Source organism: Lygodium microphyllum, chromosome 17 (genome assembly GCF_053477565.2).
Source record: "Lygodium microphyllum isolate KBCC chromosome 17, Lygodium_microphyllum_v1.1.10, whole genome shotgun sequence".
Taxonomy (NCBI): Eukaryota; Viridiplantae; Streptophyta; class Polypodiopsida; order Schizaeales; family Lygodiaceae; genus Lygodium; species Lygodium microphyllum.
In genome coordinates this window covers 91,684,092-91,828,270 of record NC_141151.1, presented here as the reverse complement: position 1 = coordinate 91,828,270, position 144,179 = coordinate 91,684,092, and positions in this window count along the sequence as shown.

Sequence of the window (144,179 nt, the reverse complement as noted above, 5' to 3'; positions counted from 1 at the left end):
TTTAGAGCCCGTTGGAAGCCAAAAAGTGGCCCAAGATGCATAAAATACCAATTTTTCATGCAAAATGAAACGATTGCATATCAATGAGCTGGAGTTTTCCTAGATGGAGTTCGATTCCAAGAACCCAATGCAAGTCTTGGTTCATGATCGAAGTCCATTTGACCCCTCATCTAATCCCCGCAAGCTTTGGTATTTGAAAGTAACTATGTGATCCACAAGTTGGAAAGTGCATGACGAAGGCCAACTTTATAGATTTCCATGTCATGAAGTCAATCATCTAGTCAAATCTCGAAGTCGAGCTCATTTGCCCTAACAAAATTTAAAAAACCACTTAGGCCAAGTGTGAACATGAAAGGTGGAACCCATTTTTTTGAAGCTTAAAGCCTTAAGCTTGTTTAATCTTGGATAAATGAAAAGACATCGAAAATGAAACGTGTGGGGGGGGGCACCATTTTTTTCACTGCCTCCCAAATTGAGATTTTTAAATCATTTTTCACTCAAATGAATCAAGCAGCTGGGACAAGAGACCGGAAAGATACTCAAATTCTTCACCATCCATCCTGACAAATTGATCAGAAAATGATGCACTGAATCAAAAGGTTTGATTTTAGTCTCTCTCTCTCCTCTTGTATATTTCTATGGGTTAATGTATGAGAGAAGGGGGTGGGCTGAGATGAAAGATTTTGATTGTCTGATGATGTGGGAGTGCAAAGAAGCGTAGATTGGGGTTGGACGGATTGTCAATAGCTGTTGGGGAGCATCAACGAGCCTCCGATTTTGAAATAGGTATGTCATAGGAAGACACGATTTCACACGTAAGATGTAAATTTCATTGTTTTATGATAAATTTTGTTTGGAAATGGTTGAAAATGATTCCATTTTGTTGCCAATGCTCTAACTTATGAACATGCTGAAATGATCAAGAAAAAACGAGTCGTATAAAAATTTTATGCTAAACATGCAAAAGCTGCAACTTTGCGGTTTATGAAAAATTATACGTTTGTTGAGTTTTGTCATGCATATGTTGTTCCTATGGGTTGATTTTTTGACCATCCCTTTTCCTAGCATAATATTTTATCATGTGAGCCTTTTGAGCCTTTTGGGCTACATATTTTACATTACTTCATATTTTATTTTTTACAAGATGGTACAAAAGCAAAGTGTCAATTTGCAAATGATGTTTCCATGTTGAGCACATTTTGGTGCCTTTATTTGCAATAGCCCCTAGGCTTTTTAATCATGGCCGGTGCCTTGTATCGGCGAGAAGTAGATGATATCTATTGCCGATGCATATATTACTTGATGAGGTACCATTCATTCTTGCGGAATGATGTGATTCAGCATGTTGGGACATTTTGTGGGATGACTTACCATCGAGAAAGCTCTCCGTGTTGGCTATTGGTGTCCATCGATTTTCTAGGATTCTTTCAATTATGTTAAGTGCTATGATGTGTGCCAAAGAAACGATGCCAGGGAGAATTGTAAGTGACTTCTAAATCCTATTTTGGTTATGTTATCCTTGAAAAATGGGGGATCAATTTTTTGGGACCAATATACCCTTTATCAACTACACGAAAGGGTTATGTTATTGTAGCAACACACTACTTTACAAAGTGGTCTAAAGCTTGAACAGCGATGAAGGATAATGCTAAGGAGATGGCATGTTTCATTATGAAGGAAATTGTTTGCCATTTTGGTACACCTAAGGAGATAATGTCTGATTGAGGGACACACTTTTTGAATAAAGTTATCGTAGCCTTGATAGAAGATTTGAAGATTAAACACAATAAAACTACCCCATATAATCCTCAAGCAAATGGTCAAGTTGAAAGTACAAATAAATAGCTTATCGAAGATAGTATTAAAAAATAAGTGTGATTGGGATAAGAAACTATATGTGGCAGTGTGGGCTTACGATAAAACATTCAAGAGAGCTATATACATGCCACACCCCATTCAAGCTAGTATATGGGGAGGAGTGTCTTTTGCCATTGGAAATAGAGCTGCCCACCATTGTGTTTTGCTCTCAATCATTCGTTTTGGGAGAGGAAAAAGAATTACAAGAAAGATTTACTTCTCTTGCACATCTCGATGAAATTATATTGCAAGATTTATTACATCAAGAGGTAGGGAAGAAGAGAATGAAAGCACTTCATGACCTTTGGACTAAAAAGTATAAATTTGTGAAGGGTCAGTTTGTGTTGTACTATGATGCTCATCTGTGAGAGCTATTTCCTGGTAAATTAGGACCCAAATGGGAATTGTACATTTATGAAAGAATGGCTCTACAAATCTTTTAGTAGATTTGCAAGGGGTAGAGTTGGTGCGCAGATCAGTCGCAGATAGCTCACGTAGTGAATCCCTGAAGGTCCCCAAGAACAAAGAACTCTACCTTTTTGCACAAAAAACAATGTAAAAGCATGCACGACAAGAGGCAAGAGACAAATTGGGTTCAATCTCCCCCATGCCTTGTGTGAGCACTTCACAAAGCATGTATTTAATGTATATTTCCAATCTTCATGCTCAATAATAGCCCAATTACAAAAATATAACAAGCTTTTAGCTTTTGAGTTTGCTTTCTACAAAAATAGGAAAATAAAGCTAATGGACGGTGCCCATAGAGTCTGGCATGCCCGATCTCAATGTCCAAATAGAAATAACATATCCGGGCGCATAAGCGCATACAAAATAATAATCAATAATCGATGTCTCTATAGACATAACAAAATATAGGCGTGGCGCCTATCAAAATATAGTCCAAATGTCGAATACCTGCTAGACTCCAATGCTTTCCTCCGCCACTGCTGCTATCTCTACACATCAACTGAAGCATTCACAATCGTTAGTAAAATAATACAATTAAACCAACAAAAGTGAATACCTAGCAGTCTTCAGCTTCATAAATAAATCAAATGGTTAGAAATAAATCCTAACCTTAATTTATTACGAGTGCGCACTCTAAACTCATAAACGTTTATTAATTTAATATGCATTTTGCGGAATCACCCGCTATGGAATCACCCATGTACACACTAAATTAATGAAACGCCCAAAAAGGACAGGCGTCCCCATCAACTTCTCGCACAAACAATCCTCTTTGTGTATGAGCCCCGGTCATCTAAGTTTACGGAATCCACCGTAAAACCTCACGGAATCCACCGTGGCACGGAATCCACTGTGGAATATGCCTCCTGGCATCATTGGTGCGCAGATCGGTCGCAGATAGCTCACGTAGTGAATCCCTGAAGGTCCCCAAGAACAAAGAACTCTACCTTTTTGCACAAAAAACAATGTAAAAGCATGCAGGACAAGAGGCAAGAGACAAATTGGGTTCAATCTCCCCCATGCCTTGTGTGAGCGCTTCACAAAGCATGTATTTAATGTATATTTCCAATCTTCATGCTCAATAATAGCCCAATTACAAAAATATAACAAGCTTTTAGCTTTTGAGTTTGCTTTCTACAAAAATAGGAAAATAAAGCTAATGGACGGTGCCCATAGAGTCTGGCACGCCCAATCTCAATGTCCAAATAGAAATAACATATCCGGGCGCATAAGCGCATACAAAATAATAATCAATAATCAATGTCTCTATAGACATAACAAAATATAGGCGTGGCGCCTATCAAAATATAGTCCAAATGTCGAATACCCGCTAGACTCCAATGCTTTCCTCCGCCACTGCTGCTATCTCTACACATCAACTGAAGCATTCACAATCGTTAGTAAAATAATACAATTAAACCGACAAAAGTGAATACCTAGCAGTCTTCAGCTACATAAATAAATCAAATGGTTAGAAATAAATCTTAACCTTAATTTATTACGAGTGCGCACTCTAAACTCATAAACGTTTATTAATTTAATATGCATTTTGCGGAATCACCCGCTATGGAATCACCAATGTACACACTAAATTAATGAAACGCCCGAAAAGGACAGGCGTCCCCATCAACTTCTCGCACAAACAATCCTCTTTGTGTATGAGCCCCGGTCATCTAAGTTTACGGAATCCACCGTAAAACCTCACGGAATCCACCGTGGCACGGAATCCACCGTGGAATATGCCTCCTGGCATCATACCCCCGGGGTGGGATAGCAATTGACCTCAATTGCTATTAGCTCAATGTGGAGGTAACAGAGTGGGGAAAGCATTTAAGTCTCTAGCGTGCATCCATTGTGCTTCCTCTACAGGATGGTTGTTGAATTTTACTAGATATCTAGAATACCTTCGGCCAGTTCTAGTGGTCATGTAGTCAGTGTCTATGATGGCTTCTGGTTCAAGTATTTCAGTTTCTTCCTCTAATAAAGGTGGGTTTTCATAGACAGGGTGGATAGGTAATTGGCCTCTAAATGGTCTCAATAAACTAATATGAAATGTATTATGAATTTTCCAATGAGATGGCAATTCTAACTTGAATGCATTATCATTAATCTTATGAATGATTCTAAATGGTCCATAGAATCTAGGAGCTAATTTGACAATTGGATGTCTATCTACACTTTGCAGTCTACGCTTTTCTATCTTAAGCCAAACATAATCATCAACTTTGAAATTCATGGCTTGTCTTTTCTTGTTGGCTTGTTTGGTATATGATTGTTGGGCTTTAGCAATCATATCCTTAACCTCATCAAAAATACTATTATGCATAACAGCAATATCATCAGCACTCTGAATTCTATTAGACAAAGATGCAACAGGTGTAGATAATCTATATCCATAAATAACTTCAAAAGGTGCTTTCTTTGTAGATGTGTGCGGTGTATTGTTATATGCAAACTGTAATAAATGCAAATGAATATCCCATGTCTGAGGTTTAGAGATAGTGTATGCACGTAAAAGATCTAAAATAGTGCTATTTGTGGCTTCTGTTTGTCCATTTGTTTCTGGATGAAATGCAGATGAGAAATCAATCTTTGTGCCTAGATTTGCAAACAGTGTAATCCAAAAATTATTACAAAATCTAGAATCATGATCTGAAATAATCACTTTTGGCAATCCATGGTTAGTAAAAACAGTTTTCAAAAATAACTGTGCTGCTTGTGATGCTGTTAAAGTTTTCTTACATGCAATGAAATATGCTTGCTTACTAAATCTATCTACAATTGTCCAAATCATGTCATGGTTAGATTTAGTATTTGGTAAACCAGTAATGAAATCCATAGAAATATGTTCCCAAGGTTTAGATGGAATAGATAAAGGCATTAATAATCCATACTGTTTACCATGATGTCTCTTTATTCTTTGACAAATCAAACATTCAGAAACGAAATTAGATACATCTGCATCCATATGCGACCAATAAAAATCTTCAGTTAACATGCGTAATGTAGAAATGATACCTCTATGACCTTGATATGGGGGACAATGAATTTCATTCAAAACAAAAGATCGGAATGGAATAGTAACACACAGTCTCTTTTCAAAGAACATAAATCCATCATTATATGACAATGAATCAACAGGAATGAAATTATTTTGAACTAATTTTTGCCAATCAGAATGAAAAGTAATATCCTGGTGATATGTGTCTTTCATAGCAATCAAAGAATCAAAAGATATGATAGAAATATTATGAATTGCAGGTCTTCTACTCAATGCATCAGCAACTACATTTTCTTTTCCAGGTTGGTATTGAATGATAGGATGAAAACGTTGAATGAAGGAAGCCCATTTGATATGACGGTCAGAAATTTGGGGTTGGCTAAGTAGATGTCTAATGCTTTGCTGGTCAGTCTTTATCATGAATTCTGAACCCATTAAATAATGCTTCCATTGTTTTAATGCTTGTACAACTGCTAATAGTTCCTTGTCATAAGTGGAATATTTGAGCTCAGAGGATTTCAGCTTAGAACTAGAATATGCTATTGGATGGTTGTCTTGCATTAATACGGCTCCTATTCCTGATCCGCTAGCATCGGTCACAACTAGAAAGAATGGTCTATTAAAGTCAGACAATTGTAGAACAGGGGCATTAGTTAATGCACGTTTCAGTAAATCAAAGGATTTCTGTTGAGTTTCAGTCTATTGATAAACAATTCCTTTCTTAAGAAGTTTGGTTAATGATAAAGCAAGTAATGAAAAATTACGTACAAACTTCCTATAGAAACTAGCAAGACCAAGGAATGAGCATAATTCATGTACATTTTTAGGAACAGGCCAATGCAATATTGCATCAATTTTCTTAGGATCAACTTTTATTCCTTCTTTTGATACAATATGACCTAGATATTCTATTTCTGTCTTAAAGAATTCACTCTTTTCAGGATTTGCAAACAATTGATTTTCTTTCAGTAATTGAAAAACTAATGATAAATGCTCATAATGCTCTTTTTCACTTTGACTGAACACCAAAATATCATCAAAGAAAACAATCACACAATATTGATATTTCAGAAAGATACGGTTCATCATTCTACTGAAAGTAGCAGATGCATTAGTTAATCCGAATGGCATGACTAAGAATTCGTAATGGCCAAACTGTGTCCTGAATGCAGTCTTAAATATGTCGGATTTATCTAGCCTCACCTGATGATATCCAGACTTAAGGTCAATTTTACTAAATATAGAAGATCCTTGCAGTTTGTCCATAAGGTCATCAACTCTAGGTATAGGATACCTATTCTTTACAGTGATCTTATTTAATGCTCAGTAGTCAATACACATACGATAGGTATTATTCTTTTTCTTGACTAAGAGTACAGGTGCACCGAATGGAGAACTGCTAGGTCGAATTAAGTCTCTATTTAGTAATTCTTCAATTTGACTCTGGATTTCTTTTTGCTCTATTTGATTGTGCCTATATGGTGCTTTGCAAGGTGGTTGTGTGCTAGGAATTAAATCAATCTTATGGTCTTCTGGACGTGATGGTGGTAAACCTGGTGGTAGGTTTTCTGCAAAACAGTCCTTAAAATATGCAAGAAATTCCTTATGCCTAGGGTGCATATGATTTTCCTTTGCGTGCAATTCATTCACCCAAATGAGATATGATTTAGTATTCTTGCGTAGTGCACGTTTTGCTTGAGTATGCGAAAGCAGTGGAAAAATATGAGATGCATGCATACCATATAATGTAATAGATTTTCCTTGAAAATTAATATTCATTATGTGCGTAGAATAATCTATATTTGGATTATGCTGGTGTCTCCATGGCATTCCTAGAATAATGTCGCTTGACTGTAGTGGGACAACTAAGAAATTTCTTCTTTCAATATATGGACCAATTTGAATTTCTAAATCTTGTACTTCTTGTGTGCCATTGTACCTAGTGCCTAAAAATGCAGCTTTTATGCGATAATGCGTAGGTACAGTATGCAATTTCAATTCCTTTACCAATTTTGCTGAAATAAAGTCATGGGTACTACCGTCATCATGCAATATAGTTTTTTCTTTTCCATGCACCATACATTTCATAGTCAACAATGAATGTGAAGTAGGCATACCTGGTAAAGTGTCGGAAGTAGTAGTAATATCATCCTCTTCTTCAGTGAAATCCGGCATATCCTCATGCTCGTCTTCGTCCATGGCTCCAAGGTAGTTGATATGTGGTGGTGGCTTCTTTGAATGACAATTTGCTGCGAGATGCCCTGGCTGGTGACACTTGTAGCATACTATTGGCTTGGCTTTGGTCAGATTATTTGCAATGGCTGGGAGTCTGGGTACATTTGGATTTGTTTGTGGAATAGGCTTTGGATTTGGATTGACAGTGGATGGTAATACAGGTGGTTTAGGCCAATTCTTGCGGAAAGATGGTGATGAGAAACGACCTGGATTAAACCTTCTAAAATTGGAATTGAATTGTTTAGATCCATAATTACCGTTGGCTTGGAATTGCTGTGGTCGTCTATCTCTTCCGCGTAACTTATCTTCAGTGTCGTGAGCTAAGGAGATGGCGTCTTCAAGTGTAGCAGGCTTGAACATGTTCACTTCAGCGTAGTAATGTCCAAGAAGTCCAGACATATACTTCCGCTTATGTGTCGTCTCTGGTACGTCTTCAAGCATGCGTAGCTGTAGGAGTGCATTCCAAAAACGCACTGTATACTGTGGAATAGGCTCACCATCTCGCTGTTGAAGTAAATCCCATTGCTTGATAGCCTTCTCATGAAATTGCGGTGGAAGGAAATTTTGCATGAACTTCTTCTTGAAATCTTCCCAAGTAGCAGGACATTCTATGCTCTTGCGGACTACAGTCCACCAAAGTGATGCTCTGTCTATCAAATGATTAGTAACACACTTGATTTTATCTTTTTTGGGATAAGTTTCCTCATGGAAATAGTCATCAAACTGGCTAATGAAAGATAAAACAGTCTTTCCTTCTCTTATGCCATTGAAAGTGCGAAACTTGAAACTTCGTTTACTTATCTTGGATTCCTTGCGAATGGTTTGTGCTTCAAGAGTGGCATCGATGGTACGTCGAATCAAATCTTCAGCTTGAGGTTCTTCTTTATCGGTGGACGCTCTTTGTAATTTTGTCAATTGCGCTTGCAAGGCTTGCCTAGCCCTTCGCTCTTCTTCCAATTGTAGCATGATTAGATCCAGCTTTTGTTCCATGGTAGGCTCAGGTAAGTCGTCTTCAGCCATAGGTTCATCCATATGTGGGGTAGTCATCCTGTAAAACTCAACAAACCTTTCTCACTCAAAATCAGGTTAGCGGGATGAGCGTAGCTCAAATTTGGGGTTACAAGGCTATGTATTTTTGGGTATTTCTTCTTCAATTTTCAGAAATTCTGCAATATTTCTGTATCCGTTTGCTGAAAATACTTCAACGAACTTGTAGTTAGGTAGAACAGCTTGCTGCGAACAACTTTCCAGTTCAGAGTTTTTGCATACGAAAAAGTCTTCTAGGAGTTTTAAGCACTAGTCAGTTCTGATTTAGTCTGACTTGCAGAGTTGCAGACTTAGCAGACTTGCAGAGTTGTTGACTTGCTGAACTTAGGTCGACTTGCAGAACTTGCAGAACTTGATTACCGTCGACTTGCAGAACTTAACTTCAGAAGTGCGGGACCTGGAGTTTGCCAACTTGTCTGCCCTGTGTAACTTGCAGAAAACCTTAAGCTTTAGTGATTAAGCTTAAGCTTTAATAGCTTAATGGAGGACTTAGCAGGCGGCGTCGATTTCGTGAGGGGGAGGTCCGTTTTTTTAATCGCGCGAAAAATTCGGGGCCACACTCTGACACGCCGAGGTGATTTGGAGAAGCCTTAAGCTTCCTTTAAGCTTATAAAGCTTTGTAATTAAGCTTTTAATTGAGAAGATTAAGAATTTTCTCACTGTTTTTCAACGACTTGTTGATGGAGATGAATGCGTGGTCCTCCGCCTGCAGAGCCTCGTCCTTCGCGATCTGACAGTGGAAACAGGGGTTCTTGATCGCCAGAAGTCTGCCTGTATCGACGGTTCGCGACGAGATTGACTGTAGAGCCCGTTTGTTCCTGGAGCTCCGCCTTCGCCCGAGATTGGTAGCGATTGGAAGCTCTTGATCTCTGCTCCGCTCTGATACCACTGGTGCGCAGATCGGTCGCAGATAGCTCACGTAGTGAATCCCTGAAGGTCCCCAAGAACAAAGAACTCTACCTTTTTGCACAAAAAACAATGTAAAAGCATGCACGACAAGAGGCAAGAGACAAATTGGGTTCAATCTCCCCCATGCCTTGTGTGAGCGCTTCACAAAGCATGTATTTAATGTATATTTCCAATCTTCATGCTCAATAATAGCCCAATTACAAAAATATAACAAGCTTTTAGCTTTTGAGTTTGCTTTCTACAAAAATAGGAAAATAAAGCTAATGGACGGTGCCCATAGAGTCTGGCACGCCCAATCTCAATGTCCAAATAGAAATAACATATCTGGGCGCATAAGCGCATACAAAATAATAATCAATAATCAATGTCTCTATAGACATAACAAAATATAGGCGTGGCGCCTATCAAAATATAGTCCAAATGTCGAATACCCGCTAGACTCCAATGCTTTCCTCCGCCACTGCTGCTATCTCTACACATCAACTGAAGCATTCACAATCGTTAGTAAAATAATACAATTAAACCAACAAAAGTGAATACCTAGCAGTCTTCAGCTACATAAATAAATCAAATGGTTAGAAATAAATCCTAACCTTAATTTATTACGAGTGCACACTCTAAACTCATAAACGTTTATTAATTTAATATGCATTTTGCGGAATCACCCGCTATGGAATCACCCATGTACACACTCAATTAATGAAACTTCCGAAAAGGACAGGCGTCCCCATCAACTTCTCGCACAAACAATCCTCTTTGTGTATGAGCCCCGGTCATCTAAGTTTACGGAATCCACCGCAAAACCTCACGGAATCCACCGTGGCACGGAATCCACCGTGGAATATGCCTCCTGGCATCAAGAGTTAAGACTAAATTCAACTTTAATAAGCTAAAGCCTAAGGGATGACCTTGGTCTTGGTACATGTGCAGGTCATGTGTAGGTCCTTCATGATTAAACTTTAACTTGCATTAGGTGTATTAAGATGATCACATGGGAATAATCATTCCTTATCTTGAGCATCCATATCTAGAGCAATGTTACCACCAAGATCAAGTGATCTGGTGGAGTAAAGGTTATCAAGTTATCAAGTAGCAAGATGGATCTTTCATGTGGGAGATTAAGGTTTACTGCCACCATTGTCAAAGAATTATGACTAGTGTTCCTATCGAGTTCAGCAAGAGGAAGGAGAGATTGTACCTCTTATTCATCCTCTCTCTCTTCTCGACTTTGATTAATCATAAGTACGAGTGAGCTAGTCAATATGGTGTAGTCTATTACTAAAGAAAGGGACTATACTTTGTATTTTGATGAAGCTTCTAGAGGCCCACTAAACATACGAGTGTTAGTGTAGTCATTAAAGATTCCCGATGTAGGGTTGTTATGAAAATGGGAGTATATTTAGGACACTCTTTTACTAATAATATGCCAGAATACAAGGCCATGATTATGGGGCTAAATATAGCCCAATGTGGTGGTATCTACCAATTACTAGTGAAAGGTGACTCAATGTTAGTGATTGACCAGTTGAATGGGACGTATAGTGTGCACGATCCCATCTTATGGACATGAATGTTAGCTAGTTCACTAGTTCTAGCCATCCTTTCCTTCCAAGAACACCCTTGGCAACAAGATCCACACCGAAGATCTATATGATGAGAAAAGCATGCCTAGAAAAATCCTCTCCACCACTACCTCAAACTACCATCGAGGAATCATAAAGAGCCTGAATGAAGTCCTCCTCATTTACTTGTATCTTTTCTTTCACAAAAAATAAGAAGAGGGAAAAAGAAAAAGAAAAAGAAAAAGAAAAAGAAAAAGAAAAAGAAAAAGAAAAAGACTGAGAGCCACATGCAATCACATCACCTAGGGGGACTTAGCACTAGCCCGTCCCCACTTCACAAATTTTAGGAACCTCAAGGGCAAGACATCCCAATAACATTGGTAGACGTGTCATCCTGAGTTTTGCATGGGGCCTCCCCTAGCACTAACTAGGTTCTCAAGTGTGAGACAACACTCCAAGCCTACTTGGGTTTCAAATAATCTCCTAGTTGCATTTGCATGAGCATAAAACTCATAGGATTGTGAGATAGATGTCCCCTTAGGTAGTGCATATACCCTTCTACAATGAGAACCAAACTTGAAGAGTAGCTCGTTGAAACCAGCAACATCAATGGCCCACATCATCTTGATCCTTCCCTCTTTTATCTCGATAGTGAGTCTATAGATCCAATCAAACCATAGAGTGTCTTTGAATTGGCACACCTCTAAGAGAGGGGTAATGTGAATCCCATCTACAAATGTGCAACCAAGGAACATGCAAAAGAATGTGAAATTTTATCAAGGTGCAAGAAAAGAGGAATAGACAAAAAACTTATAATTTTTAAAATTAGAAAATTACTTGGAATTGTTTTTGTACAAGAGTGATAAGCTTGCTCCCGTGAAAATTGTAACAAACAAGTAAAAGAATGTAAATGGTGTATGATAGTAAGAAAAGGCCAGTCTAGCAAATGCAAAAGGAGGGTGCCCAAAAATTGAGGCCATGTATAAGACCTAGAAAGTGAATGGATAAGCTCATTCTTGTGGTGTGCAAGCTTCTGAGCTTTCTTCTTGCTTCTTGTTTGCTTCTTACTTGTGAGAGAGAGGGAGAGAGTGAGAGATAGAGAGAGAGTGTGTGTATGTGAGGTAGAGTGAGGGACCAATTGGGAAAGCTCTTAACTCCTCCTCCTCCTCCTCCTCCTCCTCCTCCTCCTCTTTTCCTTCTTCTCCTTCTTTTTCTTCATAGAGCTTGCATGAGAATTGAGTCAAAGGGGGTGAAGCCTGCTCGTGACACATTGCAAGGATCGTGCAACCATTGACGAGCCTTTCATGGATAGACTAAATGAGAAGGTAAATTGGTGAGTTTGTGGCACTCTTTTGGAGAGTTGCAATGGTTAGGTGAGAGATAGCCATAGCCACATTGCTCAAAACACTTGAAACAATAAGAAGTTTGTAAGACAAGCAATCTAGCTTGTGAGAGTGACGACAAATATCTAGAGCTGCATTGTCACATGTGTCTTGATTAAGGCACAATCATCAATCCTTGATAATTCTCTATCTAGAATACTTGAATGCCAAGCAAAACTTTTTTCTTGCAATAGAGTACCTACAACTAGAAAGAAAAGCTAGCTAAGCAACCCCGAAATGAGAATGTACAAATACTAGAATTCTTGTTATATGGAAATTTTACAATGTATATGCTTTTAATACGTCTCAAACTCTCACATTCCTTTAACATATATCCGAAAATTGTAATTGGTACAAATCAATTTAGGTGTATATTCTTTGAGCCAATCCTTAGCTTCATAGCATTCAATATCTCTGGTGATATTTTGTGCTGTAGACTCGTAGCGCGCAGATATGCAAAATATCACTAATGCAAAAGTTCTATTATACGTTATTGAGATTTGGTACATGCATATACTCAAGGGTTCCATATCCTTAACTCACATTGGAAGTATGCACTTGGAAACATTTGCTACTTAGGTGCATACCCCTCAAAAAGAAATTGACCAATTTGGATGTGGTAACACTTGAAATAACATGTAAGACTCTCAACATTTTTCCAATCACAATAGATCAAAATATTTATGTATGTAAACACAAGACAATTACTCATGCATGTAACATCAATTTTGTCATTCTCAATGTGCTATAAAGACTTACTATTTGCATTATTTTATTGAACGCTTACTGTGGATCCAACATGTATTTGTTTGTGCAAGAATACAAGTTGCACTAACACCTTTGTTATAAGGTGAGAATCTAAACTGACCTTCCTTCTTGGATAGGGTGGTAATTCGTGATCAAATATTTAATTATAACAATCAGTATATAATCACAAATTGAAACACACATTTTACCTTAAAATTCTTGGACAATAGACACTTTGTTGACCCCAAAATTGGCACCCTTTTCCCTATTTCTTTAACTTTCTTGACTAATGGATTGGGTACAAGCTAAGATTCCACAATTTCCTTGGATGATCCAAAATCCCCTTGATGTAGATGCAATTTGTACAAAAAATGGGCAATTTCCCCTTGAATTATCCTTAGGACATGCTCTTATTGGATTCCAAACTAGCCAAATACTGCCCCAAATTCACAATGGTTTGCATCTGACTTCCTAATTATTCCACAAATTTTAGGTGCTTAATTAAATGTATGATGCCTTCTACTAATTGCATGAGTCCCAAGTGGCTACTAAACCCTAATTTCTACAAAAACTTAGGGTTTATAGTAGCTGAATTCCCTATGGTGTCCACCAAATCTGATTGAGATATGCTACAAATGGCTAGGATAAGATGAGATCTTCAAATAATTGGTAGAAGGAGGTTAGAGAATGCTAGAGAGAGAGAAAATTCGAAGATTTATTGTAAATAACCCCTCTAATATGATTGTTGCCTCTTTCAAATAGTAAGAAAAGCAGTCGCTTGTAGTCTGGGAGAACTAGATTTGTTGTCACCAACTAGTTGATGTTGCTACCATCACCTAACGAGCCTTCTCCTGTTGTGATCTACCTCTTGATGGGTCTAGATGGCTCTCACCTACTGTAGTCTACTTTTTTCTCCTTAGAAAATGGACAAATAGCCTTCTCTCTCTCCTCCTCAAGCTAAATTGTGATCTAAATGACTGAGACCAAGCCTAAAATGGCTTTCTCAATTTGCATGGGTATTTTGCCAAGTGGCAGCCTTCTAAACCCAATTTTTAACATTATGTAGCCATTATATTAATGTTTAAAATTAAATAATTCTAAAAGTTAATTTCACTTCTTTTTTACCTTGTCCAACATTAAATGCTCCCATCTATAATTAAATTGGATAGGCCTTTTGTAATATGGAGTGGTCTAAATTAGTATTAATTAATTAATTTATGATAGTCCCTAATGTCACCACTTACACTTTTGAGCCAAACAATTATCCTAGGGTCAAAAGTGACAATAGCTAACCACCAAAGTCTAGCTCAGATAACTTCTCATAACTTTTTCCTTTGACACCCACCACTGCATCCTCAGGGTCCTTGGTATGTTACTGAGAAATAATTGCCATGTGCATCACATGTGCTAAATAACCTTGCACGTTTGATTAGTAACTCAATTAGTTGTTATCAATAAGATTAAAGCGTTTGAAAATTTCATCTCCCCATGAAAGACCTCCCCCTTGGAATTTTGCACTACATTGTGCCAAAGTAAATGCATAGTGCATCGAAATTTCCATAAGGCATCACAATCACAATAAATTTGGCCATTGGTATCCAACCATGTTACATGCCCCAAAGTTGCTAAAAATTTATGGTTAGTGTAAAAATTTGTTACAATTAAAAATATTCTAGAATTGTTGCTAGAAACCCATTGGATGCATCAATAACTCATGTTTCTCAAGTACTTTGACTATAGAATAATAGTAAATCCACTAACATACAGGTGTCCATGGAAAAATTTGTAAACCATTGAAAATTGTTCATAAAATGATCATAAATTGATCACTTTTAGATTTCAGAATTGATCACCAATTACTACAAATGTGACTCCAAACTAATCACAAACTAGGTGCAGAAATTGATTAGTAAATGCAAAACTAATCTCAAAACTAATCATAAACTTTCCTTAAAATTAATAAAAGACTGAGCTAAAATTGATTAGAATTTTATCTTAAAACAAAGGCAAATCCTCATGCCAAAATGATCTTAAACTAATGCAAAAGTATAGTTTTACTACCCGAGTTAAACTCATACTCATGTGCATACATCTCATAGTGACTAGGACACTGAGTGGTGACCCCATGGTAGACATATTGCCAGCACAGTACCTTGGGTGCATGTTCAATACACCTGAGATCCACTATATATGGGAGTTGTCCAAAACTAGTAGAGTGGAAGTGCCACCTACCCCTTGAGGCATCAGGCAATACTTTGGACCCATACTCTACTGAACTTGGCTAAGCCCAAAACCAAAGTCAACTCTAACTGAAAGACATCTAGGTAAAGCTATAGAAATTCAGGATTGTCTACCAAGTCATCCTCTTCCATCCACTTTGCATTTATTGGTGAATAGTTCTAAAACTTCACCAAGTATCTAATTGAAACTTTACATCTAACCTTTCTTTCCTTATGTGCCAAGATTTGCTTGGATATGAAGATCTCATCTAGCTCCTCAATCTCAAGTTGAATTTCAGTAGCTACATCCTTGCATATCACCACAAAAAGACCTCAACAGACTAACATGAAAGGCATTTTATATCTACCAATTGTGGAGGTAATTTTAGCTACTATGCCACATCCCTTATCAACCTCTCTCTTCTTTCATATTTTCCATCCTTGCCTTTTCAAAACACCACAATACATAATCACCCTCTACAAACTACAAAGCACATTTATAGTGATCAACTACATTGTTGATTTCAATTGCGGCAAAGTGGCATCAAGAGTAAGCATCCTGCCATTCCTATGACCACGAGCAATCAATTTGCAGCCATTATCAAACTCCTCAATGAAGCATCCATGCTTGTTAAATCGCACCTGCAAATTCCGCTTAGTCATCTAACCCATAGACAATAGATTTTTAGTAATTGATGGGACATGCAATACATCATGTAAGTTCTTCTTCCTGCCATTATGGATTACCAAAGGTACTTTGCGTTTATGTTCTATGCTATGTTGCATGTCATCCCCTGTGCATACATAGACATTCTTCTTAGAGGAACCATATTTGTAAACTAGTCAGCATGAGGTGTCATATGATTCGATGCCAGTAAATCAATGTACCAAACTACATCCTCATGAGACTTCTCAACAACCCTGTCTTTCACATATGTCATGGCAAACAATCTATCCCAAGATGCATCTTCTACCTGACTAGATGATGCATAGTGTCCATGCTATTTGCCTCCTTAATTGCCTTGCTTCTTCCAGTAGCCCTTGGAAATATGACTGCACTTTCCACAATAGTGACAATCCTTATCCTTATAAGGATTGTCAGATGGGTGTTGTTGTAGGAGCCTCTGCCTCTAGGGCTAGATCTCCCCCTACCTCTAAAGTTTCCATCTCCTCATGCATTTGAACCCTACTAGTTATTATTGCCATACGAGACATTTTCTTGTACTCCTCTACCAGAACCATAACCTCTACCACGGCTGCCACGACCCCATTGATGAAAATAAATGGCATCATCCTTGCTCTTAGAACTCCTAGAGCATATAGCCAAGCCAAGTTTAATTTTCTCATGAATAAGCAATGCAACCAGCTCATTGAAATCTTGCATTTCAGCCCGCATAGAGATGGAAGTATCAAATGACTTATATTCAAATACCAAACCATTTAATGTCACTACAACAACCATGTCTTCATCCGCAACTTGTGTGTCAAATGGATGCTAGCTGATCCACAATGATCTTAATCTCTGTGACATAATTCTATATAGATCTTCCTTTTCTATCCATGTTGTTAAATTTTTGCTTTAATTGTATCTTCCTGGCACTTATAGTTGTGCCATAATATCTTACCAGAATGTTCCATGCATCTTCTGGTGACTTACAGTTCATGATCTGCATCACCATAGCATCTGAGATAAATAGAGATAGCAAATGTGAAACCTGTGTGAGCTCTTTTTGTCCAAGCTCGGTGTGCTCTCTAATCAGTTGTAGGCCTCTCTAGGAGCTCGGGTTCACCTTCTGCTCTAGTCACCAACTCCCAATATCCTTTACCTATCAAGAAGTTCTCCATGTGGAACTTCCATATGGAATAATTATTTCTATCAAGCTTTCCCTACACTATCTGGGTTATATTGTCGGTTATGTCTACATTTGCCATGTTTCTTTGCCATGTTGCAAACAATGCCTGACTACTTGTAAGCAAACAAGTCTAATTGACAAACTGCAATCTTTGACTATTTATGACCATTTTTGGCAACAAATTCACTACTGGAACCCAGAGTATTTCAGCCCATCAACATTTAAAAACTATCCACAAAAATGTGGCATAACGAGTAGGTACATTAGTCAATACATAGACCATGTAGTTGCTTTAACTCTATCTTATGCAACCTTACTATCATAGCACATACATGTAGTTTGAAATCTATAAACTGTCAATCACCAGTAGCTGACTCAAAGCTAAATTTGACATGTATACATGACATACATTCTCCAAAACTTCATAGACATTTGCTAGTACATGTAGCAGTCCAAGTATGACCATACAGGTGCAAATCAATGCATAACCAACAAGTAAAAGTGTTAAAACTCCTGTTCATAGGTTGCAAGAAACAAATAATCAACAAAAAAAGGTTTATCTAGATCCAAAATGTCTTTAAATCACTTCATACATTTGCTTTAGTATACCAAGGTCAAATCATGACCATACATACAACAATAGACACTCTGTCTTCAAGAAGCAATGTCATGGACTCCATTCCTTGGTTGTGACCAACCAAAACACTTTAAATGCATTTTTTTCCAGTTTCAACATTAAACAATCAATAGCCTCCAATACTCTTCTTAATCCACCAAACATATGCACCAGGTTATACAAAATGATTGAAGCCTTCTAATGTCATGTATTGCTTCACTAAAGACAATGCTTGTTGTCCATAGTAAATGACAATTTTCAGCCTATGAAAACTTTTCAGATCTGATTATTTTAGCAAAAAATTTGAGCTACAAGGCACAAAATCAAATCCATATGTCCTCCTTGCATTTATCTATGCTCCAATGATGCTTTTGGATATGTTAGAGACCTCCAAGCTCATGTCAAAGGTACATACATGGTGTATGTTGCCTATATACAGTAGAAAATCTTCAATTCCAGAACCTATAACCAGTTGTTCAAGCTCATATATCATTTGTAGACCAAGAATTTTCATGTCAGGACCTTCCAAAAAGGATATGGGCCAGCATTTAACCACTTACTAGATAGTTTATGTGGTGTCTTTGCAACCAACAAGGTCCATCCTGCAAGTAGGTGCAGTTCATGCATCATGACAAGCTGTGTTTGTAGCAAATCAGTAGCTCATTCACAACTTCTGCATGCTCAATGGAGCCTTGGTGCACTCCTAGACAAGCCACAGACAATGCTTGAGCAATGGAAAACTCAATGTCTCAATGCATACCTTTCAAGAAACAATGGCATGCTGCTTGTCTTCAGAGAATCCTATATCTTCACTTTCTTTAGGTCTTCTTCATTGCCTCCTACTCCAAAGAGCCCACCTAGCATGGCTCTGATACCATATTGAAAGAGAGAGATAGAGAGAAGGGTTGGAGCAACTCAGCGAGGAGCAGTATGCTCACACCTTTGTTCAATATTTCTCACTCATCTATTTGGATTTAATACATCACGCTAAGGTCTATAAGACCATTCACACCAAGTATCGAATAAGTCTAAGGTCACCGACTTATTTGATGTCCACATGTGGTACAGCTAGACAAGCCAAGTGTCGCGGCTCCACACAAAATAAAGATAATAGAGCTGAGCTTGAAGTCTGAACACGTTCAAGCTAGTATATGGGGGAAGAGTGTGTCTTATCATTGGAAATAGAGCTATGCACTATGTGATTTTCTCTCAATCATTTGTTCAGAGAGACAAAAGCATTGCAGGAAAGATTTATTTCTCTTTTGCATCATCTTGATGAAATTCGATTACAACCTTTATTAAATCAAGAGGTAGGGAAGAAGAGAATGAAAGCACTGCACGACCTTCATGCTAAGAAATATAAATTTGTAAAGGGTCAGTTGGTGTTGTACTATGATGCTCATAGTGAAATATTTCCTTGTAAACTAGAACCCAAATGGGATAGGTTGTATAAAATTGTTTGAATAACACTATATTAGGGAATTGGAATAGTTTGGGAATTCCCAATATAGTTAATATTTGGCCACATAATCAAATTTTATTCCCTTACTTGAAAAGTGGAGTCTACCCTAATTACTATATAGGATGTCTTTGGCAAGTCCCACTTTGAAGCATGGGTTAAGATTTACCTACACGACCAAATCTTTACCCCTTATTTGAAAGTGGGACTTGGGAGATTCCCAAATTCTCTAATAGGGTGTTGTATAGGAAAGAATGACTCTACAACCCTTTAGCTAGACTTGTAGGGAGTAGAGTTTAAAATAAAAGTTAACATTAATAAGCTGAAGCCTTACTAGGTGTAAGGGCTAATGTCGGCGGACTTGGGGTTTGCTGTGCAGGTCCTTCATGATCAACTTTAACTCGCACTAGGTACCAAGAAGATCAGATGGGAAGAATCATTCCTTATCTTGAGTATCCATATTTAGAGCAACATTACCACCAAGGTCGAGTAATCTGGTGGAGTAAAGGTTATTAGGTTACTGAGTGGAAAGACAGATCTTTCATGTGGGATATCAAGGTCAACTGCTACCATTGTCAAAGAATTCTGACGAGTAATTCCTATCGATTTCAATGAGGAAGGAGGGATTGTACCTGTCATACATCCTCTCTTGGCTCGACTTTGATTGTCATAAGTATGAGTGAGTTAATTACTATGGTGTGGCCTATCACTAAAGACTAGGTTTATACTTTGAATTTTCATGATGGAGCTTCTAGAGGGCCCGCTAAACATGCAAGCATTTGTATGGTCATTAGAGATCCCTAACATAGGGTTGTTATGAAAATGGGAGTATATTTAGGACATTCCTACTAATAATAATTATGGGGCTAAATTTAGTGCGATGTGGTGGTATCCACTCATTATTGGTAAAGGGTGCCTTGTAGTTAATGATCAATTAGTTGAATGGACTATAGTGTGTAGGGATCCCATCCTATAGATCTACCATTGTGCAGTGTTGGATATGTTGCATATTTTTGAGACAGTGAGTTGTTACCTAGTTCCTCGACAATGGAATCACTTTGCGAATTCCTTCGCCAATTATACTTTTGTTGAAGATTTATTTTCAATTGTGGTCCGGGAGATCCCTTACAATTACCTTCTAACATTAGCGTACGACTATTTTGGGGCCTTCTTTGCTGAAGCGTCTTATTTTGGCCGGTGATGGCTAGTTTGGGTTATGAGTTAGGTAGAAATTGCACACCTTCCTATTCTATCATGGACATAGGATTGATTTTCTTCATATTCTTTAGACACCCCTTGCTATTTATATAGGGTTTTAGCAAATAACCTAATGCATGTAATGTAGGGCTTGAGGAGTCCTTATCCTTGGTCGGTCTTATGCTTTAGTAGAGTTATGTTAGGACTAAGGGTTTGCCTCAACAGTTTGCTAGTGAATGGTTGTTTTGTGCAATATCTCATTAGGCCAAGAGGACTAGTCATTCTGTAGTGAAATGTCACATCTCGTTGTCATATGTCTATTTAGTACCAGTGTAGTTAATGGATTGTATTTTAGTGTTGTGTTAGAAAGATCTAGCAAAATCTACATGGAGCCTCTTTCTACGTGGAATCTTCTTGTGGCCAAGTCCAGGTGATGTTATTTCTTTATGAGTACTTTTCTTTGCTGCTATATGTGTTTATAGACTTGGGGAGAACCGTTCTTTTGTTGGGGATTGACAATCAATGCATGAAATCCTAGGGTTAGGTTAGGTATATCTGTGGGAGGTTTGATAGTTGTCTACCTCTTGTAAAGACATTGTCACACATTGAAAGACTTGTTTTTAGAAGGAAGTCCTAGTAACCCTTTTTCTGCTAGCCTGCTAGGTAGATGTTCTAGGAGTCCCTAGTGTGAGCACTTAGAGAAGCTTACCGTAGTAAAAAGAAAAGAAAATTCTAAATATATTTGAAATATATAAATATAGATGTGTGTAAAAAGGGGTTCTAACCCCTAAAATAGAATAGAAAAGAAAGAAACCTCCGAAGAGCAGTTTATTATCACCTTCTTGCAAGGGCCTGGTAGGTACCTAGGGACAAGTCAAATGCCTTGTCTTCCTTGGGGTAGCACCTAGCCAAAATAAAGAGATAAAGAAGGTTGGAGTGAAAATAAAAGTGAGCGAAAAATAAAAATATTGAAGTGTTGCCTTGTGGGAGCTTGGTAGGTTCTTAGGTGCTGAGTCAAGACCTGAGGCTGATGCCCTATTATCCTTGGGTCCCTCTATACTTAGCTCCCTCATTTTTACATGCCCAAATATGGAGATCTTGAAAGGAAAAAATGTGTTAAATGAAAATATGTGTTGACTAGACTATAAGAGTCCTCGCCTAGTAGGAATTCTTGGTCCAGTTGTCCTAGTTAGGTAGGTAATTCAGGCCACCACCTAGGATGACTTCTTTGATAGTTCTTTTTAGCTAGTGTGTGTTGGAGCAATTGGTTAGCAACTCGCTCTCAACTTTTTTTAGATTATGTTGGGCCTATCCCTTGAGGATATTCATGCCTTGAATTTTTAAAGAGGGTAGGGTAAGAGTTGTTCTTGTGATTTGTTGTGTATTTTGTTTTGCAGCACGATCATGATTTTTATGGTTGTTGTTTGTGGATATCAATTCATCGGATTCGATGGGCTAACTTACCCTATCATGTTGGGTGGCAATACTTACTAACATAAACACTAACATCATAAAAAGTGCTGAGTGATTGTCTTGTTGAAATAAGATATATTGTGTCGTCAAGTATTGATGATAGAGGCTAAAGGCAAGGACTACATTATTGTATTGCAAGAAATATGGGTATACTACAACCCCTTTTACTTGGTAATTCACCACTTAAAAGTAATCTATTGCACACCACTACATTATATGTAATCTATAGTAGTAAATAACCATTGTTGCATGGTGCTATGTTGTGGTGCTCCCAACTTTTAAGTGGTTCTAAGGATTTTTTAGTATTGTTCCACCACTAGAAATAGTGAATAATTTCTTAGAGGTGAGGTATACTTAGAAATGTGCATCAATTCATTTTTTTAATATTGCAACATTGCAATACTTTTTAGTGGTACTCCACTCCTAAAAGATTGTCAACATGTACTATGGAGATGACTATAATGTGCTGGTGCATTATGGTGCTCACAACCTTTTAATGGTGCTCACTAATTCAATTCAAATTTAACCACGTTCTAGCATTTCTTCACCACAGAAAAGTGGCGAACAACAACTTACAGGTGAGGCACCACTTAACACTCATGATCACTTCATTTTTAAATGTGTTAGCACAACACCACTTTTTGGTGGTGGTCCACCACTCAAAAGTGGTAAACCAAAACTCTAAAGTGGTGTAAAACCACAAGAATAGGGTTGTGTATTATAGTGCTTCCAACTTTTTCATGGTGTTGGGGGAATGCTTGAGTGCAACATCACCACTTTTTAGCATTGCTCTACCCACGGGGGGTCACTCATGAATATATGTATATATAACATGAGCTCAAAATAAGGGGTTTTTAAAACACCATTTTAATACATTTTTTACATACAAAAGGGTGTCATATAAAGGGGTTACTTACAGATTGAATAGAAAAGGGTTGTGTTTTATTCAAGAAAAATTCATAGATTAGGATATTTATAAATAGGGCATGAACGCACGTTATATGGAGAATATATATATAGTGAACCCCCCAAGGCTCTACCACTTAAAAGTTGAGGAAAGCCACTCAAAGGTGAGGAATTGCTTAATAGGGTGGTCACTTCATTTTTTTCAGCTCTGCAACACCATGCTACTTTTCAGTGGTGCTACACCACTCAAATGTGGTGAAAATTCACTCTAAAGTGGTGTAAAACTAATGTAACATGGTGGTGTGTTATGGTGCTCCCAACTTTTCAATAGTGCTGAAATGAATTTTGTGTAGAACACTTTTTTTCTAGCTTTATTCCACCAATTAAAAGTTGTAAACAATCACTCTATGTGAGGTACCACTTAAAAGTTCTGCATCACCTCATATGAATGTGTTCAATACTACACCACTTTCTAGTAGTGCTCCAACACTTAAAAGTGGTAAAGAGCCATGCTAAAGTGGTGTAAAACCATCTAATTGGCGATATGTTATGGTCCTCCACTATTAAAAGTGGTTTACAACCCCTCTCAAATTGATCCACCACTTAATTTTAAGAGGTACCTCGACCACTTTAAAGTGATAAGGAACCACTCCAAAATGGTATACAACTACTATTACATGGTGGTTTTTTATGGTGCTCCCAACTTTTCAGTGGTGTTTAGGACTTCTAAGTGGAAGGCTACCACTTTTTTTCATCGCTTCAACACTTAAAAGTGGTAAACAATGACTCTCGACCACTTAAGGTTGAGTGGTAATCCACTACTAAACACTAGTGAACAATCCCTTTCATGTGATGTGCTATTAAAAAATTTGTGTCTCATGTGAGAGGGGAGTCTTCACCCCTTTTTATGGTGGAGTATCACTTGAGATCAATTGGTGTGGATCATGTTCAAAATTAAGGGAGAAATTTCTCTTTTCTCTCTTCCCATTGTGTATTTGCACTCACATGGCTTATCTCAAAATTTAAAATGCACCTACATATATTCAAATATTTTCAAATATAACTACATGAATATATGATAATTTTAAATGTAATAAAAAATTGAAATATTTCAACTGTAAGATAGTGCAAACTGTTGCATTCTATTAGCTTTAAAATCCAAAAACTACAAGTGTTTGATATTATAACTTATGGAGTTGGGTTATTTAAGGAGTCTCCACAATTTTTAAAATGTTTTGAGCCACATAGTTTCCATTGGTAATAGTACTCTTAGCTTGGCTTCAGATCTTTCTAGTATCTAATGTAAAAGTTAGCATATTTTAATGAATTATACTCAAGGGCTAATCATCCTCCATCTGCAATAGTAGGGGATTGTGCTATCACAAATGATAGTAATATTGCTAACCCCATCTACGAAGGTGCAACCAAGGAACGTGCAAAAGAGGGAAAAAAAAAAATCAAAAAGTTACAGAGGTGCAAGAAAAGTAAAAGACAAAACAACTTTCAATTTTTGAAATAACAAAGTTACATGGAATTATTTTTGTACAAGAGTACCAAGCTTGCTCCCATACAAATTATAACAATCAATCTCAATCAAGCTAGTTAGTAGAAAAATAAATGAATATAAATGGTGTATGCTAAGTGATGAGGGAAGGCCAGTCTGGGAAAATGCAAAAGGAGGGCACCCAAAAATTGAGGCCATGTATAAAGACTAGAGAAAGTCTAGGCCCTAGCTCCTTCACCCCAGAGTGTTGAGTCATGCTTGGATGCTTGTTGATAGCACCAAACCCCCTCACGTGCAAACCACGATGCTTTATGACTTTGGATTGTCTTGTACACAGTCCCCCTCTATGAATATGAGCTTTGCCCTCAAGATGGGCCATTTTGCAAACTTTGTTGCTATGCCGTGTTGAGTTGTGTGTATCGGGTGCATTTCAATTTGGGGAGCCATGCTGTAATGCGATGCATCATGGGCTAATGGGATGCCTCATATAGGGGTCTTAGACACACCCAACAAGGGATTCCAAGAGCTAGACCGTCACACTTCATTCTAAGTAAATGCAAAAAAAGGGCTCCTAGAAATTGAGGCCATGTATAAAAACTAGAAAGTGAAAGGATAAGCTCATTCTTTTGGTGTGTAATCATGTGACCTCTCTTCTTTCTTCTTGCTTGTGTTAGAGAGGGAGAAATTGATAGAGAGAGAGAGGGGGGAGTATGCGTTAGAGTGAGGGATCTTCTTCTTCTTATTCTTATTCTTATTCTTCTTCTTCTTCTTCCTGGAGTTGGTGTTGTGATCAAGACAAAGGAGGTGGAGCTCACTTGCAGCACATTGCAAGGATCATGGAGCCATCAATGATCCTTTCATATACTACAACAAGAAGTTAAATTAGTGAGTTCACTACAATAGTTTGGAGACTTGCAATGTTTAGGTGAGAGATATCCATAGCCATGTTGCTCAAAACACTTGAAACAATAAGCGGTTCGTAAGCCCGCGGTCTAGCTCATGAGAACAATGACATTTTAGTTCCAATTGTCAGAACCTAGGCACATACTCTCTATCTCGGGGAAGTTACTACATATATATCCTCTACATCACGTGCCTTCGAGGCCTATTTATAAATATCCTTATCTGTGAATTTTTATTGACTAAAACATAACCCTTTTCTATTCAATCTTTAAATAACCACTTTATATTACACCCTTTTGTATGTAAAAAATATATAAAAATGGTATTTTAAGAATACCTTATTTTGAACCCACGTGATGCACACATATTTTCATGAGCAACTTACCTGAGCTCTCTATACTATGAGATAGAATAGGAGCTCATACTCTAAAACACCATGCAAATTTAGATGGATCAAGAGGCAATCAATTTGTTTATGTGACTTCGTAATTTAGTTCTGGTTGTGCATATCATATTTTTCATGTAGAAAGATAAAAGCAATAGAATAAGATTCCAAACCTTAGAAAAATCCTTAAAAATATAAAGCTTTTAAGTCCCTGGTAGTTGATAGAGAATAGGAAGCAGGCGGTTTCTACAAGGATGGGACTTGAAAGAGTGTACCTTTCATGCTCATCTCTAGTGATACTCCACTTGAGATCAACTGGTGAGCCAATGGCCTACTCAAAGGCCTAAAGACCACCTAAAAATTACTTAAGCCAAGCTCTTTGATCAAATAGGACTAGCCTAAAACTAAAGTCCTATCCACATAAGACTCGCCCTTTGGCACCATCTTGATCTAAAGGTAGAACAGACCCCCACCTTCACACATAAGGACCACCTAAGTCAAGATATGCAAATATGAATGGCAATAACCTAACCATCCAACCACCTACCTCATGATCCACTTGTGAGTGTGCACAACCTTTTGGCCACTAGCTACAATGCAAGTGAATGTAATTGTACTTAAAATGTAGCAACCTTGAATGATAATCGATAGAAGAGTGGGAGATCTCTCAAGTAGTTATATCCCATGACACATAGCCCTTTTACAATCAAACCTTGACAAAGGGGTAAAAGAAACATGAACAAGTCCCTAGGACATTCCCACCTAAACATCACTGGCTATGTGCACCCAAATCCCTTAAGAGTGTCATATTTTAGCTCTCTCACTAAAGCCATTCTCCCTTCTCTAGATCTATTAAGTGGTAAATCTAATAGGCATATCAGAATCATCTAGATACACGTGGATGAAGTCACTACTGGATCCACTTCACTAGTGTGTGTTGCACACGCATTCAATTTCAAGGAAATTGAGATTGGAATGGAGATCCTAATTCATTGAGTTGTAAATTAAAATTCATCCTAGGACATAGCAAATGAATTTTGGATTTGAGATGCCCATTTGATTGGAAGAAAGTATAAAAAAGAACCAACTATGGGACTTTGCATTAAGAAGCCCAGATCCACTAATCCCTAGGGTTTTGACTAATGAGCTTGCATCATATGAGCCAAACCCATATCCAAGAAGTCACAACTTGGGGATACTGAAGAAAGAGCTACAATGATCCTAACAAGCACATCAGGTTGCCTTATCACTATGCACACTTTAGGATCCTCCACCACGTAGATACATGATTCCACATGACTACTACTAGAAAATACAACAATACACCATAACTTGGGAGCCAAGCAAGGTTAATCATTATTCAACAATTGGAATCAATGACAAACTTGTCAAGCTACATTGCATTGGACTAATACCTTATAGGACCTTGATGATATAGGACCTTGATGAGCAATGACCAATGTGCAAATCTTTGATACTATTGAAGGAATGCCATTTCTTCCTATAGGAGAATAGCATGCAGCTTGCGTAAAAAGAAAAGGAATATCCTTGGAAAAATGGAATCAACAGAGGAAAGCTTGCATGGATCCAATATCCCCACTTGTTTGTATGCAAAGATATAGGTCCCCACACTCGTAGTAGCTTCCCATTTAACACTGGGCTAGGCACTATCACATTGGGTTTAACTTGCCAAGGCCATTCACTAGGTGCATTCACTACACACAAGCCCAATTCTCTCCATTATCATTCACACCACTAAAGGGGTTTTGCCATAGCACTTGCCAATACTAGACCATCAGTGACTCACACACAAGCACACACTTTAGAACACACCATCACTCTAGTTTTACACCATCCCATTGACCACATACTCTCACCCAACTCTACATTGTGCTTACTTGGTCTCTTTTTTAAGAACTAAGAGGCAGATTTAAAGGTGCATTTTTCAATATTTTGGACAATTTTAGATGATCTGTGAGACATTTATTGGCAAAAATGAAGATTTTAGGCTCCAAAATGGTTCATGGTACAAAGTGATCAAGGCACAAGGGATAAAGCATTTTGAAGTTTGAGGCATACCAAAGTGCCAAGTTGGGTCTACAAATAATGAAGAAGCATCCAGCCATCACCTGGGCATTAATTCTGCACAATTGGGGTAGAATTGAAGGCTGCAAGACCTTAATTTATGTGGGAAGCCAAAGTGGGCAGTCAAGGAAGCCAAAAAAACCTCAAAACAATGTGAACATGCCCAATTTGAAGGGCACTTATGGTGGGCCTCAAAGGGGTACTTTTTCTTGATATTTTAAGTTGTTTGGAAGAGAGAAAGAATGGGAAAAAGTGGGCAGAAAATGAAAAATGCCATCGTGTTGGGTATTTGATGATTGTTGCATAGAGATCCTCATCATTTTTTGTGTGTGATGGATAAAACAAAGACCCTCACCATCCTCTACACAATGATGTAAATTTTGTGGCTTGATATGAAGAGTAAAGAATATTATTTTTCAATATTTCTCTCTCCTGTCTCAAAAGAATATTTCTCTCTCCTTTTCCTCTTGCATAATGGCTATTCTTATGAGAGAATGGGGATGGATGAAAGAGAAGGAGAGGTGAGAGTTATCTGAAAGACATAGTTCGTGGCATGTTGGTGGAGCATTGTGGAGTACCATCAAGTATGTTAGCAGCTATCTCAAGCGTCACTAGCCTTGGAATCCATGCTGTACCTCATTCTTGTCATAGCGTGTAAGCAGTTTTCAAGTAAGTTCATTAATGTTCATAATAAATGGAATGGAATTGAAAAAATATTTTAGAGGGTGGAAAAGGGATATGAATGCTTAATTTTTTAGCACTTCACTTTTTTTTTGCTATCTTTATGATTTTTTGTTTTAAAAATCATAGAAAAATAGGAAAAATAATAAAAATACAATTAATAGTGGAATACTGAGAATGAACACAAAAACCATAGAATATAATCATATTTCATATATCAGTTAAAAAATCATAAAAACAAGCATTAGACATTTCAATAGCACGACAGTGGTCCAGGTGTCGTTTGCAATGTACTAAAGGAATACAAATGTAAAAAATCAGAGAATAATTGTTGAAAAGAATGATATTTTGCTATACTTCATGAGTAGGATGGTTGTGTGTTATTTATGTTCCCAAAGATAGCATGAGCCAAGAGGAATCACTCCCTTTGGGGCATATTTAGTAATGCTACAACGAGTAGAAAATTCATGGAAATATGTAAAGGAAATATTGTTGCACATTCACACTTTGGTCATCTCATTAAATACGTTCATGCACATTCATTCACATTTTGTATACAAGCATAATCTTGCATATACTGTCGCACAAAAATTGTATTTTATTGATCAAGTGTACAAGACACATCCAAGCCATTGAGATACATGGGTCATAAGGGATACTAGTGAGAAAAGAGCATAGTATATCTCGTTGTTCTTTATGTATTAAGAGACACATCATGGGGCCAATCCTTGGGGTGTAGGAGAGTAGTAAGGGCTACAACAGTCCACTGGGGGATGTCCTTTGTGTGTGTGTGTGTATCGAGATAAAGTAGTCACCTATGTGCAAGAGGCTCCCTTTGCTTAAGGTCGGGATGGTTAGTATGTTGGACTATAGTTTGAATATTATATCGACGTAGCATCTAGCCACTCTTGGCCGTAAGGTAGTGAGGGTTATTTGGAGAGTGTAGCTAGAACCCATTGGCTAGAGCCTTAGAGCTATTGTCGGGCCCATGTTTTGTCCCAATAAGTGGTGCATTTTTTGGGAGCCGCTTATAAGTGAAGGTTTTCGGAACCTTGATTGAAAAGGAATCTAAAATTTTATAACATTGGGGATGTGCTAAAATATTCACAAAATATGGTTTGTCCAAGGATTAAAACACTTAGCTTGTCCTATACAAAACCTACTAATGGACCTAATTAATCATGTAGAGCATGAATCCTCTATGAGAGATAATTTGTGTGATGTGGAAAGTAACCATTTAGTGATTATTCAGTCCTCTAGTATGATGCCATGGGCCGAGGTTCCCCTTGGTGCAGTCTCTATCCAGGAGACATTGTGCACAACCATCCATCAACGTAGAGGATATGCAACATGTATATTGGAATCTGTGGCAGTGACTAACGATCATGCTAAAGCTGTAACGCCATGAAAACGTACTAATACACAATGGAATTTAGTTGTGGGCTGAAACATCCCATGTGGTGGGGTCACCATACTTAAATATTAGGCCTCACAAGGATGTTGGAAGCCTTTGTTGTTTAAGGGGAAATCGTTGCTCAAAAGGCACGACCCCCAAGATCTAAGTAATATTGATATATTTGCTTTAGGTGAGGGGAAAAATATCTTACATAAATCTATTATGGAATTGCCTATGGACAGCCAAGGGATAGAAGATCCACTGAGAAAGGATCAGAATGATGTGTTGCAAGTTATAGGACTCCCTAGACCACTCTGTGAGTTGGCAGAAAGAGATATCAATGGAATATAGACCTTTCTATACTGGTAAAGGTGGAAATAGAAGAGATTAGAGATATTGAGATGTGGGGATTAGGTCCATGAATATGAAGATCTAGATGATGACCTAATGCTGATCCCAAAGAAGAGGAATAAATGGCTTTCTCCTTATAGGGATCTCCTAGTGTCTTATGGGCTGCTAGATGAGGATCCACTATTGCATTTGAAAGAATACAGTCTAACTTGCCTTGCGAGTGGTTTTGATGATATACATTGGATGCTTGTGTTTTCAAGAACCTTGAAGGGAGAGGCCAAGAAATGTTATTGGAGCCTCCGAGGTCAATTAGAACATTTGAGGAACTATGTGACAAATTCCTAGATGAGTATGAGAAGAAGATTCCCATGACTTTGGTCTTGGGATAGCTTGCACAAATTTGGCAAGAGTCATATATCTCAGTCAAAGAATATACTAGAACCTTTGATAATATTGGTAGGCTTTGGCCAAGAAGAGCCACTATGTTACCAAACAATGTGTTATGCGAGCTCTTTATGAGTAGCTTAGTGATTAGTATGCAAATCCAAGTGAGGATGTGAGACCCTAAGTCATTAATTGAGGCTAACATGCAAACAATCGAGTATGAGCAACATATCCAGAGATGTTGAAAAAACTTTTGGAGTTTTCCCCGCACATTGCAAGTGCATCCAAGTATCCAAGGTCTCCTTAAAGGAGATAATTCACTTGCTTACACCAAGACAACCTATGTGGGGAACCTTAGTAGTCAAAATCTCTATTTAGGCAATGTGAATTTTATGTGCAGTGATAGTATGCCCCTTGGTGGAAAGGTTCCAAGCTAGAAGGGCTTACAACACTTTCATGAGGGGTGTTTGTGAAGGCAAAATCAATAGAATAATTGGGACTACAAGTGTGGATGAGCATCCTATGGCTGGTTCTCATTTTGCTTCTAGAAGGGTTCTTGAGAGACCTTTGCCATCGAAAACTGCGAGGAAGACGAGAGACACCAGAATTGGAACTCCAAAAGTGTGTCAACTGAGCACACATGATAGGAATATATAGAGAGGACCTAGGGCACTATATATATAGACAGTAGATAGACTATATATAGCTAACACCCCCGCTCAAATAAAGGTCCCTTACTATGGATGAAAAAACCCTTGGGGGCTCAAGGGAAAAACCCACAGCTCTATATAGGCCTATCGTTATATTAATATTCAAAATATAAAATTACGAAATTGATCTTACAAGAGCCTATTCAGAGGCATCAAAAGAGCTTTATCATTCCTAAATATACAACATGTAAAATAAGGATAAGTGACAGGAAGACGAGAGACACCAGAAGTGGAACCCCAGAAGTGTGTCAACTGAGCACACATGATAGGAATATATAGAGAGGACCTAGGGCACTATATATAGACAGTAGACAGACTATATATAGCTAACAGCTTGGAAATCAAGAAGAGTTCCCAAAAGTCCACTTCGTTTGTATGGGACCTGAAGTAATGGTTGTAAGAGACTTGTGTGACTAGTAAGTGACCTGTATGGTCCACTTTTTTGTCAAGTATTGCGTGGTGGGGGAACTTGCTCAAGATGATGCGCCGAACACACAGAATGCACAAGGAGAAGCTCACTCAAGAGACAAGAAGAGAGATGGAGGCCAAAAAGTTTTCTTGTTGATTTCTTCTTCTTCTTCCACACTCTTTACAATGTACACAAAGTATAGATAAGATACAACATAAAGGAAAGTGGCCTACTAAGTCAAACAATGGATAACCGACTACACTAGTCGACTGGCACTATAACTATGCCAGCTGTAAATAGGTGTAACAACCTGAATATAATAAGTAATGAGTCAGTGGCCATGTAAGAGTCATAATGACCACCGACATGCTAAGTGTAGACGTGTAGACCCATCTAACTAGGCGGTCCATCATCAATGTCCGTAGGTGTTGAGCTTGTCATCTCAACACTCCCCCTCAAGCTCAACTGCATCTCTGCAACTCCAAGTAAGCTTCGAAACTTTTGAAGCTTCTCTGTATCCAATGCCTTTGTGAAGATGTTAGCTATCTGATCCAGTGTGCTCACATACAGCAAGTCAATCTCACCTGCTAGTACCTTCTCTCTCACAAAGTGGTAGTGTACCTCAATATGTTTTGTTCTGGCATGGAACACAGGATTCCTAGCCAACTATATACTGCTCATGTTGTCACAATAAATGACAACTGGACCTTCCACTTGCACATCCAAATTAACCAATAACTTTTGCAGCCATACTACCTCACATGCTGCAACAATAGCACCTCTATACTCAACCTCTGTACTCGACAAAGCAACTGTAGATTGCTTTTTGCTGCTCCAAGCAGCTGCTGCACTACCAAGAGAGAACATGTATCTACTGGTAGATCTTCTATCAGACATACTACCAGCCCAATCTACATCTGTGTATCCAAACACCTATACATCTTTACCTACCTCATAGAAAAGTCCATAATGTAATGTGGACTTCACATATCTCAATATGCATTTGACTGCATCCAAATGTGGCTTTCTAGGTACTTGCATAAACTGACTCACAAGACCAACAACGTAGCTCAAGTTTCGCCTTGTAATGGTCATGTAGATCAAACTCCCCACTATCCTCCTGAGCATAGTAGGGTCTTCTATCTCATCCCCAACATCAACACTCAACTTTACATTCTACTCCAATGGGACTGAAAGTGGTTTGCATGCTGTCATACCATACTTGGACAACATATCCAAGCCATACTGTCTTTGGGACAGCCATATACCATCATCACATCTGATCACCTCAATGCCAAGGAAGTACCTTAGCTCACCTAAATCCTTCATCTCAAACTTCTTCTTCAAAAAATCCTTGACCTCAGCAATCCCACTATCACTATCACTTGTAATAATCAAGTCATCCACATAGATGACTATGATGACCAAACCTGCATCTCCCTTTCTCACATAAAGTGAGTGATCAACATCAAAAACATAAAATCCAATATTGACAAGATTCTCTTTGATCTTGTCAGACCATGCTCTAGGTGCTTGCTTGAGCCCATAGAGTGCCTTCTTCAACCTGCACACATAAGTGGGATGCTCTAAATCTTCATAACCTGCTAGCTGATCCATATACACTTCTTCCTGCAAATCACCATGAAAGAAAGCATTCTTCACATCCATTTGCTGCAACCTCCAACCTTTGGCTGCTGCCAAAGCAATCACACATCTGACAGTTGCCATCCTAGAAACTGGACTGAAGGTTTCATCATAATCTATGCCATATGTCTAGGCATAGCCTTTCACAACCAGCCTAGCTTTGTACCTACTAATAGAACCATCTGCATTGTGCTTAATCTTATAAACCCACTTACATCCAATAGCTTTCTTGACTTTTGGCAATGGTACTAGATCCTGAGTCTTATTGGCCTCTAATGTATCCATCTCCTCATCCATTGCTGCATCCCAATGAGCATGACCAACAGCCTCCTCAAAACATGTGGGCTCAATATCCTCAACTAGTTTCACCATACAAGCATAATGGTGAGCTACATAAACTTCAAAACCAAATCTTTTAACAGGGTATCTGACCGTGCTAGTTCTCTGTACCACCGGATCACTCAATGGAGCCTTTACATTATTATGAGCTCTTTGTACACCTGGTGTCCTGACAGAAGAAATACCAAGCTCATCATCCAAGCTCTCTGAGCCACTGGAGTCTCCATCAAGAACTGCATCAATACCTTCTGACACTTTATTATTTCCTTTGTCTTTACCTTTAGTGCTACTAGATGCACCTGAAGATGTAGAGCTACTCCTTAGTCTCCCAGACCAAGGACTACCAGATGATGTCTCTAGTCCACTAAGAGTTTGTGATTCTTGCTTTTCAGCCTACACATGAGTGTCATGATCATCATCATCATCTAATGCATCACCACTAGATGCATACCAACTACTCATTTCATCAAAGATGACATCCCTGCTCACTCTGAACTTACATGTGACAGGGTTATAACAACGATACCCTTTGTGCTCTAAAGAGTATCCAATAAAGACACACTTCTCAGCCTTTGGATCCAGTTTCTTCCGCAACTCATCTGACACATGAACATACGCAATGCATCCAAACACTTTCAAGTGTGAGACATCAGGCTTCTTACCTGTAAAACATTCTTCGGGGGTCATACCATGAACTGCAGCTGTGGGAGTTCTATTCATAATATAAACAGCAATATGAACAGCCTCAGACAAAAAATGCTTAGGCATATTCTTTTCAGCCATCAAGGCGTGTGCAACTTCTGCAATATGCATGTTTTTCCTTTCTGCAACCCCATTTTTCTATGGGGTATATCTGCATGTGAACTGTCTCTTTATCCCATGAGACCTTAGAAAATCACTGAACTCGTTCGAGAGGTACTCTCCCCCTCCATCTAACCTCAAGCACTTTTCAAGCCTGTTTCTCTTTCAATTGCAGCCTTGAAAGTTCTAAAGTGCTCAAACGCTTCACTCTTTTCCTTCATAAAATATACCCACAGTTTTCTAGAACAATCATCAATGAATGTGATAAAGTATGAACTGCCTCCAAGAGATACATTTTGTGTAGGCCCCCATATGTCTATATGCACAACATCAAGGATAATTCTGCTTCCATCTCTGTCATGTGAAAAGGGTTGTCTTGCATGCTTACCAAACTGACATGCTTCGCATACCTTATGAAATTCTACAACTCTAAATGTAGGCAAACCTGTAACCAACCTTTTGGACTGCATTAATTTCAGCCTTTGTACATTTGCATGTCCAATGCGTTTGTGCCAAATTTCAATATCTGCAACAACACTTTTCCTTTAGTATACATAGCAACATTCATAGTAGGAATTCTAGCATCCAGAGTAAACATACGTCCAACTCTACTTCCCTTTGCTATCAACCTGCACTTGTCATTGAAGTCTTCTACAAAGCAGCCCTTTGCATTAAATCTGACTTGCAGCCGTTGCTCTACCATTTGATTGACTAACACCAAGTTCTTTTTAATAGATGGCACATGTAATACATCTGAAAGATTCTTTGTCTTACCATCATGCAAGGACAAGGGAACTTTTCCAATGTGTGAAATTGGGTGGCATGAATCATCACCGGTCTGCACATAACCTGCATTTTGCAAATCCTGCATCTCTCCAAACCATTTTGCATGGCTGATCATATGATTGGATGCACCTGAATCAACATACCAAACATCATCATGTGTTTCCTTTCCTGTAATAGCATTCAGCATATGCTGCATAACAAACAGACATTCATTTTTGTCTTCATTCTATCGTGAAGACGATGCATAGTTTCCTTGCTACAACTTACCATTGCGAATATCATCTTTATTAGCATAACATTGGGCTGAAATATGACCTGTACCAGAGTTGTTAGAACCTCTGTTTTGCCATCCACCTCTTTCTCTAAAGCTCCCCCTGCCTCTAAAGTTACCACGACCTCCTGAAACTTGTATATGGCCAAATTGCTGATTCAATCTGTTTTGCTGGTTGTCACTACCACGTCTTGTATCACGACCTCTTGAAGAGAACCTGCCATGTTCCCTTCTTGAACTGGAGTAGAAAGCTTGGATCTGTTCACCACTTCTTTCAAATGTCTCACTCTGCAGGTTGATCTCTTCAGTGAGATCATAAGGGAGACCAAGTCATCGAGATCTGGAAATGGCTTTCTGACATATACGGAAGTTACTAAAGACTTCCAAGCCTTTTCATTGTTAAGTCCACCCAAGGTAGACGACACCAAATCATCATCATCGGGCATTGCATCAATCGCTGCCAATGCATCTGCAATGCTCCTTACCTTTAGTGCATACTCATTGATAGACATCTTCCCTTTCTTCAATGTATTCAACTCTTGCTTGAGTTGAAGCTTTCGTGCCTTTGTATTTACGGAAAACATACTTTCAAGTATGGTCCAAGCTGCATATGAATTCTCTACATTTCTAATATATCCCAGCATATTATTGTCAATTACTGTAGACAGTCAATACATGAACTTCTTGTCTTTTGCATTCCATTCCTTCCGTGCCTTTGTCTCTTCTGCAGTTGGAGGATCACTCACCTCCGACTCCTTTTCTTCACTTGACACAAATTCGTAGAGGCCTTTTTCAATAAGGAAGTTCGTGACACGGAACTTCCATGAGGGGTAGTTGTTCTTGTCGAGCTTCTCAATGATGGGGCTTCCACTTTTCTCTACCATTATCACAAAACTAATACCAAATAGCAAGCAAATCTTTTGCAACCCTCGACATGTAGTGCACAACAATACACCACACAGTCTTTTTCACTGTCTGCTCAACAATACATGCAATCTGCAACCTGTTTATAGATAAACATTATGTTTGCTTCCTGCAAACACCTCAAGTATTACAGATTTGCAATCTCTAACCTACGCACCCACTTTCCGTCAAAACAACCGAAATCACAGTGTACCCTGAAACTGCTGTCCGCAACCTTGCGGCTCTAAAACAAGGGCTGAAACGGCCTCAGATGCCCAAAATAATTGCGACAAACCCCTAAAGGGCCTATCTGCAGAATACACAACACTCTTCGCGTACACCAAATCTCACCGCAATCTGAGATTTTTGCTCTGCCCTGCTTTCGGTGCCTCCACAAGCACTGTCCAAGAGAAAGAGTGGAAGAATGGGAGAGCTTCTTACTCGTGGCTTGCTTGCTCGAACCTTGCTTCTTCTCCTTCACTTTAGCCTTCAAAATCAGCCTCTCTCAGTGGCGTGGCTCTGATACCATGTCAAGAATCGCGTGGTGGGGGGACTTGCTCAAGATGCTGCGCCAAGCACACACAGAATGCACATGAAGAAGCTCACTCAAGAGACAAGAAGAGAGATAGAGGCCAAAACGTTTACTTGCTGATTTCTTCTTCTTCTTCCACACTCTTTACAATGTACACAAAGTATAGATAAGATATAACATAAAGGAAAGTGGCCTACTAAGTCAAACAATGCATAACCGACTACACTAGTCGATTGGCGCTATAACTATGCTAGTTGTAAATAGGTGTAACAACCTGAATATAGTAAGTAATGAGTCAGTGGCCATGTAAGAGTCATAATGACCACCAACGTGCTAAGTGTAGACATGTGGACCCATCTAACCAGGCGGTTCATCATCAATGTCCGTATGTGTTGAGCTTGTCATCTCAACATTTTTGTGTGGATGGAGGAGAGGAATGTAGCCCACATTTTTCAGCGCATTTTTCCGGCCTGCACACCTGTGGAAAATGGAGGGAGAGCTGAAGTCCATGGTGAATGCTCCAAAGCATGCAAATATAGAGCAAACTAAAGCTAAAGAGGAGATACAAACAAAGAAGGTGAGAGTCCTTTTTTCCCATCCATTTGGTATCACGAAAATGAGTGGTATGACAGTCCATAAAAGGGAAAAATAGAGATAAAGTATTCAGCATGCTCCTATGTACGTCTTCTTCCATTCTCTTACCGTATTCATGGAATATTGAAGCCCCTCTTGTACCCAAGTACTTGAGTGACTTTGGGGCAAGTAAAGGGGAGATCTTGGAGGTGTATGGGACTGATTTGGGCTACTAAAACCTGTCATAAATAGGGCAGCCCACTGTTCTTATCTTCTTGAAGGGAAATCAAGTGATCTATGTGGTTGCAAGTGTTGGTATTGACCTCTAAACATCAGGGCTTCATTTGAGAGTGATTAGAGAGGCTTATTTTTGAGTTTATGTGCATTTTTGGAGCTTGCTTATGGGCTGGAATGAAACGTGTCCCCCTATCCACTTGTAGGACACGTCTTAGTTGGTATCACAGCGAACCAACGGAATCTAATATTTACAAGGAAACTTAATGAGGGGAAATAGAGCAGTGTTGCCGCTATGAACATTTCCTTACTTACTTATGGATATTGGTCTGTAGAGTCGAGAAGCATGGAACAAATTCTTGGTGTTCTAGGTTATGTTTATGACTGCGATGCATGCTTCAAATTACCGATGGATGCTAGACATGATGAATATTCTAGAGTGTATCTACAATCCTTCACCCTTATACATGGAACAGAGATAGACAGGTGAATCAAGAATATATTACATAGCGGCCCACCGACTTGCATACCTTCGGACCTATAGGACGCACTTATTCGAGCTACACCCGTAATACAGGAGGTGCAGACCAAGCCAAGGAATAACAAGACTTGGTCTTATAAGGATCAGAACAAGGGAGTGTATAACTCTCAGGCTAAGAGAGCACAGGGCCAAAACCAGGGACAAAGGAAGAAAGCTAGGGCGAACGCTGTCAACAACTTCACTCCTACACAAGGCAATGGCCGCAATCTCTATTCCTTCCATTGCAATGAGCCTGGCCACTTTAAAAGGTAGTGTCCTAAGCTTAGCAAAGGACAATATCAAGGGCCATTCCAAGGACACGCCCATGGACAAGGAGCCACCGCCAAGGCCAGAGGGAGAACCGCCAGTGTTTCCAATAAGGAGTTCAGTGACAAAGAAGATCCAACCATAGAAGTAAACACTAAGAGGGCAACGATTCATGCCGCTCTTCACAAGAAAGGTCGGAATCGCCAATTCTCGGTGATTCAAACTCCTTCGAATTATCAAGGTAAAAGCTTCAAAACCTTGATTGATTGTGGCAGTACACATTCCTTCATTTCACCACTCTGTGTAAGAAGATTAGGAATAACCACAAAAGATGCACCTACTTTGCTTGTGGAATTAGCAAATGGTCGAGAGGTCTCTTGTACTAGGAAAACTGCTAAGGTGAAATTCCTACTGGGAGGAAAGTCGACTTCGGTCAGATTCAGGATAATGAACCTAGGTGTCCACGAATGTTTGCTTGGTATGGATTGGCTACTACCTAATGAAGCCCACATTCATTGTGGAAAGGGCCAAGTTTCCTTTCGAAATTCTGAAGGGAAACTAGTCACAACTCAAGGAGAGGCTGGTAAGCCAAACATTCAGCTGGAAAAAGCAACATGGATAATAAAAGGAGTTAGGAAGGGGCTACTTGTCTATTTGATTAAGCTGAATAAGCTAGATTAGAATCAGGAATCTAGGGAAGAACCTTCATGGTTAAAGGAATACGCAGATGTATTTCCTGAAGAGCTGACAAAACTTCCTCCTCAAAGGGAAGTCAATCACGAAATCAAGCTAGCGCCAGGAGCTGCACTAATCACAAATAGACCATATAGGATGTCCATCCCGGAAGCGATTGAGTTGAAGGAGCAACTCAAGCAACTGCTAGACCAAGGCTACATCCATCCTAGCAGTTTGCCATGGGGAGCTCCAGTGCTGGTCCAAAAGAAGAAAGATGGAACACCTTGGCTATGCATTGATCACTACAGAGGGTTGAATGAATCGACCATTAAAAACAAATACCCCATTCCAAGAATAGATGAACTTCTTGACCGTCTTCAAGGTGCGAAGATCTTCTCTAAGATAGATCTCAGGTCTGGACATTATCAGATAAGGATCAAGGAAGAAGATATCCCAAAGACGGCATTCAGCACAAGGTATGGACACTCTGAATTTGTGGTCATGTCATTCAGGCTGACAAATGCTCTTACTACCTTCAACAGGCTAATGCAGGATATCTTTAGGCCCTATCTTGATGACTTCGTACTCGTCTTCTTTGACGATACCCTAGTCTACTCTAAGCAGGAAGAAGATCATAAACCCTGACTTTGCATTGTTCTTGAAACAATGAGGGCACACAAGCTTTATGCCAAGAAGAAGTGTGCATTTTTCAAGCGACAGATTGAATATCTGGGATTCATTGTATCAGTGGAAGGAATTTCAGTAGAGCTGGCTAAGGTTAGAAATGTTCTGGAGTGGCCAACACCACCTTCTGTCAAAGAGATACGTAGTTTTCTTGGATTGATAGGATGGTACATGGTCTTTATCAAAAACTATGCTTTGATTGTAGCACCTCTGTGATCTACTAAAGAAGCAAGTGTCGATTGTATGGTCTGCTGAACAGACCAGCTTTGACAAACTAAAGCAAAGCTTGGTATCAACACCCATCCTGAAACTTCCTGATCTTAGTAAAAAGTTTGAAGTAATAACCAATGCTAGCGCACTTGCCTTAGGATGTGTGCTCATGCAAGAAGGTCATCCCGTAGCATACTCTTCAAGGAAACTAAAGAGCCATGAAAGGAATTATGCTACCCACGATCTGGAGCTACTGGCTGTCATCCATGCTCTCAAACTTTGGAGATAGTACTTGCTGGGTAACAAATTTACCTTAGTGACGGACCACAAGAGTCTTAAATGGATTTTTACCCAGAATGAGCTCAATATGAGGTAACGCCGATGGATTGAAGTGCTGGAAGAATATGATTTTGAAATCAAATATCAGCCTGGAAAAGAGAATGTTGTTGCCAACGTACTGAGTTGCAAAGCATTTCTAAATTCTCTGATTTTGCAAGATCCATCAACAGCAAGATCTCTAGCCACAAAGGTATCCATGCTAAACAACCCAATTCTTGAGCTAGCTAGAGAAGAGGCATGCCATGACCCAACCTATCAGAAATAATTCCGCATGGATAGGATGCATGAAGCATGTTTAATTCTCGTAGCAAAGCTTTAAATGCATTTACTCATTTGAGTTACAAAGTTTTAGTGCATGTCGCGTATTTGTAAATTGCTTGCACTTCCGTGGTCAAGGGTAGTTGAAATCCTGAACGTATGATGCATATCTTAAAAGATGATATCGTGCTAAGACGACATCCTTGTTGCATCTCATAAAGAATAGGGCTTATGTCGCATAATGCACTTATGAAATAAATTCTTGGTTGTGGCTCATATAGAAGATAATTGTAGACGCCCATTAAATAATGTCCAAATAGTTGCAATGCATGGAAAGGAATTATGATCTTTGCAAATTGCATACAATGATAGTTACATTCTAGGTTGGATTAAGTGTTGAAGGAAGGATTAAATCAATGATGGACTCATGGCATTCGCTCATGCATGGAGTTCTTTATCAAAGTTTGAATGCATCTTCATTAAAAATATTAAAGCTTTGATTTCATGGCATCAACGTAGGGTTATAAGAGTTAGGTTGAATGTAAATTAATTTTGCATAAGGCAAGGAAAAGAAAGATCACTATAAGTTGCATAAAAGCATAAGGTCTATGGTTTGAAATTGCATACTCTCTTGGAATGATACATTTGTTACATCTTGCGGATGCAGGAATGATCAGTCAACATGCGAAACTTGGAATAGCGATCCCTGTGGATTGCTGGAATAGCCTTTGGACTGGATATTGATGTATTCCAAAGATTGATAAATAAAGATCAAATGTTGAAAAATGAACTTTCTTGACATCATTTTTCTGTGTCAGTGCTTAAGTTACGTGAAGGAACGAGTGATTAATTGGTTAATTAAGGAAGCTGTTTACTTATCAAACTAAATATGGTAGGTAATTAGGAAACTAAAGCAACCCGAGGAAAGTGCGGTGGACATGACCCTGGGTCCATCCTACAGAAGGGTGGTCCCAGTTGGCCGCGAACTTTTCTCAAAGGATTTGACAAGATAATAATGACCTAGAAACTATAAGAGTTAGAGTCCTGATTTATGTTGTTTTAGGGGAACGGAATGGGACTATGCCTTACTGGTAGAGAGGTTGAGCTTCGCATGCCTCTCGTTTCCCATTCTCCTTGAACCAAGTGCAATATAAATCTGCCTCGTTCCGATGTTACTACATAAAGTAGTTCAATGCTAGTTACCTTCTAGGAACTTGAACATTAGGAAAACCCTGATTCAGGTCGATCCTAAGTGGGAACGGCCGGAATGCTTCCGCTTCATGGCAGACTCGGGAAGACCTAGATCGAAAACCCCGTGACATTCCTTGGGAGTGTCGGGCGGCGCTTTCTAGACTCTCTTTCTGATGGGCTGCTAAGAAGTGTCCTACAAGTGTACAGGGGGACACGTTACATGGAATTTACTATTATAAAATAGGGCTGAAGTGAATTAAAAGCTTTGTCAGTGCATTTCAAGAGTTTTTGGTTTTATGTCTTGGAAGTAGTGGAATCTACCACTCAAATACTTGTACCTTGGAGTTGTTGTTCATTGGCATTCATGAAATTGTATCCATTTGGGCTTGCATTTGAGATATGTATTTGGATTAAATATGAGATAAAATCTCTACATGTAATGGTCTATTAACCTCACAAGCATTTGAAGTAATCGAGTCAAAGTCTTTGTTGCCATTCATGTATGCTAAGTATATGAAAAAGCTTGAGGTCTTCTTCTCCAACTGAATTATCTCTATAACCCAAGACTTATCAAACTCCATTCTTTTCTCTCTCTCCTTACCTTGAATCTCTCACTCCTCTTCTGCTCTAAACCCCGGTGGTAGACCTTCGATCCCCAACACGATGATAGTGGTGAACCCGATGTGAAGGTCGGCTATAGAAGAGAAAGTACAATGGGAGAATCATCAAGTTCGGGAGGAGATGCCTTGCAGCAGTTGGTTTGTCTGATGCAAGAGAACCAACAACAAAAATTGTAATTTCAGTAGCAGATGCAACTGCAGCAACAATAGAGGCAAGATGAAGAGCGGAATGATACTACTGCCATTAAAGCTTTGGAAGCAGTTAGGCAGGAGCTCAAGCAATTTAATGGGAAAAATGTGTCCTCTTTTATGCGCCTCTATATTGACAAGATGGTCTTCTTTGGGGTCCCTCATCATGCTTGGAGCCGATAATTTGCCCATTTGGCCGTGCATGGCCTCAAGGACCGGATTCATGGTCTTTTTCAAAAAGATGCGGGATGGTCTGCATTCAAGAAGGCTCTTCAAGAAGAATTCTTTCTTGAAGATTCTAGCCTCATGACAAAGAAAATTTTCACTGAATGGGTTGAAAGGCCCAATAAGGGACTAACTGCCACTGCTCTTCACCGCAAATTTGAAAGCAAATTTTCCCAGCTAGATCCTGATGATCAGCAGAGTATGGAGAGCCAAAAGATTAAATTATTTCTAAAGGCTACGGATCCTTTTCTTCAAGAGAAGCTGATTGATTGGCTTGAAGATCCTAACTCTGAGACGGGATTGAAGACTGCTTGGGGTGATGTCACTGAAGTAGTTAATATGATTGCTCGGAGAGAGCGGATGCACCTAAGGTGGGGTTCTACCTCTGCACCATCTGGTTGTCGGCCTAGTAGGGTTAAGGGCTGGGTTGGGTCAAGGGGACATTCCAAACCCTACATCTTGACCAAATGTATTTTTGAAGAAGGAATACCGTGCGATGGGAGAAATGACCTCGTAAGTTAGGTGCGACGCTTATGTCGTGCAACAAGTTGCAACGTCGCATGATTTTGTGACTAAATCACAAAATATTATTGCCACTCCTTAGAACAAGGTTGGCAGATTCTAAGTACAAGTCTAATTGCAAGAGGATGAGTAGACATCCTGCTATATCACCCTTCTATGAGGCTGATTTTCCAGGTTAGGGTAATTATGAATTGCCTAGCAAGCAATTGACCAATCAAGCTAGGGCGACGAGGTTGCCCAGGATTTATTGTCTTTAATTTAAGGAAACGTAAGGTGGAAACAATTTGGGGTTAAATGGGTATAAACCCTAACCCAAGGATAATAGGGTAAACAAGCAACTTAGTTTACGAAACCCTTAGGATCTTGCCAAGTCGCAATTGATCCCGGATCGAATGCTAGATGCATTCAGAGAGAAGGATTCACATCTTAGAAAATGGCCGAACAAACGACCACTGGATTGATTGTGTTTGTACAATTAGGAGCACTATTTGTACTTCTTTGCTCAAGGAACTAAAGCTGGAAAAATAATTAATGCTTCAAGTTGAAGGCCTGGAGGGAGAGGCAGCATCAGTTACCCCCGACTGTCTGCCTGATCCTATCCAAGGGGGTTGTTAGCCATGCCCGGTACGTGGACCGAACCCGCCGCGAGAGGTCTCTCTGTGGGTGCTACTTGGAGCAAGAGGACGCTTGGGTACCAGGGGGGGCTCTGGTCGTAAATCCCTTGCCTCCAGGTCCTGCAGAAGAGGCCGATGTGACTCGAGATTGGATCTCGAGGCCCGCATACTAGTCTACGGGCGGAAACTTGGAATAGCGATCCCTGAGGATTGCTGGAATAGCCTTCAGGCGGATTATAGAATTGCCTTCGGACGGATTATGGATTAGCCTTTGGGCTGGATTATATGATGTATTCCAAAGAGTGATAAATAAAGATCAAATGTTGAAAAGGAACTTGTTTGACATTGTTTTTCTATGTTTGTGCCTAAGTTATGTGAAGAAACCAGTGAATAATTGGCTAATTAAGGAAGTTGTCCTTGCTTGTCAAACTAAATGTGGTAGGTAATTAGGTAACTAAAGCAACCTGAGGAAAGTGCGGTGGATGTGACCATGGGTCCGTCCTACGGAAGGGTGGTCCCGGTTGGCCAGGAACTTTTCTTAAAGGAATTGACAGCTAGGTAAATGATGACCTAGAATCTAGAGAGCTAGGGTCTTGATTTGTATTGTTTTAGGGGAACGGAATGGGACTATGCCTTACAGGCAGAGAGGTCGAGCTTCGCATCCCTCTCATTTCCCATTCTCCTTAAACCAAGTGCAGTATAAATCCGCTTCGACCCTGATGTTTCTGCGTAAAGTAGTTCATCTGGGGCTCGACGCTAGTTACTTTCTAGGAACTTGACCATTAGAAAAACCCTAATTCAAGCTGGTCCTAAGTGGGAACGTCTAGAATGCTTCTGCTTAGTGGCAAACTTAGGAAGACCTAGATCACAAATCCCATGACATTCCATGGGAATGCTGATGAGCGATGCTTTCTGAACTCTCTTCCGGGGCTGCTAAGATGTGTCTTACAAGTGGACGGTTGGACACGTTACAGAGTACTTCATGGGCACACATGTAGTAGTTGAAACAAATTGTCTTCCACTCTTGGGCATGATTGCCAACTGTTCTACTCCCGACATAGCTATGCTAAGATGGATAGTCTATATTAAATCCTTAAATCTTGATTTGAAACATATTGCAGGAAGACATAATCCAATTGTTGACATGCTTTTGTGTGCCAGAAATAAAGATGAAGAAGAGATGATGGATGAGGAAGTAACAGAGTCTATATTTGCTGAAAATGATGTTGTAATTGCAAGTTCGAATCTGAAAACAGCAATTACAAATGTTCTTAATGATGGTATAGTTGTCATAAATGCAGGTACATCATTAATTACGGCAAGTACAATAGGTACTGTTCTTGTAACAGAATTTATAGCAGCAAAGAATGAAGGAACAACCATGGAAGGATGGTAAGCAGCTGAAACACAACATGCTCAATGTTTTGTTTTAGTTTGTTCTCAATTGAAGGAAGAATATTATGCAGATGATTGGCTAAAAATTGACCAATTCTTGAGTACTATGACGAAGAAGGAAGATTGGACTAATGAAGAGTTCAAGAGAATCAGGAGAAAGGCTTATGGCTTCTTTCTCAAAGAAGACTACCTTTGGAGGCATGTGAAGAAGAAAGGAGGAGCGCATGTTCGTGTCCTAGAAGACAAGCAAACTCAAAGACAGGTCATGCAAGAAAGGAAGAGCGCCTGTTCGTGTCCTAGGAGACAACCAGAGGATGTGCAGGTTAGGAGGGGGTGAATGTCAAAGGGTTTTCTCTTCATGGCATAAATCATGGAGTTCTTATGTTTGCAGAAGAACTTCATTAGGATTTTCATGAGAAACTTTCATACATAATTCAGTCATTATTCCCCAACATTTGTCTTAGATGCCATTTGATCTCATAAGTTCCTTTATAACTTGACACGCAATTTTTAGTTTGTATCATGTACATTGACAAAAATTAAGTCTATGGGGACCTTCAACTTGATCAACAGGTGGTAATTGACAGTTTGCAGGTTATGTCACATTGGTTCATGAGGTGTATTTGCTTGGAAATCAAGAAGAGTGCCTGAAAGTCCACTTGGTTTGTATGGGACCTGAAGTAATGGTTGTAAGAGACTTGTGTGACTAGTAAGTGACCTGTATGGTCCAATTTTTGTGTGGATGAAGGAGAGGAATGCAGCTCACATTTTTCGGTGCATTTTTCGGGCATGCATACCTGTGGAAGATGGAGGGAGAGCTGAAGTCCATGGTAAATGCTCCAAAGCATGCAAACACAGAGCAAATTGAAGCTAAAGAGGAGATACAAACAAAGAAGGCGAGAGTCCTTTTTGCCCATCCATTTGGTATCATGAAAATGAGTGGTATGACAGTCCATAAAAGGGAAAAATAGAGATAAAGTATTCAGCATGCTCTTATGTACGTCTTCTTCCATTATCTTACCATATTCATGGACCATTGAAGCCCCTCTTATGCCCAAGTAACTTGAGTGAATTTGGGGCAAGTAAAGGGGAGATCTTGGATGTGTATGGGAGTGATTTGGGCTGCTAAAACCTGTCATAAACAGGATAGCCCACTATTATTGTCTTCTTGAAGGGAAATCAAGTGATCTATTGTAATATTTCCACTCAAAATATTAAGTCGAACTTAAACCCCGCACAATAAGGCACCCCAAATAAATCTCCCACATCGTAAAAAGTTGGCAGTTAAATCCTTACCCCACATGCGCGATAATAAATCCCATTCGCGTTGTGCAAATAAGGCCGAGGCTAAAATACCCGCAAGCTGCACGAGAACACCCCTTACGGAAAGGCATATGGATAATGGGTAATTTTGGTGCAATTTTCTAAAATTAATTACCCCTCTTCTCAGCCGATGCATGGCAGGGGGAGAGGGAGTGTGAGAGGAGTAGTGTTATGTGGAGAGCATGGGGGAGAGAGGGGGCATGCAAGCCATCCATGTCAAGAATCGCGTGGTGGGGGGACTTGCTCAAGATGCTACGTCGAACACACATAGAATGCACAAGGAGAAGCTCACTCAAGAGATAAGAAGAGAGATGGAGACCAAAACGTTTTCTTGCTAGTTTATTCTTCTTCTTTCACACTCTTTTCAATGTACACAAAGTATAGATAAGATACAACATAAAGGAAAGTGGCCTACTAAGTCAAACAATGCATAATCGACTACACTAGTTGACTGGCGGTATAACTATGCCACCTGTAAATAGGTGTAACAACTTGAATTTAATAAGTAATGAGTCAGTGGCCATGTGAGAGTCATAATGACCACCGACGTGCTAAGTGTAGATGTGTGGAACCATCTAACCAGGTGGTCCATCACCAATGTCCGCATGTGTTGAGCTTGTCATCTCAACACTCCCCCTCAAGCTCAACTGCATCTCTGCAACTCCAAGTAAGCTTCGAAACTTTTGAAGCTTCTCTGTACCCAATGCCTTCGTGAAGATGTCAGGTATCTGATCCTGTGTGCTAACATACACCAAGTCAATATCACGTGCTAGTACCTTCTCTCTCACAAAGTGGTAGTGTACCTCAATATGTTTTATCCTAGCATGGAACACAGGGTTCCTAGCTGCCAACTGTATAATGCTCCTGTTGTCACAATAAATGACAATTGGACCTTCCACCTGCACATCCAAATTAGCCATTAACTTTTGTAGCCATACTACCTCACATGCTGCAACAACAACATCTCTATACTCAGCTTTTGTACTCGACAAGGCAACTGTAGATTGCTTTTTGCTGCTCCAAGCAACTGCTGCACTACCAAGAGAGAACATGTATCCGCTGGTAGATCTTCTATCAGACATACTACCAGCCCAATCTACATCTGTGTATCGAAACACCTGTACATCTGTACCTGCCTCATAGAAAAGTCCATAATATAATGTGAACTTCACATATCTCAATATGCGTTTGACTGCATCCATATGTGGCTTTCTAGGTACTTGCATAAACTGACTCACAAGACCAACAGCGTAGCTCAAGTCTGGCCTTGTAATGGTCATGTAGATCAAACTCCCCACTATCCTCCTGAACATAGTAGGGTCTTCTATCTCATCCCCAACATTAGCACTCAACTTTACATTCTGCTCCAACGGGACTAAAAGTGGTTTGCATGTTGTCATACCATACTTGGACAACATATCCAAGCCATACTGTCTTTGGGACAGCCATATACCATCATCACATCTGATCACCTCAATGCCAAGGAAGTACCTTAGCTCACCTAAATCCTTCATCTCAAACTTCTTCTTCAAAAAATCCTTGACTTCAGCAATCCCACTATCACTATCACCTGTAATAATCAAGTCATCCACATAGATGACTATGATGACCAAACGTGCATCTCCCTTTCTCACATAAAGTGAGTGATTAGCATCAGAAACATAAAGGCCAATATTGACAAGATACTCTCTGATCTTGTCAGACCATGCTCTAGGTGCTTGCTTGAGCCCATATAGCGCCTTCTTCAACCTGCACACATACGTGGGATGCTCTAAATCTTCATAACCTGTTGGTTGATCCATATACACTTCTTCCTGCAAATCACCATGCAAGAAGGCATTCTTCACATCCATTTGCTGCAACCTCCAACCTTTGCTTGCTGCCAAAGCAATCACACATCTAATAATTGCCATCCTAGAAACTGGACTGAAGGTTTCTTCATAATCTATGCCATATGTCTGGGCATAGCCTTTTGCAACAACCAGCATAGCTTTGTACCTACTAATAGAACCATATGCATTGTGCTTAATCTTATAAGCCCACTTACATCCAATAGCTTTCTTGCCGTTCGACAATGATACTAGATCCCAAGTCTTGTTGGCCTCTAATACAGCCATCTCCTCATTCATTGCTGCATCCCAATGAGCATGACCAACAGCCTCCTCAAAACATATGGCCTTAATATCCTCAACTAGTTTCACCATATAAGCATAATGGTAAGCTGCATAACCTTCAAAACAAAATCTTTTAATAGGGTATTTGACCCTGCTAGATTTGCGTACCACTGGATCACTCAATGGAGCCTTTACATTACTATGAGCTCTCTGTACACCTGGTGTCCTGACAGAAGGAATACCAAGCTCATCATCCAAGCTCTCTGAGCCACTAGAGTCTCCATCAAGAACTGCATCAATGCCATCTGACACTTTATTCTTTCCTTTGTCTTGACATGTAGTGCTACTAGATGCACCTGAAGATGTAGATGTACTCCTTAGTCTCCGAGACCAAGGACTACCAGATGATGTCTCTGGTCCACTGACAGTCTGTGATTCTTGCTTTTCAGCTTGCATATGAGTGTCATGATCATCATCATCATCCAATGCATCACCACTAGATGCATACCAAGTGCTCATTTCATCAAAGATGACATCCCTGCTCACTTTGAACTTACATGTGATAGGGTTATAACAACGATACCCTTTCTTCTCTAAAGAGTATCCAATAAAAACACATTTTTCTACCTTTGGATCAAGCTTCTTCTGTAGCTCATCTGGCACATGAACGTATGCAACACAACCAAATACTTTCAAGTGCGATACATCAAGCTTCTTGCCAGTAAAACATTCTTCAAGAGTCATCCCATGAACTGCAGCTGTGGGAGTTCTGTTCATAATATAGACAGCAGTATGAACAGCCTCAGACCAAAAATGCTTAGGCTGTCAAGATTGTGGGAGAGAAGGAAGGAGTCTCACTTGTAGCTTTCTTGCTTGCACAATGGGGGAATACACACAAGGGTGGAGGCTGAAAACAATTTTCCTCTTCTTAGTTGTGTAAGCCAAAAAGAAATCTAGTACATAGAAATAGAAGAACCCTATATATGGGTCTATACTAACTGAGCCACGAACTAGAGTAGATAAGGATAGCTGTCATCTAGCTATTATTCATGGGCGGTGTACCAACCGCATCTGCAACTCACAAGTCGGTGACATAAATGCACAACAGTCACCCTGGCATATCACGAGAGGAGCTCGATATCTCAACACTCCCCCTCGAGCTCAATCCCAATTCCTGCACACCAAGCACGTCTCTGAACTTACGCAGCTTCTCTATGCCCAATGCCTTCGTAAATATGTCAGCTACCTGATCCTCTGTCCTGACATAAACTAGATCAATAAGACCTAGTAAAACCCTCTCCCGCACATAGTGATAATGCACCTCAATGTGCTTTGTTCTAGCATGATAGACTGGGTTATTTGCCGAGTGTATACTGCTCATGTTGTCACAATAAATGACAACTGGCCCATCTGTAGGCTGATACATATCATAAAGTAGCTTATGCAACCAAGCTACCTCACATGCAGCCATTGCTGCACCCCTGTACTCAGCCTTTGTGCTCGACAAGGCAACTGTAGGTTGTTTCTTGCTGCTCCAAGTGACTGCAGCACTCCCAAAAGATAACACATATCCACTGGTAGATCGTCTATCAGAAATACTACCAGCCCAATCAGCATCAGTGTATCCATGCAACTGTATCTAAACCCCAGTCTCATAAAATAGTCCATACTGCAATGTGGACTTCACATACCTGAGTATGCGTCTAGCCACATCCAAATGCAGTTTCCTTGGAGCCTGCATAAACTGACTTACCAATCCAACAACATAGCTCAAATCTGGCCTGGTAATAGTCATATAAATCAAACTTCCTACTATGTGTCTATACATAGTAGGGTCTTCGAGAAGCTCACCTACATCTGCGCTTAGCTTCACATTCTGCTCCAAAGGAACTGAAATAGGCTTACAGCCTGTCATCCCATATTTGGACAGCATGTCCAATCCATACTGCCTCTGTAAGAGTCGTATCCCACTTGGTGATCTAATCACCTCAATGCCCAAGAAATAATGCAGCTCTCCCAAATCCTTCATCTCAAACTTCTGCTTCAATAGCATTTTCACATGAAGGATATCTTCATCACTATCATCTGTGATAATCAAATCATCAACATAAATGACAAGCAGCATAATACCTTTCTCTGTTTTTCTCACATAAAGTGAGAAATCTGCCTTGGAAATCTGAAAGCCAATAGTAACAAGATACTGTCCTATCTTGTCAGACCATGATCTAGGTGCTTTCTTCAAGCCATACAATGCTTTCTTCAACCTGCAAACAAACTCAGGATGAACAACATGCACATAACCTGGTGGCTGCTCCATATATACCTCTTCTTGCAAATCACCATGCAAGAAGGCATTCTTTACATCCATCTGATGTAAAGACCATTCCTTTGATGCAGCGATAGCAATGACTGCTCTTACGGTTACCATCCTTGCAACCGGACTGAATGTTTCTTCATAATCAATGCCATATGTTTGTGCATACCCCTTGACTACTAATCTTGCCTTGTATCTGTTCACAGAACCATCTGCATTGTGCTTCACCTTATAAACCCACTTACAGCCAATTGCATTCTTACCTTTAGGCAAAGATACCGATTCCCATGTAGCATTTGCTTCCAAGGCATCCATTTCTTCATCCATGGCTTTCTCCCATTTTTCTTTTCCCATGGCTTGCTCAAAAGAAGTGGGTTCTGGTTCTTGTATCACTTTAACCATATATGCATAGTGAATGACTGTAAATCCATCATATTTCAGCCTATCCACAGGATACCTAGCTTTGGTAGATCTGCGCAAAGTAGGTTCACTCCCAGGTGATCTCAAAACATCCCTGGTCTTCCTTACTCCAGGTGTAACAATAGAAGGAATACCCAACTCATCATCAATGCTCTGTTCTGAGCCACTGAATTCACCATCCACATAAGAGTGACTTGCATTCACATCAAATATGGGCTGATCTACCTTCTCTTTTCCTTTTCGTGATACCTGCATACCACTATCTGCATTGCTTTGAGAAGATTCTCCTGATCTCAATCTGCCTGTCCATGGCGAAGAATGTGAACCAGTGCTAGAGGATGCTCCAGGTCCACTAATATCTTGTGACTGCTGCTGTGAATTCTGTGCAGCATTACCATATTGTGCATCTACATTATCAATCACATTTACTGGTTTATGCTAGCTACTCATCTCATCAAAAACAACATCTCTGCTCACTATAAACTTACGAGTAGAAGGGTTATAGCATCTATGTCAAGATTGTGGGAGAGAAGGAAGGAGTCTCACTTGTATCTTTCTTGCTTGCACAATGGGGGAATACACACAAGGGTGGAGGCTGAAAACAGTTTTCCTCTTCTTAGCTATGTAAGCCAAAAGAACTCTCATACAAAGAAATAGAAGAACCCTATATATGGGTCTCAAACCAAACTCAACTAACTAAGGTGGCATACTAACTAAGCCATGAACTAGATTAGATAAGGATAGCTATCATGTAGCTATTATTCATGGGCGGTGTACCAACCGCGTCTGCAACTGACAAGTCGATGACATAAATACACAACGGTCACCCTGGCGTATCACGAGTGGAGCTCGATATCTCAACACTCCCCCTCGAGCTCACTCCCAATTCCTGCACACCAAGCATCTTCCTTACTCCAGGTGTAACAATAGAAGGAATACCCAACTCATCATCAAGGCTCTGTTCTGAGCCACTGGATTCACCATCCACATAAGAGTGACCTGCATTCACATCAAACATGGGCTGATCAACCTTCTCTTTTCCTTTTCATGATACCTGCATACCACTATCTGCATTACTTTGAGAAGATTCTCCTAATCTCAATCTGCCTGTCCATGGCGAAGAATGTGAACCACTGCTAGAGGACGCTCCAGGTCCACTAATATTTTGTGACTGCTACTGTGAATTCTGTGCAGCATTACCATTTTGTGCATCTACATCATCAATCACATTTACTGGTTTATACCAGCTACTCATCTCATCAAAAACAACATCTCTGCTCACTGTAAACTTATGAGTAGAAGTGTTATAGCATCTATACCCTTTTTGCTGCAGAGAGTAACCAATAAAGATGCACTTCTCAGCTTTTGGATCCAACTTGGATCTCAACTCATCTGGCACATGTACATAGGCAATGCAACCAAAAATTTTCAAATGAGAAATATCTGTTTTCCTACCAGTATACCTCTCCTCTGGAGTCATTCCATGTATTGCTGCAGTGGGAGTCCTGTTCATTATGTAGACTGCTGTAGCAACTGCTTCAGCCCAATAAAAATCTGGCAGGTCTTTTTCATTGAGCATGGCACAAGACACCTCTCCAATATGTCTGTTTTTTCTTTCTGCAATTCCATTTTGCTGTGGGGTATGACTGCATGAATATTGCTGCTTTATGCCATGCTCCTGCAGGAACCTTGCAAACTCATTTGAGAGGTACTCTCCCCCTCCATCTGACCTTAGGCATTTTATTTGCAGATCTGTTTCTTTTTCAACCATAGCTTTAAGAGTTTTGAAATGCCCAAAAACTTCATTTTTCTTTTTCATAAAATACACCCAAACTTTTCTGCTATAGTCATCAATAAAAGTGACAAAATAATGACAGCCTCCAAGAGATGCAGCTTTAATAGTCCACACATCAGAGTGGATTAATTCCAATGGCTTCTTACTCTCTTGAACATGTCTAGGAAATGGTTTCCTTGCCTGTTTTCCAAACTGACAGGCTTCACATACCTTATGCATTTCTGCAACCTTGAATTTAGGCAATCCTGCAACAATATTTTGGGCCTGCATTGATTTAAGTCGCTGTACATTAACATGACCAATGCGTTTATGCCAGATATCAATATCTGCAACTACACCGGTCCCATGTGCAAACATTGCTGCACTCAATTTAGACATGTCTGCATCCAATGTAAACATTCTACCCTTCTTCTTTCCTTTTGCTATCAAGCGACCTTTATTTTTCATATCCTCAACAAAGCATCCATGAGGATTAAATCTGACCTGCAAGCCCTGCTCAACCATTTGACCAACAGAAACCAGATTCTTGGTGATATTCGGGACATGAAATACATCGGACATGTATTTCTTTTTCCCATCCTGCATAGACAAAGGAATTTTTCCAATCTGCACAATCGGATGTGCAGTATCATCACCAGTCTCCACAAATCCTGGTTTTTCCATTTTCCTTGCATCCTCCATCCATTCTGCATGACCTGTCATGTGGTTTGATGCACCTGAGTCAACATACCATACATCATTGCTTTCTTCTGCACTTGTCACAGAATTGTTCATGTGCTGCACCATAAACAAATGCTCATTTCTATCATCACCCTGTCTACTAGAAGATGCATAATTCCCTTGTTGTAGTTTTCCATTCATGATGTCATTCTACTTTTTATAGCAGTCTTTAGCCATATGATCCATTTTACCACAATAGTAGCATTCAACATTACTGTTTGCATTTTGGCTTCTTTGCCATCCACCACGACCTCTTTGGCTCCCCCTGCCTCTAGAGTTACCACGTTCTCCTCCATAGGATTGGTTTTCTTGAGTTTGCTGCATATTCTGATTTCTACCACGGCCTCCAAATCGGCCTCCTCTACCTCTGCCTCTACCTCTTCCAGCATTTGAGTAGAAGACAGTTTCTTTTGAAGTTCCTCCTGAAGAAGATGCACCACCATTTCTCTGCTCCTCAGAAATTAGAAGAGCAATCAACTCCTCAAAATCAGGAAATCTTTCACGGACGGAAATGGATGTCCGAAACTGCGCATAATCCTTTCCTAGACCATTCAAGGTCACAGAAACTAAATCATCATCTTCCACTGGCGACCCAATGGAAGCAAGTGCATCTGCAATCTTCTTCACCTTCATGTGGTAGTCATTGATGCTCATATTTTCTCTTTGCACATTGTGCAACTCTTGCTTGAGTTGCATTTTCCTAGCTTGCGTATTTGTGCTATACATCTTTGACAGAGTATCCCATGCCTCCTTTGGCATACTTGCATCCTGAATATGCACAATCATAGAGTCTAAAATGCTGATAGACAGCCAGTACATAACTTTCCTGGCTCTCTCATGCCATGCTTTGAATGCCTGCATTTGCTGTTGATTGGGAACATCAGGAAGAACTGGTTCTTCTTCATTTCCTGCAACAAATTCCCAATATCCTTTTCCCATAAGGAAATTCGTCATTCTAAACTTCCATGCTTGGAAGTTGTTCTTGTCAAGCTTTTCAGTGACAATCTGTGAGAGAGAATCAGACACCATTACAGAACACTGCAAAAAATTCTGTCACTGCAAAAACTCAGCTTCACCCTCACAAGGGCAAATCTGCAAAACTGGCGAACGTGGTATTTGACCACACAGTCACTTCCTAGTGACGATTTTGCATAAACAGGAACCAAGGATGATTCTGTAACTCCCAATGTCTCTGTGCACAAGCATACGATGCAATTTCTACAGAAACTTTTCACCGACCTGTAGAACAGTGGCTGCACAGCATAAAACTGGGTCTTTTCCTGAGTGCGTGCAGAAAACTTCCGCCTCCAAAACAGGCCCCGAAATGGCCTCAAATCAAAAAAATAAGGTCGCCAAGGGCTAAAGCCCTGTCCCGCAGCATATACTGCCCTCTTGCTTCACCGCGAAGGGCGTCTCAACCTGAGACAATGCACTCCTGCACTTTTCGGTTGTGCTACCTGCAGAGATCTGCTCCCAAAACAGAAAATGAAAGCAACACTGCTCCTCTTACCAGAACACCGCGAGCTTGGCTTGCTTTCTTGAGCTCCTTACCACGAACAAGGCTCTAATACCATGTCAAGATTGTGGGAGAGAAGGAAGGAGTCTCACTTGTATCTTTCTTGCTTGCACAATGGGGGAATACACACAAGGGTGGAGGCTGAAAACAGTTTTCCTCTTCTTAGTTGTGTAAGCCAAAAGAACTCTCATACAAAGAAATAGAAGAACCCTATATATGGGTCTCAAACCAAACTCAACTAACTAAGGTGGCATACTAACTAAGCCACGAACTAGAGTAGATAAGGATAGCTATCATGTAGCTATTATTCATGGGCGGTGTACCAACCGCGTCTGCACAACTGACAAGTCGATGATATAAATACACAACGGTCACCCTGGCGTATCACGAGTGGAGCTCGATATCTCAACAATCTATACCCTTTTTGCTGCAGAGAATAACCAATAAAGATGCACTTTTCAGCTTTTGGATCCAACTTGGATCTCAACTCATCTGGCACATGAACATAGTCAATGAAACAAAAATTTTCAAATGAGAAATATCTGGTTTTCTACCAGTATACCTCTCCTCTGGAGTCATTAGGGGAGTTTTGAGGTCTCGAAAATGCCTTTTAGGATGTGGAGAGAGAGTGCTCTAGACCAATAAGAGCAAAGCCTCCGTAACGGAACTTCTAATTTAAAAAAATTAAAAAATCATTTTACAAAAATATATAAATATGATAATATTACGAATTTGTATTTTTATTATGTATTTTTAGTCTCTTATATTCGTGATTATGACATATTTTGCATTAATGGCATAGAGTCTCGGCTACTTTTATTTAATGATGTTTCTAGATTAATGATAATGACTGATGTAATCGAAATTCAAATTGGTGAAAAGCATGGCGCTCAGTTTTTTCCCTCCTTTCTTTTATTCCTCTATTGTTTTTCCCTCCGTTATGATAGCCTAGTCCTCTATGTGTGTGTGTGTGTGTGTGTGTGTGTGTGTGTGTGTGTGTGTGTGTGTGTGTGTGTGTGTGTGTGTGTGTGTGTGTGTGCATGTATCTCTCTCTTCTACCATGGATACAAAAATTCGATCTTCAACAAGGCGTCCAAGCTCCCAAATCACATCCATATCAGTGTTTAACTCATTCCAAACTGATGGAAGATGGATTCCTACTATCATTAGCAAAGGTACTTGGATCACCATGCAACAAGCAAAACGTGGAAAAAGGCAAAGACATGAGAGCTCGTTTATCTCTGCTTGGAAGGGCAGAATCCGAGATTTAAAGCTTGGAGCAAATAAGAATAGTATCAAAGAGGTACTAGTGCAACATGTGTTCATGCATAGAGAGCTGTGTTTGAAACCTGGATCTTCAAAGCTTCCAATGCATAGACCAAATTGTAAGAATTTGATTCTTAAAGTTTTTCCTTTCTTAAACATGGTTTAGGTTTTTCCATTATAATATTTGTTTGTCTTGTAGATGTCTATCCCTCTAATCTTGAGGAATGGCAACCAGTGGAATCTATTATTGATGTTATTGATGTTATACATGGTTCAATTGGAGAAGAAATGTATAGAGGTAGAAAGAAGACAGAGCTTGCAGAGAATGGAATATTCTTTTATGACCATTCTTATGTTATTCCTATGCAGTATTGCCAATGGGGATCAATAAAACTCCTTCCTTTGCCAGATTTTTCAAGCTTTGAGTGGCCTTTGCCAAGTCCAGCTACTAGTGAGGGCTATAGATGTAAGATATTTTCTGAGATCCAGAAAGCACTAAAATCTAATATCTCAAGTAGGCTAAGCAAAGTTACTTTATTTATGCCTATTAATATATTTATTGATTTCTTCTCTAATATGGAGATAAGAATAACAAAAACCATGCTTTCAGTGAAGAGACTAACATATGATCATATCATACAATTTGTTGATGAAGGATGGGATACAAGGACAGAAGGAAAAATTATATGTAAGATAGATCAAGACTCTATAGCTTGTAAATATATGATTGCTACTCAAAATTTTATCCTTAGCTTTTACTATAGTCGATGGAATTTTGTTGGTAGTAGTCTAGTTGCTTTAGACCAGAATCTTAATGACTTCAGCAAGGATCCTATTGTGGATCTTGATATTTGGTTCAACGAGGATATTATTGCAATCTTAAAGATCAGAAAATCATGTACGCTACATCAAGTGAGGATGGATTTACAAAATGAAGACATTGAACTACCATGCTCCTTTGTATTCCAACTTGATAAGAAACGAGTAAGTTTTCACATCATATTATATCTACTTAGATGTATATCAAGATCTCACTTTCTAACTAACAAACATTTGTAATTTATTTTTTGCAGATATCGAAAAGGAGAGAAAATAAAATACACTGCAATGACATTAAAGAAAAGATATCTTTACTATCAATATAAAATACATGTACAAATTTTGTAGCAGATGTCTATCTGCCATCTCTATGAGATATACAAGGGCTGAAGGGCAAATTTCTATATATGAAGGCCTACAAGGCGATATGGCAAAGCTATTTCTTTTTTGGAAAACTATCCTTTCTAGGAGTCCTTTTGCCTTTCTTTGATGTCTTGGGTATAGAAGGTGTTGAAGCTGTGGATTTGCCTTCCGTGGTTATAGGCACCGCATCTCCTTCATGGTGCAAATCCCCACCAATCTCTGTTGTTGGTTGTATACAATTGACCATCATATACTTCAAGAGCTTTGCTCTGATGTACCAAATATGCTCAGATGTATAGCAATCCTTCGAAAACTGTCACACATTTATAGAAAAAAGAGTTTTAGTTCATTATTGTTCTTACAATAGACTATATTTTTATCATCAATGGACTATTTGCAATTAATATCTATCTTAAAGTTTAGCATCTTTCATATTACCTTTACATGTTTATCATCATTAAGATAAACAAAGTTAACCATTCTTCTAGCATTTGCAATCACCCTCCAGCCACAAGAATGGCTATCATCCTGATGGGGACACTGCAACCACCAACACAAAGTAAAACTATAAAGAGGACGAATGGTAGTTCATAGAATAAACTCATGTTTCAATTATTTTAATGAATAACTTATCGCAACTTGTCTATATTGCATTGTTGCAAGCAAATCAGATGGCATAGGGGGTCTTTTCTCTAGCTCTTCAATTAATCTTTTGGCACCTCTGTATATAAAATATGTTGAAATTTAGAGTACTTACAAAAAAAAGAATTGAAATATCAAGGAGCCCTTGGATAATATAACTTACAATTTCGCATTTCCATGGCTTCCTTTCATAGAGTTGATTAAAAAGCATTGCTTATCCACAAGGTCTATTGCAATCAAGCTCCAATGAGAACTAAAAGCAATCATATCTCAACAAATTAGTAGGATAAAATCTCAAAAACTCTAATAGAATATTGAATCACTTACTTTTCATTATATGGAATTATAAGCAGCTCCAAAGTATGAAAGTCAATCAAATTGAGCCAGTGCTCAATAAAACTTGCATCAAGCTCATTCCTCATAAAGAATGAGATATATGGATCAAAAACCTCAATTTTTTGTTGTATATCCAAAGGAAACTCATGCATTATACACCTAGAAAAGACATAGAAATAGTGAGTATAAACAAGAAAAATCTTATTGCTAAAAAAATATCAAAAAGTATAAGTAATTATGGATGGACATACCTTAGGCCAGCAAGAATAAGACTGTCATTTACTTCTCTTCTTTTATCCTTAAGAATCTGAACACATCCAGCATCAAAGGAGAGAACCTCAGTTCTTTTGCCTAAGTCACCAGGTAAGAAACAAAACACACTGAATCCTTTTGGATTAGTTGCTTCAAGAAGGGTGGCTAGCTCATTTTCAAAGGACTCTAGTTGCTCTATTTCCCTTTCTTCAACCCTTTGCTTCCTATACTCTCTCCATTTATCTGCTTGTTCCTCTTTAGCCTTCTCCTCTTTTTCATGTTGCCTTGTATCCTTCTCATGGGTGACATCCTCAACCCTGACACCAGAATCATCTTTCTTTCTTCTAGCTGGGGGCACATTAAGGATATTAAATGTCTTCATATCAGTGAGGGGAATTGGCTCAAGGACCTTTGAAAATATATATCTTAGCCTCCTAAGAATTACCATGTCCTTGTCCATGAGTGTGAGCCTATGAGCATGAGCAGCACAAATGTAGGCATCTTGGAAAAACTCAATTAGAAAATCCTCTGTGGCTTCTTGTATACAATTAAGAGCTGTTCTTGTCCATCTGAAACTATCGAAACTATATCTGTCACAAATTTCCTTGACAAGCCTCTGAAAAGACAACTTTGGAATTGCATTGTCAAGAGCATTTACTGCCTTCCTAATCTCCCTTAGACACCTGACATTTTGAGAAAACCTTCTCCTTGGCTTTGACTTTCTAGAGAGCTTCTGAGGCTTTGAAGACTGATGAATCTTTGATGCTAAATCCCTCGGATCAATCTTCTCTTTTCTTGCTGTTGACTTAGTCCTAGCCATCTGCCAAAAAAACATATGTTACTTCTTCTCCAGCATGTAAAGCAAAACGCGAGTCCCAGACAAGAGTTATCTATGCTGCATGGCGTTTTCTCGTATCAGCTAAATTTTTCTCGAGCTGTCTAGTGAAACGCGAGTGTCAAGCAAGGCGCCTCCTTGCAGCTGCTTCTTTTCGCGTTTCACCGAACTTGTTGTCCATTGTGTCCAGTGAAACGCGAATTTAAGCCAGGAAACCTGCTTGAAGTACCTTATTTTCGCGTTTCACTGGACAGCTCATGAATAGCATAAAAATTGACAATGTGAAAAGCGAGTGTCAAGCAAGGCGCCTCCTTGCAGCTGCTTCTTTTCGCGTTTCACCGGACTTGTTGTCCATTGTGTCCAGTGAAATGCGAATTTAAGCCAGGAAACCTGCTTGAAGCACCTTATTTTCGCGTTTCACCGGACAGCTCATGAATAGCATAAAAATTGACAAAACCAAGAAAAAAGAGCTTTGATCCAAGGAAATCTTTTAAGATTACTTAAAATATCCATAGGGAGGAAAGAAACAGGCACCGAGAGCATGGAATGCTCAGATAAGTAATTATTAACAGCAGCATGGATTTCAGATAGCTCATGCAGATCACAGTAAGATTTCCTTAAATATCCACAATATTAAGGAATGCTTTCACTGTGGAAAAATTTCTTTTGTAGTGGTCATGAGCTAATAATAACATAAAGGATTAAGGAAAAATATTAAAACAATGCATTGAATGGAGCTTGTTATTGAAAAGCAAGATGCAGAAACCATACCTTCTTTTTAGCTTGTTCTTCACAATCTCAGCCTAAAGATGACAATATGCTTGAAGGTTTGCTTTGTTGGAGAAGCAGTGAAATGCTTGGAGATTGGAAGGAAATGCTTGGAGACTGGAAGGAACGCCAAAAACAAAGATGGAGTAGCGATGAAATGCGATGAAAGCTGAAGGCGGTGAATTTGCATGGACTCAACGTTCTTCGCAAAGTGTTAATAACACACGTGTGACGTACTCTCGCTTATCGGAATTTTTTATTTACTTGAAAAAGGGTTATTTAACACACGTGTAACGTATTTTTGGAAAAAGGAATGCGCACGTCTTCTGAGGAGTTTATTACACTGTGTTAAGTCAGACACGTGTACACGTATTTTTCCATTATTACACAAACTTTTTTGTTGGAACTATCACCACATGCTTAACGGTCGATATAAAAGCATTTCAAACCCATTTCTCCGACATTGTCTTCTTCTCTGCCAAAATTTCGTCTCGACTTCCCTTCAAGGTCCTTGCATCCTGTGTGAAGAGCAGTTCAACAATCTTTGATAGGTAACAATTTTTTTTATTACAAGCATTTTAACAAAATAAATTTGATTAATATAGAAAGAATGTTTTATAACACTTAAACAATTAAAGATGTTATGTGCTTTCTATCTTTCAAAAGCAGCATAGCTTTTCCAAAAATGATTATATCATCAATTTGTGTGTTTCCATAGAATTTATTTATTGTTCATGTTTCTTTTCTTCATTTGCAATTTTTGACAAGTAAAACGCGAGAAAATGTCTCTGTTGATGATATTTTGCTTAGTATCGCGTTTCACCGGCCACATTTTAGAATAATTTTTGTCTTCAAGCTAGTGTCCGATGAAACGCCATTCCTTCACAGGCATTTGCCTTTCACACTTGAATTTTCGCGTTTCACCGGTCAACTAAAAAAATTCTCCTGTTTTGATTTTTTTGTCTTGGAAAATCAATGTTGGGGCCTCTTTCCATGATATCATCTTGTTTTATTGGATATTGGTTCTTTTCTGCTTTTTTTTTCAAGGATAAATATTTTTCTGGTCAAAATGACAAAGAGGAAGCTATCTCTGGAAGGAATGGATGAGGAGGAGATAATTGAGACATCTGATGATAGGCTCTTTGATTTTTTACACATCACTGGAAATTCTTCCAAGTTTTGCTATATCAGGGAAATTTTCAATGTTCCTTTTGATTTGAAGGAGTTATTGGAGGATCTTGATGATAAACTTAAGGAGTACAGATGTTTTTATGATAGACATGTGCAAGGTTTGGAAGTCAATGGATTTGTTCATTATAGTGATGTCATGGGAGCCACCAATACATCCAGGTCAACTTTGCTCGGCAGGTTCAACCTCATTGATGAGGAATTCAGAAAGAAAGAAACATGTTGCCCTTTCCACAGGTACCAACACCAATGCCTTCTAATCCACAAGGACGTTGGATTTATTGTGTATCTTCAGTACATAGAAAATTCTTCTCCAGATATAGACCAACAGAGAAAGCTAGAGGATATTGCAAGTATGGATAAGGAGGTCGAAGAGAAGGAGGAGATGTTCCAAGAAGATGTTGAGAATCAACTTGTCCAAGGTTTTGATGTAGGTTTATTCAAGAGTGACAATATCACAATGGTGGAAGAAAAGGAGATTGAGCCAAGTGCACAGGTTAATGAAGAAGGTCCTCTTGCCTGTGTTCCAACATTTCCCACTTATCTTATCAACAAGAAGAGATATGTGTTGCTAAATGATATTCAACATCTTTTTGATCTTAGAGAAGATTATTGCTTAGCAATCCTTGCAGGTTGGGGCAAAAATGACATGAATTTTATAGGTTATGAACAAGAACCACTAGCAAGTCTTGATGTTGAGGGAGAGAATTTCCAAGATAGCTCTATAGCCTTACATACATGTATTAATCAGATCATAGAATACGAAAAGGGGGGGCTACCTACAGAAGAAGAGTTCTTGCAGGTCCAGAAGAAACTTCATATTGATGATGTAGGGTATGAAGAGAGATTGAAGTCTCCATCAGATGAGAAGCCCAAGAGTTCAATAAATCTTTATGATGATAGTCTTCTTGAAGAAGATGAACACCCTAAGGTATGAAATATAATTCAAAGTTACCCATTGAGTTTATGTTAGACTTTATTATGCATTATAGATAAATATCTTATATCTTGTACTGTTGTGGTTTGTTCTATAGATTGAGATTGAAGATCTGGACAAATTTCTTGGAAGGGCCAAGGGCTCTAGGCCAATGAAGCTTGGAAAAAATCAAAGCCTTGGCCATTATATTGGAAACTTAAACAATCAAACAATTGTAATATATCATAGTAGATTGTCAAGCTCTCCAAGTCTACCAATGATGGCTTTGAGAGCTATCTCAAAGGTTATTGGATCTCAAGTTTTCAGCAGAGGTTTGGACAAGATCATTTTGGTGGAGAAGGAAGAAGCCATAAGAGTTTTTGGCTTTATGCCTAGATACAGTGGATCTAGAGCTGGATATTTTGGAGTTCTTGGCTCCTATTTGCTCTCTTATGTAGGAGATAGTAAGAATTTGAAGCTTCTTCCAGGCTATCGGAAACAAGAGTTTTTGAAATACAGAGGTCTTATTGAGTGGGATGAAACAAAAGATTCCTCTAGAGGCCCTGTCGAGCTACTTGAAACCAAGGACTCCACTGAAGGCCCTGTTGAGGTGCCTGAAACTAAGGACTCTTCTGCAACACAATCAGACTAGAAGATGCCAAAGATTAAGGGTTTCTTGAAACCCATCTTTTCCCAACTCTTTGTTTGGTTTGTAATCATTCTGTAAATCTTTGCTTTGCGCAAGAATTGAAATATCTATCTTTTCTTCTTTGGGTAACAATTTGTATAGTCCTTGCTAAAGATGATGTATTGCTTGATATGGTTGTATCTTTAAGCTTGAATTTATGCCAAATTTGTCGATAGAACCATTGAAAGACCTCTAATAAACTGTTGGCTTTGTGTCTTCCACCTCCATGTCTTGTATGTCTGAAATATTTTGTTCTTGCTTGATAATGTGATTTTTCCATACCTTGGGTTGACCAGATAGATAGAGATCCATATTGTTTAATAAAGTATGGAGCATGGTTGTATAGAATATGCTGCATAGTCAACAAATAAGAAAAGTTATTAAAAAACATTATATGAGTTCGACAATGAAGAAACAAACATATACAAACTTCTTACCATATAGTGAGTAAAGTGTTGATCACCCCAAGCTTCTGTCATCGCCTTTTTGAAAAGGTTCAATTGGTTTTTAAAGTCTTTGAGATCATCGTCATTCCATTCAGTCTTATCACAATAAAAAAACACTTTGTCTAGTGTTTCCCAAACTTTAGCTTTTCTATTTCGAGCTTGTCCATTATCAGTGTGATCCTTAACTGCATTATGTAGGGATTTCCACTGATTAAATTTAATAGTTGAGCCACCATTTCTCGAGTTTATCTTGCCAAGTCTCCCATGAAAGCCTAGAAACCTTCTAGCCTTCACTCCACCAATAGATGGTTTTTTTGGGACACAATTACCATCCTTAGACTTTTGAAGATCTGGTTCAATAACAACATTGCCACCATGCAAACCAATTGCAGAGAGAACTTTTTCAACCTTTGTTATAGCATCTGTTCTAGTTGATAATGGCTTCAACTTCCATGCAAATCCTATATAGAGATGAACAAGCTTTTCGATTATCCTGCAAAGTGCATGAAGTGTACAAATATGGGCATTCGCTAAAGGAATGTCCAAGACTGGTTTAAACTGTGGATCCTTATTGTTCCTAGAGGGAGCTCTATTCCAATTGCTTGAGTTTAACTCTACAGCTGGTGACATGCAGTATAAGCAAGGAGATCTTGAGTTAGCTCCCTTTGATACATTATACATACATTTGAGTGTCTTTAGGTCACCAGCTATGTGCCACTCAATCCTGTAGTTCCCTAATCCTTCAACAAATAGCTCTTCTCCTGCTTGTTGCCTTTGAATAACATTAGGTATTGATGTTTGATGAAAAACCCAATATAGTATATCAAAATTCTCAGTATCTACCTCAAATGCTCCTAGCCACCAGATGTTATATTCAGATTGAACACTAAATGATGTTGAGTGATTGCAATGACTTGACGAAAGTGCTCTATTCATCAAGGTGATAGAGATTCTCTCCAATTTTTTACATTTCAGAATCTCACTTTCATCAAGTTTAATCACAAATCTAGCCACTCCCTGTGCCTCAGCTACTGACAAGTCATAAAATTTTATCATTAAGCATTGTAGGGTGGGCAAGTCAAGGAAAATATTGTTAAATTCATTGAATGTAACCTCCTTTTTCTTGCCCTTGAAGCTAGCCTTGATATGAAAAGGCTCACCTAGAATCTCCATCACTTTGTTATTAACTCTCTGTCTGATAGTCCTAACCACAAATGGTTTCGGAAGTATGCAATTGTGTACCTGTCCTTGCTTCATATTTGATTGTAAAAGTTGGAAAAGTTGCATATAAGCATCTCGACTGATACCAATACTATCCAGTGTCTTTTGTACTAACTCAGAATCCAAAGAATGATCCTTCACAAATGACTCCAAGCATTGTTTCTTTGCCTTTTTAAATTTCTTCTTCTCCAAAATATCCTTTGAAACCACTGAAGGAAGAAGATGATAATAAAACTGAGCTGCTTTTAAAGAATCTCTTTCACTTGCATTTGGTTGTAGAAGAGATCTAAGCAAAATTAACATCACAAATCAATGCAAGTAGTTTAAATAAAGCCATATTTAAGATTTTTCAAGTGAAAAAAAATATACCTTGCTGCTTGGATTCTTTTACCACAGCCTCCTCCTCCTCGTTTGAGATTCTCAATATTTTTAAGAGCTCTTTGTCGATTTCGAAGGCCTAATAAAGTTTGCTTTTGTTGATAAGCTTTGATACGCTTTTCCAATGAATGAATTTTTTGTTGACAATCCTCTAGCTTCTGCAACAACTCTATATTGTGTTTCATCAAAAGATGATTCTCTAGTCCAAGGATATCCTTTTCTGCAACAAGATTAAGTGTATAACCTAAAAATCCATTGTAGCCATCACCAATAAACCTCATTAATGACGAGCTATTATAGAAAGGAGGAGTGTTATTTCTGCTAGGATCTTTGGGATATAGCTTTCCATCTAACCAAATATCAATATTCTTCTTTCCTTCAAACCTCAGTATATGTTTCATAGACTCTGTAACCGTGATAGATTTTGTTCTCTTTCTTATCGGTTCATACTCACTGTCCAACTCAATATGAAGATGATAGAGAGGTCTTTTATGAGAGCTACAGAGATCATTAGATGATTGATCCATAGCTGAGTTACAAAGATCATTGGGTGATTGATCCATAGCTAAGGATATGATTAGAAGCAAGAACGAAAACAAAGAAGAGACTAATAAGGAGAAGAAAAAAAGAAGAGAGAAACGATGGAGGGAGGCAATCGAGTATCCACCAAAATTCAAATTGAATATTACTTTTCACTTTAATGAGGAGAGGTAAGATCTTCATTATGACAACCTTGCCAACTTTATGGCGACCTAGATTTCTAGGTTTGATGTGACCACGAGAATATCACGACAATGATTTATTAACGAATTTTGATATTTTAACTTACCAAAATATAAACCTTTTAAAAATTCTATAAAATGATTTTATTTCGTAAATTGTTTTCTCTCTCTAGGATCTCTTACAGGGCATTTTCGAGACCTCAAAACTCCCCTAATGCATCCCATGTATTGCTGCAGTGGGAGTCCTGTTCATTATGTAGACTGCTGTAGCAACTACCTCACCCCAATAAAAATTTGGCAGGTCTTTTTCATTGAGCATGGCACGAGATACCTCTCCAATATGCCTGTTTTTTCTTTCTACAATTCCATTTTGTTGTGGGGTATGACTACATGAATATTGCTGCTTTATGCCATGCTCCTACAGGAACCTTGCAAACTCATTTGAGAGGTACTCTCCCCCTCCATCTGACCTTAGGCATTTTATTTGCAGGCCTGTTTCTTTTTCAACCATAGCTTTAAGAGTTTTGAAATGCCCAAAAACTTCACTTTTCTTTTTCATAAAATACATCCAAACTTTTCTGCTATAGTCATCAATAAAAGTAACAAAATAATGACAGCCTCCAAGAGATGCAGCTTTAGTAGTCCACACATCAGAGTGGATTAATTCCAATGGCTTCTTACTCTCTTGAACATGTCTAGGAAATGGTTTCCTTGCCTGTTTTCCAAATTGGCAGGCTTCACATACCTTATGCATTTCTGCAACCTTGAATTTAGGCAATCCTGCAACAATATTTTGGGCCTACATTGATTTAAGTCGTTGTACATTAACATGACCAATGCGTTTATGCCAGATATCAATATCTGCAACTACACCGGTCCCATGTGCAAACATTGCTGCACTCAATTCAGACATGTCTACATCCAACGTAAATATTCTTCCCTTCTTCTTTCCTTTTGCTATCAAGCGACCTTTATTTTTCATATCCTCAACAAAGCATCCATGAGAGTTAAATCTGACCTGCAAGCCCTGCTCAACCATTTGACCAACAGAAACTAGGTTCTTGGTGATATTCAGGACATGAAATACATCCGATAGGTATTTCTTTTTCTCATCCTGCATAGACAAAGGAATTTTTCCAATCTGTACAATAGGATGTGCAGTATCATCACCAGTCTCCACAAATCCTCGTTTTTCCATTTTCCTTGCATCCTGCATCCATTCTGCATGACCTGTCATGTGGTTTGATGCACCTGAGTCAACATACCACACATCGTTTCTTTCTTCTGCACTTGTCACAGAATTGGTCATGTGCTGCACCATTAAAAAGTGCTCATTTCTGTCATCACCCTGTCTACTAGAAGATGCATAATTCCCTTGTTGCAATTTTCCATTCATAATGTCATTCTGATTTTTATAGTAGTCCTTAGCCATATGACCCATTTTACCACAGTAGTACCATTCAACATTGATGTTTGCATTTGGGCCTCTTTGCCATCCACCACGACCTCTTTGGCTCCCCCTGCCTCTAGATTTACCACGTCCTCCTCCATAGGACTGGTTTTCTTGAGTTTGCTGCATATTCTGATTTTTACCACGGCCTCCTCTACCTCTGCCTCTACCTCTTCCAGCATTTGAGTAGAAGACAACTTCTTTTGAAGTTCCTCCTGAAGAAGATGCACCACAATTTCTCTGCTCCTCACAAATTAGAAGAGCAATCAACTCCTCAAAATCAGGAAATCTTTCACGGACGGAAATGGATGTTCGAAACTGTGCATAATCCTTTTCTAGACCATTCAAGGTCACAGAAACTAAATCATCATCTTCCACTGGTAACCCAATGGAAGCAAGTGCATCTGCAATCTTCTTCACCTTTATGTGGTAGTCATTGATGCTCATATTTTCTCTTTGCACATTATGCAACTCTTGCTTGAGCTGCATTTTCCTGGCTTGCGTATTTGTGCTATAAATTTTTGACAAAGTATCGCATGCCTCCTTTGGCGTACTTGCATCTTGAATATGCACAATCATAGAGTCTGAAATGCTGATAGACAGCCACTACATAACTTTCCTAGCTCTCTCATGCCATGCTTTAAATGCCTGCATTTGCTGTTGATTGGGAACATCAGGAAGAACTGGTTTTTCTTCATTTCCTGCAACAAACTCCCAAATATCCTTTTCCCATAAGGAAATTTGTCATTCGAAACTTCCATGCTTGGAAGTTGTTCTTGTCAAGCTTTTCAGTGACAATCTGTGAAAGAGAATCAGACGCCATTAGAGAACACTGCAAAAAATTCTGTCACTACAAAGAACACAGCTTCAGCCTCACAAGGGCAAATCTGCAAAACTGACGAAAGTGGTATTTGACCACACAGTCACTTCCTAGTGACAATTTTGCATCAACAGGCAACAAGGATGATTCTGTAACTCCCAATGTCTCTGCGCACAGGCATACGATGCAATTTCTACAGTAACTTTTCACCGACCCGTACAACAGTGGTCACACAGCATAAAACTAGGCCTTTTCTTGAGTGCGTGCAGAAAACTTCCGCCTCCAAAACAGGCCCCGAAATGGCCTCAAATAAAAAAAACAGGGTCACCGCGAAGCATATACTGCCCTCTTGCTTCACCGCGAAGGGCGTCTCAACCTGAGACAATGCACTCTTGCACTTTTCGGCTGTGCTACCTGCAGAGACTTGCTTCCAAAACAGAAGAATGAAAGAAACACTGGTCCTCTTACCAAAACACCGTGAACTTGGCTTGCTTTCTTGAGCTCCTTACCACAAACAAGGCTCTGATACCATGTCAAGATTGTGGGAGAGAAGGAAGGAGTCTCACTTGTAGCTTTCTTGCTTGCACAATGGGGGAATACACACAAGGGTGGAGGCTGAAAACAGTTTTCCTCTTCTTAGTTGTGTAAGCCAAAAAGAACTCTAGTACATAAAAATAGAAGAACCCTATATATGGGTCTCAAACCAAACTCAACTAACTAAGGTGGCATACTAACTGAGCCAGGAACTAGAGTAGATAAGGATAGCTGGCATCTAGCTATTATTCATGGGCGGTGTACCAACCGTATCTGCAACTGACAAGTCGGTGACATAAATGCACAACGGTCACCCTAGCATATCAGGAGTGGAGCTCGATATCTCAACATAGGCATATTCTTTTTAGCCATCAAGGCATGTGCAACTTCTGCAATATGCGTGTTTTTCCTTTCTGCAACCCCATTTTGCTGTGGGGTATATCTGCATGTGAACTGTCTCTTTATCCCATGAGACCTCGAAAAATTACTGAACTCATTTGAGAGGTACTCTCCCCCTCCATCTGACCTCAAGCACTTTACTTTCAAGCATGTTTCTCTTTCAACTGCAGCCTTGAAAGTTCTAAAGTGCTCAAACGCTTCACTCTTTTCCTTCATAAAATATACCCACAGCTTTCTAGAACAATCATCAATGAATGTGATAAAGTATGAACTGCCTCTAAGAGATACATTTTGTGTAGGCCCCCAAATGTCTGTATGCACAACATAAAGGATATTTTTGCTTACATCTCTGTCATGTGAAAAGGGTTGTCTTGCCTGCTTACCAAACTGACATGCTTCACATACTTATGAAATTTTGCAACTCTAAATGTAGGCAAACCTGTAACCAATCCTTTGGACTGCATTAATTTCAGCCTTTGTACATTTGCATGTCCAATGCGTTTGTGCCAAATTTCAATATCTGCAACAACATCTTTTCCTTTAGCATACATAGCAGCATTCATAGTAGGAATTCCAGCATCCAAAGTAAACATACGTCCAACTCTACTTCCCTTTGCTACCAACCTGCACTTGTCATTGAAGTCTTCTACAAAGCAGCCCTTTGCATTAAATCTCACTTGCAACCCTTGCTCTACCATTGACTGACTGACACCAAGTTCTTTGTAATAGATGGCACATGTAATACATCTGAAAGACTCTTTGTCTTACCATCATGCAAGGACAAAGGAGCTTTTCCAATGTGTGAAATTGGGTGGCATGAATCATCACCCATCTGCACATAACCTGCATTTTGCAAATCTAGCATCTCTCCAAACCGTTCTGCATGGCTGGTCATATGATTGAATGCACCTGAATCAACATACCAAACATCATCATGTGTTCCTTTCCTGTAACAGCATTCAGCATATGCTGCATAACAAACAGACGTTCATTTTTGTCTTCATTCTGTCGTGAAGACGATGCATAGTTTCCTTGCTACAACTTACCACTGCGAATATCATCTTTATTAGCATAAGATTGGGCTGCAATATGACCTATTTTTCCACAGTAGTGACACACAATACCAGAGTTGTTCGAACCTCTATTTTTCCATCCACATCTTCCTCTAAAGCTCCCCATGCCTCTAAAGTTACCACGACCTCCTGAAACCTACATATCGCCAAATTGATGATTCAACCTACATATCCCCTTCCTGAACCAGAGTAGAAAGCTTAGACCTATTTACCACTTCTTTCATATGTCTCACTCTGCATGTTGATCTCTTCAGTGATCATAAGGGAGACCAACTCATCGAAATCTGGAAATGGCTTTCTGACATATACGGAAGTTACAAAAGACTTCCAAGCCTTTTCATTGTTAAGTCCACCCAAAGTAGATGACACCAAATCATCATTATCGGGCATTGCATCAATTGCTGCCAATGCATTTGCAATGCTCCTTACCTTCAGTGCATACTCATTGATAGAAATCTTCCCTTTCTTCAATGTATTCAACTCTTGCTTGAGTTGAATCGTTCGTGCCTTTGTATTTACAGAAAACATACTTTCAAGTATGGTCCAAGCTGCATATGAATTCTCTGCATTTCTAATATGTCCCAACATATTATTGTCAATTACTGTAGACAGCCAATATATGACCTTCTTGTCTTTTGCATTCCATTCCTTCCGTGCCTTTGTCTCTTCTGCAGTTGGAGGATCATCCACCTCCGGCTCCTTTTCTTCATCTGAAAGAAACTCGTAGAGGCCTTTTCCAATAAGGAGGTTTGTGACACGGAACTTCCATGAAGGGTAGTTGTTCTTGTCAAGCTTGTGCATAGCAATACACCAGACAGCCTTTTTCACTATCTGCTCAATAATACATGCAATTTGCAACCTGTTTGCAGATAAACCTTATGTTTGCTGCCTGTAAACACCTTAAGAATTACAGTTTCGCAATCTGTAACCTGCGCACCCACTTTCGGTCAAAGCAGCCTAAATCACAGTATACCCTGAAACTACTATCCGCAACCTTGCGGCCCTAAAACGGGGCCTGAAACGGCCTCAGATGCCCAAAATAATTTTGTGGGAAAGCCCTAAAGGGCCTATTTGCAAAATACACAGTGCTCTTTGCACACACCAAATCTCACTGCAATCTGAGATTTTTGCTCTACCCTAATTCCAATGCCTCCACAGGCACTATCCAAGAGAAAGAGTGGAAGGATGGGAGAGCTTCTTACCCATGGCTTACTTGCTCGAACCTTGCTTCTTCTCCTTTACTTCAGCCTTCGAAATCAGCCTCTCTCAGTGGTGCTTGCTCGAACCTTGCTTGCTTGAACCTTACTTCTTCTCCTTCACTTCAGCCTTCGAAATGAGCTTCTTACCCATGGCTTACTTGCTCGAACCTTGCTTCTTCTCCTTTACTTCAGCCTTCGAAATCAGCCTCTCTCAGTGGTGCTTGCTCGAACCTTGCTTGCTTGAACCTTACTTCTTCTCCTTCACTTCAGCCTTCGAAATGAGCCTCTCTCAGTGGTGCGGCTCTGATACCATGTCAAGAACCACGTGGTGGGGGGACTTGCTCAAGATGTTGCGCCGAACACACACAGAATACACAAGGAGAAGCTCACTCAAGAGACATAAAGAGAGATGGAGGCCAAAACGTTTTCTTGCTAAACTCTTCTTCTTCTTCCACACTCTTTTCAATGTACACAAAGTATAGATAAGATACAACATAAAGGAAAGTGGCCTACTAAGTCAAACAATGTATAACCGACTACACTAGTCGACTAGCACTATAACTATGCGAGCTCTAAATAGGTGTAACAACCTGAATATAATAAGTAATGAGTCAGTGGCCATGTGAGAGTCATAATGGCCACCGACGTGCTAATTGTAGACGTGTGGACCCATCTAACCAGGCGGTCCATCATCAATGTCCGCATGTGTTGAGCTTGTCATCTCAACAATCCACATGTGTGGATCTCCCCCCCCTTACACACTATAAGACCTCCCTCCTGGATCTTGGGAGGGAGGCATGAAGAGAGAGAAAAGAGAGACTCTACTAGTCGTGTTGCCGCCATCGCCATCACCACACTAGGGAGCTACCGCTGTGAAGTCTGCCTGCTGTCGCCGGTTACTGCGCTACAACCGCCTACCCACCCCATCGTCATCATCATCACAGTTATCATCATCTTCATCCTTATCCTCATCAGTATCTTACCTTCTCTCTCCATGCCATGCTACTATAATAGAGGACAAGAAGCTTCTAAAGACAAAGCTTCCATAAGCCTTGTCCTCAGGGCTTATCCCCGGTTTCATAAAACCCACATCCTGTAAAAGGAAAACCTGCACGAGGGGTAAGTAGGTAGGTTTTTGAGGCTGAGTTGCAAAGCTTGGAGGGAGTTAAGAGGTCGCATAAAGGCGAGGAAAAATTGTGGAGTCCAAGTCCACTACATCAACAATGGCTCGAAAGCCAAAGACGAAAGGCACACACGCGGGAGCCTCAAGCCCAAGTTTACACGTGGACATCACTGCGAGTCCTCATACCCAAGTTCTTAGAAGTTTAATTCCGCATAAACGGAATGCATTGGGCACGTTTAAATTTCATGAGAAAGTTATGAATACAAATTACTCCTTCGTCATACGAGCTTTAATTGCATGTTGCTCTTTGCTTGCATTTCCAAAGTGACAATCCCAATTGCATATTGCATAGGCTAAAAGGATGAAAATTTGTTTAAATGCATCCTTGTCTACCTCGCATGAAAGAACAAGCGCATAATGCATCTAGGAAATGATGTCCTAGATACGATTCGCAAGAAATAATAGTTAACATCCGTTAGAATATTGTTCAAAGAAATTACATTGCATGAAAAGGAAACCATGAACTTACATGTTGCATGCAAGGATGCTTGCATTTTTAGGTCGGGTTAAGTGCCGCTGAAAGGATTAAGTCAATAATAGTCTTATGACATTCGTCATGCATGAACTTCTTTATCGAAGTTGTTTTGGAAAAAGATGCATTTCATATTAAATCAGGAATTCAACGCATCGGACAAAAGGGTTATAGATATAATTCTTGTTAAAAATCAACGTAGGTTTTTATATGAGTTAGCCGTGAAATTGTCAATCATCATGACTTTAGCAAGAAAAGGAAATGGTCATTGCAAATATTATAGTTGCATGGAAGTAAAAGTCTATGATTTGCATACTTGCACGGAATGTTGCATCTTGAATTTAGTTATTTGTATCCCTTAGGAAAAGTATTTGCATCTCTTCTAAGCAAAGATCATTCTCGTCTCGCAAGAAATTAGATTGTTTTAGGTAGATCACTTGTAACGGTATAACCCTCAAGGGATTGGTAAAAGCATAACTAGTCGGTACGACGAACACTTCAAAGTGCTGGGTAGGGTTTAGCACGTTAAAAATTCGGTCTAGTATCGCATTTGGGTCGCCAAGTCAAGACTTTCGAACCCAAAGGTCCTACCCATATTCACGGAATGTTGGGTTAGTTAGACGCCCATATAGTAATGATCTAGGGTTTTACCCTAAGGATCAATGGACCTAATACTAAACTTTCGATAAAGTTTAGAAACCCTAAAGACAAATGTTATTGGTCTAGTAAGGTTAGGGATTGGGTTGGGTCAAGAGGACTCCCAAACCTACATCTTAGCCAAACATATTTCTTAACCAAGAAACGCCGTTTGATGGGAAAGATGATCCCGCAAGTCAGATGCGACTCCTATGCAACAAGTTGCAACGTCGCATGTTTTTGTGTTAAATCACAAAGTAGAGTTGCCACTCCTTAAAACAAGGTTGGCAGGTTCTAATGCAAGTCTAATTTGCAAGAGGATGAGTAGATATCCTGCTACATCACCCTTCCTTGGGCTGATTTGCTAAGATAAGTACATTATGCCTAGCAAGAAATTGACCAATCAGGTTGGGTGACGAGGACTGCCTAGGATTTACCGTCTTAATTTAAGGAACCTAAGGTGTTTGTTAATTTGGGTTAACAAGGTATAAACCCTAACCCAAGGATAAAAGGGTAAACAAACAAACCCTTGGGGATCTTGCCAAGTCGCAATTAATCCCATATCAAATGACTGGATGCATTCGGAGAGAAGGATTCACACCTTAGTAGTTGGCCAAGTAAACGACCACTGGATTCATTGTGTTTGTATAGTTAGGAGCACTCTTTGTATTGCTTTGCTCAAAGAACTAAAGATTGAAAAATAATTAATGCTTCAGGTTGAAGGCCTGGAGGGAGAGGCAGCATTAGTTACCCCCGACTGTCTACCTGACCCTAACCAAGGGGGTTGTTAGCCGCGCCGGGAATGTGGACCGAACCCGCCGTGAGAGGTCTCTCTATTGGGCGTTACTTGGAGCAAGAGGATGCTTGGCTGCCAGGGGGCTCTGGCCATAAATCCCTTGCCTCCGGGTCCTGCACAAGAGGCCGACGTGACTCGGGATTGTATCTCGAGGCCCGTATACTAGTCTACGGGCAGAAACTTGGATTAGTAATCCCTAAGGATTGTTGGATTGCGTTTGGGCGGATTATGGATTGCCTTCGAGTGCATTATGGATAGCCTTCGGGCTACATTATTATGATGTATTCCAAAGACTGATTAATAAGATAACTTATTAAAAAGAAACTTGTTTCACATTGTTTTTCTATGTGAGTGCTAAGATTACGTGAAGGAGCCAGTGACTAATTGGCTAATTAAGGAAGCTATTTTTGGGTGTCCAACTAAATGTGGTAGGTAATTAGACAACTAAAGGAACCCTGAGGAAAGTGCGGTGGATGTGGCCATGGGTCCATCCTACGGATGGGTGGTCCCGGTTGGGCGGGATCTTTTCTCAAAGGAAATTGACAACAAGGAATGATGACTTAGAATCTAGAATATTAGAATCCCGATTCATGTTGTTTTAGGGGAACGGAATGCGACTATGCCTTATGGGCAGAGAGGTCGAGCTTTGCATCCCTCTTGTTTCCCATTCTCCTTGAACCAAGTGCAGCATGAATCCGCTTCGACCCTGACGTTTCTGCGTAAAGTAGTTTGGGGTTTGACGCTAGTTACTCTCTAGGAATTTGACCATTAGGAAAACCCTGATTCAGGTTGGTCCTAAGTGGGAATGGCCGGAATGCTTTCGCTTCGTGGCAGACTCGGGAGGACCTAGATCGCAAACCCCGTGAAATTTCGTGGGAGTGCCGGGCGGCGCTTTCTAGACTCTCTTCCTGATGGGCTGCTAAGACTTGTCCTGCAAGTGAACAGGTGGACACGTTACAATTGGTATAAGAGTGAACCAATGAGAAATTTAATATTTACAAGAAAAATTAATAAGGAGAAGTAAAGAAAATGTTGCTGTTAAGAACATTTTCTTACTTACTTATCGATGCTGACTTGTAGAGTCACGAAGCATGGAACAGATTCTTGGTGTTCCAGGTTATGTTTATGATCGGCGTGATGCGTGCCTCATATTATTGACGGAGGTTTGATATGATGAATATCCTAGACCACATCTACAATCCTTCACCCTTGTACATTGAAGGGAGATGGATGGGTGTTTCATGGATCTATTACATAGCTGCCCACCACCGACTTGCATACCTTCGAACCAACTTGAAGAGAATCAAGTGGATGGAGGACTTAAAGATCGTGAAGCTGTTCATCTTTGTTGAGACTCATGCAAACGCAACCCTACATGTCGGCGGGCGAAAGGTTAAGCAGAACAAGTATGTGTACGAGGAAGTGACTCGAGTAATCCCTGCCGACAGGATCAAGGTGTTGGGATGTTATGAAAAGAATGGGCATCAAAGGAAAGGATACCCTAATCTTCCAATGACCTATCGATTCCTGAAAATCCATGACCCCAATCCATACTATTACTCAGTTCCCGTAGCTCAATATAACACAATCTTATTCTCCTCAAATTAATGTATCAGCTTGCTCTACCATCCCAAGAATAATTGTACTCAAAAGGGCTATGCCCATATGAATAAAATAAGACTTCTTTTTATCAATGATTGTCTTGACTGTGGGTATTGATAAAGAAGTGAAGCGATTAGGTCTCTTGTGGTTGAAAGCTGAATTGGGCATGAAATGTAACGTGAGAAACGTTTAGCGAGTTGTTAACGTTAAGAATCTCAATGCCCAGGCACAACCTCAGGTGCAGATTCCTAGTCTGACCCCTATTCCAAGTACGGTCGTGATTCAGGAGAAGAAATTTCTTCTCAAGCAAATCAAGCCACCAGAATTTGATGGCAAGGGAAGGTCCCTCCAAACTGATGCCGAGATCTGGATTGAATCCATGGAGGATTACTTCAAAGCTATAGGTACTGCACCCACTAACCAAGCAATGCTTGCCAAGCTGAAGCTTACCGGCGAAGCCAGACTTTGATGGAAGCAATGGTGCAAAGACCAAGGGATCTCGGAAGGGTGAGTTACTTGGGAGAAGCTAAAAAGAGCTGTGCAAGGAAGATATTTACCACCTGCATACCGCACGCAGAAAATGAACGAGTTCTATGAGCTGAGACAGCTTCGTTTATCTCTTGATGCATACTACTCAAAGTTCGTCTCTCTTTTGAAGTATGCACCACAAATGGATATGACACAACAGGTGTTGAAGTTTTGTGCCGGGTTAAACCCACCTGTAAACACTCACCTCGAATCAATGCACCGAACAGATCTTCAGGACGCGCTCATTCGAGCTGCATCCATAATACAGAAAGTTCAAACCAGGCCAAGGAGTAACAAGACTTGGTCTTATAAGGATCAAAACAAGGGAGTGTATAGGTCCCAGGCAAAGAGAGTTCAAGGTCAAAACCATGGACAAAGGAAGAAATCTAGGACCAACAATGTCAATAATTTTGTTCCTACCCAAGGTAATGGCTGCAATCTCCGTTGCTTCCATTGCAATGAGCCTGGTCATTTCAAAAGGCAATGACCCAAGCTTGGCGGAGGACAACGTCAAGGACCATCTCAAGAAACCATCTGTGGCCAAGGAGCCGCCGTCAAGACCAGAGGAAGAACCGCCAGTGTTGCCAACAGGGAGATATGCAATGAAGAAGACCTGACCATGGAAGCAGACTTTGTGAGGACAACAATTCATGCCGCCCTTCACAAGAAAGGCCCGAATCACCAATTTTCGGTGATTCAGTATCCATCGGATTATCAATGTAAAAGATTCAAAACCTTGATTGATTGTGGCAGTATGCATTCCTTTATTTCACCAGTTTGTGCAAGAAGATTAGGAATAGACACAAAAGATGCACCTACCTTACTTGTGGAATTAGCAAATGGTCATGAGGTCACTTGTACCAAGCAAACTGCTAAGGTGGAATTCCTACTGGGAGGAAAGTCGACTTCGGTCAGATTCAAAGTTATGAACCTAGGTGTCCACAAGTGTTTGCTCGGAATGGATTGGCTTAAACCTAATGATGCCCACATTCACTGTGGAAAGGGCCAAGTTTCCTTTCGAAACTCTATAGGGGAATTGGTCATGACTCAAGGAGAGGCTGGGAAGCCAAAAATTCAATTGGCCAAAGCATCTCGGATAATAAAAGGAGTTAGAAAAGGGCTACCTGTCTATTTGATTAAGCTAAATAAGCTAGAACAGAATTAGAAGTCTTGTGAAGAACCTTCATGGCTAAAGGAGTACGTAGACGTATTTCCTGAAGAGCTGACAGGACTTCCTCCTCAAAGGGAATTTGATCATGAAATCAAGCTAGTGCCAGGAGCTGTGCCAATTACAAAGTTGATCATGAAATCAAGCTAGCACCAGGAGCTGCGCCAATTACAAAGAGACCATATAGAATGTCCATTCCGGAAGCGATTGAGCTAAAGGAGCAACTCAAGAAACTGTTGGATCAAGGCTACATTTGCCCTAGCAATTCGCCATGGGGAGCTCCAGTGCTATTCCAAAAGAAGAAAGATGGAACGCTTCAGCTGTGTATTGATTACAAAGGGTTGAATCAATCAACCATTAAGAACAAATATTCTATTCCAAGGATAGATGAACTTCTTGACCGTCTTCAAGGTGCAAAGATCTTCTCCAAGATCGATCTCAGGTCTGGATATTATCAGATAAGGATCAAGGAAGAAGATATCCCAAAGACAGCATTCAGCACAAGATATGGGCACTTTGAATTCCTAGTCAGGTCATTCAGGCTGACAAATGCACCTGCTACCTTCAAAAGGCTAATGCGGGATATCTTTAGGCCATATCTTGATGACTTCGTACTCGTCTTCTTTGATGATACCTTAGTCTACTCCAAACAGGAGGAAGATCATGAACCCCAGCTTCGCATCCTCCTTGAGACAATGAGGGCACACAAGCTTTATGCCAAAAAGAAGAAGTGTGCATTCTTCAAACGACAGATTGAATATCTAGGATTCATTGTTTCAGCTAAAGGAATTTCAGTAGACCCGGCCAAGGTCAGAACCGTTCTAGAATGGCCAACACCAACAACTATCAAAGAAATACACCATTTTCTTGGATTAACATGATGGTACAGTGTCTTTATCAAAAACTATGCTTTGATTGCAGCGCCATTGACCGATCTACTAAAGAAGCAAACATCAATTGTATGGTCAAGTGCTGAACAATCTAGCTTTGACTAAAGCAAAGTTTGGTATCAGCACCCATCCTGAAACTTCCAGACCTTAGTGAGAAGTTTGAAGTAATAATTGATGCTAGCACACTTGCCTTAGGATGTGTGCTTATGCAAGAAGTTCACCCTGTAGCATACTCTTCAAGGAAACTGAAGAGCCATGAGAGGAATTATGCTACCCACGATCTGGAGCTGTTAGCTGTCATCCATGCTCTCAAGCTTTGGAGACATTACTTGTTGGGTAACCATAGGCTTTCCTTCTGATCTTTTTGAACTCTTCATCTGTCCATTCATCTCTTTTGCTTAGTGTACTAAGGTACTTCCCAATCTGCAACCAATCTCCAACATAGAGTTCTTTTATGAAAGCCACAATATCATAGACATGGCAAACATGATCAACCATAGTGGCTGAAATTTCTGCATCATCCTCTTCTATAAGTAGAGTCTCCTCATCATCATATCTGGCTCTAGATAACATATCTGCAACTGGATTATCCTTTTCTGCTATGTGTTTGAATTCTGGATTTAATGACTTGATGTATGCAATCCATCTCAACATAGCTATATCCAGAGTAGAGCAACTCGTAATCATACCTATCAATGGCAAGCAATCTGTCTCCACCACAACTGAAGCTCCAATAAAGTACTCCTTGTCACATTTTAGAGCCGTAACAATCCCTAGTAACTCCCTCTTGATTTGCGGATATCTCCTCTGTCTCTCGTTTAGGACTTCCGCCTCAAACGGAATAGCATACCTATTTCCATCTACATCATCTTGACCCATAGCCCAACCTATGCCAATTGGATTAGTGTCAACTGTCAATACAATAGGCCTTCCACAATTATAATCCGCTTTCCTGAGAGTAGGAGCAATCTGCAATAACTTCTTCAATTTCCGCATGGCTCTAGTGTGGCTCTCATCCCAATAGAATTTCTGCCCCTTTCGAAGCAGCTGATATAAACAATCTGCTATGTGTGCAAAATGAGGTATTCAAATCATATAAAACACACAAGCTCCAATGAATCTCCGTACCTCTGAAGTGGTAGAACAATACTCCGTAATCTTGCCTATAGCATCCACCTTATCAGGTGAGGGTTTCCTGGCATAATATCCACACATATATCCAACAATGACAACCTCATTCACTCCAAAAATAGATTTTTGCCCTGATAGTGTCAAGTTCACTTCTTCTAACCTGGCCAAAATCTTCTCACAAGCTGAAATATGATCAGCCACAAAGTATCTGCATCCCTGCTCATTTAGATTCTCATTCTTCTCTTCTTTTGCACACCCCTTAATAGGCACATCATCCAAGAAAGGCATAGTAAGCTGAGGTATATAATCACGAAGGACCTTATGCATGGCATTCATCATATGCGTAACAAAATTAGTGGCACCTTGAGGCAAGGTACACATCCAAACAAGCTCAATAGGAGTTCTTATAGTGGTTATGTCCCTACTTTCCAAAGCCAGCTGAAACTGATCATATCCCGAATACAAATCACCTAAAGAATAGATGGCACGTCCAGCAAATGCTTGTGCAAACTCATCCACAACTGGACCTATACCAACATTCCTGATAGTAACTCTGTTTACTAGCTGCATGTCCTGTATAAATCGGAGAGTACCATTCTTCTTTGGAACTGTAAACCACCTGTTTGAGTATGGTGCAAATGAAGGCTCAAGAATTCCCATCCTGATTTTCTCATTCAACAAATCAATCAGCTTTGGCAGGTGTGCCTTAGGCACTGGAATAGGTCGGAGGTTCCATGGAATATGAGGAATAGTAAAGATCACCATAGGAGCAACAATATCTGGATTCACACATCCAATCTCATGCGAGAAAAAAGCAAACCCCCTTCCATGTTGCTCAAGCATATCGTGAAAGCATTTCTTCTCTGAAGGTAGCAAGAAATCACAATTTCCAATTTTCAATTCAGTAAGAGTCTCTACTGAAAATTTATGGCCTATATGCTCCGGATTCCTCAAAATTGGCTGTTTGGCAGCCCTCTCTATTTGTTGATCACTGTCAGGTAGAAGCGGTACAACTAGCGGCTTCACCTTCTTATCCATATTCTTGTATTTCATGTCAACTCTGGCTTCATTATGCTCTTCTGCATTACTCAAATCTTATTATAAATCAGTAATTCTGCACTCCAATGGCTGAATATCCTCAGCCCTCTACTCTATGGACTGCATAGGAACATGCCCAAACTCTAGATGCTGAAATATATCAGCAATAAACTCTATTGGCTGAAAGTTTTCAGCCCTCTGTGTCTCTATAAGCTGATCATAATCAGCCGGAAACTCTGTTTGCTGAATTTCTTCAGCACTCAACACTTTTTGCTGAGCCACCTCAGCCTTTGACTCAATCTGTAACACAAAATCTGCAATTTCATGAAACATGTCCAGGGATTGCACTAATACATTACTGTGACAACTCTGCATATCAGCTTTCAGCATATCTTCCATCTCTGTCATCGTATCTGCACAAATCATACTGTCATACATCCCATCTATGTGCTCATCATCCTCTAAAATTCCTGCATTTTTCAAATCTTTCTCCTTCCTGCATATGTACTGCCTGGCAGCTCTAGGCAACTTAGAAGTCTTCTGATAACTCATTAAACTATTTGCTGAAATCCCAACAAAACCGGAGGAGAAAACACTGCTGCCACGAGGCGAGAACTCCAATCTCCTCTGCTCTGTACCACCGTCGTCTCGCGAAACGGCGGTACCTAATGAAAACCCAAATCCCTCACAGTGGGCAAAGGTGCATCTCTGAGAGTATCCCTGTTTCTAACATGGTTCACACACATAATCATAAACTGTACTGCTCTCATGCCATCTTTACTGCGAATCTGTGCATAAGCAGATCCATCATCCATTACCGTTGTTTCCATACGCATCTCTGTGATGAATGGCTGTCCAAGAATTATGGGATAAGAGCATGAATCCTGCACAAAGAAATGGAAATCCTCCTCTACATCTCCAATAGGAACCCTGACACTGGGACAGGCAGCATACAAATCACCTGCAGTGTTGTTGGCAGCTCTCATACGCCACCCATGCTCTATATCCATAGGCCATCTGTTACTCTCATAAACTCCACGAACTATGAGATTAATCTCTGAACCATGATCCACCAAAGCAACATAAGGCACCTGTTTCTCTCCAATTTTTACCATCGTCTCTGTAGTTGCCCTATAGCCCAATGACTCCGTGAAAAGTGACTACGCGGTATCAAGACACTCTCATCAGTTTCAGCATAATGCATAGGCTGAACCCTCTTCTCTATCTATGGAAAAACAGAAGCATTCTCAACCATAACCTCGTCCTCATCCTCATCCAACTCCCCAATCAAAACTCCCTGTGTATCAGTAGTAGGCAATGCATGTCTTTTCCTCTTCAGGACCTCTTGGAACTGATCTTGAAACTCTCTTTTCGAGATGCCCAAAACCTCAGAAATAGTAAAAGTCACCTCACTGCCAAGTATCTTGTCATTAAAGATTTTCTTCATGTCTGTGGATGACAAGCTCAACACATGCGGACATTGATGATGGACCGCCTGGTTAGATGGGTCCACACGTCTACACTTAGCACGTCGATGGTCATTATGACTCTCACATGGCCACTGACTCATTACTTATTATATTTAGGTTGTTACACCTATTTACAGCTGGCATAGTTATAGCGCCAGTCGACTAGTGTAGTCGGTTATGCATTGTTTGACTTAGTAGGCCACTTTCCTTTTATGTTGTATCTTATCTATACTTTGTGTACATTGAAAAGTGTGTGAAAGAAGAAGAAGAAACCAGCAAGAAAACGTTTTGGCCTCCATCTCTCTTCTTGTCTCTTGAGTGAGCTTCTCCTTGTGCATTCTGTGTGTGTTCGGCGCAGCATCTTGAGCAACCCCCTCCACCACGCTATTCTTGACATGGTATCAGAGCCGCGCCATTGAGAGAGGCTGATTTCGAAGGTTGAAGCAAAGGAGAAGAAGCAAGGTTCGAGCAAGCAAGCCACGGGTAAGAAGCTCTCCCATCCTTCAACTCTTTCTCTTGGATAGTGCCTGTGGAGGCACCGGAAGCAGGGCAGAGCAAAAATCTCAGATTGCAGTGAGATTTGGTGTGCGCGAAGAGCGCTGTGTAGTCTGCAAATAAGCCCTTTAGGGCTTTTCCCGCAGTTATTTTGGGCATCTGAGGCCGTTTCAGGGCCCGTTTTAGAGTCGCAAGGTTGCAGACAGCAGTTTCAGGGTACGCTGTGACTTCGACTGTATTGACCGAACGTGGGTGCGCAGGTTACAGATTTCAGATCTGTAAGTTCAAAGGTGTTTACCAGTGAGTAAACACAAGGTTTATCTGCAAACTGGTTGCAGATTGCATGTATTGTTGAGCAGACAGTGAAAAAGACTGTCTGGTGTATTGCTGTGCACTACAGGTCAAGGGTTGCAGAAGATTTGCTTGCTGTTTGGTATTAATTTTGTGATAATGGCAGAGAACAGTGGAAGCCCCATCATTGAGAAGCTCGACAAGAACAACTACCCTTCATGGAAGTTCCGTGTCACGAACTTCCTTATTGGAAAATGCCTCTACGAGTTTGTTTCAGGTGAAGAAAAGGAACCCGAGATGAGTGATCCTCCAACTGCAGAAGAGACAAAGGCACGGAAGGAATGGAATGCAAAGGATAAAAAGGTCATGTATTGGTTGTCTGCAGTAATTGACAATAATATGCTGGGACACATTAGAAATGCAGAGAATTCATATGCAGCTTGGACCATACTTGAAAGTATGTTTTCTGTAAATACAAAGGCACGAAAGATTCAACTCAAGCAAGAGTTGAATACATTAAAGAAAGGGAAGATGTCTATCAATGAGTATGCACTGAAGGTAAGAAGCATTGCAGATGCATTGGCAGCGATTGATGCAATGCCTGATGATGATGATTTGGTGTCGTCTACCTTGGGTGGACTTAACAATGAAAAGGCTTGGAAGTCTTTTGTAACTTCCGTATATGTCAGAAAGCCATTTCCAGATTTCGATGAGTTGGTCTCCCTTATGATCACTGAAGAGATCAACATGCAGAGTGAGACATCTGAAAGAAGTGGTGAACAGGTCCAAGCTTTCTACTCCAGTTCAGGAAGGGGACGTGGCAGGTTCTCTTCAAGAGGCCGTGGTACAGGACGTGGTAGTGACAACCAGCAAAACAGATTGAATCACCGATTTGGCGATATGCAGGTTTCAGGAGGTCGTGGTAACTTTAGAGGCAGGGGGAGCTTTAGAGGAAGAGGTGGATGGCAGAACAGAGGTTCTAACAACTCTGGTATTGTGTGCCACTACTGTGGCAAAACAGGTCATATTGCAGCCCAATGTTATGCTAAGAGAGATGATATCCGCAGTGGTAAATTGCAGCAAGAAAACTATGCATCGTCTTCACGACAGAATGAAGACAAAAATGAACGTTTGTTCGTTATGCAGTATATGCTGAATGCTGTTACAGGAAAGGGAACACATGAAGATGTTTGGTATGTTGATTCAGGTGCATCCAATTATATGACCAGCCATGCAGAATGGTTTGGAGAGATACAGGATTTGCAAAATGCAGGTTATGTGCAGACGGGTGATGACTCATGCCACCCAATTTCACACATTGGAAAAGTTCCCTTGTCCTTGCATGATGGTAAGACAAAGAGTCTTTCAGATGTATTGCATGTGCCATCTATTACAAAGAACTTGGTGTCAGTCGGTCAAATGGTAGAGCAAGGGCTGCAAGTCAGATTTAATGCAAAGGGCTGCTTTGTAGAAGACTTCAATGACAAGTGCAGGTTGGTAGCAAAGGGAAGTAGAGTTGGACGTATGTTCACTCTAGATGCTGGAATTCCTACTATGAATGCTGCTATGTATGCCAAAGGAAAAGGTGTTGTTGCAGACATTGAAATTTGGCACAAACGCATTGGACATGCAAATGTACAAAGGCTGAAATTAATGCAGTCCAAAGGGTTGGTTACAGGTTTGCCTACATTTAAAGTTGCAGAATTTCAGAAGGTATGTGAAGCATGTCAGTTTGGTAAGCAGGCAAGACAACCCTTTTCACATGACAGAGATGTAAGCAGAAATATCCTTGATGTTGTGCATACAGACATTTGGGGGCCTACACAAAATGTATCTCTTGGAGGTAGTTCATACTTCGTCACATTCATTGATGATTGTTCTAGAAAGCTGTGGGTATATTTTATGAAGGAAAAGAGTGAAGCGTTTGAGCACTTTAGAACGTTCAAGGCTACAGTTGAAAGAGAAACAGGCCTGAAAGTAAAGTGCCTGAGGTCAGATGGAGGGGGAGAGTACCTCTCAAATGAGTTCAGTGATTTTCTGAGGTCTCATGGGATAAAGAGACAGTTCACATGCAGGTATACCCCACAGCAAAATGGGGTTGCAGAAAGGAAAAACAGGCATATTGCAGAAGTTGCACGCGCCTTGATGGCTGAAAAGAATATGCCTAAGCATTTTTGGTCTGAGGCTGTTCATACTGCTGTTTATATTATGAATAGAACTCCCACAGCTGCAGTTCATGGTATGACTCCCGAAGAATGTTTTACAGGTAAGAAGCCTGATGTTTCACACTTGAAAGTATTTGGCTGCATTGCGTATGTTCATGTGCCAGATGAGTTGCGGAAGAAACTAGATCCAAAAGCTGAAAAGTGTGTCTTTATTGGATACTCTTTAGAGCAGAAAGGGTATCGCTGTTACAACCCTGTCACATGTAAGTTCAGAGTGAGCAGGGATGTCATCTTTGATGAAATGAGCAGTTGGTATGCATCTAGTGGTGATGCATTGGATGTTGATGATGATCATGACACTCATGTGCAGGCTGAAAGGCAAGAATCACGGACTCTTAGTGGACCAGAGACATCATCTGGTAGTCCTTGGTCTGGGAGACTAAGGAGTACCTCTACATCTTCGAGTGCATCTAGTAGCACTACAGGTAAAGACAAAGGAAAGAATAAAGTGTCAGAAGGCATTGATGCAGTTCTTGATGGAGACTCTAGTGGCTCAGAGAGCTTGGATGATGAGCTTGGCATTCCTTCAGTGAGGACTCCAGGTGTGCAGAGAGCACATGTTAATGCAAAGACTCCATTGAGTGATCCAGTGGTACGCAGGTCCAGCAGGGTGAGATACCCTGTTAAAAGATTTGGTTTTGAAGGTTATGCAGCTCACCATTATGCTTATATGGTGAAACTAGTTGAGGATGTTGAGCCCACATGTTTTGAGGAGGCTGTTGGTCATGCTCATTGGGATGCAGCAATGGATGAGGAGATGGCTGCATTAGAGGCCAATAAGACTTGGGATCTAGTATCATTGCCAAAGGAAAAGAAAGCTATTGGATGTAAGTGGGTTTATAAGATTAAGCACAATGCAGATGGTTCTATTAGCAGGTACAAAGCTAGGCTGGTTGCAAAAGGCTATGCCCAGACATATGGCATAGATTATGATGAAACCTTCAGTCCAGTTGCTAGGATGGCAACTGTCAGATGTGTGATTGCTTTGGCAGTAGCCAAAGGTTGGAGGTTGCAGCAAATGGATGTAAAGAATGCCTTCTTGCATGGTGATTTGCAGGAAGAAGTGTATATGGATCAGCCAGCAGGTTATGAAGATTTAGAGCATCCCACGTATGTGTGCAGGTTGAAGAAGGCACTCTATGGGCTCAAGCAAGCACCTAGAGCATGGTCTGACAAGATCAGAGAGTATCTTGTTAATATTGGCTTTTATGTTTCTGATGCAGATCACTCACTTTATGTGAGAAAGGGAGATGCAGGTTTGGTCATCATAGTCATCTATGTGGATGACTTGATTATTACAGGTGATAGTGATAGTGGGATTGCTGAAGTCAAGGGCTGTTTGAAGATGAAGTTTGAGATGAAGGATTTAGGTGAACTAAGGTACTTCCTTGGCATTGAGGTGATCAGATGTGATGATGGTATATGGCTGTCCCAAAGACAGTATGGCTTGGATATGTTATCCAAGTATGGTATGACTGCATGCAAACCACTTTCAGTCCCGTTGGAGCAGAATGTAAAGCTGAGTGCTGATGTTGGGGATGAGATAGAAGACCCTACTATGTTCAGGAGGATAGTGGGGAGTTTGATCTACATGACCATTACAAGGCCAGACTTGAGCTACGCTGTTGGTCTTGTGAGTCAGTTTATGCAAGTACCTAGAAAGCCACATTTGGATGCAGTCAGACGCATATTGAGATATGTGAAGTCCACATTACATTATGGACTTTTCTATGAGGCAGGTACAGATGTACAGGTGTTTGGATACACAGATGCAGATTGGGCTGGTAGTATGTCTGATAGAAGATCTACCAGTGGATACATGTTCTCTCTTGGTAGTGCAGCAATTGCATGGAGCAGCAAAAAGCAATCTACAGTTGCTTTGTCGAGTACAGAGGCTGAGTATAGAGGTGCTGCTGTTGCAGCATGTGAGGTAGTATGGCTGCAAAAGCTATTGGTTGATTTGGATGTGCAGGTGGAAGGTTCAGTTGTCATTTATTGTGACAACATGAGCAGTATACAGTTGGCTAGGAACCCTGTGTTCCATGCCAGGACAAAACATATTGAGGTACACTACCACTTTGTGAGAGAGAAGGTACTAGCAGGTGAGATTGACTTGGTGTATGTCAGCACACAGGATCAGATAGCTGACATCTTCACGAAGGCATTGGGTACAGAGAAGCTTCAAAAGTTTCGAAGCTTACTTGGAGTTGCAAAGATGCAGTTGAGCTTGAGGGGGAGTGTTGAGATGACAAGCTCAACACATGCGGACATTGATGATGGACCGCCTGGTTAGATGGGTCCACACGTCTACACTTAGCACGTCGGTGGTCATTATGACTCTCACATGGCCACTGACTCATTACTTATTATATTCAGGTTGTTACACCTATTTACAGCTGACATAGTTATAGCGCCAGTCGACTAGTGTAGTCGGTTATGCATTGTTTGACTTAGTAGGCCACTTTCCTTTTATGTTGTATCTTATCTATACTTTGTGTACATTGAAAAGTGTGTGAAAGAAGAAGAAGAAACCAGCAAGAAAACGTTTTGGCCTCCATCTCTCTTCTTGTCTCTTGAGTGAGCTTCTCCTTGTCAACCCTGATAGAGTAAATGAGCACATAATAACTTGATGTTAGGCCATAAATTCATGAGAGGGCATGACACAAGTGACCTGCCCCACATACACCCTGCATATTAACCTTTTCACATTCCCATTGGCTGCTACAAGGAACCTTTCAAGCTCATCATCAATGATCCTCTCAGGTAGTGTAATTCCACCTTTCTCAAGCTCTTGTTTCACCATCAGAAGATTATTATCTTCATTTTCAGACCCTTCAGCATCACTAGGTTCCCTTTCAATGCTCCCAAAACATATGAGCCATTGGCTGAAGCAGTCCAAATTCCAATAGTACATCCTTCATCTCGTCAAGCATTTGTTGGATAGATTCTGGATCTCGTAAACCAATAGATAACTGAATCAAAACATCAAGCATTACAGCCTATTCCAACCCTTTTGAACCTTGCTCTAATTGGGCCATCAAGGCCTCATAATTTGCCTCTACAAGGACCATAGCCTTCTCAATGTCTCCTCTCCATGAACTAGAATAATGTTAGGTAGTGTCAACTCATTCATAATCGTACTCGTCTGACTAAAATCTGCATGTACAGAGAAACATATCTGAAAGAAAACTGCACTTTTGTGCATCACATCTAGTAGGTTTCCATACTTGGCATATATGCCAACTAGAGCATTAAAGATAAGTTCCTCTTGCTCCAAACCCCTCTCCACTATACTGCCCACGCAGAACAAAAGTATAAACACAACGACTAAATATGTACAAAGTATCAAATGTCACACACATAACATCCGGGTGGATTTCACACCTCAAATGTGCAGCAATACGACATCATCTTATGACATTCGTCATGCATGAACTTTTTTATCAAAGTTGTTTTGGAAAAAGATGCATTTCATATTAAATCACGAATTCAATGCATCAGACAAAAGGGTTATAGATATAATTCTTGTGAAAAATCAACACACGTTTTTACATGAGTTAGCCATGAAATTGTCAATCATCATGACTTTAGCAAGGAAAGGAAATGGTCATTGCAAGCATTATAGTTGCATGGAAGTAGAAGTCTATGATTCGCATACTTGCATGGAATGTTGCATCTTGAATTTAGTTATTTGCATCCCTTAGGAAAAGTATTTGCATCTCTTCTAAGCAAAGATCATTCTCATCACGAGAAATTAGATCGTTTTAGGTAAATCACTTGTAAGGGTATAACCCTCAAGGGATTCGTAAAAGCATAACTAGTCGATATACGACGAACGCTTCAAAGTGCTAGGTAGGGTTTAGCACGTTAAAAATTCTGCCTAGTATCGCACTTAGGTCACCAAGTCCAGACTTTCAAACCCAAAGGTCCTACCCATATTCATGGAATGTTGGGTTAGTTAGACGCCCATACAATAACGATCTAGGGTTTTACCCTAAGGATCGATCGACCTAATACTAAACTTCCAATTAAGTTTAGAAACCCTAGGGCCAAATGTTATTGGCCTAGTAAGGTTAGGGATTGGGTTGGGTCAAGAGGACTCCCAAACCCTTCATCTTAGCCAAACATATTTCTTGACCAAGAAACATCATTTGATGGGAAAGATGATCCGGCAAGTCAGATGCGACTCCTATGCAACAAGTTGCAAGGTCGCATGGTTTTGTGTTAAATCACAAAGTAGAGTTGCCACCCCTTAGAACAGGGTTGGCAGGTTCTAGTGCAAGTCTAATTTGCAAGAGGATGAGTAGACATCCTACTACATCACCCTTTCTTGGGCTGATTTCCCAAGATAAGGAAGTTATGCCTAGCAAGAAATTGACCAATCAAGTTGGGCGAAAAGGACTGCCCAGGATTTACCGTCTTAATTTAAGGAACCTAAGGTGTTTGTTAATTTGGGTTAATAGGGTATAAACCCTAACCCAAGGATAAAAGGGTAGACAAACAAACCCTTGGGGATCTTGCCAAGTCGCAATTGATCCCGGATCGAATGGTTGGATGCATTCGGAGAGAAGGATTCATGCCTTAGCAGTTGGCCAAGTAAACGACCACTGGATTGATTGTGTTTGTATAGTTAGGAGCATTGTTTGTATTGCTTTGCTCAAAGAACTAAAGATGGAAAAATAATTCATGCTTCAGGTTGAAGGCCTAGAGGGAGAGGTAGCATCAGTTACCCCCGACTGTCTGCCTGACCTAACCAAGGGGGTTGTTAGCCGCGCCGAGAACGTGGACCGAACCCGCCGCAAGAGGTCTCTCCATTGGGTGCTACTTGGAGCAGGAGGACGCTTGGGTGCGAGGGGGGGTTCTGGCCGTAAATCCCTTGCCTCCGGGTCCTGTACAAGAGGCCGACATGACTCCAGATTGGATCTCGAGGCCCGCATACTAGTCTACGGGCAGAAACTTGGATTACTAATCCCTGAGGATTGTTGATTGCCTTCGAGCAAATTATGGATTGCCTTCAGGCGGATTATGGATAGCCTTCGGGCTGGATGATTATGATGTATTCCAAAGACTGATTAATAAGATAACTTGTTGAAAAGGAACTTGTTTGACATTGTTTTTCTATGTCAGTGCTAAGATTACGTGAAGGAACCAGTGACTAATTAGCTAATTAAGGAAATTGTTTTTGCGTGTCCAACTAAATCTGGTAGATAATTAGACAAAAAATATTACTAGTCCGACTTTCCGCAACCTGCGTGAAACTCATGCAAAGGTTAATTCCGACAATGCAATCTATAAACCGTACCGAGGAATCATGACCTCCATTGGAAAATCGGGACCGAGGTTTTAAAAAAACCCGCACAACCGCAGGTGAACTCCCTCTTGGGAGGAGGTCAAGAGGATAATGATAGGTTTATTGCAAATTCTTTTATTCACCTTCCCCCAGCCGATGGGTGGCTGTGGGAAGGGGATGCTCTATTATGGGCAACTAGAGGAGGTGGAAGGGAGGATACCATGCAACAAGGGGGCCACGTGGGAGGGAGCCCTCTCCCCCCTTGTCCTATATATACACCCTCTAAGGGGGGTTAAGGTAGTTGGAGAGAAGGAGGCTGCGACCTGACTGCGGGAGGCATTGACGCTTCCATTGTAGAGGAAGGAGGAGTGGAGGACGAATCGCCGTGCTGTGCCATGGAGGAGAGGGAGAGGGAGATGCGAATGACACGCCGCCACCTCGGCTCATTTAGCCACTGCCAGCAAGCCTCCAAGTCGCTACGCTGCCATGTGCTATCCCTGAAGCTTCTTAGAAGCTTCTCTAGGAAGCTTCTAAGGGGGCTTCCCTAAGCCCCCTTCCCATTGGATCCTACACAAGCAATCTTTATCCCCCGGGATCTAAGCCCCCCTTCCCATTGCATTCCCTCACAAGCCATATTAGCCCCCGTTTTAAAACCCCCTTCCCGTGGAGTCCCCATAAAGCCCATCTTACCTAGATTTTAAGTCCCCTTCGTATTGGATCCACCCACAATCCCATTTTTCTAGCCGGCTTAAAGGCCCTTCCTATTGAACCCTCCGAAAGCCCAAAATTTTCCCCCTCTAAAGCTTCGAAGAGGAAGCCTATGAGGCCTTCCCATTAGTTCCCTAATACGCCTTTTCGGGACTTTGAAGGAGAGGGAGCTACAAAGCCCTTCCCACTCTATTTCCCCCATAAGCCCATTGGAGAGGATTTCCTTAAACTCTCGGGATTTTTAAAGAAAATAAGTATAAATATTTTTTTTGGGATTTAGAGTTCCTTTTTTCCGCAAGGCTTTTGCAAGAACCCTCTCACAAATTCGTCTTTTCCGAAAGAAAGAAGGCCCAAGCTCCGAACCCTAAGGCCTTCCAAAGCCCAATTCCGCAAGTCAAGGAGCCGTACCTCAAAGGGATTTGCGCGTACAAGGGAGGCAAACAAAGATCATAAGACTGCGAGACAAGGCAAGAAGTTCGAATCCCCAAAGGCAAACCAGAGGTCGAATTCACGATGGCCCCTAAAAAGACACAAGGCGCAACCGCAGGAGGATCATCTCCTAATATTCATGTGGATATTTTACCGAACCTACAAGTCGAGGTTTTCTTCCTATTTTTGATTTACGTCGAAGTATTGCAATTATGCATGGTTAATTTATGGAACTAGGATGCACTTTTACGATTGAAATACTTTGGATATTTTAAAGGAAGTAATACACGATCGAAGATCGGTCATTTGTATGTTTCAATGGAATGAACAAAAGATGTCTATGCATTTTTAGCAAGTTGCTTCGGTGCATTGCAAAGTAACGAATCTAGAACAACTAATGACTATCATTACAAAGTCGAGATTATTGTAGTACACCTTCGATTATGCATGGAAATATTAAATTTCATGTCACATTATTAGACAAATCTTTCTTTGTAATGATTCATTAAGACAGTTGCTAACAACCGTAGGAAATTGCAAGGCATGGAAATTATTCTAGGGCTGCATGAAGTAGGTTAACTCTAGTCAATTGGTATAAATCTCATTCAACTACGTAGTTTTTGGGAAAGGTTGCATAACGCTCAATCAGTGTACGAATATTTCATTCAGAAATGAAGTTAGGGAAAGGCTGCATGGTTTGTTTGACATAAAACCTTAAAAGCTTAAGTAGCATGAGTCGTGAATGCATGTTCTAGTAGGACCAAAGGAAGTTATGTGAATTTTGACATGTGCTTGGTCTTAACAAGAAAAAATAGGGATTGCGAATCTAGAGGAAATGAATCGCGTTCTTACATGAATTATGACATAATGCAACTAGTTTTTCCCCTCTTTGAGCAAGACAATATCTTTAGGAATAGTTCATCCTTGTCGTAAGACAAGTAAACTGGATTACCCAAACACCTAAACTGCAAAGGATTCATTTAGGATGGTTAAATCGATACAATATACTCCAAGTGCTAGCTAGGGTTTAGCACATTAAGGACTTGACCTAGATGCACTTATTGCCAAGTCGAAACTCTCATACCCCTAAGTCCTGCCCACATTCACGGAATGTAGGGACAATTAGACGTACTTGCAAGAAACGATCTAGGGTTTCTACCCTAAAGATCAGTCGTTCAAAAGATGATACTCGGATTGAGTTGGAACCCCTAGGAACGAATGATGTCGGCCTAGTGCAATCGAGAATGGATTGGATATGAAGACACCCTAAACCCTGTTTCTTATCTAATCATGATTTCATGATTAGAAGATGTCATTTGATGGGTGAAATAGTCCCATGGATTAGATGCGACACTAGTGGAACAAGTTGCAACATCGCATGATCTTGTGGTTTGGTCACAAGAGAATGGCCAATTCCTCGGAATGAGATTGGCAGATTCTTGCGCAAGTTTAACTTGCAAGAGGATGAGTAGTCATCCTGTTATAAAGTTTCCAAGATATGGGAATTAGGCATTTACTGTTAAAAAAACCCTAAGGTGTTGGTTAAATTGGGTTAATAGGGTACGGCCCTAACCCAAGGACATACAGGTTTGCCAAGTCGCAATTGATCCCAGATCAAATGCTGGATGCATTCGGAGAGAAGGATTCACTCCTTAGCAGTTGGCCAATTAACAACCACTCGAAATGATTGTGCTTGTAACAATTTAGAGAGCACTGTTTGCTTTGTTTGCTCAAGGAACTAAAGGATGAAAATATATATAATGCTTCAGGTTGAAGGCTTGAAGGAGAGGCAGCCTCAGTTATCCCCGACTGTCTGCCTGACCCTAACCAAGGGGGTTGTAAGTCCCGCCGGAAAGGTGGACCGAACCCGTCACGAGAGGTCTCTCCGTTGAGCGCTACTTGGAGTAGGAGGACGCTTGGGTGCCAGGGGGAGCTTTGGCCGTAAATCCCTCGCCTTCCGGGCCCTTCAGAAGAGGCCAACGTGACTCGGGATTGGATCTCGAGGCCCGCATACTAGTCTACATGCGGAATCTTGGATTAGTAATCCCTGTGGATTGCTGGATAGCCTTTGGGTGGATTATGGATAAGCCTGCAGGCTGGACTTTATGAATGTATTCCAAAGATAAATATGATAACCTGTTGAAAAGGAACTTTTTTGACACTGCTTTTCTATATCAAGTGCTAAGATTATGTAAAGGAATTAATGTCTAACGGGCTAATTAAGGAAGCTGCTTGATGCATGTTCAACTAAATGTGGTAGGTAATTAGACAACTAAAACAACTTGAGGAAAGTGCGGTGGATGTGGCCATGGGTCTCTCGTATCGATAGGTGGTCCCAGTTGGCCGGGAACTTTTTTCAATCATAAAGGACAGTAAGGAGATCTTCTTAAAGGAAATGAATAGCAAGGGCGTTGACACAGAGTCTAGGATATAATAATCCCGATTTAGGTTGTTTTAGGGGAACGGAATGGGACTATGCCTTATGGCAGAGAGGTCGAGCCTTGCATCCCTCTCGTTTCCCATTCTCTTTGAACCAAGTGCGGCATGAATTCGCTTCGACCCTGGCGTTTCTGCGTAAAGTAGTTCACTCGAGGTTGAATGCTAGTTGCCGTTTAGGAAATGACCATTAGGGGAAACCTTGATTCAGGTCCGTCCTAAGTGGAAAAAGCCAGAATACTTCCGCTACATGGTAGATGCGGAAATTCCTAGATCCCAAAACCCATAACATTCCATGGGAGTGCCGGGCGGAGCTTTCTAGACCTCCTTTCCGATGGGCTGCTAAGAGTGTCCCAAAGGGAATAGGTGGACATGTTACATAAAGCAACCCTGAGGAAAGTGCTGTGGATGTGGCCATGGGTCCGTCCTATGGATGGGTGGTCTCGGTTGGCTGGGAACATTTCTCGAAGGAAATTGACAGCAAGGAATGATGACTTAGAATCTAGAATATTAGAATTTCGATTCATGTTTTTTTACGGGAACAGAATGGGACTATGCCTTATGGGCAGAGAGGTCGAGCTTTGCATCCCTCTCATTTCCCATTCTCCTTGAACCAAATGCAGCATGAATCGGCTTCAACCCTGACGTTTCTGCGTAAAGTAGTTCGCCTGGGGTTCGACTCTCTAGGAATTTGACCATTAGGAAAACCCTGATTTAGGTCCGTCCTAAGTGGGAACGGTCGGAATGTTTCTGCTTTGTGGCAGACTCGGGAGGACCTAGATCGCAAACCCGGTGACATTCCTTGGGAGTGGCAGGCAGCACTTTCTAGACTCTCTTCCTGATGGGCTGCTAAGACGTGTCCTGCAAGTGAACAGGTGGACATGTTACATCTATGTGGTTGCAAGTGTTGATATTGACCTCTAAACATCAGGGCTTCATTTGAGAGTGATTAGAGAGGCTTATTCTTGAGTTTATGTGCATTTTTGGAGCTTGTTTATGGGCTGGAATTTACTGTTATAAAACAGGGCTGAAGTGAATTAAAATCTTTGTCAGTGCATTTCAAGAGTTTTTGGTTTTATGTCTTGGAAGTAGTGGAATCTACCACGCAAATACTTGTACATTGGAGTTGTTGTTCATTGGCATTCATGAAATTGTATCCATTTGGGCTTGCATTTGAGATATGTATTTGGATTAAATCTAAGATAAAATTTCTACATGTAATGGTCTATTAACCTCACAAGCACTTGAAGTAATCGAGTCAAAGTCTTTGTTGCCATTCATGTATGCTAAGTATATGAAAAAGCTTGAGGTCTTCTTCTCCAACTGAATTATCTCTATAACCCAAGACTTATCAAACCCCATTCTTTTCTCTCTCTCCTTACCTTGAATCTCTCATTCCTCTTTTGCTCTAAACCCTGGTGGTAGACCTTCGACCCCCAACACAACGATAGCGCAGTCCAACTAAGATCACTTTTATGCTTGTAAGAAGACTGATCCAATTGGCGAAACTGACAAAAGCAAGTTCGTGATGAAGGCGCAAAACATATCGCAAGCTCATCAAAGTAATTCTCGAAGAAAATCTCCTTAATGATCTATTTATACGTGGTTATTTTCTTTTGTAAATTTCATATTTTAAAAAAAAATTATATCCAAGTACCTATCATTTAAATTTTATTTATCGTAGAAAGTTCTTATATATATATATATTGTTGATACATTATTGTCTACCTGCTATTAAGCACTAATATTATTTTAGAATCTATTTGAAACTATACTTGTTTAACTAACTTTTATTAAATCTTTAAATAAAATACTAGATTTATATACTTACCTTAAAGTCCTATTATTCTTGACATTTAATTAGTTCTATTTTAGCACCACAGTAGTATTTAAATATATTGAAAATACCCTCATAAATTACCATTATTTTAATCTCAAGGTACATTAGTTAGAATAATCTGATATTGACCCTAGTTTTCAACTTGATTAGACTACATTAGTTACTAATACTTGGATTTTGATTGATTTATTGTCTTGTACTGATGGCTTCCTATTTTAAGAGAAAAGATTGTATGACATTATTCCCTTTACATCATTGATAAGTGCACAAAATTCATTGTCCTACATATCCATGTCATAGAGTTTATAGACTTAAGCGATACCTCGATAAAAAAATATGATTTTTTAATGCCTTTATCCATTTCTGATCGTACGTAGGAACATATTTTTAATAGATTACCTAACTACTTAAACTATCCATGATATGATTTGAGCTATAGTTAACAGGTTTAACCAGCAAGCATATTAATTTTGCCATGCAAGAAAACATTGACTGTTGCACAATTGTTTTTGAAACAACCATTTTCACTAATCATAGTTTTCCAAAAGTTATTTTTTCTTCTTGTGATTCTCAATTTTATAATAATTTTTTACTACTTTGTTTGCTTGATTTAACCATGAAACCAATAGGCCAACAGAAGCAACCATTAGTACAATCTTAGATCTTTTATATGCATACAAAATTACACAACCCCATACAAACACTTACAAAACACTTTTTGAACTCATTTATGAAGATAGATTATTTAAACCTTTCACATCATTGTCGTATAAAGTTCAAGCTACTAATGATACGGCTAACATGCATGCTACTATTTTTGATGAAGTTAAAGATATGATTGCGAAAGCCCAGCAATCATATACAAAACAAGCCAACAAGTAAAGAAAAGCTATGAGTTTCAAAGTTGATGATTATGTTTGGTTACGTATTGAAATGCGAAGATTACAAAGTGTTGACAAACACCCTGTTGTAAAGTTAGCTCCTAGATTTTATGGACCTTTCAAGATCATTCACAAAATCAATGACAATGCATTTAAACTAGAATTACCACAACACTTTCCATATCAGTTTATTACAACCTTTTAGAGGCCAATTACCTGTACATCCTATTTATGAAAACCCTCCTTTGCTAGAAGAAGAAACTAAAATCCTTGAGCCTGAAACTATTCTAGATATTGACTTATGACCACTAGAATTGGCCGTAGATATTCTAGATATCTCGTTAAGTTTAAAAATTATCCTATTGAAGAGGCCCAATGGATGCACGCTCGAGATCTAAGTGCTTACCCCTCACTGTTGGCTCCACATTGAGCTAATAGCAATTGAGAACAATTGCTATCCCACCCCAGGGGTATGATGCCAGGAGGCATATTCCACGGTGGATTCCGTGAGGTTTTGCGATGGATTTCGTAAAATTTTATTTATTGCCGGGGCTCATACACCAGGTGGATTCCTTGTGCAAAAAGTCAATGGGGATGATTGTTTTCGGGCGTCTTGTTAATTTAATGTGCAAGTGGGTGATTCCATAGCGGGTGATTCCGCAAAATACATATTTAAATTAATAGACATTTATGAGTTTAGAGTGTGCACTCGTAATAAATTAAGATTAGGATTGAGTTCTAACCAATTTATTTATTTTGTAGCTGAAGATTGCTATATATTCACTTTTGTCAGTTTAATTCTATTATTTTCTAACAATTGTGAATGCTTCAGTTGATGTGTAGAGCAAGCAGCGGTGGCGTTGGGAAGCACTGGGCGATAGCATGTATTCAAGTTATTTAGAAGAAATTATCATTTTTTATGGGCGCGCATCTTAGGCGTGGCACCAATATTTATTTTGACACGCTTATTTATTGAAGCACCTAACATTTATTTATTATTTTGTATGCGCATGGGCGCTGTCGTAGATTTCGTGTAAGGGCTACTGAACACAGAGTTCAAGTTGCAACAAGGAAAGAGACTAACAAGAAGAAATCGAATTTTTGATGCCAAAGTTCACTATATTCCTTATCAAGTAAATTACATGAGGTCCATGTTCAGAAAAATCTGTAGTATCTCATAAACTGCTATGCATTCAGGTGTTTGAAGACAGTTATGCCTTTGGCACATAGGCTTGAAGAGACTTGAAGAGTTCTGCTGGAATGAGTTCTACTGGGCAGCAACCTTTTCTCGATATAATCATTGAGCAATCAACCCATAAATCTACCCAACATTCAACACCACTTCAAGACGTATATTCCCTTGAGGCAGACTGCATCTGTAATTTAAGGTCCTGAAGAACAGAAATGGCATGGTCAATGTCAGCCTGGCTGGCTTTGGAGGCCTTCAGGGAACGTACGACATCGCCCTGCCGATCTATGGCTTCCTGCTGGGCCACCAAAGCAAGGCATGGTTTCAAGCTAGGCCGGGTTAGGTGTGGCCAAAACCATGGTGGTGAGGCTTCTTTTACCTCTCCTCCTCCTCTTTTTCTTCCTAGTCCTGTTGAGCTCTTTCTTGTACAGAATCAGAACTCTGGAGCTTTTCTTGCAGGTTTTATCTCAGATATCCAATAGTCCCAACACTTAGTCCTGTTGAGCTTCTTACTTGTGCAGAATCAGTACTATGAAGCTTTTCTTGCAGGTTTTGCCTCAGACGCAATATCCAAGAGTTTTATCTTACCTATCTTGTAGGGTTTAGGACTTGCTTATCCAACATTACAGTGGTGAGCCTTCTCTTCTCCTGCTGCTTCCTCGTCTTCTTCGTCTTCTTCTTTTCTTCTTCTAGTGCCCATGGGCTTCTTCAACTCTAGATCTCCTTTGCAGACCTTGCCCGAGACGTGAGGCCAATCCACGAGAGCTCCTGTTGTACCGTAGTTGAAAAAGATCACATGCATAAATAGGAAGGAGATTCTTTGGTGTCGCTTCTGCTCCCGGTTCTAATTGGTGCCCTGTTGAATGAAATAGCCCCTTCTGATCGACGACTCCATCTCCCTTCCAAATTCGATCACACAAACATCTCCCGATTGAACTCTCCTATCAACAGGAATCAAAGCAACTCACTCTATCCTTAGCTTGATGCGCAAGCCAGAGCTCCTGGTTTTTCTCGGCTGTATCTTCTCCTCTGTTCCTCGATCGGAGACTTCCTCTATGGAATCGACCAATCGCTCTCACTCCATACATAAGAGAATAGGTGACATGGATCCTATCAGGTGCAAATCTTGGTAAAGAAGAGATGGAATAATAGCGGGTCTGAAGACGAGGTAAAACAGATGCAAAAAAAAAGACGTCAAGAGTTGGTTTGGCAGAGGCTTCAGTGACAAAGACAACGAACTGGAAGTCGACGCGTTTCGTGTAATGATCATGTTCTCAGATAAGGCGGCAGACCGTTCCACAGAAATGCCATGAGAAGGGCCTGATGAAAGGTAAGTGTAGGCACAAACCCTTCAAAGGAAGCTCCGAGCCATAGTCCCTTCACGCGTCTGTGTATTTAAATTCCGCCATTATCCCACCTTTCAAGCACAAATTATCATACACGGATACAGAGGATTATTGCATGATATAATCAGGATCGTTCTGAGTTTGTCAACTGAGTATTCTCCGTGTCTCGCTCCATCCACTAGCCATTAATCATTCCGAGTTTTTTTTTAAAAACTGAGTATTCTCTGTCTGTCTTCCCCTTTGCTTCGATCGTCTCCCCCCTATTCCCCTGCTTTCGTCCTCCACTTCCTTTTTTTAGCTGAGCGAAAAAAAACTCCTCTTTGAAAAGAATAGTTTGACAAAAAAAAAGCCCAACAAATTTAATTACATCCATATTTGTAAGTAAGGGTCAATGCCTTGAGACGCTCTTGTTTGCTAGTTTCATTTTTCTGTCACAGACAAATCTTCACCATTCCCATTAGCAAGGGCCTATCCTTTGGCTCAGACCTGGTTTATTGATGACTGAAGAAGCCGCTGAGCTTGAGTTTTCGCACCCTTTTAGAATGATATCACTAATATGTACCTTTACTCGCTCAAGCAGCTTTTGAGAGACTTCCTTCAACTCTGTTTCATGGGAACTATTGAACTTAGATGATCGGATTCCACAAAGCTTCCTTTGATTCCACGATTTCTTGCACTTTTCTTAGAGATCATCATTGAAATTATCATCTTGATAATGTCCTTTGGCATCAGTTTTTCATATTTTTCTGTCACACCAAACAAACTGAAACACACATAAACACAAACACACAAGTGGAGTATGTACATTGGATACTGGTACTGAAAGGACGGATTATCTTAATGCATCAATCACACACAATGAATCACACGTGAAAAGATAACACAAATGCACAACAAAAATGGAGGTGTTTATGGCTCGGATGTGCAGCAGCACGACAGCGCACAATTTAAATATTTGTTATTGGACATTGTATTTGGGCGCCCAATAGCTTTAATTCTTTAGTGGGACAAAAGCAAACACAAAAGCTAAAGCATGGTAATTGTAAATTGGGCTATTTTTTGAGCTTCGAGAGGAACAATATATCAATACATGCTTTGTGGAGCGCTCACACAAGGCATGGGGGGAGATTGTACCCAATTAGTCTTTTGCTTCATGTCGTGCACGTCTTCTCCCTTGTTTTTTGTGCAAAAATAGAGTTCTTTTGTTCTTAGGGACATTTCGGCGCTCACTACGCGCACTTACAGCATCTTTGCTTCATGTCATGCACGTCTTCTCTCTTGTTTTTTGTGCTTTTAGTAAAGAAGAAGAATCAAACCTATCATATGTGCATAGACTATAGATCTTTAAATAAAATTACTATTAAAAATCAATATCAAATTCCTCATGTGGATGATTTATTAGAGAAATTACAAGGTGCTATTGTGTTTAGGCTATCATCAAGGCTACATGGCTAGACCTAACATTTATAAAACTACCTTTAGGCCCCAATTTGGCCATTATGAATTTTTATTAATGCCCTTTAGTCTTACAAATGCATCTGTCACTTTCCAGTAGGATGATGAATCAAATATTTCTAAGTTTTCAACATTGTCTTATTGTCTTTTTCAATAATATCGAACTTGTTTTTAGTAAAACTGAAAGGGAACGTGAACATCATTTATCTTTAGTCTTTAGTTTACTAAAACAAAATAATCTTTTTGGTAACCTTGAAAAGAGTATTTTCTTTTAAACAAAGATCAAATATTTAGGTCATATGTTTTCTCTGCTAAAGAAATGCAAGATGACCCACATGAAATTGAGGCTATTAATACATGGCTTACACTAAAAAACATGCATAAAGTCCATTTTGTTATGCAGATCCAATGCGAGACTTGCATGTAGTGAGCAGAAGAAACTCTCCCTCACTCTCTTTTTCCTGTAAAAATGAAAGCAGGGCTCATAAAACTCAAAATATACTTAATGAAGAGTAAAGCAAAATTGAGTGACACACTGTTGGATGAAATTTCCCCCCATACATGAAGTGAGTATTTTCTCCCAGCCATATTCATAATATTAAAATGAATCTTGCTTTGCCCAAAGATAAACCCTTTATTGTCACTCTTTTCACAAAAGACATTGAGTTCACTAAATGGATGGTTGCAATCAGTTGTACAACTCACAATTATTAAGAGCCATAAAATATTTCTAGAATATCTTCAACGCATCTCCTCAAATCTCAAGTATTAATAAATATTTACAAAGAGAATGTGTGCATGCCTTAGAAAAAATGACGATGTGTCTATTTAAATAATTCAATGAAGAAGTCTATCGAATAAATTGTGCTTGCCGCGTGTATCCAATTCATCTTGCGTTACATCTCAGCTAAAATTTTAGAAAATCATGTTAGAAAAATAATTAAGTGAATAAATATATCTAGCCATAATAAATCAAATAATTATTAAAATTTTATTAAATAATAAAATCAGGTAGACATTAGTACTTGAGATATGAATATTGTGGCATCACCCATATGGAAAGCTTCACTTGAGTTCACATCTGCAAGTCTCACGGTTGATAAGGATAGGCATCCCCATCAACCTTCCATCTAAGATGAAAAATAATTCACTCTTAGTAATGTGCCTTGCACTAACAAAGAACCATTCAAGGCACTCATCCCGTCAACGTGCACACAGGGAAAAACCATTAAAGGCACTCATCCCCTCATATAGATGCACCTACACAAGGGGATGAGTGTCTTCAATGATTCTCTCTTTTGTGCACATTAATGAGATGAGTGCCTTGAATGGTTCTTCGTTAGCGTGGGGCATGCTCTTAAGAGCAAATGGGGATGCCTATTCTTTCCGAGTATGAGACTTACAAGTGTGAATGTGGGTGAAGTTTTACGTGGGTAATGTCATAATATTCATATCTTAAGTGCTAACGTCTACATGATTTGATTAGTTTATTTATTATGGTTATTTGTATTTATTCAATTAATTAATTTTCAAACATAATTTTTTGAATTTTTGGCAGATGATATGTAGAGCAAGATAAATCGGATACGTGCGACAAATGCAATTTATTCTATAGACTTCTTTATTGAATTATTTAATACACGCACCCCATTTAGTCTAATTTATGCACACACCCTCTTTGTAAATATTTATTAATACTTAAAATTCTAGCATATATGTTGAGGATATTCTAGAAATATTTTATGGCTCTTAGTAGTTATGAGTTGTGCAACGAATTGTAACCATCTATTCAGTAAACTCAATCTTTTTGTGAAAAAGTGATTGTAAAGGGCCTATCTTTGGACAAAGCAAGATTCACTTTTTAATTATAAATATGATATGGACAAGATGCCCACTCTATGTACGAGGGGAATTTGCACCCAATAGTGTATCACTCAATTTTTCTTTACTCTTATTTAAGTCTATTTTGAGTTTTATGAGTTGTGCTTTCATGTTTATAAGAAAAAGAGAGTGAGGGAAAGCTTCTTCTACACAACCTTAGTTGTGACAACAAAAATACAATCTATAAAAGCTTAGTTGTGGCATATTTTGAGTTCTTTTCTATTCTTTCTTCTCAAAATGTTATTTTAGAAAAAGACATAACAATATGAAGAATAAGAATAAAACTAACATATTTTCTTTTATGTGGAGAAGGAGATTGAATAAAATGTTATATTTCTATGATAGCTCTTGACCATGATATCTATTACGTGTGAGCTTTTGAGTTACATCTTGTGTATTGCCTATCAATTGCTTTTTCTCTCAGCTCTTCTTCACATTGTTTCCAATGAAAAGGAATTGATAACTAAAATTAATTCATGGTAAGTTTGAATTATCATTCTTATTTTAAGTGTAATTTCAATGAGCATTTATCAATATGTTAAAGAATGCATGTGAAACATGTATTTACACATGCTTAAAAATGGATTTTTAGACATGTCTATAAATGCACATCTACGGACCACGTCTACAATCCCAACCTATTGTAGTAGAATTTGTGCTTAAAAATATATTTCTCTATGTAGTGAATGCTAGATATGCTCAATGTCCCACCTTCATAAGGTGATATCAATGATCCATGGTGCTCTAAGTTGTATGGCCCCCATTATGAGAAGAAGCCATGTGTAAGCATAGACATTGGGTGGGTCATGATTTGTATATCAAATGATGTCTATGCAATTATATGGAAAAATGTAACCTTTGTGGGTCTAGCCTTTGGGTTCGATAGAGTATTTATGTTGGTAACAACTTGAGGCACAATGCATGAGTTGTGGGGTGTGGGAGTTATTAGGAGCCCCTATTTTAGGGTCCAAGGGCCACAAAAGTGGCCCTTGGCTAGGGGGTCTTGGGGAGGGCAGTGCCCCCCAGACCTGATGGTAAAGAGAAGATTCCTTAGAGTATTTTGCAGCTGACTAGGGAAGGTGCATAATAGGGTCATACATGCCAATCAAACTACCTTCTTGGGCTATAAAAGGAAGACCCCTCTAAAGCTATCATCAATCTATATTTCACCTAGTCAGAGTTCTTCCAGCTATCCTTAAGCTATTTACCTATCATTTTTTTTGAAATTAAAGTAGTCTCTATTCATATTTTCTATGTGTTCTCTACTCCTTGCTTAGATTGATGTGCCTTGTAATTTCTACATGGTATTAGAGCATAGGGGACTTTGAAGAGTGAAGATTATGCAAGAGGCAAGGGCTTCAACAATGAAGAGGAGAAATGTCATCTATTGTATCAAGTAGCAGTGCCAATGCATGAGGTTGCGGCAGTACTATACCAAAACAATTCAAACATTGAGGGCTCATCTACCAACCTTTAGCAAAGGCAAGTTAGATGGTACATATTATACTTTGTGGAAGTTTAAAATCACAACTATCCTTGATTATTATGAGCTTCTGGAGATGGTACTAGGGACTAACCCAAAACCACAACCCACCCCCGACCCATCAAATTTGAGTGTTATGATTCCTCCAAATGCAAATCTTCTATGAGCTTGGAAATGAAGGAATGCAAATGCACTATGTGCCTTAGTTACAAGCTATTTTGATAGTATTTTGATCTTGTTCAATATACAACCAAGGCATCAACAGAGGCTCAAAATGTATTGAGGAGTAAATACAAGAAGCATGAAATCAAACAAGGATTTAGAACTTGGAGAATTAACTAGCAACACAGAAGTTTATTGAAGGAGAGATAGCTAAAGCGTTCATCACTTGAATCAAGAATCTATGCGACCAAATACAAAAGACTAGTGAGGAGCTAGCTCAAAGGTGTCTTCAAAATTTTCCACCAAAGTTTGATGGATTGGTAATTGCCCTACACACTCAGGTGAGACCCAAAGCTTTGATGTTTGAGGAGTTTTGTGTACTACTAATGGAGGAGGAATTTAGGCTTAAAGCTTGTGAAGGTAGTAGTAGTGGAGATGCTGCATTTTTTGCCAATGTGAAAGGCAAAGGAAGTTCTTCTACCAATAGTGACAAAAAGAAGAAGGGTAGTAAGAAAAAGTTTCAAGGAGAGTTCTTCTACTACAAGAAGAAAGGACATGTAATTGCAGATTATCATGTCAAGAAGGCAGATGAAAAGACTCACACCGTGAAGACTAAATGAAATGAGATAGCTAATATGGCTAAAGCAGAGTTGGAGTTATTCATGGCGACAATTGAGGAGGTATGTTCCTCAATGCAAGAAATATCTAACACTAACTCATGAGGATAGTGGCACCTCCCATCACATGACCAACAAGAAATGTCTATATAGTTCTATGAAGTCTCTATAAGAATCTATCATTATGACAGTCAGGAATAATTCAAAATGCCCTACTTAGGGCATAGGTACTATTTTCTTTGCTATTGCAAATGGTGAACTTAAGAATATTTCAAATGTGTTGTATATTCTAGAGGTTAAGATAAATCTACTACTATTAGTTGCTTCTCTAACTGATGCTGGCCATGAGGTGAGGTCCACTCAAATAAGTGCTAAAATTATCGGTAGTGTTGGCAAAGTTGTTAGAAAAGGAGAAAGGAGGATTAACCTATATGAGCTAAGTGCTCTTATAGCCATCGCTAGTGTTGTGGGCACAAGTAAACTTTGGCACGAAAGATTTAGTCACATTGATTTTGAAGTGTTAAAGGAGATGCACAAGTAAGATATGGTTTCTCACCTACCAACTAAAATGAAAGAACCATTTGAAGCTTGTGTGATGGGCAAGTAATAGAGAAAGGAATTTTCACAAGAAAGCAAGATCAATGCAAAGGCTTCTCTAGAGTTGGTGCATGCTGACTTCTGCAGTAAAATGCCTACAAAAGCCTTGGGAGGATCTTATTTTATATTGATTGTCGGCAACGATAGTAGAAAGATATTGGTGTACTTCCTTTGTGATAATGCTCAAGCTTTTGGTAAACCAACCTATAATCTGCCACTAAAAAAACCATTTCCATGATGGGTGAAGAAAATCTATGATCACAGTAATCCTATGCCTACTATAGTTGAGAAAAAGATAGACGGCTTACGAGGTCTCTGAGAATAGAGGAGCAAAGAAAGGCTTCTACTCACATAGTCAATATGGCCTTGATGTCTGAGATTATGAGAGAAGTAAAGAAGTCAAGAGCATGAAGAGCAGCTATGCAAGACAAGTATAATAGCATGATGAAGAATGATACTTTGGAGCTAGTGGATCGGTCATAAAAGAGGAAGATTATTGGTAGAAAGTGGGTCTAGAAGGTAAAGTACAAGTTTGATAGTAGCTTAGAAAAGTACAAAGCCAGATTAGTTACACAATGATGTTTACAAGTTAAAAGATTTGATTTCAAGAATCATTTGCTCCAACTACTAGAATGACCACTATTCACACAATACTTATAGTGGTGATGGACCTAAAAACGGGCCGGCACTGGCTCATGCACTAGCCGGACCTCGTCACTTTGCACAAGACAACCCCTCGGCCTCGCGGCCAGGAGCGTCTATCAAAATCTCTGCCTTCCTAAACATTGCGTTTGTAATACGTTGTAGTCCAACTGATCCTAACCCAATATTACTCCTCAGAGGGAGTCCCTTTCACATGGCCAAAAGGCTCGAATCACATACACATGGGGTTCCTCCTACGGCTGAATGCCGTCAACCCTCTGCGACTCTCCTACACCTTGGGGATTGGCCCCTCGATGCGCCGCTCAACATTTAGACATTTCGCACAAACGTCGCTCAAGGTACCAAATAAGCGTATCCAGAAATGTACCATTGTCCTTACTTGATTTCCCCTTTAGGATCCCACGACTAGCCTACAGCATAGGAACCTCACACTCTCAACGGTGGGTCAAGGGCCTACTGAAAACAATTGCTATGCGTGTCCAGGAGCTGACTCTGATACTTTTAATTTCCTCTAAATGATCATGCAAAGAGGTGGATGCCTAGTGCTCAAACATTTTAAAAACCAGCAGCGTGCAAGTGCAAAACATCTCTTTCATGCTTTTCTTTCTAACCGCTTTGTGCTTCGTTGCATGGGCTTAGCACCGAGGTGGTCCTCGTGCTACTAAGCTCTTGATCTTAATTATCATCCGTCCTAGATGCTATGCATAGAAATCAGCAACTTTCCCATCATTTCACACGGCATTTAAACATATTTCAACTTCTCTACCCTTCCCCGTTTAAATAGTGCATTGTTGGATAGGTGTATAGGGTATTTTGACATCATTTTATGTATAGAAAGCGGAAAAAACCACACTAGCACAAGAAGGTGGAGTTGAACTGAGGAAAATCCTCATGCTTCAGTCCCCACAAGCATTCACAAACATTGCTCTTATTTATCCCTATTTTTCGGAACCCAAAATGCATTTTTCCCCGATTTTTCATGGTTTTTCCCCTATTTTCCCTTATTTTCCCGCATTATTTAATTGCTGGAAATTCAAAACAGGTTATGGGCTGTGGCCCTTAGTTCCTTCTTGCAGAAAAATGAGAATTTAGTTGATGTTCCTATCCATTTTTCCATTTTTATGCCAAAAACCCTCATTTTCCCTTGTTTTTCATGTTTTACGTGTTTTGACATATTATTTTGAACCACAAAATGCATATTTTTCTGATTTTTTGATCATGACCAGCAAGAACTCATATAAAACAGCATCATGAACAATTATTATCCCACATGAACAACATTTCATCCATCAAAAGCCATAGAAACTCAAATTTCCTTTGAAAATTTTAAATTACCGCTTATTTGCGTGTTTCGGGTTTTGTATCCATGGCTGTAGATTTGGAAAACAGCAACACTTCATGTCCAGCAACATCACAAATCACCATTCTCAGCCCGTGTAGCAATCCGGTCCATGCCGGACAAGCCTCCATCATTCTTTCTTCTTCCTTCTTCTCCCCACATGAACTTGCCTTTAGAAGAGAGAGAGGGAGGAGAGAGAAAGACTAGAATCAGAGATTTCCAAAGAGGGCATCATTTGACGGGCGAAGGGCGGCGATAGAGTCAGGATACGGAGGGGATTCACTGCCAATGATCACTCGGGTAGGTTGCATTGAGGCTGGAGATTGATCATGAAGCCATGGAGCGCAATTTTCGGGCGCATTCTGGCGTGTTCTTCCTCCACGATTTTTTGCATCTTCCTCTCCCAAACTTTCATGTGACATTAAATTTTGGGCCCCAAAGGTCACTTGCCCATTTTGGCCAAATTTTGTCCACCTCTTCGCATCTTGACCGGTTTCTTGGCCATTTCCCCGTCCGGACTCGGAATCGAGCTCTGAAAAATCCTGGGCATCCGGCTTAGCATCCCGCATTGGCCAGTAGCTTGTGTCAACCCGCACGACTGTCTGAAAAATTATGAAAAATCAACAAGTGTCGCTCGGGCGCCTTTAAAGCACTTTGGCGCTTAAAATCGTCCTAGATCGAGCCGCCGCCTTTGACAGTGAATATTTTTCCCTCGATCTTCATAATTTTTAGCTATTTTTAAGCACTTCCCGTCCCCTAAATTCCGCTCTCATTGGCGACCACGGGATAGGGCGACTCAGCCCGTCGAATCCACGAACATATCTGCACATAAACAACCAAAGAAGCATCAAACTGATACAAAACAATTATCATCATAAAACTCAGCACAATGCTCCCCCTACCCCTGACAGAACCAAGGCATAACATCCACAAGGAGTAGGCCTAGCATCATTTAATAGAAGATCCGAAGGAGTCACTAACCAACTGCTCCAACACAGCCAAACTAAAAAGAACTGCCAAAGAGGTTGCCCTAAGTGGTAGTCTGAACTACTGACCAACTAAAGACAACACAACTAGGAGCTCCTACAAGGCGAGGACTCCTATAGCCTGATCAAGAGTATTTTCTGTCAGTACAGTTCTTCTTTGAGGATTTTTATTGGATGAACATACTTGGGCATGTAAAAAGGAGGGAGCTGAGCGTAGTGACCCAAGGAGAACAGGGCATCGGTCTCAGGACCTGTCTCGGCACCCAAGAACCTACCAAGCCCTCGCAAGGCGACACTTAATCCTTTTCTAACGCTCACTTTTATTTTCGCTCCAACCTTCCTTGTTGTGATATTATTTTTCCAGCAAGAAGCCACCCCTAGGAAGACAAGGTATCGGCCCCGGGTCTGACTCGTCCCCAGGAACCTACCAGGCCTTCGCAAGGCAATGAGCAACTGCTTATATATATTTTTTTATTTCATTTCTTTTCTTTGATAGGGGTTAGAACCCCTTTTTACACACCTTCGTATTGATATTCATCTTTTAGGACAGTCAGGATTTCTTGGCATCATCATTATGATCTTCTAGCAGGCTTCTCTAACTGCCTCACTACTAACAAGAACTCCTAGAACGGCTGCCTAGCAGGTTAGCAGGACAGGGCCACTAGGACTTCCTTCTAAAACAGGTCTTTCAATTCCTGACAATGTCTTTACAGGAGGCAATGACTACTCCGACCTCCCTCAAACATACTCAACCTAAACCTGGGACTTCATGCCTTGGTTGCCGGTCCCCAACAAAAAGTATCCCCTCAACAAATACAAATACACATATAACAGGAAAGAAAGGTACTCGTAAAGGAGAGGTATCACCTAGATTGGCCACAAGAAGCTTCCATCGCAGCAAAGGCTCCTCCACGCTCCACAAAATTCCACGAACCACGAAATCTGTCCAGCACAACACTAAAACAAAAACCCAATTAAACGCACCCGCACTAGACAGGGAAATGGCCCTCTTGGCCTAATGAAATCAGACATGACTTTGCTACTAAACTGTATCGGCCCTCTTGGCCTAATGAAATAAAACAATACTATGCATACCATCCTCCTGGAAACAACTATGATAGACAGCAAAGCATACTATTCCCAGGGGAACAGGGCTTGTAGCCCTAAACTAGGTGCAGTAGATTATGACCTATCCCTCCTGCGTATATCGCAAGAGGTGTTCGCATCACATGTCGTCGAATCAGTCTGTGGGTCCAAGATAATAAAGGCAGATGAGTCTCGCTTACCCTCTGCATCACCCAAATCAACCATCGTCTGCCAAAAAGGGCATGTTCAGAAAGCATACCCCACAAACGACCAGGTCCTGTCTCACCATCAATAGATATATCGGGACAAGGGCCACAATTAAAGAAGAGGTCTTCTTCATACGCAAGATTAGCCAATGAATCGGCAAACTGATTCCAATTCCGTGGAATCAGCTGAAAAGACACTCTATCAAATTCGTCTAGCAGGGCTATGGCAGTATGATGGTACATACAAAGGATGGGGTTCCGTACCATGTACGTCCCATTGAGTTGATTTAAAACCAACTGAGAGTCCCCTTTCACCAACAACTGGCGGATACCACCCTTCTTTGCAATATTCAAACCCATAATCAGGGCTTTGTATTCGGCCATATTATTAGTAAAATTCGCCCCGAGATAAGCAGCTAACTTCATGACAATGCGTCGTCGGGGGTCTCGGATGACAACTCCTACACTTCCTTTTTTGCATGCACCCCTGGACGCCCCATCAAAGTACAAGGTGTACGTCCATAAAGGGTTTACATATCCTGCCATCCTGGACTCTACTCGTAATTATGGTAATCGAAATTCAGCATATTCAATGGGTGGACTGTAGGCTCCATCCCTCCATCATCATTGAATTCAACAGGGATGCTCGTCAAAATTCGTAGGCAGTGATGGCAGAAGACCTTGATTTCCCAAATAAATGTCCCGCCTTCTTGCTCAATCACCTTGTATCCTTTGCTCCACCAAATGAGCTTCCCCTGATGATACCTCTGTTCTAAATATGGGTGTTCTAAATAAGGGATCAGACGACCCATCAACCTCTATCACGATTTCCTTGCAGATGTTTGATCAATCTTGCCTAGACCTGCAAGGCAGTCATAGCATTAGTACAATCAGAAATAATAAGGTTTAATCTTATTAAGATTAACCTTATTTTTAAATTCTATCCCCTCAAGGTCAGCTAACAACACTGTAGATTTATTCTTTCCTATCCTAACGATCCTATAAGGCCCATCCCATTTGGGTTCTAGCTTGCCTGGGAATAATTCACGTCGTGCGTCATAATACAGAACAAGCTATCCTTTCTTGAAGGTGTACTTCTTGGCTTTGAGGTCGTGTAGCTTCTTCATTCGGCGCTTCGCCACTTCTTGGTGCAATAAGCTCTGCAACTTAAGCTCATCTAAATGTGCCAGTGTCGTCAAGCGCTCAAAAAGAGCGTCTTCATCGCTCAAAGAATGATTGATGGCAAACCGAATAGTCGGCAGCTCAATCTCTAAAGGCAAGACACACTCCTCCCCATATACTAACTTGAACGGGGTATGGCCAGTGGCTCGTTTGAAAGTCGTATTATAGGCCCACACTGCCACGTATAACTTTTTATCCCAATCCCGTTTCTTTTCCGACACAGTTTTGGACAGGATGCCCACAAGCTGCTTGTTGGTGCTTTCAACCTGACCATTGGCTTGCGGATTATATGGGGTTGTCTTGTTATGCTTGATGTTCCACAACTCTGTCAAACCTTTGATCACCTTATTCAGGAAATGGGTTCCGCGGTCCGACACTAATTCTTTCGGTGGACCAAACCGGCATATTATCTGCTCTAAAAGGAAACTAGCAGTTTCTTTAGCATCATCTTTCCTTGTTGCTCGTGCTTCTGACCACTTTGTGAAGTAGTCAGTTGCTACAATGATGTACCTCTTTTGTGTAGTCGACGACGGAGTAATAGGACCCACAAAGTCTATTCCCCACTTCTCAAATGGAAGTATCGCCATAATAGGGGTGAGTGGTCGTTTCCTATTCTCTCGACTATCATGTCGTTGGCAAATATCGCATCTCTTAACATACGTAAACGCATCCTGGAAGATGGCAGGCCACCAATAACCTGCTCTTAAAGCCTTCTGTGCTGTAAGCCGTCCAGCAAAATGGCCACCGCAAGCAGAATCATGGCACTCCTCCAAAATGAATGGCACCTCGTCAGGCATCACACACCGGCGATAGATGTCATCAACCCCTTGCCGATATAATGTACCTGCGATCAAGGCAAACTTTAACGCTTGCTGCTTAATTTTCCTTTTCTCAGCTTTAGATAGTTCGGATCCCGCCTCTCCTGTTGATAAATAATGCGTTATTGCAGCATACCAGGAGGGAATAGATGCCGTATCTATTTTAAATAACATCTCCAAGTCACTACCTTCAGCCACAGATTCTTTTGGCTCCCCAAAGTCCACTAGACATTCCACGATGCCTTGCAACCTTGGTGGCTTACTCTTGATTTCATAATCAAATTCCTGCAAAGTGATCAACCACTTCGCTAAACGGTCAGGCGGCTGTAGCTTATTCATCAATAGTCGAAGTCCCTCCGCCTTCGTATAAAGTATGACTTTCTCATAAAGAATGTAATGCCTAAATTTCTTGGTCCCAAAGACCATCGCTAGACACAGCTTCTCCATGTAGGTGTAATTGATTTCGGATACCCCCAGCTTCCGACTAGCAAAAGCAATCGGGTGGTACCACTTCTCTTCCCAAATTTGGGCTAAACAACAGCTGATACTATACATGGTGGCTGCTGAAAATATATAGAACACATCACCTCTTTTAGGTGCTTTTAAAACGGGCGCTCTTGCTAGCTCTTGTTTCACATCCTCGAATGCTACCTCACAAGGGTCACCCCATTCAAACGAACAGCTAAAGGACAATAAATTTGTAAGCGGCAACGTTCTTTCTGCTAAGGCGTTAATGAATCTACGGTAGTAACCAACCGAAGACAGAAAGCTATGAACTTCTTTCGGAGTGCGTGGTGGACCCATGGCAACTATAACTTTCACCTTCTCGGGGTCTGTCGCAATTCCTACCGAACTGACCACATGGCCCAGCAATAGCCCATAAGGTACTCCAAAAGCACACTTCCGTGGGTTTAGGGCGATGCAAAATTGTCTACAGCGCTCAAAGCATTTTCTCAAAATGATCAACTGCCTTTCCCTCACGGTGGCGGCCCCTAAGTCATCAATAAACACCCTCAACTCTTCAGGGGATATGTCACCGAACGTCTTATCGGCTGTTCGTTGCCACGAACCAGGCGCATTGCATAAACCAAAGGCCATCACATGGTACGCAAAAGTACCAAATACAGTGATGAAAGTTGTTTTCAACTTGTCCTCTTCTGCAATTGCCATTTGGTTGTATCCTACAAAGCAATCCATAAACGAATATATCTCCCTACCCGCTAATTGATCCAAAATCTGGTCAATAAATGGTAATGGGTAGTAGTCCTTAACTGTCTGCTTATTCAGCTCCCTAAAGTCTACACATAAACGGATCTGATTATTATTCTTCTTTCTAATCACAACTGGCGAACACCATTCCGTGTGTTGCACAGGAAAAATCAAACCCGCTTTTCGAAGCTTCTGTAACTCTTCAAACAGCCCGTCCCTCAATTCGAAAGGCATACGCCTTACTTTCTGCCGTACAGGACGACTGCCCTCTTTCAACGGAATTGTATGAACAGCAAGACTAGGAGGGATGCCTCTCAACTCATCATAACTCCAGGCAAAGATATCACGGAATTCTTGGATCAAGGCCACATAGTCCTCCCTTTCTGTTGTACTGAGCATGGACCCTAATTTGATTGGCCGCGAATCATCAAACGTACCAAGGTCTAGCTCGATAACATCTGCATCTCTTATACGATCTTGGCCCTCTATCGGCTCGTTCAAAGTGACCTGATAGATGTCCTCCGTGGTGGATCCCTCTTTGGACTCATCGCTCGATGATGTCTCACTGGCAGATAAATCTTCTAATGTCTCCAATTCTGTAGAAGATAGAGGAGCTCTCTCACTCTGCGGGGACTCAGGATAAGCATCAACCACCACACGCTGGGCACCTCTGCCGAATATCAATCGACCGGCGGGTATATCCACTTGGCAATCCGCTTGCAAGATCCAAGGTCGTCCAAGTAATACTTGGTAACTTGGCCGCCCTGCAAAACGAATCACCCTAAAGTCCAACATGCATTCTACATTTGCAACAGTGACATGGACCTTAGTAATGCAGCCTTCCGGCTGTCTCAAACTATCATCTGCCATTCTGAGAATTGTGGAGGTATCTTTCTGAATCGCAAGACCCAACCTTTCCATCAGTTCAGAACTCATAATGTTAACAGATGATCCAGTGTCGACAATAGCATAATCTACTAATATCCCATCGACATAGGCTGCAACCCTTGGGCAATGCTTCTCAGCATGCTCGAACCAGTCATCACCAACTCGCGCAATACCCAAAGGTTCTACAATATACCTAGTACGTAGAATCTTTCTAAATTCCTTGCGTACTCCTGGGGAAAGCTTAATAAGCTGTAAAAGATTCACATCCGGCTTGACTTCGCAAAGAGAGCCCGCCAAATCGAATTCATGATAGTTCAATAGAGCTCGCTTTTCACGCCAAACCATCCGCTCTTTACGTCGCTGAACTGGCTTTATTGCCTCTTTCTTAACTTTCACCTTCTTCTTTGGTGCTTCCTTATCGACTTTACTCTCTACGGGCTTCAAAGGTCCCCCTTCTAGGGCAGGATCCAAAACTTGCGTTCCTTTGTCGCCTTGTTTAGGGTTTCCGTCGACAGGCTTATCCATGTCGGCTTCTCTACCCTTTTTACCTCTTGTAAGGACAGCTCGTAGATTAGAGGTTTCAGCATCATTAACGCGTATAGCCTCAATCAAACTAACCCCACTACCACTTGGTAGCTCCTCCACTGTAGTCTTTGGTCGTTGAAGTATTTGTTTAGGCCCGTCCTCTCGCTGGGGATCATTTCCTTGGGCACGATGATTAACAGGCCCGGGTTGCCGACTACCTCGCTGGAGGGAACTAATCTTACTCCAGCAAGTAGCTGCTAAATGGCCAGATTTTCCACAAATGTCGCACTTAACATTTGGGCAATTTCTTGGATAGTGCTGCCCGCCACACCATTTGCAACTAAACCTCGACGGTGCACCCTCCTCCGGATATCTACTTCCTATCAAATTTTGTTGTTTTTTAAGGAAGTTGACATCAACAGCTATTTGTCGATACTGCTCCGTAATCATGTCGGTATAATGCTTCATCATGTCCTTAACCTCGCCGAGAGCATTGGAAGAACTCGACTCATAGCCTTGGTCATTACCATGTCGCTCCATCGGCCTAACAATTCGATTAGGCACAGGTTGTTGAGTCACAGGCATGGTATTAGGATTGACCGCCTGGCCTCCACCATTTGGAGCCATTTGACTGCCCGTCGGCATCGACATGCTAGGGGGAGCTGGTAATAAAGGGACATTCTGTATCATGTTCCCTCTCCCATTAGGGTTAGCCATCGCTATCCCTTGGCCACTACTGCCATTGGCTATTGCCATATTGTTTCCCAATACTAAACCCATGTTCGAATTGCCTCTAGAAGCATAGGCTGCTTGTAGTCGGGATTCCACCTCTTGTGCTCGTGTAATGGCAGTATCTATATCCCCCAAGGGGACACTACTCAACTGCAATTGGATATTGAAGTCCAACCCATGTAGGAAATATTGCAATTGGGTAGCTGCGGGGATAGGAATAGAGGTGTCCAACTTACGGAAGACCTCTTTTATCTTCTTCGCATAAGCACGAATATCCTCGTGTGGATCTTGGCGGGTCACGTTGAGTACACGCAACCAATATTGCCCACCCCTTTCAGGGGCAAACTCCCTTCGAAAAGCTCCATAAAATACATCAATGTTCAATATAGTTCCGGCTTCTAAACCATGATACCATATAGCGGCTCTTCCTTTGAGAGTCATATTGAAGAACATCATCAAATGTCCTTCCTCTTGAATGCGACAGTTAAACATCAGCTTTTGAAACTCCCTAATGTGAAGTTCTGCATCTTCCTCAACTAGCCCATTAAAAATGGGTAGCGGGTAACCTAGAGCCGGCAAATCCGTCGTTCCTGCTGGAATTGCAATAGGCTGCGCCATGACGAGGATTGGATTTGTACTAGGAATAGGGGACGGTGGGGTTACACCTCCCACAATTAATATGGACTGGCTTATGGCAGAAAGGGGAGCACTAGAGCTTCCACCTTCTCCTAACTTACTGCTTGTGGTCCTAAGACCACTAGATCCACTCCCTCGTAAGGGTTCAGCACCGCTACGCTTAGGGGAATATCTCCTAAAAATTTCAGCACGTCGCCTAGCTCTTTCGTCTCTTTCTTGCTTTTGGATTTCTGCTAGACGATGCTTATCACTAAATAACGGATCAAGCTCAGTATCCTCTGGCATAAACTGCTAGTTGGTCCCTAAACAACCAGGATTCGAGAACCGCCACTTTTAAGCGGCTCCCGGCAAACGCACCACTGATGGACCTAAAAACGGGCCGGCACTGGCTCATGCACTAGCCGGACCTCGTCACTATGCACAAGACAACCCCTCGGCCTCGCGGCCAGGAGCATCTATCAAAATCTCTGCCTTCCTAAACATTGCGTTTGTAATACGTTGTAGTCCAACTGATCCTAACCCAATATTACTCCTCAGAGGGAGTCCCTTTCACATGGCCAAAAGGGTCGAATCACATACACATGGGGTTCCTCCTACGGCTGAATGCCGTCAACCCTCTGCGACTCTCCTACACCTTGGGGATTGGCCCCTCGATGCGCCGCTCAACATTTAGACATTTCGCACAAACGTCGCTCAAGGTACCAAATAAGCGTATCCAGAAATGTACCATTGTCCTTACTTGATTTCCCCTTTAGGATCCCACGACTAGCCTACAGCATAGGAACCTCACACTCTCAACGGTGGGTCAAGGGCCTACTGAAAACAATTGCTATGCGTGTCCAGGAGCTGACTCTGATACTTTTAATTTCCTCTAAATGATCATGCAAAGAGGTGGATGCCTAGTGCTCAAACATTTTAAAAACCAGCAGCGTGCAAGTGCAAAACATCTCTTTCATGCTTTTCTTTCTAACCGCTTTGTGCTTCGTTGCATGGGCTTAGCACCGAGGTGGTCCTCGTGCTACTAAGCTCTTGATCTTAATTATCATCCGTCCTAGATGCTATGCATAGAAATCAGCAACTTTCCCATCATTTCACACGGCATTTAAACATATTTCAACTTCTCTACCCTTCCCCGTTTAAATAGTGCATCGTTGGATAGGTGTATAGGGTATTTTGACATCATTTTATGTATAGAAAGCGGAAAAAACCACACTAGCACAAGAAGGTGGAGTTGAACTGAGGCAAATCCTCATGCTTCAGTCCCCACAAGCATTCACAAACATTGCTCTTATTTATCCCTATTTTTCGGAACCCAAAATGCATTTTTCCCCTATTTTTCATGGTTTTTCCCCTATTTTCCCTTATTTTCCCGCATTATTTAATTGCTGGAAATTCAAAACAGGTTATGGGCTGTGGCCCTTAGTTCCTTCTTGCAGAAAAATGAGAATTTAGTTGATGTTCCTATCCATTTTTCCATTTTTATGCCAAAAACCCTCATTTTCCCTTGTTTTTCATGTTTTACGTGTTTTGACATATTATTTTGAACCACAAAATGCATATTTTTCTGATTTTTTGATCATGACCAGCAAGAACTCATATAAAACAGCATCATGAACAATTATTATCCCACATGAACAACATTTCATCCATCAAAAGCCATAGAAACTCAAATTTCCTTTGAAAATTTTAAATTACCGCTTATTTGCGTGTTTCGGGTTTTGTATCCATGGCTGTAGATTTGGAAAACAGCAACACTTCATGTCCAGCAACATCACAAATCACCATTCTCAGCCCGTGTAGCAATCCGGTCCATGCCGGACAAGCCTCCATCATTCTTTCTTCTTCCTTCTTCTCCCCACATGAACTTGCCTTTAGAAGAGAGAGAGGGAGGAGAGAGAAAGACTAGAATCAGAGATTTCCAAAGAGGGCATCATTTGACGGGCGAAGGGCGGCGATAGAGTCAGGATACGGAGGGGATTCACTGCCAATGATCACTCGGGTAGGTTGCATTAAGGCTGGAGATTGATCATGAAGCCATGGAGCGCAATTTTCGGGCGCATTCTGGCGTGTTCTTCCTCCACGATTTTTTGCATCTTCCTCTCCCAAACTTTCATGTGACATTAAATTTTGGGCCCCAAAGGTCACTTGCCCATTTTGGCCAAATTTTGTCCACCTCTTCGCATCTTGACCGGTTTCTTGGCCATTTCCCCGTCCGGACTCGGAATCGAGCTCTGAAAAATCCTGGGCATCCGGCTTAGCATCCCGCATTGGCCAGTAGCTTGTGTCAACCCGCACGACTGTCTGAAAAATTATGAAAAATCAACAAGTGTCGCTCGGGCGCCTTTAAAGCACTTTGGCGCTTAAAATCGTCCTAGATCGAGCCGCCGCCTTTGACAGTGAATATTTTTCCCTCGATCTTCATAATTTTTAGCTATTTTTAAGCACTTCCCGTCCCCTAAATTCTGCTCTCAAGTGGCAGCTCACAAGAAGTGGCCAGTTTACCAAATGGATATTAAAATAGCATTCCTAAATGGTAATCTCAAAGAGGAGGTATACGTGGCTCAGCCACTAGGGTTTGAGACCCCCTATTCTAAGAACAAAGTTTGTAAGCTAAAGAAGGCATTGTATGGGTTGAAATAAGCCCCTAGAGCATGGTACCAACGAATAAATAAATTGTTTTTGGGATTGAATTTCAAAAGATGTGCCTCAAATGCTAAGTTATATGTTTATAGGGATGGTAAAAAGTCTGCATTGATTGTCTTATACGAAGATGGCCTTCTTATTATAGGTTAAAATAAATATATCAGCTATCAGATTCAAAAGTCTTTGAGCTCTGAGTTTGAAATGATAGGCTTGGGCTTATTGCACTATTGTTTGGGGATTGAAGTCTAGCAAGTGCTAGCAAAATCTTCATTTGTCCCAAGAAGTATGCATGGGAGATCTTAAAGCATGACCAAGTATAAGGAGATAGCTACACCTATAGTAGAGGTCAATGTGAAGTTGTCCATTGAGAATACATCAACACTAGTGGACATTGGGAGGTGTAAGAGGTTTGTTGGTAGCCTCATCTACTTGTATAACACCAAACCAAATATCAAATTTTCTATTGGGATTTTGAGCAAGTTCTCAAACAGACCCTAAGAAAGTCATTGAAAAGTCGGGATGTGGGTGCTTAGATACTTGAAGTAAACTCTTGACTATGGTGTCACATGTAGTTTTGGAAGTGCTCTTATACAAAATTGTAACTCAAATTAGGCAAGTGAAAGTGATTCCACAAAATCAATTTTTGGATATTGTTTCTCTTTAGGTTCAGGAATCTTCTTTTAAATCAGAGAGGAACCACTATAGGAGACGAGATGGGTAAGATAGAAATGCCTAGTGCAAACCTTATCCCATCTGAACTCCTACTCAAAAGACTACTATGGCATTGTCTTCTACCAAAGCAGATTACAAGGTAGCTTAGTTTGCTACATGTGAAGTAGTATGGTTAAGAAGGATCCTATGGCATATGGGAGTATAGAATCAATATCCAACAATGTTAAGATGTGACAACCAGAGTTGCATTAGGGGAGTTTTGAGGTCTCGAAAATGCCTTGTAACAGATCCTAGAGAGAGAAAACAATTTACGAAATAAAATCATTTTATAGAATTTTTAAAAGGTTAATATTTTGGTAAGTTAAAATATCTAAATTCGTTAATAAGTCATTGTCGTGATATTCTCGTGGTCACATCAAACCTAGAAATCTAGGTCGCTATAAAGTTGGCAAGGTTGTCATAATGAAGATCTTACCTCTCCTCATTAAAGTGAAAAGTAATATTCAATTTGAATTTTGGTGGATACTCGATTGCCTCCCTCCATCGTTTCTCCATCGTTTCTCCATCGTTTCTCTCTTATTTTTTTCTCCTCCTTATTAGTATCTTCTTTGTTTTCGTTCTTGCTTCTAATCATATCCTTAGCTATGGATCAATCACCCAATGATCTCTATAACTCAGCTATGGATCAATCATCTAATGATCTCTGTAGCTCTCATAAAAGACCTCTCTATCATCTTCATATTGAGTTGGACAGTGAGTATGAACCGATAAGAAAGAGAACAAAATCTATCACGGTTATAGAGTCTATGAAACATATACTGAGGTTTGAAGGAAAGAAGAATATTGATCTTTGGTTAGATGGAAAGCTATATCCCAAAGATCCTAGCAGAAATAGCACTCCTCCTTTCTATAATAGCTCGTCATTAATGAGGTTTATTGGTGATGGCTACAATGGATTTTTAGGTTATACACTTAATCTTGTTGCAGAAAAGGATATCCTCGGACTAGAGAATCATCTTTTGATGAAACACAATATAGATTTGTTGCAGAAGCTAGAGGATTGTCAACAAAAAATTCATTCATTGGAAAAGCGTATCAAAGCTTATCAACAAAAGAAAACTTTATTAGGCCTTCGAAATCGACAAAGAGCTCTTAAAAATATTGAGAATCTCAAATGAGGAGGAGGAGGCTGTGTAAAAGAATCCAAGCAGCAAGGTATATTTTTTTTCACTTGAAAAATCTTAAATATGGCTTTATTTAAACTACTTGCATTGATTTGTGATGTTAATTTTGTTTAGATCTCTTCTACAACCAAATGCAAGTGAAAGAGATTCTTTAAAAGCAGCTCAGTTTTATTATCATCTTCTTCCTTCAGTAGTTTCAAAGGATATTTTGGAGAAGAAGAAATTTAAAAAGGCAAAGAAACAATGCTTGGAGTCATTTGTAAAGGATCATTCTTTGGATTCTGAGTTAGTACAGAAGACACTGGATAGTATTGGTATCACTCGAGATGCTTATATGCAACTTTTCCAACTTTTACAATCAAATATGAAGCAAGGACAGGTACACAATTGCATACTTCCGAAACCATTTGTGGTTAGGACTATCAGACAGAGAGTTAATAACAAAGTGATGGAGATTCTAGGTGAGCCTTTTCATATCAAGGCTAGCTTCAAGGGCAAGAAAAAGGAAGTTACATTCAATGAATTTAACAATATTTTCCTTGACTTGCCCACCCTACAATGCTTAATGATCAAATTTTATGACTTGTTAGTAGCAGAGGCACAGGGAGTGGCTAGATTTGTGATTAAACTTGATGAAAGTGAGATTTTGAAATGTAAAAACTTGGAGAGAATCTCTATCACCTTGATGAATAGAGCACTTTCGTCAGGTCATTGCAATCACTCAACATCATTTAGTGTTCAATCTGAATATAACATCTGGTGGCTAGGAGCATTTGAGGTAGATACTGAGAATTTTGATATACTATATTGGGTTTTTCATCAAACATCAATACCTAATGTTATTCAAAGGCAACAAGCAGGAGAAGAGCTATTTGTTGAAGGATTTGGGAACTACAGGATTGAGTGGCACATAGCTGGTGACCTAAAGACACTCAAATGTATGTATAATGTATCAAAGGGAGCTAACTCGAGATCTCCTTGCTTATACTGCATGTCACCAGCTGTAGAGTTAAACTCAAGCAATTGGAATAGAGCTCCCTCTAGGCACAATAAGGATCCACAGTTTAAACCAGTCTTGGACATTCCTTTAGCGAATGCCCATATTTGTACACTTCATGCACTTTGCAGGATAATCGAAAAGCTTGTTCATCTCTATATAGGATTTGCATGGAAGTTGAAGCCATTATCAACTAGAACAGATGCTATAACAAAGATTGAAAAAGTTCTCTCTGCAATTGGTTTGCATGGTGGCAATGTTGTTATTGAACCAGATCTTCAAAAGTCTAAGGATGGTAATTGTGTCCCAAAAAAACCATCTATTGGTGGAGTGAAGGCTAGAAGGTTTCTAGGCTTTCATGGGAGACTTGGCAAGATAAACTCGAGAAATGGTGGCTCAACTATTAAATTTAATCAGTGGAAATCCCTACATAATGCAGTTAAGGATCACACTGATAATGGACAAGCTCGAAATAGAAAAGCTAAAGTTTGGGAAACACTAGACAAAGTGTTTTTTTATTGTGATAAGACTGAATGGAATGATGATGATCTCAAAGACTTTAAAAACCAATTGAACCTTTTCAAAAAGGTGATGACAGAAGCTTGGGGTGATCAACACTTTACTCACTATATGGTAAGAAGTTTGTATATGTTTGTTTCTTCATTGTCGAACTCATATAATGTTTTTTAATAACTTTCTTTATTTGTTGACTATGCAGCATATTCTATACAACCATGCTCCATACTTTATTAAACAATATGGGTCTCTATTTATCTGGTCAACCCAAGGTATGGAAAAATCACATTATCAAGCAAGAACAAAATATTTCAGACACACAAGACATGGAGGTGGAATACACAAAGCCAACAGTTTATTAGAGGTCTTTCAATGGTTCTATCGACAAATTTAGCATAAATTCAAGCTTAAAGATACAACCACATCAAGCAATACATCATCTTTAGCAAGGACTATACAAATTGTTACCCAAAGAAGAAAAGATAGATATTTAAATTCTTGCGCAAAGAAAAGATTTACAGAATGGTTACAAACCAAACAAAGAGTTGGGAAAAGATGGGTTTCAAGAAACCCTTAATCTTTGGCATCTTCTAGTCTGATTGTGTTGCAGAAGAGTCCTTAGTTTCAGGCACCTCAACAGGGCCTTCAGAGGAGTCATTGGTTTCAGGTAGCTCAACAGGGCCTCTAGAGGAATCTTTTGTTTCATCCCACTCAATAAGACCTCTGTATTTCAAAAACTCTTGTTTTCGATAGCCTGCAAGAAGCTTCAAATTCTTACTATCTCCTACATAAGAGAGCAAATAGGAGCCAAGAACTCCAAAATATCCAGCTCTAGATCCACTGTATCCAGGCATGAAGCCAAAAACACTTATGGTTTCTTCCTTCTCCACCAAAATGATCTTGTCCAAACCTCTGCTGAAAACTTGAGATCCAATCACCTTTGAGATAGCTCTCAAAGCCATCATTGGTAGACTTGGAGAGCTTGACAATCTACTATGATATATTACAATTGTTTGATTGTTTAAGTTTCCAATATAATGGCCAAGGCTTTGATTTTTTCCAAGCTTCATTGGCCTAGAGCCCTTGGCCCTTCCAAGAAATTTGTCCAAATCTTCAATCTCAATCTATAGAAACAAAGCACAACAGTACAAGATATAAGATATTTATCTATAATGCATAATAAAGTCTAACATAAACTCAATGGGTAACTTCGAATTATATTTCATACCTTAGGGTGTTCGTCTTCTTCAAGAAGACTATCATCATAAAGATTTATTGAACTCTTGGGCTTCTCATCTGATGGAGATTTCAATCTCTCTTCATACCCTACATCATCAATATGAAGTTTCTTCTGGACCTACAAGAACTCTTCTTCTGTAGGTAGCCCCCCCTTTTCGTATTCTATGATCTAATTAATACATGTATGTAAGGCTATAGAGCTATCTTGGAAATTCTCTCCCTCAACATCAAGACTTGCTAGTGGTTCTTGTTCATAACCTATAAAATTCATGTCATTTTTTCCCCAACCTGCAAGGATTGCTAAGCAATAATCTTCTCTAAGATCAAAAAGATGTTGAATATCATTTAGCAACACATATCTCTTCTTGTTGATAAGATAAGTGGGAAATGTTGGAACACAGGCAAGAGGACCTTCTTCATCAACCTGTGCACTTGGCTCGATCTCCTTTTCTACCACCATTGTGATATTGTCACTCTTGAATAAACCTACATCAAAACCTTGGACAAGTTGATTCTCAACATCTTCTTGGAACATCTCCTCCTTCTCTTCGACCTCCTTATCCATACTTGCAATATCGTCTAGCTTTCTCTATTGGTCTATATCTGGAGAAGAATTTTCCATGTACTGAAGATACACAATAAATCCAACGTCCTTGTGGATCAGAAGGCATTGGTGTTGGTACCTGTGGAAAGGGCAACATGTTTCTTTCTTTCTGAATTCCTCATCAATGAGGTTGAACCTGCCTAGCAAAGTTAACCTGGATGTATTGGTGGCTCCCATGACATCACTATAATGAACAAATCCATTGACTTCCAAACCTTGCACATGTCTATCATAAAAACATCTGTACTCCTTAAGTTTATCTTCAAGATCCTCCAATAACTCCTTCAAATCAAAAGGAACATTGAAAATTTCCCTGATATAGCCAAACTTGGAAGAATTTCCAGTGGTGTGTAAGAAATCAAAGAGCCTATCATCAGATGTCTCAATTATCTCCTCCTCATCCATTCCTTCCAGAGATAGCTTCCTCTTTGTCATCTTGACCAGAAAAATATTTATCCCTGAAAAAAAAGCAGAATAGAACCAATATCCAATAAAACAAGATGGAATCATGGAAAGAGGCCCCAAAATTGATTTTCCAAGGCAAAAAAATCAAACAAGGAGAAATTTTTTTAGTTGACCGGTGAAACGCGAAAATTCAAGTGTCCAAGGCAAATGCCTGTGAAGAAATCACGTTTCATCGGACACTACCTTGAAGACAAAAATTATTCCAATATCTCACCGGTGAAACGCGATACTTAGCAAAATATCACTAACAGAGACATTGTTTCGCGTTTCACTAGTCAAAAAATGCAAATCAAGAAGAGAAACATGAACTATAAATTAATTCTATGGAAACACCGAAATTGATGATAAAATCATTTTTGGAAAAGCTATGTTGCTTTTAAAAGATAGAAAGCACATAACATCTCTAATTGTTCAAGTGTTATAAAACATTCTTTCTATATTAATCAAATTTATTTTGTTAAAATACTTGTAATAAAAAAAATTTGTTACCTATCAAAGATTGTTGAACTGCTCTCCACACAGGAAGCAAGGACCTTGAAGGGAAGTCGAGACGAAATTTCAGCAGAAAAGAAGACAATGTCGGAGAAATGGCTTTGAAATGCTTTTATATTGACCGTTAAGCATGTGGTGATAGTTCCAACGAAAAAGTTTGTGTAATAATGGAAAAATACGTGTACACGTGTCTCACTTAACACACCGTATCAAACTCCTCAGAAGACGTGCGCACTCTCTTTTTCCAAAAATACGTCACACATGTGTTACATAACCCTTTTCCAAGTTAAAAAAAAAATTCCGGTAAGCGAGAGTACGTCACACGTGTGTTATTAACACTTTGCCAAGAACGTTGAGTCCATGCAAATTCACCGCCTTCACCTTTCATCGCATTTCATCGCTAGTCCACCTTTACCTTTGGTGTTCCTTCCAATCTCCAAGCATTTCCTTCCAATCTCCAAGCATTTAACTGCTTCCCCAACAAAGGAAACCTTCGAGCATATTGTCGTCTTTAGGCTGAGATTGTGAAGAACAAGCTAAAAAGAAGGTATGGTTTCTACATCTTGTTTTCAATAACAGGCTCCATTCAATGCATTCTTTTGATACTTTTCCTTAATCCTTTATGCTATTATTAGCTTATGACCACTACAAAAGAATTTTTTCCACAGTGGGAGCATTCCTTAATGTTGTGGATATTTAAGGAAATCTTCAAATTTCTTCCCTAATTCTGTGGATATTTTATGTAATCTTAAAAGCTTTCCTTGGATCAAAGCTCTTTTTTCTTGGTTTTGTCGATTTTTATGCTATTCATGAGCTGTCCGGTGAAACGCGAAAATAAGGTGCTTCAAGCAGGTCTCCTGGCTTAAATTCGCGTTTCACTGGACACAATGGAAAACAAGTCCGGTGAAACGCGAAAAGAAGCATCTTCAAGGAAGCACCTTGCTTGACACTCGTGTTTCACTAGACACCTCGAGAAAAATTCAGCTGAAACGCGAAAATGCCATGCAGCATGGATACCTCTTGTTTGGGACTCGCATTTCGCTGGACATGCTGGAGAAGAAGTAACATGTCTTTTTTTGGCAGATGGCTAGGACTAAGGCAACAGCAAGAAAAGAGAAGATTGATCCTAGGGATTTAGCATCAAAGATTCATCAGTCTTCAAAGCCTCAGAAGCTCTCTAGAAAGTCAAAGCCACGGAGAAAGTTTTCCCAAAATGTCAGGTGTCTAAGGGAGATTAGGAAGGCAGTAAATGCTCTTGACAATGCAATTCCAAAGTTGTCTTTTCAGAGGCTTGTCAGGGAAATTTGTGACAGATATAGTTTGGATAGTTTCAGATGGACAAGAACAGCTCTTAATTGTATACAAGAAGACACAGATGATTTTTTAGTTGAGTTTTTTCAAGATGCCTACATTTGTGCTGCTCATGCTCATAGGCTCACACTCATGGACAAGGACATGGTAATTCTTAGGAGGCTAAGATATAGATTTTCAAAGGTCCTTGAGCCAATTCCCCTCACTGATATGAAGACATTTAATATCCTTAATGTGCCCCCAGCTAAGAGAAAGAAAGATGATTCTGGTCTCAGGGTTGAGGATGTCACCCATGAGAAGGATACAAGGCAATATGAAAAAGAGGAGAAAGCTAAAGAGGAACAAGCAGATAAATGGAGAGAGTATAGGAGGCAAAGGGTTGAAGAAAGGGAAATAGAGCAACTAGAGTCCTTTGAAAATAAGCTAGCCACCCTTCTTGAAGCAGCTAATCCAAAAGGATTCAGTGTGTTTTGTTTCTTACCTAGTGACTTAGGCAAAAGAACTGAGGTTATCTCCTTTGATGCTACATGTGTTCAGATTCTTAAGGATAAAAGAAGAGAAGTAAATGACAGTCTTATTCTTGTTGGCCTAAGGTATGTCCATCCATAATTACTTATACTTTTTGATATTTTTTTAACAATAAGATTTTTCTTGTTTATACTCACTATTTCTATGCCTTTTCTAGGTGTATAATGCATGAGTTTCCTTTGGATATACAACAAAAAATTGAGGTTCTTGATCCATCTATCTCATTCTTTATGAGGAATGAGCTTGATACAAGTTTTATTGAGCACTGGCTCAATTTGATTGACTTCGATACTTTGGAGCTCCTTATAATTCCATATAATGAAAAGTAAGTGATTCAATATTGAGTTTTTGAGATTTTATCCTACTAATTTGTTGAGATATGATTGCTTTTAGTTCTCATTGGAGCTTGATTGCAATAGACCTTGTGGATAAGCAATGCTCTTTAATCAACTCTATGAAAGGAAGCCATGGAAATGCTAAATTGTAAGTTATATTATCCAAGGGCTCCTTGATATTTCAATTCTTTTTTTTGTAAGTACTCTAAATTTCAACATATTTTATATACAGAGGTGCCAAAAGATTAATTGAAGAGCTAGAGAAAAGACCCCCTATGCCGTCTGATTTGCTTGCAACAATGCAATATAGACAAGTTGCGGTAAGTTATTCATTAAAATAATTGAAACATGAGTTTATTCTATGAACTACCATTCGTCCTCTTTATAGTTTTACTTTGTGTTGGTGGTTGCAGTGTCCCCATCAGGATGATAGCCATTCTTGTGGCTGGAGGGTGATTGCAAATGCTAGAAGAATGGTTAACTTTGTTTAGCTTAATGTTGATAAACATGTAAAGGTAATATGAAAGATGCTAAACTTTAAGATAGATATTAATTGCAAATAGTCCATTGATGATAAAAATATAGTCTATTGTAAGAACAATAATGAACTAAAACTCTTTTTTCTATAAATGTGTGACAGTTTTCGAAGGATTGCTATACATCTGAGCATGTTTGGTACATCAGAGCAAAGCTCTTGAAGTATATAATGGTCAATTGTATACAACCAACAACAGAGATTGGTGGGGATTTGCACCATGAAGGAGATGCGGTGCCTATAACCACGGAAGGCAAATCCACAGCTTCAACACCTTCTATACCCAAGACATCAAAGAAAGGCAAAAGGACTCCTAGAAAGGATAGTTCTCCAAAAAAGAAATAGCTTTGCCATATCGCCTTGTAAGCCTTCATATATAGAAATTTGCCCTTCAGCCCTTGTATATCTCATAGAGATGGCAGATAGACATCTGCTACAAAATTTGTACATGTATTTTATATTGATAGTAAAGATATCTTTTCTTGAATGTCATTGCAGTGTATTTTATTTTCTCTCATTTTCGATATCTGCAAAAAAAAAAAACAAATGTTTGTTAGTTAGAAAGTGAGATCTTGATATACATCTAAGTAGATATAATATGATGTGAAAACTTACTCGTTTCATGTCAAGTTGGAATACAAAGGAGCATGGTAGTTCAATGTCTTCATTTTGTAAATCCATCCTCACTTGATGTAGCATACATGATTTTCTGATCTTTAAGATTGCAATAATATCCTCGTTGAACCAAATATCAAGATCCACTATAGGATCCTTGCTGATATCATTAAGATTCTGGTCTAAAGCAACTAGACTACTACCAACAAAATGCCATCGACTATAGTAAAAGCTAAGGATAAAATTTTGAGTAGCAATCATATATTTACAAGCTATAGAGTCTTGATCTATCTTACATATAATTTTTCCTTCTGTCCTTGTATCCCATCCTTCATAAAAAAATTGTATGATATGATCATATGTTAGTCTCTTCACTGAAAGCATGGTTTTTGTTATTCTTATCTCAATATTAGAGAAGAAATCAATAAATATATTAATAGGCATAAATAAAGTAACTTTGCTTAGCCTACTTGAGATATTAGATTTTAGTGCTTTTTGGATCTCAGAAAATATCTTACATCTATAGCCCTCACTAGTAGCTGGACTTGGCAAAGGCCACTCAAAGCTTGAAAAATCTGGCAAAGGAATGAGTTTAATTGATCCCCATTGGCAACACTGCATAGGAATAACATAAGAATGGTCATAAAAGAATATTCCATTCTCTGCAAGCTCTGTCTTCTTTCTACCTCTATACATTTCTTCTCCAATTGAACCATGTATAACATCAATAACATCAATAATAGATTCCACTGGTTGCCATTCCTCAAGATTAGAGGGATAGACATCTACAAGACAAACAAATATTATAATGGAAAAACCTAAACCATGTTTAAGAAAGGAAAAACTTTAAGAATCAAATTCTTACAATTTGGTCTATGCATTGGAAGCTTTGAAGATCCAGGTTTCAAACACAGCTCTCTATGCATGAACACATGTTGCACTAGTACCTCTTTGATACTATTCTTATTTGCTCCAAGCTTAAAATCTCGGATTCTGCCCTTCCAAGCAGAGATAAACGAGCTCTCATGTCTTTGCCTTTTTCCACGTTTTGCTTGTTGCATGGTGATCCAACTACCTTTGCTAATGATAGCAGGAATCCATCTTCCATCAGTTTGGAATGAGTTAAACACTGATATGGTTGTGATTTGGGAGCTTGGACGCCTTGTTGAAGGTCGAATTTCTGTATCCATGGTAGAAGAGAGAGAGAGAGAGAGAGAGAGAGAGAGAGAGAGAGAGAGAGAGAGAGAGAGAGAGAGAGAGAGAGAGAGAGAGAGAGAGAGAGAGAGAGAGAGGACTAGGGTATCATAATGGAGGGAAAAACAATAGAGGAATAAAAGAAAGGAGGGAAAAAACTGAGCGCCATGCTTTTCACCAATTTGAATTTCCATTACATCAGTCATTATCATTAATCTAGAAACATCATTAAATAAAAGTAGCCGAGACTCTATGCCATTAATGCAAAAGATGTCATAATCACGAATATAAGAGACTAAAAATACATAATAAAAATACTAATTCGTAATATTATCATATTTATATATTTTTGTAAAATGATTTTTTATTTTTTAAAAAATAGAAGTTCCGTTACGGAGGCTTTGCTCTTATTGGTCTAGAGCACTCTCTCTCACATCCTAAAAGGCATTTTCGAGACCTCAAAAGTCCCCTAATGCATTGCCATTGCCAAAAAATTGAGTTTTCCATACATGCACTAAACTCATTGAGATCCACTATTACTATGTGCATGACTTGATCAAGGATGGAATAGTAGAACTGGTCTTTAGTCCAATGGAGGAAAATAGAGCAGATATATTCACCAAAGCTCTCATTATGAAGAAGGATCTTCTTCAAATTTATGTTCAATGAATCCAAGAATGTAGTTTACTTGCAGGTGGACATTGAGGGGAGATGTAAGATATTCTCAATGTCTCACCCTCGTAAGGTACTAATAATGATCCATGGTGCTTTAAGTTGTACAGCTCCCATTATGAGGAGAAGCCATGTGTGAGCACAAATATTGGGTGGGTCTTGACTTATATGTCAAATGAGGTCTTTGTGAGCCGAATGGAAAAAAGGTAACCTTTGTGGATCTAGCCTTAGGGTTAGATAGAGTAGTTATACTCATACCAACTTGCGGCACAATGCATCAAGTTGCAGGGTGTGGGAGTTATCAAGGGCCCCTATTCTAGGGTCCTAGGGCCGTGGAAGGGGATCTCAAGGGGGCCAATGGCCCCCTGATGGGGATCCAAGGCTAGCACCTCCAATCCTTGACGATAAAAGAAATATTCCTTGGGTGAGTAGGGAAAGTTGATAATATGGTCAGACATACTAACCAAACTACCTTCTAGAGCTATAAAAGTAAGACCCTCTAAAGACATCATCAATCTATCTTTCACCCAGTCAGAGTTCTTCTAGCTACCCTTAAGCTCTTTGCATATCATCAATCTGGATCACCATCTAAGCTTCATAGTGGAAGTGCACAATGGGACATAGCCATCTTTGTATCAATTCATTTGAAATTAAAGTAGTCTTTATTCTTCTCATATTTTCTTTCTGGTCTCTACACCTTGCTTAGATTCTATCTATTGTGGCATGTGATTTCTATAGTGAACTCTCTCCATGTGGACCTCTTTTATCATCTTATCAATAAGACATAAGAGTAGGTGTTTTGCTATGGTGAATAAGAGAGGGCTCAAAGGAGAACCCTAGTTTACTCCTCCCATTTTGTTGAAGGATACTAAGAGAAATCCATTTGCTAAGATAAATTTTTGCACATTTCTAGCTACCATAAAAGGAATATTAACAATCTTTTAGTAAATGTAATTTTTAGGACACTTGTTTCATGTATCTCTTGTTAACCACTTCAAAGTTATTTTCAACTTTGTTTGTAAAAAGGTTGATCCTTGCCATGGAGGGCATGATTACATTTTGTGTGTTTTCTAGTATAGACATGACTTAATAAATGGATAATCACAAGCACTAACCTCAAAGCTACTGCTTTAGTGAATATTTTGTACCATGTTCCTATGATAGCAATTAGTCTCCAACGATGGAGTTGTGCACATTGTGATTGTTTGGGGATGAGATAGATTATACTTAAAGTGCATGATTTTGGAAATTTGATGCTAGATTATTACCTCTATATTAATTCTATGACACAATTCTTTGTCTTTGACCAAAAATGAATCATTGTCTCCATTAAGATGCTAGCCTTGAGATTTTTGAGTTTCCTCTTGAGCACCCCATCCAACTCCTCCATAGTCAAGCTCTAGACTAGAACCTAATTGTTCTCTTGAGATATTGCTTTCATGATAGAGTTCAAGATTCCCTGTTGAGACCTAAAATGGGCCTAACAATAGCTCTAAGGCATTAGTTAGGCCTATACTACACACCCAAACCACCCCACATGGCCTCGTGGCGGCCCCGAGAGCATCTAAGGGGTATACTAACCCAATCTCAAATACAGAACTTTGCATTTGTATACATTGTAATCCAAAGGATAACCCTTCCCACACTCCTCAGAGGGAATCCTTACACATATTGGTTATATATACCACGTGAGCACAAATAAAGGGAGCACCCCTCGGATGATTTCTGCAGCCCCATTACGACTCTCCTACACCTCGGGGATTGGCCCCAAGATGTGTCGTGAACACATAAAGTATATTTGATACATAATCCACTCTTTCAATCAATCAATCTAAGAAATAATAGGTAATCCTTACTAAATAATCCCAAAAGAGATTGAATAACTAACCCTACAGCTTAGGGTACCTCACACTCAATGTAGGTCATTGTTCAGGAAAACAATTGCTATGCATCCAAGATGATACCATATGTTGTCTGCAATACAATTGTGTATGATTTATAGTATACAAACAAGTTTATTCATTAACAACCAACATTGTGAAGGTGTAAAAACAGTTCTTCTCATGCCTATACTCTAACTCAGATTGATGTGTTACTTAGGGCCAGCACAAAGCATGCTCGTGCTGCTAGATCCTCTTAATTTTAAACCACACGTATCATATATATCATGCATTAGAAAAACATCATAATTTAGTTTATTATACCCACTTAAGACCCCATTTCTCCCTACCGCTTAAGATTGTGCATTCGGTGGTAGGTCTAGAGCATATTTTTCATGTATTTTTCCTTCATGAAAGCAATAAAAACCCACTTTAACAAAGAGATAGGGCTGAACTGAGTATAGACCTCATGCCTCAATCTTACAATACATTTACAAACACAAATATTATTTTCTCTTATTTTTCAGATGTAAATTCTTTCATTTTTTCTTATTTTTTACTATTTATTTATGGATAAATATCAATATTTTTTTATTTACTGTTTTAGAATGATTAATCTTGCTGAGAATTATTTTTCTATCATATTTCATCCCATACAAACACTATACGTACGACAAAACCCCAAAACCACATAATTCCCTTAAATTGCAATGTTGCGGGTACTTTTGCATGTTTATAAATAAATTATTAGATGACTAATTTTTCTTGAATTATTTAACATTTCTATTAAGTTAAAGCATCCACAACCAAATGCAACCATTTTCAAAATCTATCATAAAACAATAAAATATACCACTTACTCATAAAATTATGCGTTATGTCGCATGTGTCTCGTGATTGGAAGCCTGATGACGCTTCCCAACAGCCACAAACGATCCTTCCCACATCGATCTATGCTACTTTTTACTCGAGCATCATCCCACAATCAAAATCTTTCATCTTAGCCCATCCCCTTCTCTCATAGAATCAACCATGGAAACACACAACAAGAGGAGAGAGGAGAGAGAAGAGAGGAGAGAGAAGAGAGGAGAGAAAGACACTAAAAAATCATCTCTTGATAGAATGTATCATTTTTTGAACTAATTGAAGCATTGGAGAGTGTTAAAATTCTTTGTCGTCTTGTTGCCTTCTTTCATCCCCTTGATGTCAGAGGGGCCTTTTCATTAAGCTATTAAGCTTAACCATTAAAATATCTAGCTCCAATTTTGAAGTTTTCACACTACATGAAGTGGATTTTGCATTTTGGTGGGGCAAACAACCTTGAATTCAAGATCCATCTATCCAAGTGACTCTGTGGCATTGAAATCTATAAACATAGCCTTCGCCACTCACTTTATGACTCCTGAATTATATAGCTACTTTATAACATGCAACCTTGCGGGGATTAAATGGGGGGTCAAATAGACTCCAATCGACTCGAACCGAGACTTGCTTTGCATTCTTGGCATCAAACACCATCTAGGAAAACTCCAACTCATCAATTCACAACTATTTCATTTTTCATGAGAAATTGGTCTTTTACATCTCCTCAGATAGAAGTCTGTATTAATGAGGCATTGTATGCTAATCTATAACTCAGAGGTTCTTCAAAGCTCTTTATCTCCTCCAAAACAAGCTTTTGAAAACTTTTGTGACATAGAACAATAACAAGGCTTAATTTAATGGTTAGTGTGTTTGAGTGATGATAGTACCAAGATGAGTGACCTCTTGAAAAGTTTTTCTTTCAAGCAAAAATGGTTTCACCTTGCATATAGCCAATGTCACCAAGCAAGGCTTTTGTAACCTCATTGCCAAGACTGCCAAGGTATATGCCTTGGTTGCCACCTTGGTGGTCATAAGCTATAGGAGGATGCCATCTCCACTGCTATTGTCACTTATTATGCATGGTGATACGATATGGGTGATGAAAATCCCAATCACGAATAAAATAATTAATTATAATATTTAAAATTTCATGTGTTTCTTTTCAATCCATAAAAGTTGGCCATCATAAGAAAAAAGGGGCACCGTACTTATCACTTGAATATCTCAAAATAAATCCTTCCTACCATCATCATTAATGATGAAAGATCTAAATTCTATGAAGGCATCCCTTCCCCTCTCTTTCAGACAAAAGGTCACTCCACCCCATCCCTTAAAAAATGTACAAATCTCCCCTCTCTTATCCCCTCGATACATACATACGCAATTATGAGTGTAGGACAAGACCTTGATATCAATAGAGGAGAGAGGAGCTAAGACTAAGAGGGTATAACTCTTTGACATATCAACCACAACCTCTTTATTGTCCTCAGATTGAGATCCTTAGTCCATGGATATAGCTCTCTAATGATCTCTTCTACGATAACACTCTCAAAGTCAACCTTCTACATATTTCTCTCTTTGTCCATCATCGCCCTAATACTTTTGTACCCAAGAACTCTACTTCTAATCATTACCAAACATTTTCAATGAATTTCTTTCAAAGAAGCTCATTATTGTCTACTTTGAGAGCTAATCCAGATTGTGACTTATAGTATGATATGATGGCCTCAAGAAGAACAAGAGCATTTGCAGCAGATAAAATCCCAACAATGACAAAAGAAAAGCAACTATTTATGATGATGGATATAGCCCCTCTTTTGCCTCCACCCCCAAAATTACCAAGTGAATCTGTTATATTCCTTTACTAGAAATTAATACTATTAGGATTGAAGATAAATTGAAAAGAAGATCCCTTTTGATGCTTCTAGACTTGAAGATACACAAGTCAAATTACTTAGGAAAATTTGAATCATGAAAATATAGTATATTTTTTAGTTATTGAGATAAATGAAATCAGGGAAAGCATTGTCTCAAAAGGGCTATTTGTAAGTATTGTTTTTAAATGAATACTAGTTGCATTGCTTATGTTTTTCATATAAATATATTGGATGGATTGAGTTCATATAGAGTGTACAAGAAGTGGGTGTGGTTATCTCTAAGCACATCAATGAGTTTTGTCGGTGAGAACTAGTTTTGTCATGGGTGATTTGACAAAGACTATACATGTCAGGTCTCTCCACAAGGTTGACGGATCAGGTGAGACCATGATAAGTAGGAAGGCTCTAGGGAGACCCCGACCAGGGAATTTGCTATATGTATACCTTTGATATCACGTGCATTCAAGGATTATTTATAAATATCCTTATATGTGAATTTTCCCTTAATAAAACATAATCCTCGTCTTTTCAATCTATAAGTTACTCCTTTATATGGGACCATTTTGTATGTAGAACACGTGTAAGATTGGTATTTTAAAAATCCCTTATATTGAACCCACGCGATACATATATATCTTTATGAGACTGACCTCACTAGGAGACCGTCCTGGGGTCTAGGATAGGATTATTGACTTGTAAATTTGAATGCATTCTAGAAGATCCCTGTACTAGTTAGAGGACAGTTTAGTAAAGTCTTGATAGTAATAGTCCTAGTCCAAAGTGATTTTTTCTCTATATTAATATCTATTTAGGTTGGGTTAGCTCTATATAGAGTAGTGTTTTTCTAATGCTAGTTTTGTGTACAGTCAAGGATAGGATACTAATGTTTACCAATGGACATTGTATTTACCTTATTTGAAATGAGAGACTATTTTCACGGATTACTTTTACTTGCTTTTGTATACATGATATAAAGGTGTGACATAAACCTGTGCCAAAGGGCTCATTAGGGAATTCGGTTTTAAATGTCCAACCTAATCATACTAAGACTCTAATTAAAAAATTAAAGATGTTTTGGGCATATATATGGGAAGGAAGTGGACAACTTCCTTGATGGATGTTTCCTTATGGCTACTTGGACTCAATTAATCGAGTGGCTTTTGAAGGATTATGTTTAGAGCTAAATACTAACTTCCTTAGGGTCCAAGCCTTAAATCCCATCATAGCACCGTTTTAGGGGAACGATGTGAAACTATGGCTTATTGGAAGAGGGATTGGCATTGTACTCTCTCTCATTTCTCACTCTCATTGAACCAAGTGTAGTGCTTGCATATTTCAAGTTATGATTGATCATGCAATAGTGGCCTTCTTAACTCAATGCTTGAATGTTGTTAACAAATATAGTTTATCCATTAAGAACCTTAGGTCAATTCTCCTAGGTTAATCTAGATGCTCCCTTACGAGGCAGACCTAGAAGCAACCTAATTTCCTAAGGACCTATATTCCAATGGATCTAGGTGGTGATGCTTAGGACAAGTGAGTAGGCAACAATCCAACATTATTTCTTGGATTTTCCAAACTAGTGCATTCTTGCACCTTTTTCCTAGCCAAAAGAAAAGATATTGTAAACATTGTATAGTCAAGGTTTCTAACATAAGAAAGTTAGCTAGAATAGGGAACTTTACACTTTTAGTGCCAATTTTTTTGATGGGGTGTTAGATAAGATGTTTCACAACCAAAATCTAGGCCTTGGAAAATGATGAAGAAATACATTTATGTCAAGTGACATAACAATGTTTTCTATGCTTGGAAGCACTAGGATGAGAAAGAAATACAAAATTTTCCAAAGGGTACTTAACCCTGATACAATAACTATACAAATCTACTTCCATGAGTTGTGAGGATTCAATTTCAAAAGAGGTATATTTATGTTGCAAGGTGGGACATTGGATCATGAGTATAAGTCTTTGTGGAGCTCATAGAGTATATTGTTAGCATGTCATGTGATGGGGTCTTAGTATATTAAAGTCGAGTTTATTATAAGCCTTGGTAAGGCTAATACAAAGGGTAATTAGGAAATTTGGAAGCATGACTATGGACATGGCCATAAAATGGTGTGGTGATTCATAGAACTAAATCCTAATGATCAGGAAGAGAAATTTTATCACATCAAAGATGATGGTGATGAGAAATTAGAAGGAATGGTGAGACCTTGCAAAGTGGAAGGACAAATCAATGCCTTGTATGAATTACCAGTGGCAATGTCCTTCTAAGCAAGCAAATGATGCAAAAAAGATCTAAAATAACAAGCTTATCACATCAAAGGTATTGGTGATGAGAAATTATTAGGAATGGAGAGACCTTACCAAGTGGAAGGATAAATCAATGCATTGCAAGAATTACAAGTATTAATGGCATTTAAAGAAAGAGAACGCTGTAAGAAGGCTATTAAATCTATATAATGATCCTCAATGGCTTGATTTGTGGGCAATATGGTGGATGCTATGATTTATCATCATCTATTCATTATTTTCTTTTGCTTTTTGGGCATGATATCAAACACAAAATTATTTTCTCTTATTTCTCATGTTCATTATAAACCTCATTTGGAGGCCCTCTTCCAAAGTAATGCATAGATCTTCCTTATGAGCATTTAAAAAGCATAATTAAAACCTTATGCTATCAATTGTAATGTGCCAAATTTAGACCTTAAGACTTTTAATAATCCTTGTAAATAACCATGCTACCTAGTCATAGGGAGGAACTATAAATGGTGCACAAGGTGCTATTTTTGGCGCCTTTTTTCATTATGATGAATCAAAGTTGGTGAGTTAGTTTCATTTTCTAGTTTCTTTGCCCTTTTCTAGATTAATACAATTTAAGCTATGGTTTCCAGCTGTTTCTTGTACCTAGAGTAATTTATTATTAGTTTCTTGGTTAGAGTTAGGCTAGTTCGGATAGGCTAGGTTTTTCCTTCTTTACATTGGTATCAATGCAATAGGTTAGATTTGTCTATTGTCATTTTAACCATGGGTTTTGTTGCAAACATAAGGACATAGGACAATAAATAGATTCTAGTCACAAGTCTTGGTTATTCATTGAAACTATGACTAGACCTGATCTACTACAACAAATTATGATCATTTTGAAGGACATTCACAAGATCTTGGAAGAAGTGGCACGCAATATGCCATTTTAGTAGGTTGTGGCCAGTTTTGAGAGGCATTTTAGAGACTTGTGGAAACACTTGGAGTTTTCATGGAGGAAATATATAACTCTCACTCTCTTCTGTGGCTTTTATCACCTCAAAGGCCTTCAAATATTGAAACTTCACATTAAAAGGAGCTCGATAACATCCCTATTGGCCTATCTACAACCTGGATTTCACATTAGTCTATCCCCAAATTTGCACATGTTATTATTTTTTATCCTTGCCATGTGGATTGCTCAAGAATGGAGCTATGACTTTTTAGTCATGAACCAAAAAGTAAATGAAGTGATGCTTTGGAAAGAAGTTTTAGTAAGCTCTACTTTTAGGGCAGCTAAATAGGTGTGAGTTATTGCTTGAATCTAGCATGATTTGAGCTGGTCTATGCTAATCAAAAGGGATTAAAGGACTATGCAAAATTACTTGTATGGAAGTTCTATGGAATTGAAGCCAAAACATCACGATTCAAACACAAAGGATGAATTGTAATATCTTTAATGAATTGTACTTGCTCAACATTATATAAGCAACTCAGTATAAAACTCTGCATGTAAGTCGTAAGATTCTATTTTGTTGCATTCATCAAGGACTACACCTGCGTCAAATATTTGATTTTATAATAGGAAACTTTGTGAAAATAAATGTTGGAATAAGGCTAATGGTTGGTGATCTGTGTTGATATATAAAGGTTCAAACTTCTCCACAATTACTTTTTCCATGACTAAGGCTTTGCAATGCTTCTTATCCTTTGCCATGAGATAGTTCAAGTTTCGTTGTTCATCATTGAAGGATTTGTACTTTCCTTTGAGAATAATCTTCATTCTTAAAGCCGAATAAGCCACAACAATAGTAACTTTAACATTATCAGTTTTATAGCAACTCCAACATTAGCACAATGACAACAATGAAAATAGCTATAAAATTGAATATTTAGTCCATTTTGCAACAACCTATGGCAACAATCACTAATCAAAATAACACAGCAACACTTGAAGTAGTGCTACCCAGATTCTAGTGTTGTTTATGTTGGAGCTATATATAGCTCACCCTATCTCGACTAGGTCTCAAATATATATATATATATATATATATAGTGATCAATATGAAATAGTCTTTGGGAGTATACATGGTGTGTCTCTTCTCTCTCTCTCTCTCTTTCTCTTTCTCATCTCTACATATCTTCTCTCTCTGATGTCAACATGGTATCAGAGCTACCACGATTGACTAACCAATTCCTTAAAGAGAAGACATTCAGGAAGTATACCTATGTAGTATCTCTTCAATTCTTGATTCATATTCTTTTCATGCATAAATTTGATGTATTCTATATGTTATGAGCATCTTAAACTATGAATTTAAAGCATAGAAGTACTTCACTCGATCATCATTTAGATTGGAAATATGTTGAATCCTAGATATGCCTTGCTTGGACACCCTAAAAGTTTATATTTGGGAAACTCTTAAGGAAACTTCTTTCTCAATGTAACGTGTCCCCTGTCTACTTCTAGGACACGTCTTAGCAGCCCATCGAGAAGAGAGTCCAGAAAGCGCCGCCCAGCACTCCCAAGGAATGTCACGGTGTTTGCGATCTAGGTCTTTCTGAGTCTGCCACCACGAAGCAGAAGCATTCCGGCCGTTCCCACTTAGGACCGACCTAAATCAGGGTTTCCCTAATGGTCAAGTTTCCTAGGAGGTAACCAATGTCGAGTCCCAGACGAACTACTTTGTGCAGAAGCGTCAAGGTCGAAGTGGATTTATACTGACTTGGCTCAAGGAGAATGGAAAACAAGAGGGATGCGAAGCTTGACCTCTCTGCCCGTAAGGCATAGTCCCGTTCCGTTCCCCTAAAACAACATAAATCGGGACTCTAGCCCTAATGATTCTAGGTCATTATTACCTCGCTGTCAAATCCTTTGAGAAAAGTTCCTAGCCAACCGGGACCACCCTTCCATAGGATGGACCCACGGTCACATCCACTGCACTTTCCTCGGGTTGCTTTAGTTATCTAATTACCTACCACATTTAGTTTGACAATCAAAAACAACTTCCTTAATTAACCAATTAATCATTGGTTCCTTCACATAACTTAGGCACTGACATAGAAAAACATTGTCAAGCAAGTTCCTTTTCAACATTTGATCTTTATATACCAGTCTTTGAAATACATCATATAATCCACCCGAAGGCTATACCAGCAATCCTCAGGGATTGCTATTCCAAGTTCCGTCCGTTGACTAGTATACGGGCCTTGAGATCCCATCTCGAGTCACGTCAGCCTCTTGTGCAGGATCTGGAGGCAAGGGATTTATGGCCAGAGCCTCCCCTGGCACCTAAGCCTCCTCCTACTCCAAGTAGCACCCACAAAGAGACCTCTCGCGGTGGGTTCGGTCCACGTACCCGGCGTGGCTAAACAACCCGCTTGGATAGGGTCAGGCAGACAGTCGTCGGAGGTAACTGATGCTGCCTCTCCCTCCAGGCTTTCAACCTCAAGCATTAGTTATTTTTTCAATATTAGTTCATTGATCAAAGAAGTACAAACAATGCTCCTAAGTGTACAAACACAAGCACTCTAGTGGTTGTTTATACGGCCAACTGCTTAGGTGTGATTCCTTCTCCTCGAATGCTTCCAGCATTCGATCTTGGATCAATCAGGACTTGGCAAGATCCCAAGGGTTTCGTAAGCTGAGTTGCTTGTTTACCCTCTTTCCTTGGGTTAGGGTTTATACCCTGTTGACCCAAATTGTCAATACCTTAGATTTCCTTATATTAAGGTCAATAAATCTTGAGCAACCTCGTCGCCCTAACTCGGTTGGTGATCAATTGGTTTCTTGGCAAATTAGTAACTCCCTTAATCTTGGCAAATCAGCCCCAAGGAAGGGTGATGTAGCAGGATGACTACTCATCCTCTTGAAAATTGACTTAGAACTCGCCAACCTTGTTCTAAGGAGTGGCAATACTATTTTGTGATTTAGACACAAACCATGCGACGTTGCAACTTGTTGCACATATAGGTGTCAGCACCTAACTTGTGGGATTATTTTTCTCATCACACGGTATTCCTTGGTCAAGAATACATTTGATCAAGTTAAGGTTCTGGGAGTTCTCTTGACCCATTTCAAACCCTAACCCTACTAGGCCAATAAACGTTTTGGCCCTAGGGTGCCCTAGTTTCCTCGCGGGTGTCTAGTATTTTGATCATCTGATCCTTAGGGTGAAAACCCTAGATCATTCTTGCATGGCCGATTAGACAATCCTAACATTTTGAGAACGTGGGTAGGACCTTTAGGATCAAAAATATTAAATCGACATACTAAGTGCAATCTAGGCAGAATTTTTACATAGCCTAACCCTACCTATTCTACTATGCGTCTGTACATAGTAGGGTCTTCCAGAAGCTCACCTGCATCTGCGCTCAGCTTCACATTCTGCTCCAAAAGAACTGAAATAGGCTTACAGCCTGTCATCCCATATTTGGACAGCATGTCCAATCCATACTGCCTCTGCAAGAGCCATATCCCACTTGGTGATCTAATCACCTCAATGCCGAAGAAATAACGCAGCTCTCCCAAATCCTTCATCTCAAACTTCTGCTTTAATAGCATTTTCACATGAAGGATATCTTCATCACTATCACCTGTGATAATCAAATCATCAACATAAACGACAAGAAGCATAATACCTTTCTCTGTTTTTCTCACATAAAGTGAGAAATCTGCCTTGGAAACTTGAAAGCCAATAGTGACAAGATATTGTCCTATCTTGTCAGACCATGCTCTAGGTGCTTGTTTCAAGCCATACAAGGCTTTCTTCAACCTGCAAACAAACTCAGGATGAACAGTATGCACATAACCTAGTGGCTGCTCCATATAAACCTCTTCTTGCAAATCACCATGCAAGAATGCATTCTTTACATCCATCTGATGTAAAGACCATCCCTTTGATGCAGCCATAGCAATGACTGCTCTTACCGTTGCCATTCTTGCAACTGGACTAAATGTTTATTCATAATCAATGCCATATGTTTGTGCATACCCCTTGACTACTAATCTTGCCTTGTATCTGTTCAGAGAGGCATTGTGCTTCACCTTATAAACCCACTTACAACCAATTGCATTCTTATTTTTAGGCAAAGGTACCAATTCCCATGTAGCATTTGCTTCCAAGGCATCCATTTCTTTATCCATGGCTTTCTCCCATTTTTCTTTTCCCATGGCTTGCTCAAAAGAAGTGGGTTCTGGTTCTTGTATCACTTTGACCATATAGGCATAGTGAATGGCTGTAAATCCATCATATTTCAGCCTATCCATAGGATACCTAGCTCACGTAAACCTGCGCAAAGTAGGTTCACTCCCAGGTGCTCTCAAAACATCCCTGGTCTTTCTTACTCCAAGTGTAACAATAGAAGGAATACCCAACTCATCATCAATGCTCTGTTCTGAGCCACTGGATTCACCATCCACATAAGAGTGACCTGCATTCACATCAAACATGGGCTGATCTACCTTCTCTTTTCCTTTTCGTGAAACTTGCATACCACTATCTGCATTGTTTTGAGGAGATTCTCCTGATCTCAATCTGCCTGTCCATGGCGAAGAATGTGAACCACTACTAGAGGACACTCCAGGTCCACAAATATTTTGTGACTGCTGCTGTGAATTCTGTGCAGCATTACCATTTTGTGCATCCACATCATCAATCACATTTATTGGTTTATACCAGCTACTCATCTCATAAAAAACAACATCTCTGCTCACTGTAAACTTACGAGTAGAAGGGTTATAGCATCTATACCCTTTCTGCTGCTGTAGAGAGTAACCAATAAAGATGCACTAATGAGCTTTTGGATCCAACTTGGATCTCAACTCATCTGGCACATGAACATAGGCAATGCAACAAAAAATCTTCAAATGAGAAATATCTGGTTTCCTACCAGTATACCTCTCCTCTGGAGTCATCCATGTATTGCTGCAGTGGGAGTCCTGTTCATTATGTAGATTGCTGTAGCAATTGCTTCAGCCCATGGCAAGTCTTTTTCGTTGAGCATGGCATGAGATCCCTCTCCAATATGCATGTTTTTCCTTTCTGCAATTCCATTTTGTTGTGGGGTATGACTGCATGAATATTGCTGCTTTATGCCATGCTCCTGCAGGAACCTTGCAAACTCATTTGAGAGGTGCTCTTCCCCTCCATCTGACCTTAGGTATTTTATTTGCAGGACTGTTTCTTTTTCAACCATAGCTTTAAGAGTTTTGAAATGCCCAAAAACTTCACTTTTTTTTTTCATAAAATACACCCAAACTTTTATGCTATAGTCATTAATAAAAGTGACAAAATAATGACAGCCTCCAAGAGATGCAGCTTTAGTAGTCCACACATCAGAGTGGATTAATTCCAATGGCTTCTTACTCTCTTGAACTAGGAAATGGTTTCCTTGCTTGTTTTCCAAACTGACAGGCTTCACATACCTTATGCATTTCTGCAACCTTGAATTTAGGCAATCCTGCAATAATATTTTGGGCTTGCATTGATTTAAGTCGTTGTACATTAACATGACCAATGCGTTTATGCCAGATATCAATATCTGCAACTACACCGGTCCCATGTGCAAACATTGCTGCATTCAATTCAGACATGTCTGCATCCAACGTAAACATTTTGCCCTTCTTCTTTCCTTTTGCTATCAAGCGACCTTTATTTTTCATATCCTCAACAAAACATCCATGAGAATTAAATCTCACCTACAAGCCCTGCTCAACCATTTGACCAATAGAAACCAGGTTCTTGGTGATATT